This window comes from Haemorhous mexicanus, chromosome 2 (assembly GCF_027477595.1).
Source record: "Haemorhous mexicanus isolate bHaeMex1 chromosome 2, bHaeMex1.pri, whole genome shotgun sequence".
Classification (NCBI taxonomy): Eukaryota; Metazoa; Chordata; class Aves; order Passeriformes; family Fringillidae; genus Haemorhous; species Haemorhous mexicanus.
This window is the reverse complement of record NC_082342.1, coordinates 48,104,600-48,226,495: the sequence shown is the minus strand read 5'-3', so window position 1 is coordinate 48,226,495 and position 121,896 is coordinate 48,104,600. Positions and strand designations below refer to the sequence as shown.

The 121,896-nt window shown below is 39.4% G+C and overlaps 2 protein-coding genes across 3 annotated transcripts; one reads left to right on the top strand and one right to left on the bottom strand.

The window, feature by feature from the left end:
* Positions 1-373: 373 nt before the first annotated feature.
* On the top strand, positions 374-18,584 carry CENPJ (centromere protein J). Of its 2 annotated transcripts, none has more exons than XM_059838681.1 (17): positions 374-409; positions 1,846-2,356; positions 3,383-3,506; positions 4,302-4,535; positions 5,226-5,373; positions 6,487-6,592; positions 6,890-8,513; positions 11,803-11,935; positions 12,767-12,932; positions 13,993-14,232; positions 14,854-14,953; positions 16,115-16,212; positions 16,880-16,978; positions 17,088-17,228; positions 17,334-17,418; positions 17,512-17,632; positions 18,253-18,584. In XM_059838681.1, the coding sequence occupies exons 2-17, from the start codon at positions 1,979-1,981 to the stop codon at positions 18,443-18,445; spliced, it is 3,990 nt and encodes a 1,329-aa protein (XP_059694664.1). In that variant the 5' UTR covers positions 374-409; positions 1,846-1,978; the 3' UTR covers positions 18,446-18,584. The 2 variants fall into 2 exon arrangements, with proteins under 2 accessions (XP_059694664.1, XP_059694663.1); XM_059838680.1 differs by having other exon boundaries at positions 16,112-16,212.
* Positions 18,585-20,890: 2,306 nt separating this feature from the next.
* RNF17 (ring finger protein 17) lies at positions 20,891-59,969 on the bottom strand. The gene is made up of 35 exons (XM_059840367.1): positions 59,893-59,969; positions 59,209-59,300; positions 58,475-58,533; positions 57,462-57,517; positions 56,109-56,208; positions 54,948-55,028; positions 53,458-53,555; positions 52,478-52,649; positions 51,074-51,150; positions 48,753-48,827; positions 47,478-47,569; positions 45,778-45,939; positions 45,020-45,212; positions 44,414-44,579; positions 42,893-43,083; positions 42,187-42,325; positions 41,568-41,721; positions 40,765-40,880; positions 39,689-39,809; positions 38,849-38,966; positions 37,011-37,232; positions 35,916-36,066; positions 34,753-34,871; positions 34,059-34,149; positions 33,115-33,230; positions 32,483-32,790; positions 31,175-31,338; positions 30,289-30,408; positions 27,817-27,897; positions 27,039-27,164; positions 24,603-24,707; positions 23,870-24,020; positions 22,833-22,968; positions 21,333-21,522; positions 20,891-20,989 (listed from the first exon to the last, which is right to left on the bottom strand). The coding sequence occupies exons 1-35, from the start codon at positions 59,967-59,969 to the stop codon at positions 20,891-20,893; spliced, it is 4,518 nt and encodes a 1,505-aa protein (XP_059696350.1).
* Between the last annotated feature and the right edge of the window lie 61,927 nt (positions 59,970-121,896).

Below are 121,896 nucleotides of genomic sequence, written 5' to 3'. Positions count from 1 at the left end.
AAAGGCTGTGAGTATCCGCATCTAAAGCACACTGGAGTCCGCAGCCTCGCCCCAGCAGCAGAGCGACGCTGCCTCAAGAGGCTTCCGCAAAGGCCCACGAGCGGGAGCACCCGGGAGCCACCCCGAGCTGCGGGGCGTCCTCGGGAGCCGGCACAGCCCCGGCCCGGAGCGGGTCCCGCCGCCGCTTCCCGCCCGGACAGGCCCGGCACGAACCGGGGCACGGCCGCCGCGGTGGACGCCCATCAACCGCCTTCCCGCCGCGGAGGCCCTTGGGAGCTGTAGTCCCAATCGGCCGCGTTCCTTGGCCAACTGCGAGGTGGCCCTGCGGCGCTCGAACTACAGCTCCCAGCATGCGGGGAGGCGGGGCGGTGCCAGCCTGTGGCGCCGAGAGGCTGTGCGATGGCGGCAGGTTTGTAATAGAAGGAGAGGGCTGTGGCAGTCGGAGCTGGGCGCTGTTGCAGCGGCGGCCTGAGGAGCGGGGCTGGGGCAGCTGCCTCGCTGTATGCGAGTGGCCGCGGGCCGGAGCTGTCGTGAAGCGGGTGCTTCGGGGCCGAGGGTGCGCTTGGGGCGTGCTCTGTGAGGGCGGTGTCGGTGAGGGAAGGAGGGCGCTGGGCCCGACACCTCGGCTCGGCTGAGGAGCGGGGCTGTGCTCATCTCCCCACTGTCGACCTATGTGGGGTCCCTTTGTCCCTCCTGCCCTTCGCGGGACGAGTCAGCCTGATCCCTGCCGGCTGCTCCGGTTGGCTCGAAGGTGCTGCTGCCGTGAATTTCATGGGGAGGTTTAGACTGGCAGGCGGCCTCCAGAGGGTCTCCCAAAGGGGATGAGTAAAACAGACCGTGGGCCTTGCAGACTTCAGTTTGCCACTGCGGGAATCTGCATCTCGCTGGGAAACAGAACGCAGTCGTTTCTATATGAAGCATTTGTATGACTCTCCCAGTCGCGGTTTCAAACTCTTGTTGGAAACACAAGTATTTTTACTGCGGGAGAATTAGGTGAGAGCTGGCATGAGCTGGTCTCTTGGGCATAACGAAGCTTTAAGCAGTTATTTCCTGATTAGCAGGACTCTTGAACCTCGGCTGCTGTGGTTGTCTGTCCTTGGTGCCATGGCCCCTTTTCTCTGTATTCCCCCTGACACACCACATGCACAGGCAGAGAATCATTTGCCCTGGGATTCCCTTGAGGAAGCACGGCTGAGCAGCCCGGCTCCTGTTGCCACACTGTCACCGGCAGCAGTTTTGTCTTTTTCTTCCTAAGTGAGGAAATCACTTTGGGCCTCCTTCCTACATGAATTTATTAATGTCTTATGGCACTTGTAGGATTTGTTGCTCTATTTAAACTTTCCTTTGGATGGATTTTAAAGAGACTTTTTAGGAGAAGGAAGATAACAAGCAGCGTAGCTGCAGCGTTTCCTTGAGAAACTAAGGAAGTTGTGAAATTGAAAAGTGTTATGTGCAGTAAAGTGTTTGTATTGAGATGGACATATCTGAAACTTTGCATTAATATGAAGTTCACATGGTGGAGATCTCTCAGCTCATCAAATCACTTCTTTTATTGCAGGTGTTTAAAAAAAATTCTGAATCCCTCCCAGTACTGCTGAAGAAAATATTATGTACAGCTTTATGTATTTGAGATTATATTGGCTGCACTCAAATAATACAATTAAGAGTTGGATTATGTTGATTTTCTGCACCAAAAGTGTTTGTTACTTATTATCCAAATTGTTTCTATTGACTATGATTTAATTTTATAAATGCACTGTTGGTTATAACAGAGTTGGTTGTATTCCTTTACTCAGAATCTGTTATTGTAAATTTCTGATTTTGTTTAATCTGCTTTATTTCTAGGTGCTAGAAGTAGATAGATAACTGTCCATACCAACCGCCTGGAACTTTGAAAGTTATATTGTATTAAATCTACAGAACATAATATTATTGTGTTAATGCTGATCAGCAAAGAAATTGGAATACAATTTGCAAGATGCCAACTGTTGAAAATCTGAGTGGTGAGCAAAACTTCAGTGCATATTGGATGCTCAATAGTACCCGTGCTGGAGTCTTGTTAGGTCCTAGTCTTCCTGGTTTGAACTTTAAGAAAGCAAATTTGTTACCTGGACCTGAAAACATCACAACTTTACCTGAAGAAGTGCTGCATCTTTCAGACAGCTGTTCTGTAAGTGATGACTCCCTGTGTGAAGAGTCTACCAGCACTCAGACACTTCAGCAATGTACCACTGGAACACCTTTTCCAGCAGCAGCTGGAAACTCAGAAAACTCTAAACCAGACTTAGTCCATGGTGAAGTGGATGGTCAGAAGAAATACAGACACAGTGATCCACTCTTACAAAAGCTTGAACAGGTAATAAATATACCTAGAATTCTTTGACATGCTTACAGTAGGGTTTATTTTGTTCCTGCATATGATTTGTTATGCCTGCAAGTAAGCAAACCCCTTGCAACGAATGTATGGGCCACAGCAAGATTAAAGAGCAAATCCTAAGTTCCAGTTATGCTCACATGAAAGTTGGTGTTCTCCTCATGATGTGATTTACTGAGAGTGTAACTACTGTTGTTTCCAGGTGGCACAAGTTCCAGTTTAAAATGAAATCGTTCTTAAAATCATTTTTCCTGGAAAGGTGCATGCAGGTCTACAGTCTTTCTTCACTTGAGGTTGTGGAAATGGGGTGCTGGTCATTACAGTGGTAGTGCTTGACCACAGGTATTCACAACACAGTGGAGTTGAATGTTCTTGTATCTATAGCAACATCTTTTGTTAGTTCTCAAAGTAGGTGTGACATACCTGGTTCTGTTGAGGTGAGGGGATATGTTAGTGTTGAATGGGATAAAGTATCCAAGACAACAGGATAAAAAAAGGCCTGGAATTGTAATGCTGTCGCATTACTTACTTTTTTTTTCTAATGCAAGTGTGTCAGTCAATCCACTGTAAGTGGCAGTTTGCTCACTTAAAGCTCTTCCCAAATACTGGATACAGATTGTGTTGGGTGGAAGCCTTCAGCAGAACTTCAGTAGATCTTGCAGTTAAGAAGTCCTTGTCTGCTCTGTCAGCAGCTACATCAGCATAAATCTCTGTGTCTGTTCATTGGAGTGGAGAGAGGGAGACAGAGTATTTCCAGAGTAGAATTCCATGAATTGCCAGGTGCTATAAGAGTTTTCTCCTGTATTTTACAGGAGAATACTTACCCACTTTTAAAATATTGTCAGTGGTATCAATCAGTGGCTAAATAAATATTAGCTGATTTATTGGTATCTTAAGAGGAATTATTAAGTGTGTTTAGAAAGTTATTGACAATCTATAACAAAATATTTCTGTGGCACATTCTAAATAAACCTAGCCTCTAATACATTTATTTATTTGTTTGAAAAGTTAAAGGAATTGCAACAGCAGAAACAGGAACAGTTAAAGAAACAACAGATGGAACAACTTCAAAAGTTAATGGAAGAGCAGCAGAAGCTACGTAGCATGGTATCTGGCCAGCCAGCAGCTCTTGGTAGGTTGAGAAAGAAAGCACATGATGACCTTTGTATACACTGAAAAATCTAATCTCATTTTCCAGTTAAAATCTGAAAGTGTCTTCTGGGTTCTTTATTTTAAGATTACTTGATTAGTCAAAGATAAATGCTGCATTGCTTCAGTGTCTGAAAGTTGAGTGCAACTGAAGAAGGAATATTGTCCTACTTTTATAAAACGCCAGCTGAATTGTGGCTTGATCAATATGTGCTATGATGGGAGCCCTTGCTTCAAAGTACATGTATTGAAGTGTAAAATAATTACTTCCCTTTCTGATTAGCTGCTTCTCACAGTACTTCTGATTGCTTTAAGCTTTCAGTGCAGCCAAATGACTTGGTCCCTCCTTGTTTGTGCTCATATATCACATTCAAGTGATGAACTGAACCAGGATAGAGAGCTGATCTGTGTTTAAAAACAGAGACTTGTAACCTGTATCAGTTTTCCAGTCTTGTTTGCTGGATGCAAGGAGAGGGGACAGCTCTTGGCTGGGAAAAGCTTTTAGAGCTGAGAAGTGGTACTTTTTGTTCTTGGCAGTGTCAGTCCAACCTGACTTAAATGACTGTCTTTCACTCTGCCTACCTGAGAAGATTAAATTAGGGCTTATTTTAGGAGAAGAAAATCAACATTACCCAATCACTTATTCTTGGTCAGTGACATAAGGGTGAAGGCAGGGTGATCAATCCTGCCCTTCAGTGTCATTTCTTTTCTCCTGTGGAGCAGTAGTTTTGTGGTACAAATAGAATGACACAGCCATTTTGTTCCTTCTCCTTTCAAGGTTTTACTGTAATGGCTGAAAGTCAAAAGCTGAGACATGGGCATTCCACAGGCTTAGCACCCTCACCTCAGTTGCCAGCGTCTGGATATCATAATATCTTTGAAGACAGAGCTCGTGCTCTGGTTGTTTCTTCCCATACACAAGACAAAGATTCTTTACAAAAGCTGAACAACAGAGAATGCACCTCATCTTTGAAGAACAATCTTTCAGAAGTGTCTGCCTGTGAAAAGCAAGGTCTGTGTGTGCCTCTGAAAAGGCCAAATTGTTTGAAAAACAAGGAAGACAAATACATTACTGCTTAGTCATTTCTAGAAAAATAACTTGATGTGTGGTGCTTTTTTCCCCCTTGCAACTGAAAGTAATTTTCTGCTACTTATTTTGAAGGTTTTATAATTTTAGTTGGTTTCCTTGGTATGTTGGTTTGTTTACTGACAGCTTACAGACCTCAGAATGTTCCTGTTGTTGTCCGTTCGAGTTTGGTTAAAAGCAGCACAAGCCAAAAATCAAATTCTTCGTAATTTATACATTTTTATATATATATGCATATGGGAATATGCATATATATGTATGGGAAACAAGAAGCTTGATAAGAGAGCTCCCGGTACAGCAGATATCAACATTTGTTCAGTTATCTTTTTAAGCTATACATTAACAATAGCAAAGCAGATGAACACTCAGAATGGATTATTTAAAGTCTATGGAAATTTTTTAATGCATAATTGTTTATTCCATTAAAAAGAAATGCAAATTCAAATTAGAATTAATTTGGGGAAATCTTAGAACTGTTTTATGTAGGAATTCAGATCACATGACAATGAAGCTATCTTCTGGTTTTCACCTGACCTGAATGCTGTTTAAAGTATGTGCTGAAAGCTGATTTGTTGTTGGGATGAAAAAAATCAAACAACTCTGTTGCTTTCACAGAAAAAAACCTGTGGTGTCCAGAAAAAAAGATGGAATTAATAATGGAAAGTGAAGATAATCACATTGATCACATATTAGGTGTGGGAAGCACAGATGTCTCTGAAAATTCCCGTGGAGGTGAACAGTTGTTGACTAATGCAGAGGAAAGGTAATTCAGACTATGAGTTTGCATTTTTTATCAAATCACACAAGTTTGGTTGAATTCTGAGTCCTGAATGAAGGAGTCTGATGCTCTGAATTTGTGCAATTTCTTAACAAAGGATTTGATTTTCCTAGGTACTGTGCTAAGAGAGTCTCTTGCTTGGAATTGCTTGTGCTGTAAAAGATGAAATGTGTGTTGGATGAAGAGGTGTGTGTGCAGCCTGGGGTAATGACAGCTTAGAAGCACCTTTCAGTATAGCTGGGTATATAAGCAGTTATGATTGCTGTTCCCAGTTTGATTTATTACAACCTTCTATCCACTGTTATGTTCTGAAAGTAGTAATGTGAGGGAGGAGAGTAAGGCTGTGACTTTTTAGTTTATTATGGGGAGTTATGATTGTTTGAAATGTCCAAGACCAGGCTGGACAGGGCTCTGAGCAACCTGGTCTAGTGGAAGGTGTCCCTGCCCACTGCGGCAGCGTTGGGAGGTTGGAACAAGATGATCTTTAAAGTCCTTTCCAACCCAAACCATTCAGTGACTATGTGATTCTGTGAAATGTAGCTGTGTCTCCCCTGGGGTAGGTCTTGCCCACCCCCAGCCTGCTTCCTGGGGTGGGCAGCAGCATGAAAAAGCAAAGAAAGCCCTGATGCTGTACAAGCAGGGTTCAGTAATAGCTCAAATATTATGTTATCCATGCTGTTAGCTATGAAAAAAACTCACTCCATGCCAGCCAGACCCAGCACTCCTGCGAAGGAGGAGGAATATCAAAGAGGGAGACAGGGAACGTTATCTCAGTAGCATTCCTGAGTGGAAAGGTGATACTGTAGGAATTAGGAGTAGAAGTTTGGTGATTTGTCTGAAAGAAAGGGTCATTAAGAAAAGCAGTGAAAGAAAAATCAACAAAACCTGCACATAGTGTCTTTTAGGTGTCTTTTAACTATTGCAGGGATTGGATAAACATGTAGTGTTAAAATGTATTTCTCAGATTATCTTAATGCCTAAAGCACCTCAAAATTTTTCATCTTTTATGCAATTACACCATAGGTCTTTGATTACCAGTGGTGTTAAACATAGTTATTTTATGCAGAATTGTAAGAGTTGTTTTTGTACTTACTCTAGACCTATTAAAGCTGCAATACATGGGAAGAAACAAACTTTTGAAGAATTCTTGGAAGAACAGATACAACTAGAAGAACAGCGCCTGGAGCAAAGCCAGAAATTACAGGTTATTGATTATGACTTTAAAAACCTTCATTCCTCTTTATATATTGTGCCAAGATGTGATAGGTGCTTTAAATGCGTATGAGGAAGATGCTAGCAGGGAAAGCTAACACTGAATGCAACATATACATTCTGAAAAATAACAAGCCCCAAATACTTCACTTGCTGAAGTCTTCAGAAATCCAGTAGAAATGTACCATGTAAATTTCTACTGATATCTGGGATTTATTTGAAGAAATCTTCAAACTGTGTAAGGAGCTTTTTAACATTTTATTGTTTGCTTTTCTTTACTCATTTTCAGGAGACAAATGGATCAGCTGTCCAAAAACCAGTGATCAAGAGACCCTTCCTGAAAAGGGGGGAAGGTTTAACAAGATTCACTAATGCCAAGTCTAAAATGACAAAACTTGGAGAAAACACCTCAAAACTTCAACAAAGGGCTTTAGATGATAGAAATGTTATTAAAATGGACAGATTACAAATACAGAAGAAAACTGCACTTCCTGGCAAAGAACTGGTTTCTGAAAATCCTTTTGCACCACGTAAAAAATACAGCCACCCCCGTAAAGTAAAACATTGTCCTATTCAGAAGACAGTGGTACTCAGGAATCACAATGGAGAAAATATCTTGTCTTTAGAAACAAGAATGCAATCAGGAAAAAATCATGATGGACAGATGAGAGATTCTTACCAATCAGAAATTAACAACAAAATAGAAAATATAGAGAACAGAGTAGAATTTGCCAAGTCTAACACTTGCAAAATCAAAAACAAATTACCTGGTGCTGAAAAGTCTCTGTTGTCTCAAGAACTGATCAGTGCCTTTTCTAATTCTAAATGTCCCATAGGTCACCCTGTAAAAGATTCAGAACTGTCTTTTGAACTTTCATTTCAGAATAAACTGGAGAACTGGGAAAAAGAAAAAGAAAAAGAGAATCTAGAACTAGATGAGTTTTTGTTTCTAGAACAAGCTGCAGATGAAATATCTTTCTCAAGTAATTCCTCATTTGTGCAAAGGATCTTGGAACGAGACCAGCAAACTTCAAAAGGCCGTAGGATGTCCTCTACTCCAATCAAGGCAAAGCAGCAGCAAGTCAAGGCGCTGGCCGTTGAACTTACAAATGAGAGAAGTAAAAGGGCAGACTGCGTGGCACAGGAAAATATAAATGATAGCCCAGTTATGCATACAGCCTCAAATTCAGGAACAGATTTTAGGATGAAGGATCCATTGAGTAAAACAGATGGTGTAATATTCTCAGCTTCTTCCGTGAAAGCAGCTCCTGCTTTAAAAAGTAATCACTGGATTATAAATGAAGATAAGAGTGAGGGCAACAGTGATACTGCTACAGATTCTGAGAGTGAATTTGGGGCCACATTGAGGCATGACAACAAAGATGATAAGACAGCCCTTGTGAACCACAGAGAAAGTGGTCCAGAATATTTTGATTGTGGAAATTCTGCTACAGACATTAGCAAAGAGAGCAAAAATGGAGATGCTGACCTTGGGTTGTCAGACAAAGATTGTGTTGCACTGTCAAAGCAAAAGATTAGAAAAGCTACAGATGATCACAGAAGCATGTTGTGTATAAGTAGGAATAAATTTGAGTTTGATGATGAAAGAACATGGAGTGATCTTGATGAAAATTATGTTAGCATTGATTTACCTGAAAAATATACTAAAACACCTTTGCAGATGGACTTTTCCTTTAAGAATGATACAACTGTCCCAGACAAAGCAATAAAGAGAAAAGTTGCCTCAAAGAAAGGAGATGAAATGTCCAAAGAGTTTGTAGTGGACAGTGATTCAAATGGACCTCCTGTATCAAACCTGATGATGAAACTGTTTCCTTCACTGAAGCCAAAGCAGAAGGCAGGCTGCCATCCAGAGCATGAAACCAAATCAAATGTGGAACCAGAGCTAGGAGGTGAGAGAACAGCAACTGGTAGGAGGTGGTGAGGAAGGCGTGTTGTACACGTCTTCCCTACTAGTGCTTAAGCTCCAAACTGGAATTACACCAAAGGGTTTAAGGACAGACTTCTGCTGTGAGAAATGGCCCTTTCTTCCCCTGCATGTCTGATGCCAGATTGAACAATTACACAGCTTGCAGAATGACTCTCATTGGGGAAAACTTCTTTTAAAAAAATTATTTATTTAATTGTAGGGTTTCTTTTTTTTTTCCTTCCCTCTGGAGGCTTCAGCTCATTGAAGTAACTTTATCTGAAGCTGCTTGATCACTGTTTCTGAATGAAGGAAAATAGCAAGGGAAAGCTGAAAATGAAGTGGTACTTTCCTTTCCACCACAGTGGATTTATACCACAGTAGGGTGATGCTATTCACTGCTAGGTTAACTTTTTCCTTTCATGAAATATAAGGGAGTTGCAGACTTCTCTGTGATTTCTGAGAGTAGTATAGTATCTACAGAGTTCATGGGGAATATAGGAAATGTGGATTCATTTTTCTGCTTTGCCCAAGTTTGATTTCGTCTATATGGTTACATCTGTGCAGAACTTCCTCTAAAACCCCCTGTTGCAACTGTTGCGTTTCTGCTATCATTAAAAATGGAGTTGTTCAGTGAAAGCATGATGGCACAACCTCGTATTTAAATCTTTTGTCACTGAGGTTGTGATCTTTGTTTCAGACTCTGCTCCAGTGAATGTTTAGGATTTTGTTTAGGTTTTTATGGTAAGCCAGTTGATGTAATATTTTTTGGATTTCAGTAAAGCCTTTGATTTAATATCTCTCAGTGCCCTTCTGAACAAAATGTCCAGCACTCAGCTGGATAAACACATCATGTGATGTGAGAGCAACTGGCTCACAGGTCAGGCACAAAGGGTTACAGGGAATAGGGTGACATCAGACTGGTGACCTGTCACTACTGGGGTTCCACAGGGCTCCATCCTCTCTGTCCTCTGCCCTGTGCTCTTCAACATCTTCATAAATGACTTGGACACAGGACTGGAAGGAATACTAAGTAAGTTTGCCAACCACACTAAATTGGGAGGAGCTGTTGACTCCCTTGAAGGCAGGGAGGCTGTGCAGAGAGACCTGGACAAATGAGAGGGCTGGGCAGTCACCAACCAGATGAAGTTTAGCAAGGGCAACTGCCAGATTCTTCACCTGGGATGGGGCAGCCCTGGGTATACAGGCAGACTGGGAAATGAGATGCTGGAGAGCAGTGCCACACAAAGGGACCTGGGGATCCTGGTCTGTGTCAAGTTGAACGTGAACCAGCAGTGCCCTGGCAGCCAGGAGGGCCAACCCTGTCCTGGGGGGCATCAGGCACAGCCTGGCCAGCTGGGCAAGGGAGGGGATTGTCCTGCTCTGCTCTGCACTGGGGCAGCCTCACCTCCAGTGCTGGGGGCAGTTCTGGGTGCCACAACATTAAAATGACATTGAACTATGGGAGAGTGTCCAAAGGAGGGCCATAGGGATGGTGAAGGGTCTGGAGGGGAAGCTGTATGAGGAAGGGCTGATGACACCTGCTGTGTTCAGTCTGGAGAGGAGGAGACTGAGGAGAGACGTCATTGCAGTCTGCAGCTTCCTTGTGAGGGGAAGGGGAGGGGCAGGCGCTGATCTGTTCTCTGTGGTGAGAAGTGACAGACCTGAGGGTGAAACACAGGCCTCACTTGACATCAGCACTTTAGCATAAGTATGAATTAGCAATAGATTTAAGTGTATCTGCTGTGTCTGACTGTAACCACTTTTGCAGGCAGAGGCCTAGCCCTAGCAGGCTAGGGTGGTAAGAAAGGAGAGGCATGTTGGCTGTCACAAAGGACCAGAAAAATGCAAAGTCATAGGATAGATAGAAGGATGTAATCAATAAAGCACAGTTATAGAAAAGCATAACAGCAGTTAGGTGACTGTGATGAATGTGTTAGATAGGAACTGTGGGCTGTGTTTGTAGCCCTAGGATAAAGAAAGCACACGTTATGTAAGACCCCAACCCTTAAAGCTGCAGCTTTTAGATAAGGAAACAAACAAGGGTGGATGCCAGAACTGTAAAGTATAAAAGCCTGTGCAAAGTGAACCCCAGTCAGACGTGCTCATGATCTCTTGGCTCCAGTGTGCTGTGCTTTACAGTACCTGCTGTGGAGTACATTCCTTTGAATCAAGGGAATGGCCTGAAATTGTGTTAGGGGAGGTTCAGGTTGGATATTATCTAGATATTACCTTACCAGCCTAGAGGGTAGCTGAGCACTGGAACAGGCTCCTCAGGGGAGTGGTCACAGCACCAGCCTGACAGTGTTCAAAAAGTGTTTGGGCAATGCACTTAAATACATGGTGTGACTCTTGGGGATGTACTGTGCAAGGCCAGGAGTTGGGCTTGATGATCCTTTTGGGTCAGGATATTCTGTGATTGATATGAAAGCTGCTACTTCTGCTTATTGTTTTCTGGAGAATTGATTGTATAGGCTTGTCTAAAGATGGCTGCTAAAAGTTTGCAGGAAGAGGGGTAGGGTTGAGGTTTTTTTTAGAGCATTTCAGAGTAAAGGGTGAGCAAGGAAATCACCTACACAGCAACATCAATATTTCGTCTATTCTGTTGCATACTCAGACTCTGAAACCCCACGGATTCTTAAATAGTGGCTGAACAGCAAACCAGGATGGGAAAAAAAGCCCACAAAACCCCCTCCCTATTGTCAGTCACTGCAACAGATTCCCCATCAGGGATGGGTGTGAACAGACTTTGTAGTGACTAAAGCTTGAAAAAACTTACAACCATAAACTTTCCTGTTTGATATGCCCTATACCATCATACTGCATACATGTAGCTGGCACATATATGTGGTATGTACCTACACATGTGCCATATACATTCATTACACCCTTATACCATCATTTTATTTCTCTGGTTTGATGTGAAGCCCTTCAAATTCTATTTCTAAATATAGCTTTAGTTCTACCAAGATGAAAGATACATTCAGTACTTAAAAAGTACATTACGAAAGTAATGGATCTCCTCCATATTTGAGGTACTTGAGTAAGTAGTGCAGTGTTTTAAAGCATAACTTCTATGTTATTTGGATAGTAGATTTTTTTTTTTGCAAAATTACTGCTGTCTCTAAATGGTATTTACTATGTCTCTAAAAATAGTATTTACTTGGTTTTTCTTTTTTTTTTTTTTAACAATTTTTAAGCTGGTGTGTGATAATTGTTCACTTCAGTCTTATGAGTGGCATTTGGATAATGTGCATGTGGCTGTGCTTTGACAGGAAACACTGTTCCATCCCAGCTACTGAGAGAGAGACTTGCTGAGTTGGAGAATGAAATTGAGAGATTCCGAGCTGAGAACACAACTCTGAGTAAACTCCGTGCAGAAAGAGAGCACGCCCTGGCAAATATCAGGTAATTTTTACTCGAGACATTTTGGTGCATTCACTTTCACAGCATGTTGCAGACTCTCCTAATGTCCAGTTACCAGCAGCACAGGTAAACAATTCATGTGCTTCAGTTACAGCAGAGATTGGTCTAGACACAAGTTGTTGCTCTATGTGTATGTTAAACTGTAATTATTACACACAATTTAGTAGTGTTAAGAACCCCTGCTCAGTTAAAATGATGTCCCTAAAGGCTGTATTTTGGAGAATGTATACTTTTGTTCTAAAGGATAATACAATCCTGAATTAGCCCTGCAGAACTGGTCTTAATGCTTTCGCTTTGGATTTGATATTGGTGTGTACACACTGAGAATCTTTTAATTTGAACAGGGGCATTTATAAGTGGTGTATAGAACAGAATAATTCTCTGATGACATAAATGGGGCACATCTGTTGCTAGCACAGCCACTTTTGTTTTGTTTGGGAATAGCATTGTGTCTTTGGCTAACGTTTAATTTTTGACCTCCTGTTAGCAGATTCTTTTCTCTGATGTTTTTGGGGGATGGTGTTCTAATGTTTTGAAGAATGTGGCAAGATTTTGGCCAAAACTTTTCTAAATTCAGCATAATGTTTGTGACTAGAAGATATAAAAATAAATATTGTTGGACTTCAAACACCTGCTGTGTGACAATTCTTACTCCTTCAATAAATAATAACATTTATAAGTAAGTCTTCCTGGGGGTAATAGATGCTGAACTGCAGTCTGTGACCACAAGACACGGAGTCTTGACTTTCGTTCTTAAAATCTAGATATAAAGGAGATTTGGGCTAAAACAACAACTTTGTTTCATAATTATAGGAAAGAAATTGCAGACTTTGAACAGAAGAAAGCCCAAGAACTGGCTGAAATAGAAGAGTATAAAAAAAAGGAAATCAAAAAACTGCAAAAGGAGCGTAAAGTTTTTGAAAAATACACCACAGAAGCTAGAGCGATTCCAGATAAAAGAGAACGGGATGAAATTCAGGTATAAAAATATATTATTACTCTAGTCCACATAGGAGCATGTAAGTTCACTTAAAGGCAGTCAGGAACTAAATTCTAACTTAGTTCATAGATTACAGGTGATTTCAAGATGGGAACTGCTAGGAGACGTGGGTTAGTGGTGAATTTGGCAGTGCTGAGTTAATGGTTGGACTCAATGATCTTAAAGGGTTTTTTTTTCCAATCTAAATTATTCTAATTGAGGAAGGGAACTACAGTCTTTACAATGCTGTTTGATGGTTTTAAGGCAAAAACTCCTCATGAGCAAATCTTTTTGTCACATTTCCATCCTAAAAACTGCTGGTGACTGATAGAATGATCTTCAGCTTTGAAACAAAATTACTCAAGTTAAAATACTAAGTTGTAAGTTTTTATTCATGGGAGTGGATCAAAACGCAAACTAGACCTCCACAAGGGTTTTATTCTGTCTATAACTCTTGTACAGTCTATGCAGTAATCTTCTACAATTTTCAAAGTTACATTTTATTATCACTTACAGGTCTTTAGGTATCAGTGATGTAAGGAACAAGAGCTGTTTCTTCCTTCATTGTCAGGATGTATGGTACATGAGGTGCATAAACAGGCCATATTAAACATCACACAGGGATTTTTCTCTTCCTTCCCTACAAATTTCCCTTCAGAAAACTGAATTGACATTTGCTAAACTAGGGAGATTTGCATGTGTGTTTGTGTCCTCCCTGTTTTCCTGTGCCAAGATTTTTGAAGGAACCTCCAAGGGTAGCATTAAGGATTTTGTGTTTCTGTCCCAAGTGTATTTGTACTGGCCAGTCTAGGAAGTGTAAAGGATGTCAAGAAAGCAAGAAAAACAATTCCTGTGATTGGAGTAGAGCTTATAAAGTTGGTAGTTTAAAGTAAATAATCACTCTTTCAGGAAAGAAAACTCTTCCTTACCTTTCATCTCTGCACTATTAAGCTGATTTGACTTTTTTGCCACTTACGCCTTTTTTGCTTGTGTTTGTATTTCTACTAGAAAAGAAAAAATATTTTATTATATTAAAAATGAAAACATGCATTTTTCTAAGGCTTTAAAACAGCAGATTGCAGAGTTACAGGAAGATCTAAAACGAAAAGAGGCAAAATGGTCGACCACCCATCGACGCCTGAAAGATCAAATAGAAGCTTTGGTAAATGAGAATTTTGAGCTAAAAGAGGAAATCAGAATTATGGAGAAGTTTCGTCTAGAAGCCTGGAAGAAAGTAGAAGCTGCTGGAAGCAAGAAAAAAATAGAAAATCCTGGGATGAGTCTAAATAGAGCAGAATCTGTAAGTTATTAATCTTGGTGCTTTAAATATACTTGTGTGAATACTGGTGAGTTTTCTGTTATATACTTGGACTCTAATAGCTACAATTTAGCTGTTTGCTTTTAATTTTACTGATGTGGGTACAACACTAGTGGTGACAGACACAGAATTTTGTTAATGTCATATTCTCTGCAAATATCAATGCTCACAATGTGCAGCATCCCTTTTGTTGAGGAACTCATCTTGGAAATTAAAAATGATGCAAGTATGAAAGAAAAGTAATTGATGGAGTCTAAGCTGTGAAAGTCTGCCCCTTTGGGATCAACCAGGCAAACCAAGCAGTTCACAATTGTCTAAAGCAGTTATATAAAAGTTTTGAAACTATAACTATTATCCTGGATTGCTTGCATCAAATCAACATTCTGGAGTTGTTGGTAGCGAGGGAGCTGATGGAGGAAGAGTTCCAAAGTGGAGCTTGGGCTACATCACGCAAGCCCTTCTGCTGATCAAGTCTCAAAACTGTATCGTTTGTGAAGAAAGCTTCCAGTAAATTTAATATCAGAGGGTCTATAAATTTTATTGACTCTGTATAAACAGTTATGATTACATGTCTCATAAACCACAAATACTTCCTTTATTTAGTGTCTACCAAATAGAGGCCTTAAAAGTCGAAGTGCATCTCCGCTTCTTCCAGTACAGAAGTGCAGCAAGATAAACGGCAAAAGTTATTCACAAGCAAAAGGTAAAAATATTTGTCAATGCAGAGAATTCTGTTAAGTCTTTAAAATAAAATGAATATGAAGTTTTGCTTTGTGGAGTGCATTACCACCTCGAAAGGAGATAGAGTGGGAGCTGTCATGGGCTTGAGCATATGGATAAATACCTCATAGGGTGGGATTCTGGAGAAAGCTGTGCTTTCACTCCAGTTTTGAAGTGAAAAATGCTTCTTGTCATACTTGGTCTGCAGCACTGCAGAAGCTGCTTTCTGTAATCAAAAATGACATTCATTACTGGTGTTCTCCAAGCTGCAGATGTTGGTTAGATCTGAGTCACCAAATAGTTTGGGTTGGAAGGGACCTCAAAGATCATCCAGTTCCAACCCCTTGCCACAGGCGGGGACAACTTCCACTAGACCAGGCTGCTCAAGGCCCCATCCAACCTGGCCTTGGACCGTTCCAGGAAAGGAGTAACCTCATCTTCTCTGGGCAACCTGATCCAGTGCCTCACCACCCTGACAGTGAAAAATTTCTTCCCAATGTCTAGTTGAGTGTGTTAACATCAGAACTGCTGTGTCTCTTCAGAACCTTCCATTAGCAGATCTGTAATCATATGGGCAATGCTGTGGCAGGTGCTCCTTGTTCACAGTTAGTTAGTGTCTGCCTTCCTAAGGGATAATCACATATGGAAAGTAACTGCAGGGTACTTTTTTCACACCTCTGACAGCTCATCCAACCATCATGTTATCTGTTACAGGAGTATGTTCCAGAATTGAAGGTAGTTTTATTTTGGTAATTTGATAGGAGAGACATGGAAAAAATATGCTGATCAGTTCCTATTAAAAGCTGATATTCACCTTCCTTTGTTCATTATAAGGTGTCACTAATAATGTTGTATAAATTTCTAGGAGGGGCAAATCTTTTGTAAAGCTACAGAGATGAAATTGTTCATTAAATGTCCATTGTAATGATTCTTCAATTCTAGCTTCTTGCTGACACACAAAACAATGTCTGTGATTGTTTATTTTCTGGGCATGTGCCTATCCTTTTAATAAATACCATATTTTCAGTTTCTACTGGTTAAGAAATGTGAGTGTCCTGTACAGCTTGACCTCCTATATAATTGTAACTCTTAAACCACACTTTAATTTCTCTGTCCAATTTAACTGTTGCATGTATCTCAGTAGGAAAACTTTCTAGAACACCTGCATCAGGCCCTGCTAATGAGAGAAACACCTCTGAGGCAATGACAGCACTGGAAGATTCTTCTCAGGCTTTTGTGGCAGTAAGTCCTGTGTATTGATTTGATTTTCAAAGCAGGGAAGAAGAAAAAGCCTGAAATAGAAAAGTTCATAAGTAGTTGGAGGGTGACTGATGAGGCTGTTAACTCATCTTTTTGTGTTCTTCAGCTTTTATTGTCATAACAGAAAATGGCTAAATGGCTGTTAGAAGTGTTTTACCTTTGTCTAGTAGTTGCATTATTTTTTGGCTCAGGAAAAAATACAAAGTAACAATCTCCTGCTCTTTTGAATTTTTTACCTTTTGGAGGGCTAAAGAAGGATGGATGTTGATATGCTCCATGTAGGACAAGAATCTTTTAAATAGTTTAATTCTTTCTTACAGTATTTGCTGTAGGTTACACTTAGGCTTTAGAGAACTTGATAATTTCATACCACGATTTGGATTTCTTAAGGAAATTGAGCACCAAGTTACAGCACAGCACTGACTTCCACTTTAGTCCAGACTACAACTGACCACAGATATCCAATGATTACTCAGTTTCCATCTCTTGTACAATTATACTTGGAGTTGCTTAAACACCAGATTGTGTTTATGCCTCCCCATATTCATCTTCCTTCTGTGATGCTCCTTGTTTCCAAAAATACCTGTCAGCCCAGAAAAAAAAGTATATAAAGACAAAGCTTGATTTGAGTTTCTGCTTGTCATCTCAGGACACCTCTCCTAATGAAGCTTATGTGTCACCACCATCTGCTCCTGCATTTACAGGCAGTGAAGAGATACAGAGAGAAACTGCTTATCCTGATGGAAAGGTAAAATGAGAGCTTGGCACTTGGAAATTGTGGAAGACAGCTGTTGGGAAAGATGAGTGAGAATGTGAATGTGAGGGCTCAATACTGACCTCACTTGTGTTTTCATTAGGTTGAGAAGGTTTTGAAAAATGGCTGTCAACTTATATTTTTCCCAAATGGAACTTGGAAAAAAGTGGGCTCTGATGGGAAGACCATAACTATAACCTTCTTCAATGGGGATGTGAAACAGATTATGCCTGATCAAACAGTGGTAGGTATCCTGTATCTGCATTTTTCAATAAATGCTTATTCATCTGCATGTGTACCCTCATTTAAAACTTTTCATTACTTACCAAATCTCAACTGTTGTCTGCAGATTTATTACTATGCTGATGCTAAGACTACTCACACTACATACACTGATGGCTTAGAGGTCTTGCAGTTTTCAAATGGACAAATAGGTAAGGAAATCATCCAACCCAACTCTCAGAATTATTGCCCAGATATAGATATATATTTATGTAACAAGCATATTGTCTGAAAATACATTTCAGAGAAGCATTATCCTGATGGCAAGAAGGAAATAACCTTCCCTGATCAGACAATTAAGAGTCTATTTACAGATGGCCAAGAAGAAAGTATCTTTCCTGATGGCACCATTGTTCGTGTGCAGCGGTGAGCTTCTCCTGGGGTTCCCTGGGCTGGGCTGGGGCTGGAGCACCTGGGGCTCAGTGACAGGGGCACTACATGGTGACAGGGGTGTTTCTGCAGCTCCTGCAGGTTTGCATGTCAATGGACTCTCCTGAGAACACAGTTTCTGCTTGAGTTTTGGATTTGGGTTTTTTTGGTTGTTTTTTGGTGTTTTTTTTTTTTTTTTTTTTTTTTTTTTGTAGCATGGAAGAGGCCTAAAGACAATGTATGTACCCTAACCTAAGAGACTTCTCTATTTGTACATAATTCTAGGAAAAAATATCTAGGAACCTGGCTGGTGTGGGAAGCAGGTGTGACTGACAGCAGATAACTGATAGCTTAAAACTTGGTATTTCGAGCACTTCCCTTGGACTTTAGGAGTGATGGATTTGATGCAGATAGAGTGCAGTGGAGGCTCTCAAGTATAAAGAAGCAATATCAGTTTTGCAGAAACAGGTTTTTGAGAACGAACCAGCTGAGATATTTAACAGATTTTTCCACAAATACTGGCTTCCTTCATTTAGGCTTACATATCCACTGCTGGTTCTGAGACTAATCTTACACCAAAGCATAATCCTTGGGGTTTTCTTTCCCCTTTAATGCAGAGATGGAACCAAAACTATAGAGTTCAATAATGGCCAGCGGGAACTGCACACTCCACATTTTAAGAGACGGGAGTATCCAGATGGGACTGTCAAGACTGTGTACATGAATGGACAGCAGGAAACCAAGTATGTTTCTGGGAGAGTCAGAATAAAGGACAAGGATGGTAATATTATCATGGACACTAAGTTGTAGACCATATCAAAACTGCTGAAGTGTTAGCACATCAGCAAAAATAATGTACATTTCTGTAAACAACTGGAAAAGCTTAAAGCTTGTTGTGTATATATTATTTATAATTTTTTCTAAATAAATTTATTTTTCAGTGGGTGCTACTACATCAGCGCTTTTGCTAATTCTTTTTTCCCATTTCTGTGTTTAAGAAACAGTTTGTTGATTTGGTATTCAGCCATGTGGCATTAAAAGGGTATTTTTAAAATCAGCTGTCAGTGAACACTCAAACAACCGCAGACCACACCTTATTTTGGACATCAGTTTACTTACTGCTTGACTTGAAAGACCAAATGAATGGCAGTCTTGGACTATTCTTCTTCCTTCATCTTACTTTCTTCATCTCAGAATTAGGAGGCAACAGCATTAGCAGACTGCAGTGTCTGTTCTATAAACTGCTCTTCTATACTCACAGGGCTGACACAGGTGAGACTGGGGGACAGGGGACAGGTTCATTCTCCAAGCCACTCAGAAACACCAGAAAATTAACAAAAGTCATCTCATCCAGGTTTCCCACCTAGCAGGTATTTTTAAGCTGACTTGTCATTCAAAATTCTGCAGTACCTACTATCAAAAGGTTGCTTCTGGGCTCGCTGCTTTAAGTCTCCATTCTTGTGCATGTTGAAAAATTTGTTTTCTTCTCTCACACAGAAGAAGATATTTCTTCTTCTTATCTGCTCTGCCCCCTCCCCCTTTCTCCTTAGTGAAGGCAAGCTCTGTCTTTACTCTGTCTATGCCCTTTATTACTCACAGGAGAGAGAACTCACAGGAATGAGAACTGTGCTTGCTCACACCCAGAAGTTCCCTGGCTGGGTGCATAGACAGGTCCTGGCCTTTGAGCAGTTTTACCCAAAACAGTAGCTCTTACATAATTCAGTGCTGAGTCACTTTCAAGACATATGATAAACAGTGGGGTTTTGGTCTTTAAATGAAAACATTTTGAAAATGAGCATGAGCTCTCTGGGGTATTTGCAACAGCACCTAGGATATGTCTGGGTAGTACCAGAATATGTACTGGAACTGTGACAGAATCCTTCCACTGCTTGTCCCATTGTGCCTGGGCAGAGGTCAGCTTTGGACCCTTGTTTTCATGGGAGCTTAAAGGAAGAGATGTGTGCAAGGCTGTGTGTATGAGCACAGACTGAAGCACAGCAGGTTCCCTCTGATCAGTAAGAGGCTGCTTTACTGGGAGGATGACTGAGCCCTGGAACTCACTGCCTGGAGAGGCTGTGGAGTCACCAGACAAGTGTTCTCCTTGATAATCTAGACAAAGCTCTCATTGGAGAGACTGGGAGGGGCTGAGCTTTACAGGTAAAGGATTTAGTAGAATGAAGAGACACCCAAAGAAACCTCACATACTACAGCAGTAAAGGAAAATAAGCTTTTAGGTGCATGCTGACCAAACTGTTTATTCCCAAACTCTGAAGTGAAAGAGGTGTAACAACACCTGAAAGTGAAAACAGAAACCAGCAACAATACAAACGTGTTCCAGAACAAAGACAGTAACGCAGCCCCAGCTGTTTGCTCCCTATCTGGTGCTGGGTGGAGATGTCTGTCACCAGATAAACCTGAAACACAAACAAGAGTCATGTCACAATAATAAAACTTCATCTTCCCTCCAAGTCTTTTAGCAAGATACTATAAAAAGTGTCCCAGCATCAGCTTTAGATCTAATTCTTCACCCCTATGCATTAGTTCCTTCTACTCCTATGAGAAGGGTATCACAGAACAATACTTAATGCTCCAAGGCCAGAAATGATTGAGATGTGGATATACAGTTTCACTATTCCAATATTAGAAAGTGTTAAGAACATCATCTGTTCACATCTGCTAGAAGAGTGCTTTTTAAATGGGAAGGAAATGGGAATAAATAAATGGGAAGGAAAAATGACATAACAGGGTTGGCCAATAAACATGAAAATCCAAGTCTCTGGGATTCCCCATGGATAACACATAACCCTAAAGAAGAGTGATTAAAAATATCCCATGTTTGTCTAGACGTGGTCACCAGCACGCTATCATGGGTGGTTTGCCTGACACAAATTAAAAGCAGAAAATAAAGATTAGTTTTGATTGCTTGGGCAGAGTATACTGCCACATCTGCAAATTAACTTTTTCTGGCAGCAGAAGCTCTTTATGTTATATCACCCCAGGGTTCTTTGTTTCAGTGCCTGTAAGTTCTTAAAACTGTGGGTTTCAGTAATGGTATGTAAAGAAGTTAATTTTTAACAACTTTTTGTTTTATGCTAAATACTTTACTAATAGAATGGATGTCTGGACAGAAGGGCTTTTTTCTCAAATAAACTTTAGTTGTCCACATTACTGGCAGTTTATAGTTTGCTTAGAACTTCTGTAATCATCCCTCCCCAGTGGTATGAATTTGTAGTTCATGTTCACTGTACTTACGTGTCACTGATCCAACTCTGCAAGACCCATTTCTATCAGCTTCAGATGAACCAGATTTTTGTCATCTCCATACAACGAAATGGTAACCTCTGGTGAAACAGTCTGAAAGTTTACAGTGTTGACAGTTACAGATTTAAATCTCAAGCTGATGCTGAATGATTTTACTGGCTACGCTCACTGTCTAAATGGAACTGTGAATATAAAAAGAATACCTCTGCTTTTAAGTAAACTGGTTTTAAAATAACAGGAATGCTCAGAAGCTTTGTGATTGCAGAATTAAGAACAACACACCATTGTCTCTTAGCTTTCCTTCATGGTAAATAGTTTTCAATGGTTTTAAACTATGAGGATTCAAAGTAAAACAAAGACTTGGAAATTAGAGTGCTAGTGAGAATTTTAGGCTCAGCAAGAACCAGGGGAAAAAAAACCAAAAAACATTTCTTACAAGTATGGAAGCAGAGAGACGCTTTCCTTCAACACAGTCCACCATGGTCCACAATGCCTTCAGGCTCCATTCTGGGGAATAAGGAATTCTTTCCACGTTTTTGTCATCTGAAGCAGGTCTAAATCCAGCCAAGAGAACTCGTACAGCTTGAACTGGGTACTTCAGCAGATGACAAGGTATGTGACGCAACCTGAAAGCAACATGACAAAATGAGAAGTGCTTGCCCACAGCAATCCACCGGCCAGTAAGGCCATCAGGATGGCTGCGTGGCTCACGCAGCACTTTTACGGTGTGGAAACCAGGAGTGGAGTCCCTGCTCTACAGAAACATGCCAACATCAGACCCAACAATTGCTCAGGCGGGGCTAGGGCCTCTGAAGGACTTAGCACAGGAGCTATCAGAAAGCAGCCCAGCGTCAGAGACCCCTCCCCAGTACTCTGCCCAGGGAGGAGTCCCAAGAGCCAAGCACAGACTGCAGCACAGGAATCCAAGTGTGATTCATCACAATGCAGCTCCACAAACCATTGTGGTCCAAATGCTACACACCTGAATGTGCTCTAGACATTACTGGAAATAGGTACCTGGGGTTTACACTGTCATCTCCCCATTCTTTATCTTTCTAAAGGGAAAGGGGAAGCAGAGAAATGCAGCTCTGAAACAGAAGAGACTGTCTCCCAAGACCCTAACAGACTGTAAAGCACAAAAACTGTTCAAATCCCCATTCTGCATCTTCAGCAAGGAAGTTTACATTCCACAAGAAGCTTGAGAGCCAGTCATTGTGATTAAGCAGTACATATGTGTGTATGTGTATATGTACTATATATACAGGTTCTCTATATGCACTGTAGTACTAGGTACGATGCACATACATGTAAATGCATATGTATGAGAAATTCAGACAGGCTTACAGAACCCTAAAAGCCTGGGATTTCTGAGACACTCAGCTGACATCTGTGTCAGAACAGGAGCAGTCCAGAGCATCTCAGAACTGCACAGAACAGAGATTTGAACATCCATTTCCCACACAGGCAGAGCAGGGTGTGTCCCACTCAGATACTCCTTTATCCCTCAGTTCATTCCCCAGCTGTCTTCTATGTAGAAGACAGTCACACAGGATTGGGATTTGTTTGTACACCTGGAAAGCTCATGCCTTGTTTTGAGTAAGGTTCTCAGGTGCAGAAGCAGATTAACCTGAGCCCACTTACAGGCTAAGTGAGTGGGGATAATGGAGAAATCTGATATTATAATAATGGGCTTCAGAACAACCTGAAACAGAGAAGCAGGTGCACAAACCCCACACCCTGCAGATAGAAATTATTTAACCAGCCAAAACACTCTCTAGCTGAAATTCAATACTAAATGATAGTAAAAAATATATACATAGCTCTAGAAAAATTAATAATAAATGTAACATACATTTATTTATAAGTACATATTTTATGATTTTAGTGTATACATACATACACACAGACATTTGACATGCAGTTATTTCTTATTTACCTGCTTGTTGGGGCAACTAAGTAAGTACCATAGTCAACAAACTGAACCAGAATCTGAACAGGCACAAGCTGTGTAATAGAGAGCAGCTTTGCCCTATACCATAAACCATCCACATACTCTGCAAGGCAAGGCAGTTCTGTGAAAGAAAGAAAAAAACCAAAACAATCATCCCATGGTACTCAGTGCAGTACAAACTGACCCTGAAAATCCACTTTACTTTGTGACCAAGATTAAGTCTCCTCTTCCTTATCAAAACTGTACTATGATTTTGTTCCATGCAACCTCCAATTCTCTCTGAACTCCAATCCAAGCAGCACTATGCAATTTAAGTCAAGTTTCCCTGCCTCACAGGGCAATGGTGAGAAGTAACATCAGATTTCTTGGTTAAAAGATAGTGATCCAAACAGTTTAATGTTCCAGCTTTTCAACTTGGACTCATCTGCATAATCCAGTTAGTAAATAGACTGATCTCCATGTGAATAGACATGTCTGGAAGACAGAAGGCAGATAATGCCTAAAACCTCATCCTGAGTTTTATGAGTTGGCAGAATCAAGTATGAGTAAGAACTGCTTTCCTCACCACGTTTTAGACAGCCATACTTGTGTTAATTTAGGCCCAACAGCTATGGACATCCAAGTGGTGCTCCTTAGGGCTCACATAACTTTAAACATTTATAACATGATTTTCTGTACACAACTTTTGTCTTTTGAATATTTAATAAAACTGTCACAGTTCAGTGACAGGTGCCTTTGGGGTTAAGTTTTATTACTGCCAAATGGGATCTAAAGTCAGTTCATAATTCTAACAGGCACTGGGAGTCTGAGTTCTGTCCATCATGTTCCAGTGGAGGAGAATGACACAAAAGCCTCAATTTAATGAAGAGTAAAAATGTATTACACTGTATAATATCATTATAGTGTGATCTTGCTCCTTACTCTCCAAAACGTTTATTTAAAGATACATAGAAATACAAAAGGAAACTCAGGTTTTCTGACTAGCCACATTAAACAACAGGGAAAATAAATACACAAGGTACCTTTTTTGAAGTTTGTTAGATGAGGGAGTGTCTTTACAATTTTATTGCACCACTTCAGGGCTTTACTAAGGCTCTCTGAGTCACAGCTGGCAGATCTCTCTGTGGCAGAGCATTTTGTAAGGTTCTCAGAAGAATCAAGACAAATATAAACCTATTTAAAGAAAAGGCTCTGATGTTACTATTTTCTGCAGTTAATTTAGGAACAAGGAATTCCAACCATTATTAAAAGATTACTTTTAATCCAGATCCCACCTTTGAATGGTTCAGCATTTCCTTGCTCCCCTTTCTTCACTATTTCATCAGTCATCATTCAAAGTCCACATAGGAATCTTTTATTTGATCAATGCACATGATGTTCTGCTGTTTGCCTGGGAGACTGGGCAGAACTCCAGCAAGTTGTGTGGGCTTACACACAAAAATTCCCTATTGTTCTGCCACGTTAAATTCCAACAACCTATTTTCTTATTTTTCTTATTAAAAAAGCTAACTACCAGACTGCAGTAGCATAATTATTTAATTCATTTTTCTAGAGAAATGATTAGTGTTTCACTGTCCCCAACTATGAGCTAATTTCAACTAAGTGTCCATCCAGAGAGCCGCCCCACACAACCCCCTGCACCAATAGCTCAGGACCATTTCGCAGCCTCTAATGCCATAAGATTGCCACCTGTGCTCTCCTTTTCACCAGCTCAGTGGGACTGCAGCATGTGAGATGCTGACCAGAGACACTCACCTCCTTGGGGGACACCAAGTGGGTAACTGTGACAGGAAAGGTTTCTCCTGGAACAGGCAGTGGTTGCAGCAGGTACGAAGGTGAAAGGTCTCCTTCAAATACCCCCTAGACCAAGACAGACTTCAGCTGAGCATCACACTGAATAACAAAACAGAAACTAAGGTATGACTTCTGGCTCAAAGGAGTTACCTCAAAAGGTGCATAACAACAGTAAGCAGTGTGTCCTTGATGAAACTGACATTGCAATGTACAGATAAAGATTTTTCTCAGCAGCACGGCTTTGTCCAGTGTATCTTTCAGAACCACGTATTTGAATTCTACATGTCATTTCTGCATTTGGTTCACCACAAAATAAACCCTGGTGCATTAAATTATACTTTTAGAAGGCACACAGCTTAGCTAGATCATAGGTCATGAAAAGAACTCATATTATCTCTTGTACTTAAAATATTATGTGTAACAAAATGTACAATTTCTCCAAAATACATTTTCACACATTTACTTGAGGAACGCTTTTTATTATGCCCTGAGAAAAGAGAAAAGTAAAAGCAACATATGTAACTGGAAAATGAAACAATGAATTATGACCCTTTGTACCCTTCCAGGATCTGACAGAGGATGGAATACAAAAAATTATTATGTTCCTCAAACTTAGCTAGGGAAAAAAGATTTTTTTCCATTCAAAGTAAGTACTCCTACAAGTAAAGAAAGAATATCTAACTAAATCCTAAATACAAACTGAATGCCAGATTTCTGCAAACCTATCGGGATCAGTGTGAGTCAGGAGCCACCTGACTACACCTGGACACACACAGCTGGAATAAGAGTCACTGCTGTGAAGCTCAGCACACCTGTAGGTTCTGATGCATTCTCCAACATTCTACTGCCCTACCAGGAGTCTTTCAGGCCAGTGCCTGAGCCCGGATTGTCATGTGGTAACCAAGCCCAGCTCCTAAGCTCATCAGTGCAGCGCAAGGCAAGCACATCTCAGAGACAGACACACTGCAGCAATGGGTGCTCTGAGCTCTGCATAAGCCACTGTTAGCAGCTGCAAGGCTCACAAAATAGAATGAAGTCCTTACCAGCTTAACTTACCCCAAATCACAGATTTGAAGCTGTGAAATAAAGTTACAAAGGTATAGAATAAAATAATAGATAATTTTTATACCTTATGTAAAAATAATTCACTTTAGCTGTGTTGTGAGCATGGCTGTTGAGTCTCTACAGCTAAAGCCAGAGCTGATTATGTTTGAATGTGTTCAGAGCTGCTTGCCTCCCACTTCTGCTGTTCCTGAGATTCAGCTCGAGTTCTGGATACCTTGCTTCTTTTCTGGTCTACAACCGAACACTTCTCATGTCTGTTTTTTTACAAATTGTTCTGAGTCACTTATTCCTGGAGTGGATCTGCTTAATGCTATTATTCCTTGAGGAAAACACTTCAGGCTTTCTGAATCTTCTTGCTTGCAACCTTCTTACATAGAAGGTTGCAAGCACATACATTTTTGTTTTCCAAATTTAATTTTTGTGTTAAAGGTACAAATCTCATTTCCAGATCCATATTTAGTTTGGTGAAAGCTGTGTGTCATGCTGACTATGAAAATGCAACAAGAGATTGATTTACAATGAGGTTTTCCATGGTTACTCAGTTCTAATATACACTGAGGGATTTTTCTAACTGCATCATGAGCCCAGTGGCAGACAACTCGAGCCCTGCACCAGCAGTGACAGCAGCAGACTCTGTACTGGAAAATTATTTTCTGAAGCAAAGATGTTCATTGGAAAGAAAAGTACATTGGCAGACTTCAACAGAATTAAGAGAAAAATGCAATAACACAGTCTTAGCAATTTAAATAAACCTGATCCTCAGATTTCAAGGAACAAAAAAGAAAACAAATACAGAGAAATAACTTACGTATGAGTTTTTTGTGTTAAGAAAATGAAGATAGGTGGAAACTTCAATCCTCCCCTAAAGACCACCAGGTAAATGTCCCAGACTCTTGGAATAAAGAACCTAGGTAACCCTCCTATAAATCACTGGGTTTATGATAAAACACTTAATTTAATTTACTCCATCCTTGGATATATTTCTAGGAAAAACTAATCCCTTTAAGTGATAAAAGTATTCCCCTATTCCTCACGTTCTAGAGGAACGTAAAAACTAGCTGGACTTGAAACAGAAGTGCAAAAATCTCTTTTCATTACAGAGTCCATGAACAAACTCTTGGCAATTTGCTATTACACAGAGTCTTACCAGCCCATTGTAGCTCCCTGTGTTGTGCTGCAGACCTGTGTGCTCAGTCCTACTGCTGCTACAGCACAAAACCACACAGATTAAAAAAAGTAACAAATCCTCCTAGGTCTCAACAAGCAACTGAATACTCTTTCTAATGTTAGAGAACAGCAACAGCAAAAGGGACACACACACACAAGTCTCACCAGCTTTTGTATGTCCTGGCAATCTTCAGCAACACAGTACCTCTGGTATGCCATGAAGGACGAAAGCGACATCCCCCCAAAATACAGGCTGATGGACAACTTGCCCCATGGGTTATCTGGTAACTCCTATTCACACAGGACAAAACAGGACTGTAGTAGTAATACTGGCTGAAGTTTTAGAAAGAGTGACCAAGAAATTCAAACCTCTCTTGTTGATAAGCACAACACTCAGACACAAGACCAAGACGCCTACTAACATCAGCTGTAACACAAAAGGGAATATCTCTCTTTCTGATACAGAAGCACCAACTGCTCATCCTAACACTGAAATATTATCCCATGTTTGCTCACTCAAACCCCTCCCCTTCACAATTTATCATTAAGCTGTCTGAAATGGCTTGTTTTCAGACAATACAGATAATGCGTTTCCCTATAATTTTAATAAATAAATTTAAGAACATCCGTACTTAATTATGTCAGAATTTTATCACCTAGAATAGAATTTAGAACAAAATATGCTGCCAATAGATAGGTTACATGTCAAAATGACAACTCAACATGAACAGGATGAAAAAACAGCACTAACCCTAATGGAGATATTTAAGGCCTAAAAACTATAATAAAGGTAAAGTCACAGGAGAAGTACGTTTAGTTGTGGTTTTTCTTTTGTCTAAGAAATACATTTACTGCTATACTCCCTCATGTATCATTCCTAATGCCAGTTAAAAAGACAACAAAAACTTTGCTTCATTCTGCATCTATGAATAAATTAGCCTACCTTAACATGAATCTCAACCTCTTCGTTTTTGAGAAGTTCTTGAAGGTATTCTACTGCCTCCTGCTGCCAAAAATTTCCAACCTATTTGGAGAAAAGCAAGAAACCAACACATTAAGATGCTAGCAAATAATAGTCTTCCTATTCTTAGGGTGGATGGAAATACAAAACTACCATTAAAAAAGAAATCTCACTAGAAGACACACATCAATAGTTTGATTTGTCTACGATCATTTAAATATTATCTGCTGTTTGGTGTATTATAATTTAAGTGACAATGCAACCCACATTTTCCAGATCCTGAAATAGCTTAGAAAGAGATGCTGCTTGCCAAACCTAATCAATACTATGTATGCAATAATGTATGTGTACAAAATTGTCTGAAGCATAATCCAAAGAATTACAGAAACGAAGATAACACACAACAAAACACAGAATACCTTAAATATTTTTATTCTCTGCTGTATCAGTTTGCTTTCCAACCTGTACTGTCTTTCACAGAATCACAGACTGGTTTGTGTTGGAAAGGACATTAAAGATCAAATTTGAACCCTCTGCTGTGGGCAGGGGCACCTTCCACTAGACCAGGTTGCTCCAAGCCCCCTCCAACCTGGCCTTGAACACTTTAGGGATGGGGCATCAACATCATCCCTGGGCAGCCTGTTCCCATGCCTTGCTATCCTTGTAGTGATTTTCTTCCTAGTACCAAATCTAAACGTGCCCTCTGTCAATTTGAAGATATTCCCCCTGGTCCTATAGCTCCATGACCTTGTAAGGAGTCCTTCCTCAGGTCTCTTGTAGCCCCCCTTTAGGCACTGGAAGGTGCTGAAGATCTCCCTGGAGCCTCCTCCAGGATGAACAGGCCCAACTCTCTCAGCTAGTCATAGGAGAGGTGCTCCAGCCCTCTGATCTTCATTGCCCTTCCCTGGACTTGCTCCCACAGGTGCTGCTCCTTCAGGTGCTCTCCTGACCTGTAATCCCTCTCCAGGCTTGGCACGCCTATGGACCAGAGGCTCCTCTTCTCTGGGACACGGACCCCACAGGACCCCACCAGAGCAGGCTCTTCAAGGTGAGTGCCATCATCCAAGCAGCCCAAGCACTGGCTGTGGCAGCATTCCTGGAATGATTTCTAAACTCACCAGACTGGAGTGAACCTTTTAAACCCCTCTGCCAGACAGGACTGATGAAAAAACTACTGGCAGGCCACAGATCCTTACAAACATTCTTGGGATGAGCAGATAACCCCTGCAGACACAGCCAGGAGCAGTCTGAGGGGTATCACTGTGTCAGCAGGAGTAGATAACTAACTCATGGTACTGGGTACCAGTGAGAGGAGTATTCAAGGCCTGGCAGCCCCTCAGTGATGTCCCCAACACAAACAGGCAGGAGCACCATCCCTCTCTAGAGAGTGCTGGGTCAGCACGTGGGCTCCTCTGACCCTCTCTGAAGGGAGCACCCACTCCTGTCTCCCATCTCCCACTGCCTTTTGTCAGCTGCACTGGGGGTTACACAGGGAGCAGAAGGTGCTGCCCTCCTCAGCCCTGGCCTCTCTCCTGATGTGAGGGCTCTGTCCTCATCAGCCTGCAGAGTGACAAAGCAGTTCTGCAAGAGCACCTCACATTCTGGGGAAAATCTCTTCTTGCAGGCCTTTGCCATTTAAAGCTTCCATTCTTCTGCATTACTGCCCCTTCTCTCTTCTATACGTACTGCTGGGAGGGTTTCTGCCTGCTTGGCTGCAGGTCCAGTGCAGACTGCACTTGGAATCAGCTATTCAACCCCTCCTCAGCCTCCCTGATGCTACACAGCCCTCTCACCACCTGCTGCAGGAGCTTTCCTACCTGGGCATGCTACCTTTCCCTGGCAGGTCTGCTGCCTGTCCCTGCCCCACGACCCCTGCAGCCTTCCTTACTCTATCAGTTTAACTATTTCTAGCAATAAAAGTAAGCAGGCCATTTCAGTATTCCACTTTTACTAAGTGCACCATTCAGAGTAAGCAAGGTGGGATGGTATGTGAAGATGTTATTTACACACCAGTTACTTACTGACAAAACTCCCTAGAACAATTCACCTCTATTAGTTTAGATTGCTTCCTACACAGCCATGATCAGAATGTTAGAAACACAGTTTTGCAGGACTTGACAATTTCAGATTGTCTGGCCATTCTGCATTAAGAAATCCAGGACTTACTTTGTGTCGCTGCTATTGCAAATTGAATTATCATTTCAGAGTATCCCTTGCCAAGCCCGCAGTGTCCTGTCTCAAAGGTTTAACTCCACTGACAGCGACCCTCCAAGCATGGTCCCCTCATACATCAAAGCTGCTAGGCTCTGACAAGGACCTGCTGAAACAATCCTCATCTCTTCTCTGAATCCTTGCAGGCAAGAGAAGAAACCAGCACCACCCTCAGCCTTTCTGACCAGGCAGGGTATTGATCTGAGTAACCACCCACCCCCACACAGATGTGCCACTACTCACCGGCAGTGTCTTGTAGAGCTGGCATGGGATGCAAAATGGAGGAATGCCAGTGTAGAATGTAGTTGGATACAGGTGACACTGAGGAATGCTCTCTATGTAACCACGATCTATGTACTGTACCTACAGGAAATGCAAAGACTTCCTGAAATACTTCAGTTTAGTAAGGGAATGCGTTCACTTACAGCATTACTTTTATGGAGGAAAAAAAAGTAATGGTTTGATAGTAAGTACGTGATGTGACAAAGTGAAAAAGCAAGAAAGGATTAAAAAAAAATGGTGTGGCAGATTAGAAATTCAGTTTATAAAGTTCTCTTGCAAGAATTCCTACCTCTTGTGGAATAACCAACATCATTTTAAAATTGAAAGGAAAAAATATTTGTGAACTAGGATAGAATTTTCAAATCTGCATTCAAAAGTCACGAGCAGACTCAAGAGCTTAGGTAAGATGAACTGCTAATGAGAAGAAGGCTCTGTACCTGTGCAGCAGAAAATTCAAAACAGACAGTCAATACTTTTTGGGTGCGGATTAGGACAGGCGTGGGATTATAAACCTAATTGTTTTCAAAGCATTCTACATATGGTAAGAACAGCAAAATAAAAAACCTAAAAGGGATTACTTACAGGAAATCAAGAGCAGCTTTTTACTTAAGAAAATTAATCATTACTAGGGAAACTACAGGAAAAATTGTGACAACTGAAATAGGTAGACAGATTTGATCTTTAAAATAAACGTAAAAATGAGGACAGTAATCCACACCTTTAAGCAGAATGAACAACTGCACAGGTCAGCTGAATGAAAAAATGTTAAATCCATTATTTATTTTAGAGGATTGGATTATATGCCTTTTTTAAACACACATACTCCCCTCCATCCAATCAAACTTACCTGGAGAGTACTACCACTGACTTCTACAATTTTAGCTCTATACCACACAGTATCTGATCCTCTTACAACACAGGCTTCTCCCTTCTTCCAGCAGTAGGGTATCAGGAGACCAAGGCCTCTGAAGGTATTTTGTATTTCAGCCATCAATTTGTTTAGTGCAGTTTCTTGGGAGAGGAGGTGAAATAAAAAAAAAAAAAAAAATTCAGAATAGTCTCTAACATTCATGCAAAATACTTCCATCACTAAGCCCCATCAGATGCAGATGACATGTATAAACAAACACATGTGCAGCTTTAAAATATATTTTCCAACACTAATACAATATGTATGTTCAATATCTAGTGTATGCAGAAGAGTTACTAACAGTGAACTGCATTTAGAATTCTGAAGCCGTTAGAAATTGAGTTCTAATCTCAGAAGAACTTGTAGAAGAGTCTATAAATTTTGGAAGTGACACCTAGGCAGCACTATATCAGAGCAAAACAAAGCATGAATGAGACAACAAATCCCAAACCACTGTTTCAGGGGTAGGACACCATGAAACAACACAGAAGCTGTGCCCAGAAGAACCTCTCCTGCTATGGTACAGCCTATAGCAAAAACTGCAGGAAGAAGACAGTCCTCTTCAAGTGGGGTTACTGTACTTTGAATGTCAAAGTTTTAGGAATAAAAATAGTTACTTAATCTAGTAGTTAAATGCCCTTGGGGAGCAAAAAAGATAGAATTATTGTTCTCTTATGTAAATATTTCTCTAAAGCACAATATACTAACATGGAACTGAGGAGTGACACCGCAGTCAGAAGAAAATGAACCTCTTTCAAGCAACACAAGCAGGAAACATTGTGAGATATAGAATGTATCACAACTCAAATAAAGAGCCTGAAGAAACTGTGTACTGAGCTTAAACTGAAGGAAAAAAACTACAGCAGCAGTATCTGAGAACCAAGCTAACTTCCAATAATCTTTATGACTGTATCTGCATCACTTTGAAGCTAATTACTACATTTACTTGATTAATCAACATTACAAAATAAAGCACTTGCTGCTTTACCCATTAAAGCCTAGAGAAGAAAGGCAAGTAACCTGCCTATCCAAGTGCTTTGAGGTTTTGGATTTCTTGGGAGGGTGGGAGGACAGGAAAGCTGATTAAAGGACAGATAGAATCCCTGTCCCTCACACCACAGGACATCCCCTCCCAAGAGGAATATTCCAGAACAGTGAACATGTACCAGATAGGTGTGCCAGCATACATTCTGATACCCAAGGGCACTCAGATTCATAAATGCATTTTCTTCTACGTAAACTCACCAAATGATTTTGGTATTATATAAATAGTTCCATCACCTCCAATACAACTCACTACAGCCTGGAAAACTTTTGCTTCAGGAACAATGGGAGATTTATATACTTCATCCATTTCTGGATGAGGCAGTGGCTCGTGTATTTTGAGTGATTTTTGTTCACTCTCTGAAATAGCAGTGCTTTCCTCTGGAACAGTCCTGTTTCTTGCATTTGCAATTTTGGAATTACAACCATCCAGCTCTGTGTTCTCCTGCTCGAAATGTACTTCAAGATGTTCTTTGGAGACTAAACAAGCCCCATTGGCTTTATCAGTTCTAGAAGATTCAATCAAATATCAATATATTAACCGACAGAGAACTTCAGAAGTGCAAAAATACAAAATAATACAAGTAACACAGAGAAGTAGCAAAGGTATCTCGAAATACTGTCAAGCATCTCATCTACTTAGAGAACTGAAATGTGCCATGGATACAATAAATAACATTATACTCATTATATAACATTGTAAGTAAGTCCACTGAAAATGGAGTTCTGTTGCTAGAACTGTAGAACACAATCCAAATTTTCTGATTTACTTATTAGTTTGGTCAAATATGAACATCAGAGTCTGAGAGAATACAGAAGAAAAGTATCCAAACCTTCTGTTTCTAAGGGCCAAACCCTGTTCAATAAGGTATTCAGAAGTATCAGTCATTTTTCCTGTTTCATCTTTGCACAGAATTTTCACAGGCAATGCACAACCCACAACATCTTCCTGGAAAAAATGGGAGAGCAGGACAACATACTACAAATATGCATTTCCTCTAAACTACAGGCATGTTTCAGGTTTTTCATTTTATTGGTACTGACTGTCAATCAGACATCCTTGAACAACTGGTGCCCACATGAGAAGACACAGATTTATTCAATTCATATAAATCACTTTACCAACTGTTCTATGCTACACATGGCATTAAAAAAAGAGTTGTAGAATAAAACTCGCTTTTCCCCTCAGCTTTTTTAATAGAATCAAGTGCCAAACACTTGTTTTCCAGCAGAAGATTTAAACCCATGCATAAATAAATCCACTCACGACTGCTTTTATTTCCACACACACTGTAAAATACCACTGGCAGCTGACAACAGCTGAATGAATCAAACCCTTCCAATAATCTTTTTTTTAAACCGTGGAAGAAATAAATTACTAAAGATATTCATACAGCACTGGATTAATTCTTCCAGTCTCTGAGGCTTAAAAACTAATAAAGTAGCTGCTGAAATAATTCTCATAAAAAACCTGAGCAGCTTGCTTATCTGTCCATAAAGGCTGTTAGCATCCAGTGATCCCAAAGATACATCTACTATTCTTCATTAACCAAATATATCAAGTTTTTTCCACACTGGGTAGCCAACTGCTCTAATGCTCCAGCGAATAACAGAAGTAAAGCAGAAAGAAGAAAAAGCACTTTTTTACCTAGAACAAAGCTATACAATCAAGTTCTAACCACAACTTTTTGAAAGGTAAAATATTCAGAAAAAAAATCCCAAATTAGCAGACAGCCTAAGAGGAATTTTATAAATACCACCGGTTTTGATTACAAACCTGTATGATTATCTTCACTTGTGCTCCAGTTAGGTAATAAGACAAGCATTCACACACTGTTGCTGTCCACTGTGTGCTTCCACCTGTGGGTCTAACATAGAACAAATGATAACCACTAGGTACAAAAGAAGCTGGCATTTCCTGAGTATAACCACCAACTCTTCCTTCTACTAAAAACTTGGCTTTTTTTCCACACTGCCTAAACTGTTACAGAAAAAAAAGAATCTCTACTACAGTCAAGAGTAACATGAAGTCATTATTAATTTCTGGATCTCCACAACCCGAAAAATGAAAAATACAAGCCCAGAATTTCAAAATGAGGAGGATCATGAGTTCTAGAAGTTATGACACCTGTCATAACAGTCTAGAAAAGAGACCTTCTGTACAGTTTCAGGAGATCCAATTCATCTTAAATTCTGAGCCAAGGGAAAAAAGTATTCAATTAAATAAATCTGTTCACTCTTTTGTAACTCGACCTATAAATATTATTTATTTCTACAGCACAGTTTCTGCTTTACTACTATACAGCATAACCCCTAAAAAAACCTCCAAACCTTTATTTAATAAATCACAGCCAGCACCCCATTTCTTTATTCAAAAAGCAAACCACATCCAAATCTTACATAATCAGTGCTAACAAAGGTATGTCATTATTAGTTTCTAATGCTGCCACTCAGTATAAGGGAAAGGCTACCTTATTTCTGTCAGTGAACATTCTATTGCTAACATCCTGATGGTCTTCATGTTTTCCTCAAGTTTTCTTAGACAGCTGACCTCCACTGTTTTTTCAGCTCCAGAATCATAAAGTAGTACCTGTAACAGCCAAGAAACCACAAAACAGAAAAAAATCCCCTCTCTTACTGTTATCTGTAAGAAATGATAATTCAAAGCATCCCTAAGGAGGTTAAAAAAATTTCAAACATTAATGGGATTTAACAAATGCCTTTGGAACTCAAAATACTTCACCACAACTCAAGCAACTACCACAGCATAGCAAAGGGACAAAACCATACAAATGTGCTCAGGGGGGGTTAAACAACTCTACTGACTTTTTGGTAAACCAAGAAACACTGAAATAGCTCTCCTCTACCCCTTGCTTTTTATTCTGATGGTGTTAAATAGCTGTTTGAAGGCTCTTGGGCTCAGAAAGCAGAAGATGCAAGCTGAGGTACACAAAGTTTCATTTTTGCTTCCTACTAAAAAGATCCCTGGGCACAACCTGATAATGGTGGAAAAAAAAAAAAAATCAATAGCAACCCAGTCCTGGATTACCTGTATGATCAAAAAGCGATTCTGACTTTGGAGACACGTAAGTATCTAGTCCCAAAATGCTTTTTTCTGGTGCTCATTATTTTCAAATTGGTACAACAGAGCACATTTCAAGCAGTGCTGTGTGAGGTTACTGTGGAAAATGTTATAGCTACATGGCACAGTGCATCACCATCAGTTCAGGGTTCATGCAACTGCTTGACTACATGTGGTCCTGTGGTGTTGCACTTGGTTCAACTGGCTCCCTCTTTTAACAAGGATCATTAAATTTGAATTACTGTAACCCTCAGTTTCACAGACTTGCTGGAATCTAAAATGAATTGTTAGACTATAGCTTGGGAATCGCTGCCATGTTCCAAAGGGCATTGTAAATAGAGAGTCAACCTCACGAGCCTTCCTTAATTCCCAGATTCCCTGGTAAAGGAACCTGAGCTCTGACAAGACAACTGATTTGCAGCAATGTATAGCATGACTCAAACTCTCAACAAAAGCAAAAGGCTGTGAGAAAATATGAACACAGAAGAAAGAAAGAGAATGCTTTCAAGTTTAGAAATAAAAATTAAAATGCTGTTATGATAAGAGCTTTACCTCTGCACTTGTTTCAGAGACAATTCTGCTTATCTGACCTCTCTGCCACTGTCCCACATCGTGTACATAAACAGCACAGTGCATATCTCTCTCCCACTTCACAGACTGTGGCTGGGATTCTCTGTAGATGGAAGCCATCTCCTCCTGTAAACTGACATTCAAAAAACCTCTTTTCTAGAGATAAAATGTAATGCAGTAAATAAAAGGCTTATTCAGTCATTGTTTAACTAGCATATAATGAAGCTGTACTGTTTTAACAGATGCACAGTGTTGCAGTTTTTCTTCAAGACATTAGAAATACATGAAATGGAAGTTACAAAACACATGCACTCTCATTAAAAGTCCGTAAACCTATCATGTTAGCTTAGACACTGGAATTAATCTGAGCAATCCTAAGTGCTTTGTACGGCACTATTTGAAAACGACACTGTTTTCTCTTGACAGTTTGAGAGTGTGGACCTCAATGTCAGGACTACATAAACAGAATTCTAGGCAGTCACAGCCAAGAAGAATAAAAGATAAATGAATACATAAGCAACTTGCACTAAACCTTGATACACTCTTCTATTTCTAAAGAGTAGGCATGACTACCTAAACGTTACCTAAATATCTACCAAAGGCAGGCTGATATACACTGTGTCTAGAAATTGTGTTCAATTTTCCTAACAGGGTACTGGAAACATTTTGATAAAAAAAACCCTGCTACTACCACTAAAAGTAAGTTCTAAGACTTGGGATACAGGTTTTATTTAACCAGATTTCTAATGAGGGAATGGGAAGGAAAGAAGAAAGAGCAGGAAGATTTAATCTTTCTGGACAGTGTTGCATTCATCAGGCTCCAATACTTACTACAATAAAACTGATTTGAAATACAAGTGAGATGATAGACTTAATTTGGAATCAGAGCTATTTAATAAGCCACAATATAGTGCCAACCTCTCTTCTGCTCTTATACTCACCTCAAAGGCAAGTAAGTCAGCAGCCTTCAAGAAGCACACAGTATCAAATGCAACTCTCAGAGCTTGTTCTAACTATACTTCACCACTTTGTAATAAGGACACTTTAACTAAAGGGAAGTTCTTTGAATTTCAGTACCTTTTCAGTATACTTTCTGATGCCAGCAATTGTACAAAAATTTTACTAGGAGACACAACATGACTAATTCTCCCATGTAACTCCTTGTTACAAAGTGCTCTGAAATCTTCTTCATCCACAGATTCCATGTCTGTAGGAATAAAAGCTTCTGAGGTTTTAGAAATTTCTTCTAGAGGATCATCCCATATTTCATTAGGCTTTACTTCAGTTCTTTCAGTGTACCTGCAAAGAGCACAAAATAGTTAGAATAGAAAGTTTAAACAGATTTTAAATGAAGTGAAAAAGGCTCAATAACAAAATAATAGGAATTATTCAACATGAAAAAAGTGAGTTGTAGCTTAGACAAAAACAAACATTCATAAGTGCTACTTCTGAAACACTAATGATAGTAACATTTTTATTCTCCTTCAGAAGGTATCCTTCTGCATTCAGGGAAGAGAAGAGATAGCACAGGAACACCAAGATCATAAGAACAGAAGATCTAGAGTGGGCCTCTTACCCCACAAAACAAGGGACAAAGGCCTGTGGGGAGTCCATTCTAAAGCACAGGAAGAAAAGAAAGAAGGGGCAGCATGGATAAACTGCTGTGCCCTGACCCCAACTCCCTGCACTATTCACTGCCTCCCTGAATGGACTGAGTGTAACTCAAATGCAGGAGAGGAATGAAAGCTGCTTGGAATAAACTTGACCCTGGGAAAGGAGGAGGGTAGGCTATAATCTTTGTCTTTTGTGTACCAATGCCCAAATTAGTAATTCAGTGTTTATGCTAATTAGTAATAACTAAGTAAAATCAAATCTGTTTTGCCTGCAAGAGTACTTGGTAAGTGATTTCTCTGTCTTTATTTTGACCCATGAGTTTTTGAATTTCTTTTATTTTCTCCCCAGTCCAACTAAAGAAGGGGGAGTGAGCAAGGGATCATAAAATCCACCTCATTCTAGGGATCAGTGTTACACCACAACTTATACCAAAGGAATATACTCCCTTAAGTGAAGGCTGGAAGCAGGCATCTAAGTACAGATGGGACAAAACAAAATAGCTTTGTGACAGGGAAAAAGCAACTCAGCTGTTCAGGCTGCATAACTTACAAAAATCTTACCAAAAATTGTGACTATGACAGTATTAGAGTGTTACTAAGATTTAGTAACATTTCTGAGCTAGGACAGAAAATCTACTTACATGCTTCCTCCTAAAAAAGGAAATTCAGGAATTTCCTTTTGGAATGAAAACTTCTCATTTAATGATATATATCCATCAGTATTCAAAAAATTATTAATGAAAGAGTAACTACAGATTGTCATGGACACAGCCCATGGATTATCTTGGTAAAAAGCCAGCAAATTAAATTCAGCAGTGTTATATCCTCATTAGCCTCATCTCCCCCACCACACTTCCTAACTCTGCTGTCTTCCCAACCCTTCTGTTGCTGTCATAGCTGGCTACCCAAGTGTTTTCTAGTAACAGACCTCCCAAAGAGGTGACTCCCCGTATGTGCAGGTTTAAGACACAAATTCTTTTTATTACTACATGGGAATGGGAACCTTAACAGTGAACACTTTGGGAAGATCTGGCACTTAGGGACACTACAGGTACAAGGCAAACATTTGATTTCAAATTTTTTCACAGGTACAACTTCAATACATTAGTTAAGATTTAGTTTGAGAATTTAACTATTGAGCTGCAGTTACACTCTAAATTACATCCAGCTGATGGATGTGATCTTAAAATCAATTTATAGTAGATGTGGTAAATTCCAGCCCCTGGAGGTGACACACCAACAGTTTTAATACACAAATTCTGTATTTCCAAATACTTTACAAGTAATGCACAATGTATTTACCCAGGTATGTAGGATGCTAAGTCTTCTTCAACTAGCTGGCAGTTAATACTAAATTTTTTCCCATTATCAGCAGAGGCATTGAAGAGTTCAATAGATAAGATGTTATTATCTAAAATTTCTGTGAATGAATAAAATCAACATAATTAGTGCCAATCAATGACAGTATGAAGACTCTGGTTTTAGAGCAATGACAAATAGTGCCAAAAGACAGATTTCTCCAAAATTACATTTGCTGTACAAAATAATTGATTCTGAACATTAACAATATGCAGACACATAGCTTTGAACATATCAATAAAACTAACTTAAAATACACCACATACACCAATAATCACAAAATGCTTTTGTACAAAAACTCCAACTGCTATGCTTAATTCCATTTATCAAATGGGCTCCAAATCATCATTCTGCAAGGGCTGAAAAGTAAGTAGCTACATATGAACAATATATGGTATTGAGAAAAATCCTACTAAGGCACATATGTGTTGTCTGATATTATTTTTCTTTTTTAGCAATATTTTAGAGCAGCAATCCCACTCCCAGATACCAATAAAGTCAGGAAACATCATGGACAGCTAGTACTTTTGGAAACAAGCCCACCTGAAAAATCAGAATACTTATATCATGTAACACTGGTGTGGTCTGTAAGGCAAGACATGAACAGAACTTTTGTTGCAGGTTTTACCTGTTACGCCTCGTCCAATCAGAGGAGAGAATTTAGATATTCTCACTCCAGGCTATTTCAAATAAATACTATTTTAAATATCAAAGTGATTGTTTCTACATTTGAGACAACTTAACAATATATAAATAGAAATTAATACACTCCTGATAACTCACCAATAACTGAACACAACATAAGCTTATCTTCAGTCATTTCTTCAAATCTTTCCTTGGCTTCTCTGGTCCACTCATTCGCCCCTTTGAATGGCTCAATGCAAGCCAGCCTACACCTGATTGCCTGAAGAATAACCCAAGATTATGCAACTAACATCACATACAGATCAAAATCATCTCATTAGGACTGAATCACAGCCTTTGCTTTGCACTCCAAGACAGCACAACCTTGGCTTCTGGTTCCACATTACCACAATCTGATTTAATTCAAAATGACCCCTCCCTTCCCAGTAGCTAAGCATGAACCTCACATTCAGAAACCTTCTTGCTGAAATACGAAGAACCTAAATCTCTTTTTCTCCCTTTATGGTAAGGCATAGAACTGGTGCAGAGATCAGTAAAGATTATTGCACAGAAGAGATAAAAAAAGCCTACTGGTGCCTTCAAGGAGTTAAGAAAAACCCCTATCAACATATGAAGTTTCAAAGTTTAGCATAATTGTGACTGGTAACCAAAACTATCAAATGAATAGCAAAGAAAAAAATAATTTCCATTTATGGACATTTTTTTATTTGACAGAAATACTTTGTCATTTTCCTTCCCAGTCAGTTTTCCTCCTCATCAAAAGGGGGATACTCCAACCATTCTTCAAGTTAGAAAAAGACCAAATTTTAAATGCAAACAAAAATATATATTAAAAAATCCCTCTTATTATGAGATCATCATTTAAAAATGAAAGAATGCAAAAATCCATTTGGCTCATTATGGAAATAAATTTAAGTGAATTAAATACACATGTATGTACACATTGCATATATACCTCTCCTGCAGTATGCATACTGCAGGGCAACATTAGATTTAATTTACACCTGAAAGATACAAAAAAAAACCCCAAAAAAACCCTAAGAGTTTTCAATATGCACCCAAAACATCAAGTGAGACACTACATAAGGATGGGCAAAAATCAAGTTCCTTAACATTTCATTTATTTAATGTATTGCAGAAGGTGAACAATTCTCTCTTTCCCCTCTCATTCACTGAGATGCTGTTAATTTTGAGTGTTTAACCCAGGCATTTACCTTTTCTGGAAAGCTGAGAAACTCCTGTTTCACTCTGCGTATGTCTTTATGAGTTAAGTTGGCGATGTTGCCATAGTCAACGTATTTTACCAGAACTTCCCGACAACTTGGCAGCCCTCCAAGGAAAACATCCCAAGATACTTTTAACAAAAAATTAGTATCTGATACAGGTTAAAGTACAAGAATTTCAGAGCAGACCCCACATTCATGCCATATGATTACCTAGCATAAATTTTTTCGAACTTTTATACCCCAATCAAAATGAGTATTCTTTAGGAGCCAGCTCTTTCAGGTCCGTGAAATGACAGCCCTGGCATTTTGGCCCCCTTTGTGAGACACTGGCACACTGAACACATGCCAAGTAAACATGTAAGCAGACATGCTACATGCCCACACACAGCCAACACAGATTCAGCACAAGCACAACTCCCACTCCCTCTGGAATTACTATGGAGAATTATGAATCAACACCAGATACACTCACAGGTTGGCTGGAATAGCCAAAGCTGGGGTTCACACTGTAATAGTAAGAGAAATACTACTTAAAATAATTATGTAAGAGAATTTCAATAATCTCTAGAGAATTGCATCCCTGTTTAGAAAGAACAGGTGTATAATCCAGTCTATTAATAGCAAAAGAATATAAATTAGTACTACTGACTTTATGAAGCTACCTGGGAGCACCATAATTCCCAGTAAAAATACTGGCTGGATGTTACTGCTCATACCCAGCATGTGACTCTGACCCACCAGCACATCTGATTTTGCAACCCAGCATTAGAGCAAAAGAATCAATACTTCACCTATAATCTGTGCTCTATACCAATTCCCATCCTCCTGCTTTGCAATGCATGCTTGGCCTTCGACTGGGCAGAAAATTTCAAAGTTTTTACCATTCTCTTGTTTATATATCTCCTGAATTTTCTCTGGAAGAGCTAAAGATTCCACACTCTCTCTCTGAAATAAAAACAACAAACCACACATACACAGCAGATGTTCTTTTTGTAATGGCATTATTACCCTTTTAAGGGATAATTTTTTACCTAGTACTGTACTTTCCAGTCTTCCCTCCAAAATTAAAGTGGTCATGAATACAAAGTGAATTAAAGAGCCTAACAATTATTGAATAGTGCCCTGTTCAATCAATTCTAACCAGCAAAATACTGCACACCCACAAAAGAATGAATCATGTTACATAACTGACAAAAACTTTCTGGGATTTTAAGAATTCCTGAATTTTAACTAGGCTGAATCAATGACTGTTGGATTTAATCTCACCTACTAATTCTAGGAACCCAACCACTGGTAACAAATGACAGAACTTAAAAGAAGTTGCAGCTTATTTAGTGTGGACTACAAATAGCTCAACATTAAAATGTTTATTCATACTTTCATCTGAACAGGCTTTATTTCTAAACTTACCAAGCGAAGATAGAAATCACTTGGACTATTAATGTGACAAACTACAACAAAGACCTCTTCTCCTTCCTGTGGAATATTTGGTGGACTGTACTGCAAGACGGTGCAGTTTTCCAACTGGCTGGGAAGCTGTAATTTAAACCTAAGGTAAACAAAGTGAAATTTTGAAAAAAGTCAGTCAAAATTACCTGCAAATGAACTCTTTTATATTCAAACGTTAAATTTCCCATTAAAAAACCACAAAATGATCTTATAAAAATGACTTGATTAATACTTTTAGGGATAGCTTAAATGTTCCTTCTTGCAGGTGGTACAGCCAATTATGTGTAATGCTTCTCCCACTGCCTACCAGCCAAATCAAACACATCTCAGGCTCATTTCTGTGTGGTTTTCTGTGATAGACATCAAGGGCTTCTCATTTAGAGCGTCTCCCTGGTTATATATTTCTGTACAAACTTTAAATATTTTGCCATTTTCTAAAATCAAATTCCCTATCTAAATGAAGCCTGACCAGTGCAAATGAGTACAGTGTGGTGCTCATTGGTGAAGGCGAAAAAATGAAATCATCAGACACTGCTGAAGGTTAATACACCACACATTAATATATGGAACACTGCAAAAGCAACTAGCTTACTAAACTTCACTTGGTAAGCATTATTCTGTTATCAGTTATGGCATAGAGGAGCAGGAGCCAAAGGAAGACACTTACCTTGCTAAATCTAAGAAAACCAATGCATCCTTGAGAGACAGTGGTGTATTACTGCTTACTTCATTAAACGGAGGTTTTCTCAGATCCACAATAAGAACACCATCCTCTTCTCTAAATACCATCATTGAAACAACTTTATTATTTACCATTTCTAAAAATTTTGTCTTTGCCTCCTCTCCCCAACCTTCATCCTGTATTAGAAAGAAAAAGTTACTGAGGATGTCAGGGAATGTTAAAACAAAAAACTCAAACAAAACAATTAAAAGATAGATAAAGTAAATGCAAGGAAGAAAGCAAAGATGCATCTGAATAGATTAAATACTGAACATGGTCAAACTTGTCTAGTCTACAGCCAGGACAGCACTGAATGGAATTCTTTCATTATGGATTAGCATGTGTATTAAACTGTATAAAACTGAGTCAGATCAAAGGATTGCAGTTTCTGCCATCTTCTTCTGAAGATCCCCCTCAGATGGTTTTGATGCATTAACCAGAATCATTTCACCTGTTTCATTTCATGACTTTCCCATGAACTGAGAGAGCAGAAATTTGTCATCCCGTGTCTACACAAATGCACAACCTGATTTGATCAATTTACACACTGCTACTCTCCATAGCATCCTGTGTAACACTCTATGTACCTTGAAAAAGCCTGTCTGAATTTGTTTCTCTGGGATCAAGTTAATGCATTTCTCATTTGATACTGCAAATCTGTACCTTTTAGGGACAGAAAAAATTAAAACCACATATACGGAAGGCACTTTACCTACACTTGTGAAAATTGTTCCAGAACTTTCCTATTTAAAGTTATTTCAGTCAACATCAGACTAGTAAAAACTCCCCAAAACTGACCAACAGTTAATACCATCAGGCACAGCTGTATTGGACTTAGTTCATTTCCATGTGAGCGCAACAAGACTAAAGCAAGCCTAATAAAAAGTGAATACTGAAGGAAATAATACTGCAATATATATGCCTTTTTTTGGTAATGGAATAAAGGCTGACAGTACTTTATTTGTGGTTATGCTGAAAGAGAGTAAATAGTACTTTACAAGAGTGGCAAAAATTTTTAAGTAACAAGTACAATCCCTAAAGAGATTATCTTAAATTTTTTAAGGAAGCCATTTATTCTTTGTTTGGATTCCTTTTGAAAGTTACTACTTAGTTACTACAAAGTTATCAGACAGACACAAAAGAAGAGGATCAATTTTGCAATTACTTTTTAAACTTCACAAAAGAACACGTCTAAAGTATGAGCACTGAGATTTAAGCGTGAAATATGCATTTGTAGTCTCACAGGCTTTTAAAGACAGACTACTATAAGCTTTTGTGTCTTTTCCAATGAAAGCAATGCAACACATCTTTTTACAAGAGAATTTAACTTTAAAAAAACCACACTCTGTACTCTTGAGTTTCCTTCTGTTTACACTGGAATAAGATAATTTTAAATTCCGTATTTACATTCTTTAACAGAAATCTTATGAAGAAGTTCCTGAAATACTTCAAGCAGTTTGCACTTACTTCATTTTTGGGAACAACATCCTTCAGTGAACACCGTACTGCTAAAGGAGGAATGGCTGCAAGCTCTGCCTCAATGTGCTGGTCTGGCTTCCTCACAAACAGACAAATGTCATGGGTTTCAATAGTTTGCAGAGTAGCAGGATCAGGCTTTTCAGTGGGATCACATCTAATGTCAATGGGAATAAATACAGCACTAGCTTAAAAGCAAAGTACTCCAAATCCAATGCCCAAAACCTCCCAAACCAAATCCTAGACTTTTATTGTAAGTTATTATTGCAGTAATTGGTGTAATGTCATGTCAATAAAACAGAATTTTAAAGTCTCCGTGAAATGCATTTTTTAAAGCATTTAGTACTTACATGTTCATGAGTTTGCTTTTGCAATTCATATCTCAGTTAAATATTTTTATGCATGCAGGTTTGTGCACTTAAACACAGTGGCACTTTTTCTGAAGGGAATATGTATGAAGAGAATACAAGAGCCAATTGGGTATCTGGTTTTCTGGCTGTGTGAAGGTGAGGAAGAACTTGTTTCTCCGAAGAGACCTTGAATAAAAACACTAAAGACAAAAACTGCAGACAAAAACTCCCCTCTCCATAAACATACCCTGAGAAAATCAGAACTACAGAGCTTCCAAAATCAATCAGGAATACTTTCAGCAATGCAATATCACACACTTTGTATCTTATTGGACCACAAAGCTTCTTCATCTGATTTTTACTTTCTACAGGAATTAGTTCAGTGATAGTTCCACGGCACCACATTCCAGTTTCCTTACTCTTAATGAAAGTTCTCGCACCTATATGGAAGCAAATACAAAAGGACTAAATTCAGTATTTTAAAGCATTTCACACTGAAACTATTATTACAGTTCTGCATAATGCTCCCCTGTCCCATCCTCCACACAGGTAATAAAAGTGCTACTGCTACAATGAAGACACAAAGACAGTCAATCTTGTCTCTGTAGCCACCAGAAGTTCCCCTCACATTCATTTACACAGTGTCTTTAAGACTAGCAGGTGCTTGGCTTGTATCAAGAAGTAATTTCTGGTAACTTTCTATAGTTCCGAGTAAAGTGGCAAAAACCCCATTGACATATAAAGTTATTACATACTTTTCATCAGTTTTCTGAACACTTATGGAAGTGGGTAACATTATCAACATGTGGTCTAGCAAATAATTTTAAGAATGCATTACTGTTTTTCATTTTTCTTTCTAGAATGGTTTCCTATTCAGTCAGTGAACTTTATAAGGACTGCTTTACCACATAAAGGAGTGGCAGGGAGGAGAGAAAAAAGAAAGACTATGATATATTGCAAGGTAGTATTTTAAGTTGTGTAGACCCTTAGAAATTAACCGTTTACCTAGTTCCAAAATGTCTGAAGGCAAGAGATAGGAACTCTTACTACAGCAGAAATTTTCTAATTTCGTCTGCAAAGCAAATGCTTCTTTCTTCTGTGAATATCTCCGAATATAGAAATGGCATGGATTTATAACATGGCTTACCAACACCAATTCTGTCAAACCTGAGTAAGACATAACAAATTATCAAACATCCTCCAAGTGACTCCAACAGATATTATCAGGCATATGATTGAGTTTATGTTGCATTAATCATGATATTACCACAAACAGATTTTAATTTGACAAGTCTGTTCATACTTGTTTCAAACTACTACCATGTTTGCTTTCTGATGAAGTTGCTCTTTTGAACTACCTCCCTTATGCTACCCTCCAAAACAAAACACTGTCTCACAAAGTCATAGCCTGAATTTAAGTGGGCAATTCAGAGTTTTCATTCCCTCTAACAAAGACATAGAAAGCAAATTAGAGATTAAGACTTCTACTTGTAAGAACAGGTATGCTAAGCACTTTCCTATAGTTACTCAGTGTTAGTGCATGAAGACCAAGGAACTAGCCAAGAGATGACCCTGTGTAAAGACAGGGCTTGTGACTAAGCATCCAAATCCTCTGTACTGCAGGTACCTCCCTCCATTAGGGATACAAAAGACAGGTTTCTCTTTCTGAAGCTACTCCACAAAGGTTGATAATGGGTCAGAGGGTTTTAGAAGCCCCACAATGCAATTCTCACAAGAGTATTTTATACCACAAAGCTTCCGGCAAAGAGTGGACAACATCCTCTAGAGTGAGTGTCACCTGCATGACTGATCCGGGCACACCAACCAGACAAACATCCTGGAGCACTGCCACCTCTGAACTGCAACACATCATGGGTGAAAGACTACACAGAATCTGGCATCTGAAACAATCCAAGCAGGTATCCAGGACGGTGCTTCCAAGTTTAGGAAATGCCACATCCAGAAGAGATGCAAGACTTCTCTTGGCCATTTCCAGTGTTAAAGATGGCATCTGAACAAAAAATCTGAATGACTTGAAAGATTTCCCCTATAGGGACACAGCCTCTTTTGGATCACCCCTGGTCACCATCTCCAAAGAGTGATGAGTCATCTATCTTCTGTTACATACAGAATCATGGAATTATTAAGGCTGGAAAACACCTCCAAGACCCTGAACAGCTCCTGTCCACCAGCCTGGCAGGCTCTGCTGGACTCCCTCCTGTGTGACAGTGACATTCAGTACCACAGGGTCCAATACTGGACACAGTACTCCAGATTCAGCCTTCTGACAGAGGGGAAGGATCCCTTGATGGACTAGTACAATCCAGGGAAAACCTGACAAGCTGAGGAACCTAGCTGCTCCTGACAAATATCACAGGATAATGGCCTGGGAGAAGATACAAGAAGCTGAGATAATGACAGAAAAGAATTCTCCAGGAGCCAATGACAGAAACTCTGAGGGGACTGCAATAACCACAAGTCAAAGTAAATCATTGTATAGCACACAGTGCTTTTGACTCTCTTTGGAGACCTGTGATAGAGTTTTCAACAAGCTAAATGGGAGAACAAAAAAATCTCAAAAACATTGAAACAAACAGACACCATTAAAAAACTTGCATGAGCCAAACACACAGCATAATACAAGACCCAAAATAGATCACACTCAACAATGGAACACTGAAAGCATGAGGTACTAAGACACTTGCCTTCCAAGTCATCTTCAAGTATTTCTTCTATTATAACATCAGGCGTTTCTTCCTGGTCTTCAAGGATAAGAGTGTCTTGTCCATTATCTTCACTGTGTTTGGGAAAAATTTTATTTGGAAAAAAATTAACATAATTCAGTCTGTTTCTAAAAAAGCATGAGTCAAAGCAGAGTTTTTATAAAGAATGCATTACTATGTCAAAAAAATGCCTCATAAGATCTGTTAGAAATAAACTGAATTACATTTCTTAATATCAAGACAACAAAAAAAAAGTACAATAATCTGAATCCTAGGAAGAATTGCCACAGACACAGTACATATGCTTGGGCACAGCTTACTGCAAGAGCTACTCCCCCACCTAGATGATAAGAGACCACAAGTCCAAATACAAACTACTTGAAAAAAAAAGTTCATAATGTGATAAAGTAGCTCATGTTGAAAACAAAAGGCATATCAGATGCTTTTGTACTAATGGATGCTACTCACTCTCATATGTAGGATTTTCAAATATTACTGTATGCAATAAATTTTTTTTAGCATATTCAGTGTTAACTACAATAGCCCTAACAGCAACTCCATTATGATTTTTCAAGTATTAGTCAAAGACCACAGAAAAAAATAAACAAAGCAACAAAAAACAATTAACAAAACCCCACCAATAAAATAAAAGCAATTGTAATTTTAAAAAGAAAAGGTTTTTCTTTGTTAATCTGAACAAATTTATTTCGGCACTAGACACAATCTGTATTTAGACCGGGAAATGGACATACTACCAATTTCAGTACTTGCTGTTCATGAGAGATTCATTTACATGCATTTTCATGCGCTGAAATTATTACTATCTCTGTTACATGTAGTACAAACATAGTAGACACAGCATACCCAGGGAGATAGTTTAGTGGTTGCCTTGGCAGCGTTAGGTTTACAGTTGGACTCCATGACCTTTTCCAGCCTAACTGGTTTCATGGTCAAATCATTAAGTGCCAACTGAAGTTGAAAAGTACATAGCGTAAATGCAATCTGGATAACTTAAGTGATTCAGCAAAATATACTAGGGCAAAACACAAGTAGAAACAAAATGTCAGAACTGAAACACAAACGGGACTAACTGGATTGCTGATTGAAATACCAGCTTATAAAGATTTGCTTTGCTTCAATAAACTCTTAGAATTCCCTAAGCACCTACAGTTTTTTTGATTTGATCTCCAATAAATACTTAACTACTAGAGCAGGTAAATTACAATACCTATTCTCTTTCATTAAAAAAATACTTACTTCCTGGTCATTCCCTGTTTAATCTCTCCCAAATTTTCTAATGAAGATGTAATCTCAAAAGTGTTCAGGAACAATCTCAAGAGAAGAGAGAATAAATATTATAGAAGGTGACAAGAATACCTAAATCACTTTGACAGTTTGAGATCTACGGTGTTTTTCAGCACAATATTCATGGAGGGGCAAAGTAAGATTAATTACCTACTCCAGTTTATTTCTTCCTACAAAAACCAGATTTGGCTGCTCATTTATCTTCATATTTAAAACCTCTTGTCTTATGCTTTCTCCGTCATGCACAGAGTACTGCAGCATTCACCCAGTTTTCTCATCTATACTCAGTTTAGTTCAATATATTATTCTGCACAGAGACAAAGAATTTTCTTTCCCTTGTAAAGAACAAAACTGTAACTCAAGTCCAAAATATATGCTTCTGTTTACTGCTACACTATTAACTATTTTCTTTGCCAATGAAAACCAGCAAAATCTTTTAAGCACTTTTACGTTTAGACTAATGGAATGTGAATATAACTTAAATAAATGCCTTAGCTTTTCTATCCAGTTTTAATTAATGAAAACCAAAATGTAAATAGTATTGAACAGCTGTCTGGGCTTCTCTCCCACTGCCCCTTCAGGAACGTATCCACTCTTTCTTCTACAACATTTTATGTCTGCAGCATGTGTCTCAACTTCTACGCACCTCCTACTTGAGGTTTTTTTCACCTTTGGTGTAATTTTGGAGTGGCACAAGGTAAGGCCTTTATATTTATCCTTCATCAGGCCTCCTTTGTCCTCTGTTCAGCTGAATTTCTCAAAAACTTTTCCAATGCCAAAAAAATTGGATTTTGTTATGTTTCAGCTTTAAGCTGGCAGAGTTTACCATCATGCATTTAAACAGGCTTCTCTGAAACTGCCACTCATTACTGACAGTATTTTCAAAACAGTGTCTAAGGGGTAAGTTTTCTAAAAGAGGATTTTATAGATTGCTTTATCCATATTCTAACTCAAGAACTCAACTAACATGACAGGAGGGGTCCTAACTTTTGTCTAGCATTGGAACAACCCACACAGGGACTGGATGAGTCACCATCCCTGGAGGCACGTGGCTAACAGAGCTGGCACTGTTCTGCCTGGAGAAGGCAAGGCACCAGGGAGACCTGACAGCACTTTCCAGAAAGGCACAAATTTTCTGCTAGAGCCTCCTGCAACAGTTTAAAACCATTATCCCTTGACCTAAGGGAATGTTGATTCAGAGTAGATCAAAGGAGTTTCTTACACTAAGAGTGGTGAAACAGCAGAACAAGTGGCCTGGAGAGGTGGTTAAATGCCCCATCCCTGGAAAGGTTTAAGGTCAGACTGGATGGGGCCCTGAGCAACTTGATCTAGCTGAGGATGCCTTTGCTCACTGAAGGACACTGGGACTACACAACCTATTAAAGTCCCACTCAAACCAAACCATTCTATGACTTTGTCATTTAAGACATGCAGACACTACACTTAAACACATGCAAAGGTGGAGCTGGTAATGCTAGGTTAATGGTTGGACTCAGTGATCCTAATAGCCTTCTCCAACCTAAATTATTCTGTGATCCTACAAAAACTGTTTGCATTTAGCATGTAACTTTGCTAAGCTTAATTTCTCTGTGCCAGTCAGAATCACACCGCCCCCCACTCTATTCCCAGAGTGATTCCACATCCTGAAATACAACAGGGGCCCCAAGATCTTCCAAAGTACCATCATCTTTGTTCTGCCCCTCCATCATTTTCCAGTGTGGCCTTTATGCACTAGGCACTGCAGCACTCTTGACCAGCCTTATGACCAAGTTGCACAGGGTGAGGGTGTACCTCAGCTGTGACCTTCTTTCTTACTCACTTCTGCTACAGAAATCATGGGTCACTTCCAGTGAGGACAGCACAGCAACTGGGATTTTCCACAACTTTCTCTAGAGGTCAGCAGCCCAAAAAGCATTTTATGTCTCCTGAAGGTCAGAAACTGATTCACTAAAAAAGTAATTAAGCCCTTATTCTCCCAATTTATTTCTATTTGTAAAGAAAGGAGGATTTCAGAAGTGGCAGAAGTCTGTCAAGGATTTTTAAAATGCATATGTATTTGCCTTCATTTCAGCAAATTGTATGTGCTTTCTCCCCCATGCAACACATGAAGGCTATTGCCAACTTTTAATGAAGATTTTATACTTATGCCTGAAGTAGTTTTCTGGTCAACTGCAAGTGAAGAAGCTCAACTTCTGCAGTTTAACTGTCCCATGAACAATTTTTGTAATTAAGATAACCCATGCCTCTTTTTACCTCCCACTCCAGTCACTTACCTTGAAAGTATTTTGTCCTTTAAATTCTTCACTCTTGAGAGCTCAGCCTCCACTGGCAACTTCAAGTCATAAATAATCTGAAATTAAGAAGTACAATCTTAGCTTCCATTAAACAGAAAATTATACAAGCACCTATTACCTATAGCATGACACCTCTAATTTTATGGTAAAAATTCGAAGAGTTCAGCTAACAGCCAACTCTCAAATATGTCTTCTTGCCTTATTAAGACTTAATGGTTGGGATTCTGTAATCTAAGCAAATGAACAGAAGCAAAAGTCAGATACTCCTTTTATTTCAACGTCTAATGAGGAAGTGATGTCTAAGTAAAAAGGCAGACCTATGAGAGGAGAGTGGTGGCTGCCAGTTCCCAAAAAATCACAGTGGTGAGATAGAAGTAAATGATAGAAAAAAAAAGGAAGGACTAGTTGTCTTTTCTGGGTCAGAAGACCCAGTTTCTTCAGCTGAAGTGACAAATGGATGCAGGGTAGATGATTCTGAAAAGAACATTTCTTCAGAGAATGACAAGACCTATTATTCATTCCTTTTCTCAACACAAGGACTGCAAAGGCTCCAAATGAAATAACTGAGTGGCACATTTTAAAATAACAGGAAGCTGTTTTACATAAACCTCATTTTAAATAGTAAAAGGTGGAACTCACTGACTCAACCTATGCCTATGTACATATAATGCACAAATGTACACACCCATGCACACTGCCAACAGCTTTACAATGACATTAAAGATGATGTTCCACAACCTTATGACAGAATAAGGTAATGTTTGTTCAATGTAATGAGTCTGATGTATCCTATTGATACTAAAACCCATAACCTTCAACTTCCCCACTTTCTTGGATGTGTCCTCCAAGAATCTTTCTTCTCTGCTGCCAGAGACAGGCTGGACCTCTGCTCTGATACAGCATGGCAGGTGGCATGGGTTTCTATGAACAGCAGATATGATGGAGATAAAGAACAGAAGCAAAGGCCTGGGACCAAGAGGATCAACTGAGTGTGGCTATGAATTCTGGAGTAGTTCAGTGAGAAGGATGGAGAGCTATGGAATGGAAAAGGTTTGAGCAATTTCTCCCAAACACCACCTTCTCATTGATCAGCACTGTGCCAGTTTTCCTATCCTCCCCCTCCCTTTCCTGTTTCAGATGCCAAACTCTTCAAGATAAGAACCACCTCTTTTTGCTTCTTATCAGTCACCAGACTGTAACTTGTGACTAAGACCAAATAAAAAATCTGTGTCTGTGAAGAAGCAGGATATAATAAGAATATAAGAATATAATAGCCCAAAAATGTCAACGTTGAAGTCAGCAAACTGGGACCACAAACTTTCAATCCAAATTTGAATGTATTTCTTAAAAAGAAATTATTTCACAGTGCAAGAATGTTACTACCTGAGCAAGATCACAACAGTTTCTTAGAGAACATGAACATTTTAATTCCTTTGCCGTCCTAATGGCACCAATCAAGTGCTTCTTCTTCTCTTCGATGATTTCCTTAGTTTTTGCAATACTAGAACTGTAGTTGTTGATGTTCTCCTTTAATTCTGCGAATGACTTCCTTTTCCTGTGTTAAAAACATTACTTTTCACAGAATTTAATATGCACTCAGCTGCACAGACTCAAATCTGAACTGTTACACACAGCTGCCAGCCACACAATACAAAGTGGATACATCTCACACACAAGGATCATCCCCCCCCAAACAGTGCCAAGTACAGGCATGGGAAATGCACTCTGTAACTGGAGGAACCACAAATGTTAAAAGAGTTCACACTGAAAAGATATTTATTAATTAAATATTAGAAGCACGCTTCCATTTCAGCCTCCTGATATTTCCAAACACATCCAACTGAAAAATAAACAGTTGATTCTTACAATTAATTCTACTAAGGTAAAATTGAAGACCATCCCCCTCAGAGGCTCTTCTGGAAACCTGAGCTTTAACACCTCTCTCCCCTCAATCTGAAGACATAAATATTTGTGAAAATCCAGAAATGAAGTGTCCTTGCACTTCTATCAGCTTGAAAATATGCAGGAAGTAAATAAAAAACCCCCTGCTATCCTGCTGTTAAAATTTATCATCCACTAATAAGAGTATTACAAAACCTCAAAATTGAGCTTTTTCAGAAAATTAACATTATTGGTAGTTTTTCTTGTCTTTTTAAAAGCAGAGGCAGCATAAGTTAGTGCTTTCCAACCATGCAAACCAGCTCCAAGATGCAACAATGAAAGGGTAAAAATAAAAGACAGGTACTATAAAATACTGCTACGAGAAAGTTCTAAACAAAATTTTAGTCTTTCACCTGAATTAGGAAGAGGTTTTGTGGTAAAAGTAACTCACCCCATGCCATACTACAAAACTAGATTACTACCTTGACAGAAGAGTAATAAGTTCATCAAGTGCTCTATCTGCAGCTTCTGTAACTTTGTCTTTTTTATGCTTTACTTTCAACTCCAAGTATTCCAGCACCTATTTTGTTCAGTACAAATAAACATGCATTATTGAATTATTATTTTATTATTCTCACAATACTACTAATACTTTTAAAATTCAGAACAGAAGCAATCAAGAGGAAGACAGTGACGGATACCCCAGCAGATAGAGTTACATTAAACCACTTTTAGCTCATTACAACCCTCTGTTTTCTCTAACTTGGAGTCAGCTGGCAATGTTTGAATCCCCCATTGAAGCTTTTAGGTCTATGAAGAAACACACAGATCTTGGGCCCAATGTCTCACTTTCCTTACCTGACACTCAAACACTGCACCAAACACAAACAACAGCATGCTGATACTTCTACTGTTTTTTAAAACTCATTGTGAGCATAAAGGGAAAATTAAAAAAAAATCTTCCTCTGGCTAAACATCAGTTTTGTCACTACAGTTACATTTCATGAAGAGACTACGGGGAAAAAAATCTCAATAGTACAACACTGCTTTGGCATTTTCTCAGTCTTTGTTGAAAACCTGTTGCAAGTCCACAGTCTTGGTATCATAATACCCATGGGTTATTATATTATAGCTGCTGAAATAGGTAGTTTTTACAATATGCTATTAGTAAATGAATTAGGAATTCAACATAACTTTGCTTAACATAAAGATTGGCCATTAGAAAGGGAATGGAGAACAGGCCTCTCTGACACTTCCCACCACATTTACCAGAACTAAGTTTTTGAAACATTAAATACTTCTATACTGTGTATCTTACAATGCAAATAGATGGCAAAGACAGAACTGCAAGCTTTTCTACAGCATATTTAAGAAGAGCTAAAGTTTAAATAAATTAATTATCATTGATAAAGTTAAAAAGTTAATCAATAAAACCTGTTAACAGTATTAGCATGTATTTTAGTATTCTTCCCATGTTTTATACTGTGCATATAAATGTATTACTTGATTTGCATTTTTCTGCACATTCTGTTACATTTTTTACTTCAGCTGCTCTCATAACATCTTCTCCACCTTTAAATGCAGAAAGAGGCACACTAGAATTAAAAAGTTAGAGCAGCTGCTAGAGTAAAAACAAAAGCTGAATTTTTCCCTGATCCAAGGAAACACAAACTTAGTACTTAAAAGACTGGCTTGCATATGGTTCTGCTAAATGTATGTATTGACCTATCAACTTTAAATTATGCACAGGCTTGTGCACTCCTCTGCAGACCACTTCTCAGGCTGTAGCCTGGACTTTAGGCTGTGTATTCACAGAAATAACATGAACAGTTGAAAGACAAAACAGGTAACAAAACAAAGAGGGCAAAAGCAAATTAAAATAGTGCATTAATGTGTGACTACCCACAACAAAAACCTCTAGTCTAGGAGAGGACTGATTATTTCATTATTTATTTAACTAAACTTCACCCACCTTGCTTGCATCATGGAAGTGGCCAAGATTACTAACAGCTATGCCCAAAGCTTCATCAATATCTTGCCCAGTGTTGTTCTCCTGAGGAAAAGTTTGCCAATGAACATAAAAGTTGCTTGCACAATTAAAAGACAAGATGGTCTACAACCATTTGCCATTTTGACAGAGGCATTTGATCTGGATGACTGATGAGCTATGTGAAGACTCCGAGCAGCTCCACAATGGCCATCAGGCACAAAATACTTGGCTCACCAGAATTTCACTGAGAACATTTCCTCTGTAGTATTTCTGAAACAGAGCTAAATTTGTTTCTTAAAACAATTTAATTGCATAATCACATATAAAAACCAAATTAAAACAGTAAATGAAAAAAAAAAGGAAAATAAAGTTACTAATACAGAGAAAAGAAAACATGGAAGATTGAAGATGGAAATACTGCAGCTTAGAACAAAAGTAAAATATTTAGGAATACCACTTGGGGAAAACCCCTCAAAAAACCTAGCTAGATCCCAGTAGTCTGCTGATACAAGGAAACAATTTTAAAACTATAACAGGCACTGTAACAAAACTACCTAAGAAATCACATCACGCATTTGCAAGGTCAGTGTACAGGACAATCTCCACAGAGGAAAATGTGACTGGCACTGGATATACAGTTCCTTTACAGTCACTTTAAAATATCCACAACTTACATTTTCTGGTCTAAAACCTCACAAACCTATTCAGAAAGATGAGGTTAAGAAATTTAACAGAATTTTTAAAGAGGTCCATTTGTCCACCAACCTTGTTGCCCTGAATTACCATTTTAAGGATGTGAACATGAGCCCTGCAGATGCCCTAAATTTAAAAACAAATAAAGAAGTCCCCAACTCAAGCGTTGTGAAGCCTGGGGTATCTTTTAAGAAAAGCTAAATTCAAAATATATTTCATAGCAGCTAGATAGAACTAACAGTCTTCAGCTATGATCTCATTGGGGGGGTCTGAGCTGCAGTCATTTTGTCAAGTTATCTTATGAACACTGCAGCTGCACATCCCAATGATAAAACAGAACAGAAGCAAGTAATTGTTAAGGCTGCAGGGTTTTTTGTTTTACAAAGTGCACTATTAACTAGGCATATACCAAACCAAGTGAGAATATAAGGAAATTCCATGTTAACACACCATGTCAGATGGTGGAGCTAGAGCTGATCCATCACTCAGCCCACCATTGGAAGAAAATGGGTACTGAACATTTTTCTCTTTGATATTGTAACTGAAGGGCCTGTAAACAAAAAAAATTGTAAAGAAAAGACCTATGCATTTAAAAAAAAGCACCAAACTTCCTACAAATATTTTACAAGAGTATTTTAAAATCTATCATTAATACATATACAGACCTATTTATGTAACAGATGAATTCACACATAAAGTAGATACCCCATTCAAAAAAAAATCTCCTTTTTACTAAAATCCCCTTAAATGTAGCTATTTTTCATTTGACAATTTTGGCAAGGCCAAACAAAACCTTAGTAACTGGAAGCAATTCTTATCATCAGTGAGAGTAAATGCATGACTATGAATATTCCAGGATTTATTTTTCATTTGTTACTGTTAAAATCTTTAGAATACATGACCAATGACACCAAAACCATTTACTGGCAACCTGTTAGGAAGGCTCTTAAATTTTATTGTATGATGACCCCCAGCTGCTCTTCTGCAACAGCAAACAAGACTCCCACAAAAGCAGTCTGCATAAACCAGCCTTATTCCAGGAAGGAAACCTTGTGTTGTTCTTCTGGGGCTCAGTTTGTTGTGTCTGACCAATGGCGAGAGCATCTGGAGAACACTGCTGCAGAGACTGACAGCCACACACGAAATCTCTCACTTTGGGCAAGGTTAGCAGTGCATGTTACATGCGCCAAACTCAGAAGATAAACTTCCTGCATCTTCCTTTCAGAAGAAATTCCTTATACAACAGACCTGAAAGAATTTCCTGGGACTATCCTTATTTGCATGAACATCACTCTCCACAGCAGTAACACTGCAGGGGGAAGATAGCCACTTCGAGACTTCCTTCAGGTTCACACTGACTGGGCAAATAAACAAGATTTGACAAGACCACAGAATATTGCTGGCATCTAATCCTCATACAGTTGTGACTAGTTATCGAAACAGAAGGAGCAATGGGATCAGCAGGTGGAAGGGAGAAGGAGGCAGAGTCCCTCCTACCACAGCCTGGCAGTTCAGCAGCTCTCTCCCCCTCTGAACCCTTATCAGTCATCTACCACAGTGCTTCCAACTTTCAGTTTCACACATTTTCAAGCCAAACCCATTTGTTTTTCGCTGCCTCAATGAAATGACACTTGTACTCAATGTGTTCTCACAGTATCAGACACTCATACCAACAACACATTAGTGAAGTTTAAAGAACACACTAAAAAATCACCCCAAGGAAAATGTCTGGAATCACTTCCTTGGTCAAGTCTTCCCCCAGGCTGGCATTTAAAGACATGAAAAGATTTATTAAAAGTTTACCTTGCTTGTCTTTCCGAGCTGCTGCCACACAGCCCAAATTTAAAGTCCGTTCTGTTCTAAATTCAGAAGGGGAAAGGAAAACAATTTCATCCACAGGCTTACAGCCAAATCCCTGGAAAAGATATTCTATAAACCTGTTTTCACCTTCAGTATCCACCCCTGCCCACCATTTCAATTAGACCAAGCTTCAAAGTAAGTGCTGTGGAATTGTACAAGGCGAGGTCTAAGGAAAGAGCTCCAAAGTAGAACATCTGTAGCCATCAGTGCACCTTTGTGATAAATAAAAAGTGTTCCAAGTAAAAGGAATCCTGACTTCCTGTTTGCACTCAGTATTTTCCCCATTATATTATGCAAAACTCCTAACATACTGGATTCCTGAACCAGATTCTACAATGTACCTTTTCAATAAGACTTAATTTCAGGGTTTAAATGCCAAAGAACTGACTCATTTGTATTCTGCAATAACTGCTAAACCTGAATTTCATAAGAGGGGAAAAAGGCATTTCATGTTCGTCCAAAATACAAATTTCAATGAAACAATGGCATTAACATGTAATAACACACAAGAGTCATGCACAAGGCATTTTTTAAGATGCAGAAGCAGAAAACCTCAAAACTTACACACTACTGGGCAAAGTGGATTTTTTAAAGTATCTTTTAAATCTTTATGTACAGAAAATGTACATATTAATGACTTGCTTTCTTGTACACTGTGTGCACACAAGAGGGTGGAAGAGATCTGGCAACAAGGGGCACTAATGAGAATTGTAAAACCACACCTTCCTAAACCCAGGCCCTGGACATCTGACATGTACTACACAGCAACACTGTGTAATCAGAAATGCTAGCAAGCACCTGCTGGGGATGCAGGTGGTCATAAAGCACAGATCCTGAACCCAGAGGGGGCCTGAGCCTGCTTTAATCACTCTCAATGAAAATTTACAAGCTCCTATAAAATTGCTACTTCACACCACCACAGTGACTACTGAGCTGAAAGCTTTAGATCAACTTACTTCTGCTGAAGAGAAACAAAACAAATCAGTGTCTTCATCCTTCCTATCACCATGCAACACTGTAAAAGCAAGCACAGAAAAACCCACTCCTGTGGGGCATCCTAATCCATAAGACAACAGAAATACACCATCACCAGTGCAGTTTTCTATATAGTATTCAGCAAGTCAACAGGAATTAGAACACTGACTTTTTTAACAAGAGAATTTAAGAGCTAGGTATAGAAATCCAGATGGATAGACACAAAACTTAGCTGAGAATTACAAAGATTGACATGTGTGTACTGATTAGGGCATTATCTGTTATCTTTAGCTATATATATTTTACTACATTCAGTACAGGATAACCATACAAAAGGAAAAAAGGCAAAAAACCCCACACCTTCAAAAAGCATAGTTAAGTACAGGAAAAAAATTGCTTCATAAACACCCATAAATACTGCACATCCCATACAATTTTTCAACTCTTGGAAAAAAGTTACTCATGCAGAAAAACCCAGAAAAATTAGGTTTCTTTTAGAACAAACCTGACAATCACTACATCAAGAAAAGGAGCTGGAGAGGAATCAAAAGGAACTGATTGTTCTTGCTAACTACTGGTAAGTAGCAAACAAACAATGTGTTAATCAAACCCAGCAGCTCGTCTACGGTCCTGAACAGATCATATAAAATAAAAACTAACAGTGAGTAGTGCACACAATGAAACTGCTAGAAATAAAAAGATCCCAAAGCCTTACCTTCAGCACTGACAGCTTTTGACATATGACACAAATCACCGTTTCTCTGATGTGGCTCCGTAAAATGCTCTTCTAGTAGGTTAGGACATTGCCTTCAGAGGTAAAAGTAAAGATTCAGGATCATCAAGAATATTAGTAAGAAACTAATTCTGACTTCCAGCTGTTTCAGAGCTAAGCTTATCCACTTTTACAAAGTGACTTCATGAAGAAACTGCAGTTAACAAAACACACCACAAAACATTCGTTACCCTCTCTTAACTGAGGAAGTACTTTAGCTCTGTGACACTGAATTAATCATACACAAAGGTGATATTACAGCTGCCAGGCATGCAGTATTTCAGGTAACTAGAACCAGCACAAAAGCTGTAATCACATTCGTTATAGTTATTTAAAACATACTGAATAAATCAACAGAGATAATTTGTAAAAAATACATACAGACCAGTATGATACAATATCTGACAGCATAGCAAATTGTATTAAAAATCTCTTTAAATGAACCTACTCTAAATACTGAAACCTTACACAAACTGAGTATTTTATTCACATACATAACACAGAAAAACAGTCTCACAACACTGCAGAACACAAACATTACTTTCTACATTTTCTTAATTGTATTTCCTGGTAATTGTGCTGTCAGAGCTTAAAAATATTAAAGCCACCATCTCGAAATCCACATACCTCACACCTTTCATTTGACTTCTGTGAAGCTCTTTATTACTACCACCCAACGAGGAGAACTCTCCCATTCCACTCATGGTGCCTGATACATTAAAAGAAAAAAAAAGGAAAAAAAAAAAAAAAGAAAAAAAAAAAAGAAAGGTAAATTACTTTCAACCTTTCAACACAGCCCAGTTCATCTCCTGAGCCAACGCTACAGGTTCACATCATTTTGCGTAGAGCAAAATGGAAGAGACAGAAGTGACAGACACAGAAATCATACCATATACACCTATGTTGTACTGGATTCTTACACACCTATTTCTTCCTTGAAAAGCAAATTAAATGAAACAGACCAGCAGCCTGCCCTGCACTGCTCAGATGCTCCACCCCGACCTACCCACCACTGCTGGGCACCGCAGGAAGCTCCCACCACTGCTGGGCACCGCAGGAAGCTCCCACCACTGCTGGGCACCGCAGGAAGCTCCCAAGCTCCCACCACTGCTGCTCTCCCCACCTCCCGCCTGAGCGGGAACCCTCAAAGGATGGCTCCTCCCTACTGCAATTATCCCCATACTCACTTCCCGCCTGTAATCCACCCCACGTACAGACCCCGACTCCCATCCCTGGGCACTGCTACCGCCCCCCGCACCTTCCGAGGTTTCTCTGGCGGTGGTTTCTGGTCTCTGTCCCAGAGAAGCCCTCTCTCCCCGCGGCGCTGCGGGCGGGCTCAGGGACGCGCGGCCACCGCTCGCGCACCGCGCCCACTCCCCGCGCCGCCGCGCCGAGCCCCTCGCGCGCCAAGATGGCGGCGGGCCCGGCGCCTCTCGTGGCGGCCGCAGCCAATCGCGGGCGGGAGCGAGGGGCGGGGCGGGGGCGCGCGGCCGGGTCTCTCCGCCATGGCGGCGGATGGCGGGGGCTGTCCTCTGAGGGGAGGAATGTGTTCCCTGCGGGCTGGGACACCGCCGGCTGTTCGCTCACTATTTCAGCAGCGAGATCGGGGGGCAAAATCGAGAGAGTGAAAGGTAGAAAACCCGTGGGTTGAGGTTAAGGCAGTTTAATAGAGAAAGCAAAAGCTACGCGCATAAGCAGAGCAAAACAAGGGATTAATTCACTGTTTCCCGTGGGCAGGCAGGTGTTCAGCCATTCTGGGGAGAGCAGGGACCCATCACGTACAGTAGTAACTTGGGAAGACAAAAGCTATCACTCCAAACGTCCCGCCTTCTTTCTTTCCCCTTTTTGTGTGCTGAGCATGATGTCAGATGGTCTGGAATGTCCCTTTGGTCAGTCGGGGTCACCTGTCCTGGCTGTGTCCTCTCCCAGCCTCTGATGCACCTACAGCTTCTTCACCATCACATCAGTTCAAAAACTGACAATACAAAAGCAGAAAAGGCCTTAGCTCTGTGTAAGCCCTGCTCAGCAATAACAAAACCATCTCCCTATTATCAGCGCTCTGCTCACCACAAATCTAAACCACAGCCACTGTCACTGCCCCAGCCAAAAGCAGAACACTGGATTAGAAGCCCTTATGTCCATGCTTTGGGGTTACTTTATTCTACATGCATTCTCTTTACTTGCAGAAGAAGCAAGAGATGTTCTTGCAGTGTTTTGCCACTCGTGTTTTGGCTGTCACAAATGTAGCATGATACTGTCCAGCTATCTGTTTAATCACCTCTAGTGCAATACAGTAAAATTTTAAAATTTTAGATACATTGATTTTCCTCTGCTATGTCCAGGTGTTAAAAAGATAAATTTCTTGTTAGAATTCCCTTGTTAAGGTTTTGAGCTTGACATGCTCAGGGGAAGGTTACCAAAAGCTTATCAAGTTTACCAAACCTTATCAAGAAGGACATACCACTGATAGTGGGCACAGGGAATGCTGAAACACAAACCTTACTCAAGATTTTCTTAACAACAGGGTGTACTGCAGTTGGTGTGGCCAAGGCAAACAGTATTTGTGTGGAAGAGAGCCAAAAAATGAGAGACTACGGTCATGTGTGCTGAAAGGATGGGAGAAGAATTTCAGAGTAATGAGCAAGAAAGCATGAAGAAAGGAGCAGTGAAGTTCAAAAATTACACAATTCTATGGAGTAGGGCCTCACCCACTTCTTGGTAAAACACCCAAATCTAACAAGTTTGCATGGGTTTTTTTTAATCTGCACTTGAATGAGCCTGGTCTGTGTGTGAGAGGTGGAACTTTCCAGAAGTTATCCTCAAATGGATTTCCCTTGTAAATAATTTCCCTCAGATGGGAAGAAATTAATCATCTGTCTCTATGTGACCCATAAGAACTAAACCCCCTTCTCCTGCTCTGTGAATACCAGTCTTTCTGATTCTCCCATCACTTTTTGCAATGAAGCTAAAATCTCAGGTGTTTTCTCAACACGTATTTAGATTTAGAAATTGCTTCCAAGGTGAGGGCAGGCTTGCACACCCAAAATTTTGTTTCCATCTTCCTTATCATGTGTTAATTCCCATTTAAAATCTAACTCACAAACAGTTTCTTAAGATCATAATGAGTAACAGCTCAGGGCTAAAATGTAGGATTGGTGATGGCAGACCTGCTGTGGATGTAGCAGAGAAAGGGAAATGATAGGAAGGTTTGCCCTGATTAGAGGTCTGAATGCAATTTTAACCAGCAGAACATGATTATCTGAAAAGCAGTGTAACTAGCTGTAAGAAGCCTAATTAGCTCTTTGGTGGGAAGACAGCTTATTCTTGCTTATATTTTAGTTAAGTGAACAATAGCAACACATTCCAAAGTCGTAGTTTCTTTATTATTGTATAAAAATTTAAAATTTCACATTCTGCTCCCCATGTCTTTACAGAGAATTGTAAAGATGTGCATACAGGTTTTGCTGTATATCATGTATCTGTTGTGGGTTTTTATAGCTCTGTCAGCCTGTATCTGAAAGAATAAAGGAACATACGCATCATCCCTTCAGTTCTGCGCTCACACCACTCTGAAAATCTGAAGACAAAACGGGCGGTTCGGTTAACCATTCCTAAAAAAGCGGTAATTATCCTGGAGGGAAGGAACACCTTGTGCCTGCGCACAGAGGGCAGCCCCGCTGTCCCCTGGTTTCTCGCGGCGCTGCTGAAGCGGCAGGGCCGGTGTGTCGCGGGCGGGTCCCCACGAGGGGGCAGCATGGGCTCACGCTGGCCGCGCCCGCCCGCCTCTCGCCCGGCTGCGGGGCGCGGAGCAGCGCGCTGCCGTTGGAGGATGCTGCTGGACAGACTGACGGCCGGGGGGTGAGCTCTGCAGGTGTGTTCTAAAGTCACAGTCAAGTGCAGTTTGAAAACATATATTAGGTCACGTCGGCCGCATATAGCGCTACAGGCTCGGGGAAGGTTGTCTGGCAGGCTCCCTGGTGGAAAAGGACCTGGGGGTGCTGGTCAACAGGAGCTGAACGTGATCCAGAGTGTGCCCAGGTGGCCCAGAAGGCCGATGGCATCCTGGCCTGGATCAGCCAGGGTGTGGCCAGCAGGAGCAGGGCAGTGACCGTCCCCCTGTGCTCAGCACTGCTGAGGCCACAGCTCCAATCCTGTGCTCAGTTCTGGGCCCCTCACTGCAAGAGAGACATTGAGGGGCTTGAGTGTGTCCAGGGAAGGGCAACGGAGCTGGGGAAGGGTCTGGAGCACAAGTCCTGTGAGCAGCAGCTGAGGGAGCTGGGTGTGTTCAGCCTGGAGAAAAGGAGGCTCGGGGGAAACCTCATCACTCTCTGCAAACTGCCTGAAAGGAGGGTGCAGCCAGGTGGCGGTAACCCTCTTCTGCCAGGTGACAAGTGACAGAACAAGAGAACACAGCCTCAAGTTGCACTGATCAGGCAACATTTCTGCTCTGAAAGGGTGGTCAAATATTAGAACAAACTGCCCAGGCAAGTGGTGGAGTCACCATTCCTAGAAGTGGAAACTGGATATTGCACATAGTGCTGTGGTCTTGTTGACAAGGTGGTGATTAGTCTGAGGTTGAAGTCAATGATGTCCTTTCCAAGCTAAATGATTCTATGATTCTATTCTGGTTCTATGTTTTCTTTATAATCTTTCCAGCCATCTGTTTTTTCTTCAAATGCATAATTTCATCTTCCTTTCTCATTGTCTGTATCTTGCCTTTTCTCAGCAATAATTTCTGCTCTCAAAATTTAATTACTAAATGCACTAAAACTGCCCTGTTTTTAATTTTTTAAATAGTGATTTAGATTATAGGTTCTGCAAATATGTATCTTGGCTATTTGGTATGTAATTGCTATTAGATTTTTTCCTCTACTGTGGCTGTGTGTTTCCTCCAGATGCTGTGTGACAGGTTCCATGCATGCTTGCAAAAGGAAGGAGACCTGTTACATTACTGTAGGCAGGGCCAAATGACACAATTCAGTAAAGTTTGTAGGTAGGAGTGCTGCAGATGTATTGAAGTATGGTTTCTTTAATTAACAATTGAAGGTTTACACATTAGACAAGTAACTTTAAAACGTTTTGGTGGCCTCACACATTTCCCTGAGGGAAATGTACTTAATGTTAACTCCTGGCTCATAGTTAAGGCTTATAATTGCCTTTCTGAAGTATCACAGTTTTGAGTAATTTATACTGGGAAAGAGATCTGACTTTTCATGATCATCAGATTTTTTTTGTTAGCCAGTATGTATTCCCCATTTCTAGATGTACTCTACGTGCAAAATTTCTGCTCTAACAGTACAGCTGGTATTTTCTTCCGTGATGTTTATATGATGCTAAATAGTTAATTTTTTAGCTCTAGTATCTGGCAGCAGTCCCTCAAATAAAATTTAAGAGTTATGACTTTCTTACTTTCATTTACTACATTGCTATTATCACTGTGCCTAAAATTGCTTTTTATGACCAGTTAGTGTTGATCTAAACCTGTGCTGTTGCTGAAAGGGTTGGTCTTGCATTTTTCTCATCCCAGCTGTGTGTTCACCCTTTCCTAGTGTTACCACTAATGTTCCTGGCACCATACTGGATGGATTAATGAGCTGGTTGTATAGGTTCTTGTTGAGTAACCATTTAGTTCCCTCTTAATTCCTACCAAGAGTCTTGGAGCCTTGCACCTAACATTGTAGTCAGTGGCTGTTCTTACTTGGTCTTAGTAGTACCAGTACCCAATAACCATTAGTAGTGGTGCTTATATTCAGTAGCTAATTTTTATCTAAATTTCTGTGAATGAAATTAATTGCAGGGTGCACCAGATAGTTTTTTCTCATCCACCATGTTGGTTAAAACTAACGAACTATCTGTAAGTGTAACGGTGGACAGTTTGGTCCCAGGTACTTCTGTGGCATTGGTGCTGAAATCACACTGCTCCTTTTCTCAAGAGAATCTTACTGTGTCTGAAAAACAGTGTAGGAAATCTGCTGAGTCTGTCTTCAGATATAGTAAAAATATGACAAAATTCAGAGGGATGAGTGTTTAATTTAAAATGTTACTGTGATTTTTACCACACTATTAGTGCTTGAATCAAGCAGCCAGACATGGAATGGTGGGTTAGCCTGGCCCATTCTACTCAGCTGCTGGGTCTTGTAGCCTGACAGAGCTGATGCTGTTAAAGCTCCATCTCTCTAGGTCCAGCCAGTAGTGAGGTTTGAGTGTGTATTCCCAATTTTGATTTATTATTGAAAAGACCAAAATGCACCTTGACCACACAGTATAAGTAGGGATATCTGGAAATAAAGACTTGTTAAACAAGAAAAAAGCCTATTTCTGACCTCAGCTTTGCATCTCTGAAACTCAGTATGTCTGTAGCAAGGCACAGATTTGGGTCCCATTACACAAATGAGCATCAAGTAGAGAGATTGCTGTATCCTGTGGGATCTGACTGAAGCCTCTGTGTGGGCACTGAAGTTGGTTTGGGGGTCTTTCAATTGCATTTGTTTGTATGGAGAGGTATAAAAGATGTTCAAATCTTTCTGCAGATCAGCCTTTGTTGGGCTCATTGAAAATGAAATTCTGTCTCTAGGTAAACCAAGCTTTCTCTTTTGTTCATAAAATCTTTAAGAAATTTGGTTTCACAGCAAAAATGCCATCTGGTTTCCTAAGATAAAGAGTACTGCTAACAAATTATGTTCTCTTGTTAAGAAACAAATTTATTAGAAGATCTTTTGGAATCACCTACGCAAAATGAAAATGAAAAGATTTGTGGTATTTTTTCAGTGCCTGTACACAAGGTTTCAGCAGTTCAAGATGTAAATATACAATGATATTGCCTTCACAGCAAATTGTTGCAAATATTTACCACGTGCATCTGTACAAATTTCTCACATCCCCCTGAGCTGCTCATGTGTGATGTCACTTACTGGACCTCTCCATAAGACAAAACCATTAGTTTTTTTGTCTTTTATAATCAACACATAGAAAATTGTTGATGTCTTAAAAAGGCATTTAGAGGATTTGCTAGTTAAAATTCTTCATAATGCACTGAAAATGAGTAGTGATGTGGAAGGGTATGGATTATTTCTATGATTAAGGTCTGATGGTCCAAGAGCTTGACTATTAAAACCATTGAAATGATGGTTTAATACCATATTCCTCCACTAACTCCTTGTTGGACCGTGAGTGAGTGAGTGAGTGAGTGAGTGAGTGAGTGAGTGAGTGAGTGAGTGAGTTAGTTAGTTGATCATCATTTTCCCTTGCTTATTTTGGTTTCTTTGTGATGTTCCTCCAAAAGTATATACAAAGGAGTTGGATGGCTGTTAGGATGACAAACACCACATATCATTGGTTCTGAATTCTCTTGCTTTACTGATGAAAGGGATGTCATTTAGAAAGAACAGGATTACCACCCTGTGGCACATCCATTCCAATCCCTGTCATTGTAATTACTATCAAATTAATTCTGGCTATTCTAGGAAAGATAAAATATTTTACTGGAAGGTACTCTGTGTCTTAAGGTTTTTGTGTTATTCATGCATAAAAAAGAAGGAATGAAATCAATGACAAATGGAGAATCTGAATTTAAAATGACTGCTAAGCAAGTGGAACGCATCCTCAGGACTCTGAGTGTTTTACTTTTCAATCTACACAAGGCGTAATATTAAATATCCAAAAAAACATATTTGTGGTCCCAGAGAAAAAGCATTACATGCCTCTTGTACCTTGTGTTCCCGGAAATTATCTTTGTATTGTTCATTTTTGGGGGTGCACATCTGCCGTTTGACGGAGTGTAAAGCATTGCTGTTGTTTATGGACCACGTGAGAATTAACATAACCAGAGCTTTTGTGGAATAAAAAAAAAAAAAAAAAAAAGAGATGTATTTTAAATTTCACTTTCCTTTAAAAATACAAAAAGATATCAGGAACAGAAAGTCTTTTTGTTTATTTTGGCTGGTGTAGCTGTTTGCTTCATCTTTCATTATGTTTTTCTGGAATAATAATTGAAATGTGTGGTTAACTTCAATTGGTGTAAAAGCTATCTTTTAGTACATTCGTATGATGCTGAGCATAAGACTGAAGTTGATAATTATACATGAGGAAAAATTACTCCAAATCACCGGAGTATTCACTTTTATCCTTTGTATTTGAAGGTAAGAATTACTGTGAATGATTAGAAATACAGAGATTTCTGTACAAAAAAGCTTCCATGGGCTATAACTCTTAGGATGGCTGTTGCTGAAGAATGGATTATAGGATAGAGTATTTTGTAAGAACTTGGGCAGGCATGGTTGTTCATTTCTTCTAAGTAATGTAAGAACTAGAAGGCATCGGATGAAATGATAAAATGACAGATCTTAAGCAAAAATCACTTTTGAAAAGAATCTGTAATTAAACATTAAAAATTGCTTCATACTGAATTATAAATGTATTAAGATATGATCAGTCAATTTTATGGTCGATGAGTTAGAACTGTTAGAATGAATGGTGCACACAGGATAGATTGTAATTCTGTTAGTCTCTCAGTGCTCACAGCAAAAGAGTTTACTGAGGGAAGCACCATTCCACACTGGTCTGTTTTTATGTGTTTTCTCTAAACACCCACTTACGGCCACAGTCAGAGATAAGGCCACTTTTCTTTAATTTTCTCTTTGAATGCACCAATTTGCTTGTATTTCCATGCTAATAAGTTGTGGTCCCAAGAATCTAATAAAGGTCCGATACAAAAAGTTAATATTACTGAGTGGTACAAGATTATTAAGGTTACATACAATAAGATTTTAAAACACATATACTTATTTCAGATGTGTGATTAGTTTTTTATACATGGTCTAAATGCACTTTTAACAAGTACATTTGTATTAGCAGTAATTAAGTAGTTATATCATCTCTTTGTTTTCATCACTGAAATACATTTTGAGCTTTAGTGTATTCCGTGGTTGGGTAAACATTGCAATTAACATATTGGCTAATACATTGACTTTAGCAAAAATGACACTGTGAGTTGAGAATGGGAAAAAGGTTTCTTCACATGAAGATATAATCCTTTCAATGTAGCCTTACCACTTGGAATGCAGTGGGGAATCATTAAGAGCAGTTAAAGCCCAGGATTACATTTCTTATGGTAGTTGTTCTAGCATCTTATTTCATTTAGACAAGATCTTTTTTTTTGAATACTTATAATGTGCCTCAGATTTGTAGTATTTTAGAGAATATACAGAGAAAATTTATTTCATATCCTTAATCAAAAACTTGAGTATTTTCCAGTGTCTGTTTTCTGTGAAGGAAATGCTTTGCTGGATTTTCTTTCTGTGTTATTTTCTCCATTTTTTCAGTCACACTTGTCAGGCTGGAACAATATGTGGAAGCTCTTCTCCATAGCTCGCCTGTGTTCCAGGAATCACTGGAGTTCTAAATGGAAAATGTGAAACCTGTTCTTCTAAACTGAACAACATACACCGCCAGATTGGAGTGGTAGAGCAGTGGTTGGAACAAGGAGAAAAATAAATCCAAAGTTTTCAAGCAGAAAACTTCAATTAAAATAATGGAAAATACTAGAATATAAGGAGAAATGTGAGAAATTCTTCAGAGTATATTTCATGTATTTACAAAGCAGTGCTCAGTTACATTCCAGGCAAAGTTGATCAGTTCATCCCTGGTCAGTTGTTTTCAGTCCTTCCAAGCAGGTCATAGGTCTTAGAGTCCTGGACACATGTTTAGAAATTCAAATCATGTTGTTTTCCTGGCGTTGCTGGTAAGTCCAGGAAAGGGCCTACACGTTGGTTTGAAAGTGTAGTTTTTTGTGTAGGTTTGTTGATTTTTTTTTTTTTCCAGGTGCTTTTTAAAACCATCCATCTCAGATGTCGTTCTGCATGGAGTTTGCAGTTGAGGAATGCCATTAGGTAAGACAGGTTGTTTCAGCAGCTTCTGGATGTAGGCTTGAGAATGTGGAAAAGAGATATGGTGTTTGTGAAAGTGTAGGTGGGAAGAAGGTACTTGAAGAGAGAAAGCTTGACAAAAAGTGTATTAATGCCTACCCATAATAGTCTTCTGAAAATATTACGTGGTTTTACTTACCTTGGTTTTTGTGTTTTGCTGATGTAGCCATAAAAGCTCTTCTTAGGACTGATAAAACCCCCTGAGCTGCAGGAGTTTTTGAGGCTAATAACAGCATGGTGTTTTTCAGGCTTCCTGCAGGATTATCTAAAGGTACAGCTTCAAAAGAAGTTCCAAAGCATATACAGAATCCTGTTAAGATAAGGTTGCTCTCCATTACAATGGTTATTTTGGTAAGGCTGGGAAGAAATAAAGTTGGCAAAATGTCAGTATGACTTCACAGAGGTAACTTGGAGAGACCAGCTGAGATTGGGACATCTGCCTTACAACCTGTCATTGACATGAATTCTGCCCAAATGATTTAGCTATTTAATAATGTGTCTGGAAGAGTTTTCTCTTCTCTCCAACCTCTACAGGTTCTTTTGCATTCTGTCTGTGCACATTAGCCATGTCCTGGGTTTGGGAGTTATTGGTGCTTTCAAGCATGACTGAGAAAAGACCAAAGTGCAATTGGTTACTACAAATGAAATTTTGAAGAAGTATGCAGAAGATGCTGAACATACCTGAAATCTCAGGGAAAAAAACCAAAGATTTCATTTTATGCCTATCCACAACTGACTTTTCAAAGTCAAATTAATTCAACCCAAATGGTAAATTAATCTGACCACAAGGAGCACATTTCTAGGGTGTCTTTCTTTATGCAGAGTAGATAAAAGAGCATTTTTCATGCTGCGGTATTAAAGAGACCATCTTTATGCTCCACAAGTCATGTGATTTTATCCACCCTGATGGCAGATTTCAGAATTATCCTTCTGGTATGAAAATTTACAGAACATTATATTTCATATCTTCACATTATAGCTTTATTAAAAAGAAAAAGATGGGATTGTGATGTTATTACTGACTTCTATTCTTTAGAGTCTAAAATCCTATACTGTAAATTTATTTGCAATTTGTTGTAAATTGGATTAATATAACCACTATTCTAGAATAATTCAATTAAATTAATAACATTATTTGAAATTACATGTTAACTTTTTGCCAGGTTTTTCAAAGATAGAAAAAATTAATTCAGTCAGCTTGGCTTTTCCTTATTTTCTTTGTTTCTTTGTGTAATTGTGTTTTCTGTTTGTAATTATTATTCTAATTAGTTGATAAAGAATTGGCAAAGAATTAATTAAAAGCTATGCACAAGAAAAGCTTGTTTGTGTTTTTCTAATAAGATATAGCATTTGATTTCTCATTATTCAAGTGGCAGGTTATGCAAACATTTCTATTTCTGATCCTTCTAAGGCTTTTGTCTCTTGTCTGTTAAGTATTTTGTGGGGGAAAACATGATCATCAAGTCGGCAATCTGCCTAGGATTTCAAAATGGCATGAAAATAAATAATTACACACGATGAAAACATTTAGGATATTACATTGTGATCATTTCATGTCACTGGCAGACCCATTTCAGCAAGAAAAACATTACATAAAGTCTAGTGGTACAGTAAACAAGGGGATTGAAAGACTGATGGATATCACTGTCTGTTCTCTCCCTAGGGTAAAGTATCAACTATAAGACTTTAAAATTCCTTTTCCTTTTCCTTTTCCTTTTCCTTTTCCTTTTCCTTTTCCTTTTCCTTTTCCTTTTCCTTTTCCTTTTCCTTTTCCTTTTCCTTTTCCTTTTCCTTTTCCTTTTCCTTTTCCTTTTCCTTTTTTCTCCTTCTCCTTCTCCTTCTCCTTCTCCTTCTCCTTCTCCTTCTCCTTCTCCTTCTCCTTCTCCTTCTCCTTCTCCTTCTCCTTCTCCTTCTCCTTCTCCTTCTCCTTCTCCTTCTCCTTCTCCTTCTCCTTCTCCTTCTCCTTCTCCTTCTCCTTCTCCTTCCCTCCATGACAGAGGAATCTGCAGGTGTCTTATAAATACCACTTTGGCAATCTGTAATAGCTTTTATTGGAACAGAGGACCTAATTATATAGAAGGATTTCCCTTCAAGATAACCTGAATTTGTAAACATCTTACCTTGCTCACCTACCTAATGATCAGGAGGAGCAGAGCTGCTCAGTTCCAGACTCGAGGCCTGAATAGTAGAATGTCTTTGTAATATTCATCATTCTCTTCAGAATCCAAATATATCTGTTATTCCCCTTTATTTATGTCTTTTATACTTGCTCTGACTATAATTCTAATACCCATCTGAGCTGCTGCTCAGAAGGCAAATTTTACTTATGTGCCGCACCAAAGGAGAAAGTGAAAATAATCATTAAAAGACAAGGTGAACTAATCGAATGTAATTAATCTACTGTGTTTAAAATAGCTTAGACTGGCTTTCAGAAGTATTATACTTCCTGAGGATTGGTAGAAGACAGTGGCATTAGCATGCTCATGAAACAATTCCCATGCCCATATACATATGGAAACAGAAGCTTTTAGCAACTCCTATTGAGCTATATATTTATCTATAACTTTAAATACTTATCTTGACCTCTAATCTTACAAACTGGATCTACTTAATAAAAAATGCAACTTCAAAACTTTTTAAACAATGTTCAAGAAATGTTGTTACATCCTTGGCTTTTATCAGCCTTAGTGCTTGGAAATCCTTGGAGTCAGGAGGGCAACTTCTATCCATCTTCTAGTGTGAACCTGTTTTAATATAACCTGTTTTAATACACCTTGGCTTCTCCCATTTGAGAACTGCCTACTGCTGAATGAGTGATACAGGATCTCTGCTTCACATTGTTCTTACCCTGAATTCGTGGGAGTTCAGGCCAGTGAAAGTAGACTGACTGAACACATTTTCTCTTTGAAAAAAACAGAGGAACTGTAAGTTCTGTCAGTAAGGAGTCGTGGAAAAAACACAGGTTAATCATAATGAAAAATTGGTTATTCATAATGAAAAATTGCTTGCTCTAATTTGTGACATGCAGATTTTATTTATGGAGTGGATCTTGTGGGCTTCATCTTCAACAATAGTGCAGAAGGTAAATGGGTATTGTACACGATGTTCATGCAAGATGATACAGTTAGATTCACTTCAGAGAAAGGCAGGAATTCTTTGGGGTGGAGTGCTTCATGGTGCAATATGTTTTTGGGAAAGAGAAATGTTTTGCTGTGTAAAAGGAACATGTCCTGTTCTGCCTGTGCCATATTGCCTCTGTGATCCACCTGTTTTCTGAGTGACAGCCTTTTTCAGATGTTTTTCTATTCCAAGACCATTAGTACTGCTTTCTTCCATCAGACATTGCATTGTGGACGTCCTCAAGTAAGATGGAAACTGGGCCTGTAAATATTCTATGAAAGATTTTACAATAATGTAGTTTAGAAGTCACAGAGTAAATGGAAGTACATAATGGTCTGTTACTGTGAGCAGGGCTAGAGAGATCTGAAAGATCCTTAATGTACTTTCTCTGTTTGGCAGGCCTCACTGCTCTATTATGTCAGTTTTTGGGGAAGCACATGAAGAAGAAGATGGCCTGGTTGGATTGGGTCCCAGGGAAAGCAGCCAGACTTGTCAGGGGACAGGAAAGCACAGCTAAAAAAAAGAAAATCAAAGGAATGAGAGTAACGGTGAGAATTTGTACTTTAGCTGAAGCAAAGACTAATTATGTTAAATACTGTGGGGAAGTTCAAATGTTAAGGAGAGATAAACACTTAGTGAGATAATTGATATTTGAAACTACTGTACACCTTAAGAATATATTAAAAAAAATCTCTTGGGAGCAATATTTGACCCTAGTTGAGACCAAGGTATTGGACCATGACCTTACAATGTTTGTTCTGTGCCTATTGGCAATGATTTTTGGTAACTACCTGCAACATTTACCTGGAAAAGGCAAAAACTCGGTGTGCCAGTTTATAAGAGTAGCTGTGCTGATCTTGGCTGGGATAGAGTTAAATTTCTTCACAGGATTTATGTTTTGGATTTATGCTTGACACAGCACTGATAGCACAGAGATGTTTTTGTTATTGCTGACCAGGGCTTACACAGAGCCAAAGCCTTTTCTGTTCCTTGCCCCACCCTACCAGTGAGTGGGCTGGGGGTGTGCAAGGAGTTGAGACAGGGCACAGCCAGGATGATTGACTCCCACTGACCAAAAGGATGTCCCAGACCACGTGGTGTCATGCTCAGCAATAAAGTTAGGGGGCAAGGTTGGCCAGGGGGCAGCTGCTTCTCAGGGACTGGCAGGGCAATGGTCAGTTGGTGGTGAAAAACTGTTTTCATTTGCATCAGTTTTCTTTCTTGGGATTCGCTTTTTTCTTTGTTATATTTTCCTCACTACTACTACTACTACTACTACTACTACTATTATTATTATTATAATATCTTAACTATTAAGCTGTCTTTATCTCAACTCACACATTTTCTCACTTTTACCCTTCTGATTCTCTCCCCTATTCCACCTGCAGGGCAGAATGAGAGAGCATCTGGGTTAATCCACATCATCATCCTTACAGGATCAGACCAAAGATTGAACTAAGCCACTAAATCTGCATGACCAAATACCTCTCTGGAGCTGCGTCTATGCAGCTGCATGCTCCATGGGGAGCAAAAGGAGGAGTTATAGCACTGCATCTCACTGCAGGGTTAAATCTCATGGTGATCACAGCAACGTGGTGGGACATCTGCATTGGAAGAGCAAGCTAGGAGGACAAGGAGTGTACGAATATGATGCACAAACCAGAACTAGTCCACAAAGGCCATGTAGATGATTAAGCACTTGAAGCATCTTCCTTATGAGGAAAGGCTTAGAGAGTTTAAAATCTTTGTCCTGGAGAAGACTCAGGGGTCCTAATCAGTGTTTACATGTCATGGGAGGGAATAAAGAAGATGGAGCCAGAGTCTTCTCAGTGGTATCTAGTGAGAGGACAAGAGGCAGTGGCACAACTGGAAAAGTGGGGAATTCTGTTTAAACATAAGAAAAAGCTTTCTAGCTATAAAAGGTGGTCAAACATTGGAAAAGGTTGCCCAGAGACTTTAGAGTCACCTTTCTTGAAGATATTCAAAACCCACCTGAGAACAACCTGTTCACCCTGCTTGGAGCAGATGTGTTGGAGTAGATTATCTCCACAAGTCCCTTCTAACCTTTCTGAATCTGGGACTCTATCAAGTAGTGGTAAATAGTGGTGCATGGAGAAACATTAGAGGTACACATTGCTCCTTTTCCTGGTTTGTCCTTTTAGCTTCTGCAATCAGTAGATCAAATATTAGTCATGTTTAATAGTCGTTAATAGATCCTCTCTGCAATTTGTTTAATTATTTTAAATCTATTTATTCATGTGATGTCTGTAGCATGTTGTGATAATGAATGCCACAATTTGATTATGCAAAACATAATTCATGCAGCCAGAACTATAAAATCAGGCCAGTGGATTCCCCAAAGCACAAAGTTCTTAGCCATTGATATCAGTAGGAAGGTTGCATGGGGGTCAGAGGGAGAGTGTGACTCTCTGTACTAACTAAACACTTACATCCCTATAATATTCAGTGCCTTTTGTTTACAGTTGCAGATCACTGAGAAAATCTAGTCTGCTGCTATGTTTTCTTCACTTTGATCTCTCTGCTCCTTCTTTCCCTTTGCTGTCTTTGAAAGGCTTCTCCCTCATTTGTGTGACTTGCAGCTGCTAATGGAGCCATTTTCACTCAGTGCCCACCCTGTCTGTAGCACTAAGATGAGTGCTTCTTGATGAAGGAGTTTTGACTCCAGATGACTTTCATGTACTTTAAAGAAGCTAGTCCAGCAAAGGAGGAGCTAGGACTGTGGGAAAATAATGTTAGATGAACTTGCCTCTCTGCGACCATGATAAAGGCTTACATCTAAAATAAGCTAATAGGTGAATTTCTAGAGATCTTTATATGCACTTATCTATGACTATTTAAATGTATTATGCCATCTCACATGTTTGGAAGCCTTTCTGTAAAGCCATGTGAATTTAAAAGAATACAGGGCAAAGTCTAGTATTAGAGTATGTTTATACTTGGACAACACAATCTAATTCATGTATTGAGTTTAAGTCTTAGAAAACTACTCTTAAAGTTTTCCTCAAGCAATACTAGATGAATAACTAATGAATTTTCAATAATGTAAAAAATAAACTCTGCTTTTTAAAATGCCTGAAATGCCATTTAAATTACTAAAGCTGTTTTTTTTACTGCTACAGTTACTACAATCACTACCAAAAATAACAAAGCTTTGTAACTGGTCCTGATCCAGTTGAAGTAAAGATTGTTTTTGTGTGAAAGAACCTGGTTAAGGATTAACTGAAGTTATATTGGATGAAATCCATATTGTTTTTTAAAACTAGCTATCATTATGGACTTTAATTTCTTGCATTTCTCTTCTCTAGTTTGGAACATTATGTTTTTGTTTCAACTTAATGTACCCGAAAATACTCCAGGTCTTTTCATGCAATTTTTAAAATTACTTGAATTTTAGGAAAAAAAATTAGAAAAATAAGAAACAAAAGTGTGAAATAGAACAAGACAGAGAAATTGTGTTAGAGAGGCTGGATTATTAGTAAGTTCCATGCATTATGTGGAAGGAGCTATGGAAGGTAAATTTACTCATATGGCCTTTGGCTTGGGCATGGCTTTATAGCCACAGCTTTTGTGGACCTATGTACTTCCAGAAATTCAGCTCTGTATCAAATGGTGGGTTTCCCTGCCTGTCCTACCATGATTGTTATAGCTGGCTGTCTGTGGTGCCACAAGCTGGGCTGCAGGTGTGCTGCCCAATCTGGTTCACTCCCATTCTTGTTGCATCCAGATCTGCTCATTCTGCTCACATGGAGGCCAGTGGAGAGAAAGGCAGAAGGGCCTGTGTGTGAGAATTCATGTGTGAGGGCCTGTGATGGAGCATGTGTTTCAAAGACTGCACCTCAACATTATTATAGTCCACTCAATGGAACTAAAATGTCCATGGAGGCAGTTTTGGAGAAAAAAGTTTAACTAGGATAAACTACAAAAGAGAGGCTGGGATTAGGAATATTTCCTGTGAATATTTTCCCCTGTGTTGCACTGATAAGAGGGTGAGGCACACACACAGCAGCCAAAACCAGACACAGAGGGGGTATAACCCATCATCCTGCAGAGCAACAGAGCATTAACAGCATTATCTTCACACACCTTTCTGCTTCCCCTGGCCCTCTGTGAGTCTGCTATCTGTAAATTACAGGATGACAAGCGTGCAGGGGGCACAGCTTTCCCATGTGTGACAGAGTCCAAGCAGATGGATATTTTCAGCCTAAGAGGTACGGGAGGGCTGGAATCTGCTGTGTCTATATGGAGAAGGTCAAAAAGCATCTCTCAGCATCTCCACCAGGACAGCCTTCCCAACTGAGCATGAGGGCTGGCCTGCTGTGCTGGAGGGGTGGGGGAGAATGCCCAGGTCCAACAACACTCTAGTGCTGGCTGTCAGAGCTGCTAGGGCTTGCATAGGAGTTACAGGGAATGCTCTTATAGTTCAGACCAGTGCCCTGCACACCCCAAGAATATTACTGTGCACAAGGCCCTGGAGAAGACCTTTGTGAAGAAACAGGGAGGTAGAATAGGTTAGTAAGGACAAACATTGGTAATTAAGCCACTTCTTAATTTAATATCTTTATTTTTACAAACTGAAAAAATGGCCTTTCACTACATCTCTGTGGAGAAGCAAAAGTCAGAATCTTTTGAAATGTTTGCCCCTTTGACAGCCTTTCCTCTCAGTTTAAACTCTGATGAGTTGCTGTACACTGTGGCAGAGGGCTTCCAGCTCTCAGCTCATTGCAGGAGAGGGAGCCGATGCAGAAGGGGATGGATTTTCATAAATGCATTCTCCCACTTACAAATACACATAAAAATTTAGCATAGCAGCTAGCAAAATCAAATAACATCTAATATAATGTTTTGCATGGATTGATCATTTAAAAAAATAGGAAGAAGAAAATTACCTTTAAGTTGAAATATCAAGCATGCAGGTTTGAATGGAATAAGGAGAATATCACAGTTACTGCCCAAAAGTTTTGGATTACTTTATCTTGTAAAGGTTTCTCTCTAAGAGGTTTCCTAGATTTTTATATCTCTGATATCCTTTTTTCATCTTACATAACTCTTCTGAAACTGTTTTGTTCATGGTGAAAAATGAATACAAGGATCAGAAAAGAAGGTTCTGGAAGAAAAGTAAATAAATAAAAGATTCAGTATAAATCCTTGTAATATCAGGCTGGCCACATAAAGTAGTAACTATGAAAGCATAAAGAAATTAATTCCAAATGGAGTAGCATACTTCTTATTGCATGAAGGTGAAAAAGGTCTGGAAATATTGAGTCTGCCAGAGGCTACCAGCCAGTCAGGAACTAACAACTGCCATTTAGAAATGTGAGCAATGCAGAAAGACACACAAAATGTTGTCAGATCAAGCCTCTAGCACAGGCAATCCATTGGGAGCAGATTCTTGTCCTATTGATGTAGAATTGCCAGTCTGTAAGCCAGCAGGGGATTTGCCTCCAGCAGCTTAGCTATAGCTGTCCCCAGCAGACTTGTGAAGAGCACTGGATTCGTGTGTGTGGTTGGGTGTCTTGTAGCAGCCTTCTCAGTGAGCTGCTGTCTGTGGTCTCACTACTCCTACAGTCTTAATATGTAGCATCTTGAAAGTGTTCCCCATGCACTTGTGATTTAAAACAAAACCTCAGATCCAAGTGATGAGTTTGGTCATCAGCAGGTTGAGTGTCAGCATCAACAACGAAGACAGTCTAACAAGGGAGTTTTACTGAATACCTACACAATTATGCATAGTCAAGAGTTTATTGTTAGCTGTGTGATGGTCAGACACTAAACTGGATCTGCAGATTTGCCAGTTGGTGTGAATGATGCTTCCTCCCAGGCTGCTGGAACAGATATCTTAAAAAATATGAGAGAAATGAAAAGTGTGGGAAATAGAAAGTGCATGGGAAAAAGAAAATTTTCATGCAGGGCTGTTCTGTTTATAATTTAAAATATTTTAAAAGTTGTGCTTGGAAGACATTTAATGTTCCAGTCTCCTTTTTATTAACAAGAGATGAAGAAGAGGTTTCTGAAGAGAATGCTAGAACTTTATGAGGATACTTATTTGCAGTGATCCAAACACTTCAAAATAATGCCATTGAGATGTAATGCCTATTTTAGAGAACATATATTAAAGCATTTTAATAAATAATGTACTTTTCAGGTCTTTGTATTTTTATTCTGTGTCCATCACAGTTGAATTGCAGATCTGAGTAACTTAATATTTGTAAACAAAAGAACTTGAAGGTCAAAGATGATGATATTTTACAAGATAAAGAACAGGTAATGCTTGTAAATTGATACTATGCCAACATAAGTCAGCATCTATCAGAACTACAATTTTTTTGAAGCAGAACTAAATTGAGCAGGTAAAACTCATTGTACAAGAAAAATGCATGTTATTCAAGGAAGCAAGGAGATGTTACTGCTCACATGCTTTGCTGTTCTGGTAGTGAGATCTCAGTGTGCCTGAACCCTGATATCCTTGCATCCTGTGTCCAGCTGTTGGGTGGGTGAAGTTTTGTACTGGAGCAGGATTAACTCGGTTAGAGTTTCTTCCTCTTCTACTTTGCTCCATTTGTCTCGTCTGAAAATAGACATATTCTCATTACTTGTTCTCTGTACATAATGTGACTGCTTATATTCTACTGCTAGTGATTAACATCAACAGAAAAAACACGTTTGAGCAGTGGCATGTGGGAAATACACTTGCAATGTGTGATTTTCTGTAAGTGGTAAGAGGCCACTGCCTTTGGGAGAGTAGACAGCTGGAAGTCAAGCTGTCCCAAATATGTTCTAGGTCAACACCTTTAGCTCTGATGCTACAGTTTTTAAAGTCCTTGCAATAATTTTTACGACTTGTAACTTTTGTTATCATTTATGGTAGGCATGATTTAAGCATGCTGAATTAAATAAAAATTATTTAAAAAAAAATGGTTCTTACTAGTCCTCACTGTCTTTTGTGCCAGTTGCTAATGACTATGAGTGTTAATAACCTTTAGAACTGCATTTATGTTTGCTTTTAATACTGTAAATTTAAAAGAAAATAAATCACATTTATAGGAAAGGTTTTTAATTCCTTGTTAACAGTTTTCACCTATTTTTAGGCTGAAGTCTCCAGTTTCCATATCTAGATACTGAATCTCATAATATCTTTGCTAGCTTAAAGATTAATCTTCTTTCAGAAATATCTCTTGCTGTTTAGATACCTAGAGACTGATCATGCTCTCTTTGCCTCCCACCAGAGAAACTGCTTTTAATTCTTTGATAGCAAAGCTGTATCTAGATGTGCCACTGTAATTTGAACAGCTTTCTGAATGCTTGTCTGACATGAGTATCAGAAAAATGCTATGTACTGAATTATTACCACTCCACCCCTTCAACTGTGTAGTGTCTGTTAATGCACTGTGAGGTTGCCTTTTTGCTCTCAGCTAAAATTAAGTTGCTCTCAACTAAAATGAAATCACTCTCAGCTCATATTCAGTTGGTTACTCTGTCACATCCATGCCATTTTCTCTGCTTTCTGGAGCTTTCATCTGCCAAATTAAACAAATTTGTTTTCCCACTCAAGTTTGCAGACACAGGTTTGTCCAAGTTATGTATTTGTTTAGTTAGTTATACCTTTTAAAAGGTACTTAAAATATCATTATGAGTGTATGAAGATTTTCATGGCAGCATGTGGGGGAAACAAGCAGAGATCTAAAATTTAAGTGCTTTCTTCTTATTCCTTGTTCTTGTACTACAGGTTCTGAATCTAAAAGTGTGATGTGCCAGAGATAGAGATAAGGAGCCAGAGGCTGTGTTAGCTTCACTAAGAGGTTTTGCAAGTGTACCAAAAAAAGTGTAATGACAAATGGTCTTAGCAATAGAGTTCCTCTAACTGTCCATGTACCCACAGCTGCCTGATATTTTCAACCAAGCATTCTGAGCAAAAACTGAAGTTTCTGAATTGATTGTGCTGAAGGGAGCTTAATCAATATTTGGGGGTCGATTCCTCTTTTTTGTTTGTTCTTTTCATTTTGTGCTTACCAGTTTATAACTGTCTTTCTGCAAGTCTAGTTCAGACTTTCAGGGTCACTTATGGAGGCACCAGACACCAGGGGAAGTGTCAGTTTGGTTTACATCTGAGAACAGCCCCAGATATTGTACTGTCTGAAATATTAGAGAATGGCTGAGTCGGTTTCTTCCTCAAGTATCAACTGTTAGAAAGTCTAAGATATCTTATATAGGGAAATGTTCCCTGCAGAATTTCAGAAACCATCATTGGCTCCATCCTTCTGCTGTATTTCTCTTTTAAACATTTTTCAAAATTTACAATTCTGTGAATGTAAATGAAGTCAAACTGGTACAAAACTGATGTGAAGGAATGGAAGACCAGATCCTCTCTGAGTGCACTGATGTATTGTGACTGGAGTACTGTGTTCTGACATTTAGAGAAGATAATGTAACTGTGAAAATGTCATGTTCATTATCAAGATCTGAATGTCATCATCCTTTGACCTCAGAGTTCTGTAAAGTTTGTTAACTGTAGAAAAAAAGCTGTTGTGTTTTCCTTCCCTATTTTCTTCTGAGGAGAGTTTCTGCTGCTTTGGGAACAGCACTGACATTTGCTTGAGAACTTGGTGGCAGGCACAAAATCACATCCTGAAAACAAACATAGAAATTTGTTGAAACATGCTGACAGCTAGATACTTTCAGCTGTGCTACTTTTAAGATCTCTGTAGACAGATGTTTTGTAGAAAACTGATGCTACAGAAGAGATGTGAACAATATGGATAACACTGACTTCTTGACGCTCATGAATTTCTTGACTTCTTGAAGATTCTGGGCAGGAGTGAATGTGAGAAAGATGATGGGTTCTGTACATGGTGGCTTGTCTGGCAAATGACTGACTTGCACAGCCTCTAGAAAAAACCTGGTGTATTGCAAATGCTAATGCAGTCTGTGACCTTTGCATAATAAGAACATTGATAACAGATTTTCCAATGGTGCACTCATTAATAAAGTGTAGGAAATGGGACTGGTGTGATGGGTGTGAGGCAGATAGAGCTAGCCAGGATCTTTAATCATCTCTTCTTGATGACTGAACTCTTTTACACGTGTTAATCTTGGAGGCATGGGCTGAAATTATATATCAGATCTCTACAACGTTACTGATATCCCAGAAGAGTAATACATTTTTCAGGATGATGCTAAGCACCTTTCTACCTGGCCTGATATCTGAGAGACCAAAGGCAGTGAATTCTAACACACATGAAGACTAACTCAGATAGGACATATGTATTAAGAGATCCAGTTTCCAGTGAGGATCAAGGATTATCATTGCAGAGTATTTTCTAGAGTTGTCCAGATTTAGAAGTCACATTGGCACAATGTCCACTTAGAGCAGGACATGAATTAATTAATTTTGGTTGAACTGTTCTGCCAATGATCTCTAATAATCTGCTATCTTGTGTTGAATCTTCCTAGCAAGAAGCAGAATATTAACTCTGTTCATGTGGTGAGGAAGTCACTGGGAACAGTGCTTTCTAGGAAAAAGGTAACACTTGAGTGTGGTAGAGGCCATGTGTTTAGGCAGTACTTAGACGCATTAGGAGTGTGATAGTACTCTATGTACCCTGCACAACAAAATCCGTCTGTGGCAGAGTTAACCTGGAGGAGAGCATTAGGCCATCCAAGGATTCAGCAGAATACAAAAAAATAAGGCAGTAAATGAAGGAAACACAATCTATGATCAGCACATGGAATTTATCCTTCATTTAGATGAGAATGAGGCCATTGCTAGAGGCATTGCAAATCCAACTGGTATAGAAATAGCCCAAGAAGGTAAATATTAACCTGAAAAGCACTGAAGTGGACTTTATTGCAGCTGTATAAATATGTGAGAAGGCTGGATGCAGGCCCACTCTTTTGTTAATAGTAATTTGATGTTCTTTTTGAAATGTGGATCTGAGATCCTTGGTAGAGTTCTCTGGTCTCACAGTCACTTCATTCTTTACTTCACTACAGACTTATTTTGGTGCCTCTTTAGTGGTATAAGGCTTTACATTGACTCAAATGTTTCCTGGAAAAGGTTAGTTTTAGGCCAAAATTAAGTTCAGGAGTGGACTGAGTAATCAGCTGAGGCTGAGGGTTGATAGTGATCTCTTTGTTGACAGTGTGGAAAGGTGTAATTGTTGTAATTTTTATTTCTGGAATTCATTTAGATACTGTCAATTTGTTGCCAAATGTGTGTGGCATATACAGTATTTTAACAAAATAAATGTTGCCATAGACACATATTAAAAGCACATATTATCTGTCAACCCTCTAAAGACTGAATTGCAATCTGTAATGAGGAAAAAAATATCCAAAGTAAAGAACAAAGAACTGTGCAAGGGATTTCAGATGCTGTGGAGTCTGCTCTGAATTTCTCCACGTAATATCTATTACTTCAGCTTCATGTTTCAATTACCTATAAGAGAAATTGAGAATTAAGATTACTGTAAATGTGTATTTTTTGGAAATAAAGCTGTAAAAAAAGTAAAAAGAGCAAAGTGATGAACAAGAGGCCTGTTTTCAACAAACCATGTTACTTGTGTGCTAATACGGTCCCACTCCTCGAGTGTCCTTAGTGCCTGGCTCTCTGAGTGTGCTTGACAGCAGCTTTGTCAAGTGTGACCAGGCTCTGGAACAGATTGCCCAGAGAGGTTGTGGAGTTATTCAAGAACTGTCTGGACACAATCCAAAGCCGTGTGCCCTAAGAAGACTCTTCTTGAGCAGGGAGGCTGGACCAGATGACCCTACCAGTGCCCCTTCCCACCTGACCTGTTCTGTGATTCTGTGATCATGAGCTGTTTGCTTTAGGCAACAGATCCAAAACACCCAGAGTTGCCCTTCAGCCTGTGTACACAACCTTCATCCAGTATGTATGTATGTAGGACATATTCCCCTGCTCTGAGATCACAGTGGGATATCTGAGCCATGCTGGAGCCCAGAGTGGTAACAGGATGTTTGGATAGCCTTCACCAGTACTGTGCATATTTAGATAAAGTAGTTTAGTCTTTCAGCTTTTACTGTATGTACTTGCAGCCAGTGTGTGTGCTTAGGTATTTTTGTTCCTTTCTCATCAGACAGCAAAAGTTGTCCACAGCTGCTGAGTTGCAAAGAGACACCAGCAGCATCCTTTTCTCCATGGACGTGTACAAACATGCAGACAACATGCCAGGAAGAGGAGCCAGAGGAGCTGTTTTCCTCTGGACACAGGATGTTCTCATTCTTCCCCATTGCTGCAGCCCTGCCTCTTCTTCTGCTACCTGAGCTGCATTTCAGATGCTGTTGAAGGAAGGACAGTGCACGGCCCTGTGTCACCCACCCAGGCCAATGGGAGGTCCTAGCATTTGGCCTGGCAGCAGGTGTTGTGGGGTCTGACTACAGTGTGCCCTCGATGGCCAGAGTTATTTTTGGGAATGGACACCATGGGAGTCAGAACTCCCAAGGTTGGTCCTGCTCCTCTCATCATCAGTAACAATATAGAACCCTAAATGCCCTATCCTGGGTCCATTTACATTCACACTTGGGTTTCTGTGTTGCAGTGAGAAAAAAAGCCCAGTGTGGGCATTCTTCAGGTCAAAACCTTAAAGGGATGGGAACTCACATTATTCCTGCCATTGTGTTCTTGAGGACAAGGAACTAATAAGGTTTTGAAGCATCTAATCAGATTGAAGAAAAAAATTACCAATTCCCTCTCAAACAAACCCTGTACCAACAAAGCTGTCTTCCCATTAGTGCAGTTCTGGGAGGGCTTTGGGACTTGAATCTTGCAGGCTGTGCTTGGGCAGTGTGACCACTCTGAGAAGACTCAGGGTCCTCAGGGAAGATTAGGAGATGCTGTTTCCTGTTGAAATTTTGGGTTTATAGGGTGCTATCCTTTCTTCTTCTGTCTCGGCTGAGTTGCCAGGGAAGACACCCCTCTTGTTCAGACTCTCGCAACCAGCTTTTTGGTCATATCTGCTCTTTATGATGTCTGTCAAAGGATTTTGGAGGGTCTAAGATGCAGGGGGGCAGCCTTCCCTCCATGAGGCAGCCTTTTCAAGGGGACAGACTGGAATAGATCATGGAATCAAGAAAAAAAAGGTGTCCATTTAAATTTTTATATTCTTACTGCTGGCCTTCACACTTTCCTTCTGTTGTTGAACTTATTTAAATTCTCACTGGCATGACTGTCAGGCGATAAACCCCTTCCCTCCTCCAGTGCAAATTACATGTATCAAATGTCTCACAGATCTTCTAACCAGTATGTAACATCCCCTGGTTCTTCAGCACGTATCATATGAAGACTTTCCTGAGGTGTCCAGGGAAATAGGAAGGCTCTCTTCACTCCATCAGCAGACTCCCTTCCCCCTTGTTGTTACATCACCTGAAAGGACTGGCCTCTGCAGCAGCTCTGTGGTGCTCTAGTGGTCCTTTCTGCCCTTCCTCAAGGTCTGGTGTTAGGAGGATCTTCTCTAGTCAGGGTTCTGGCAGCCTGTACAATAAACATATATAGAGTTAGATTTTTGTGTGCCTATTTGGTAGCAAAGGGAAAATGTATTCAGTTTCATTAAGGGAGACACCAGAGAAAATAATACAGTTCATTATGAAACATTCTAAGAGTATTTAGGAGAAATCACATGGTTAGAATAACATGACCTGATTATTTGTGGAATGACAGAATATACTGTGTTCCAGGGGACTGAGTGGATATAATGATCAGATTGCAGCTCTGGTACATAGTATGCTGGAAAACACTTGCTCTTACTTCATTATTTTCTAAAGCAATTCAGGTTCTTCCTCTATTTGCATCTACAGGCCTCTGGCTTATTTTCAAAAGTGTCATTCCCATTTATCCAAAAGGTAATTTTGCTTGACTTCAGATTGCCATTTCAGGGTTGGTGTGTATAATTATAATGGATATTTTCACCACACACAGGGGTTGGAAATTTCAGTGGCACAATCTCTGGGAAATGACATGAGCTACATTAACCATAGAAAAATATTTCTTAGGAATTAGACAGTTATGATTTCCCTCCTTTCTGTAATTTTAGGTTTACCTGTACCGAACTTGATCTTTCGTTTTCTCCCTTGATCACTTAGTGATAAAACCCTTCTGCATTTCTGCAGTCAGCTAGCATCTGTATTGCCTTGCACACCTTGGCATTCTTAACAAACATTGACAACCCTTATGCATATTATCTTTCTCTTTAAAGATATGGTGAAGCCCCAGTCAGGGCTTCATAGCAACTTTCCAGTCATAAAAACAAGTAAATATTCTTACCCTTTGTTTTCTAGTCATGTAGCCATGCAAAAATCTTTTCTCTTGTCCATTTTAGCTTGTTTCTATAAAAGTATCTCACAGTAAGCCCTGCCAAATTTGTTTTGGAAATGAAACTAGATTATATTAAATGCATCTTCTTTGTCCACATGTTTATTAAAGTATAATCAGAGAATTCTGGCAGATTTCTGATGCTTGATCTCTGTAAATACTGTGTTGATCTTCCCCAGTTTTTACCTGCTAATTCTATTCCTGGGAAGAATTGCTACCAATTTCCTCAGTGAAATGTTGAGGTTACTTGCTTAGAGTTCCTCAAATCTCTTGAAAAGCTTTATAAAAAAAACATTGCCACTGTTCTGCACATGAAGCAGCTTTAAAGGGTTTAGTGCTTTGGCTTTTTTATCTTTGAGGGTACCTTTAGCAATTGCAAGTTCCTATTGTCCTGTCCCATCTGGTTGTTGCTGCTCTTTCACTTTCTTCACTTCGTAACTACTGCTCCTCCTGACACCTTGGGTTGAGACACATCTTCCACATGCTTACCATAAAAAAATTTCTGATGGGCACCAGCATATCCTCTCCCCATCCCTCCCTTTCTCCAACATTTGCAGTTACAAAATACTCTTGGTTTTTGGCTGTGGTTTCATTAGGTTTCTGTGTCTTTCTGTTGTAGCTTCGTCATCTATTGTTTCTGCAGAGTGTCTGATATATTTTTGCTCTTATTATTGTGTTTGAAAATTTATGATGTTTTTGTTTCTTGCCATGTTTCTGTTCCAGTTATTTGATTTCTTCTCTCTATGTACCTGAACTCTAGAAAATATTGCAGCTATCATCACAAGAATTGTTGCTTGTGTAAATGTCTGCTTTTCATTCTTTTCTTGTTTACAACAGGGCAAGCTAAGAACACTAAAATCAGTAGAGCTGTTCAGTGATCTCTTCAAAGGAAAAGAAGATTTAGAAACCTTGAATTTGCCAAAGAATTTCTGTGACCTCTAGATACAAGAATCTCACATCTGTTGGCCTAGCAACCCCGGGATGTGGTCGTACCTCAATCTCTGATAAAGAAATAATGACGCATAATATTTCAGCCTCATGCTCTTTTTTAGTCCCCTTTTTGATTCAGAACATAACAAATGTCTGACACATGTTCAAAGACACACTACAAGACTTGGCATCTCTAAGTCTTTGTATCTAAATGCTTACTTGCCCCTCCCCACCACCCCTGAAGCTGAGTGAGGGGACCATGAATCCTTTGGCAGAGAAGTCCTGATCCAAGTAGCTACTTGTACCAACTACAGTCCAATCAGTTCTGTTGTTCTAGACCTGCAATTTTATGAAAAAAACTGCTCTTCAGTTTTTGAGTGTGTTGGTTTTTGCTAAGGTCATCCAGATGACTATTCCAAAATATGGGGTCCAAAATCAGCAGGAGCATTTGAAATTTTGGGCTTGTCATTCTCACTTGTCACTCTTGCTTTCAGCTAGAGGAATACTGTAAAGAATAATATTACTGAAAGCAACACAAACATAGCCCAATACATCACGTGTACAGAGTGAAATGTCTTCAGGCAAAACTGGCATTTCAGGCTTTCCCTTTCTAAGGCTCATTCATGAACATCATATTGAGCTGGCTAATCAAGTTTGAAAGGCTGAAACACCCATTTTTTGCTTATGAGCTTTTACTGGAAGCCCAGCAGCTGAACGGAGTATGTTAAACTTAAAATATCAAAATGGAAAGGTTTGAGGAGTCTTTTTGTTCCCTGCCTCACCTTTCAGACTTTTGGCAATATTCCATCTATTCTGGATTACAGATGAAATCATTTAATGAGGAAAATGTGAGAACATAAGATGTGTGGATAAATGGTTCAGAAATTAAGTTTATGAAACTTTTCAGGCCCTATCCCTGGCAAATTTTACAATTAGTGAGGCAAAGCAAGCAAAATCGTACCTCTTTTGCAAAGAGTAAAAGCAGGTCAGTTTTGAACAGACTGGTTTCACAGATTGTCTCAGATGAGTGACAGGGAGTTCTGATGTCTGAACTACAGTGAAAACAAATAGGAAAAAAAGGTATTCCTCTCTCTCTCCTCCAGTTAAAATTAATTTGGGAAAATTCACAGCCTTTGCACCATAGAAAGAAAGTAATTTGAGTTAGAGGTAAGAAGAGGATACCGGACATATGGTTTTATTAAAATGTACTATCATGATATCAATTTGTAGGAACAGTAATTGCCATACATTGTACTAATGAAGCATCTGCTTATAGCACACATTGCCTTTGATTAAGTTCTTCAGAATTACATGCCTATAAAAGATGCAGAAGGTGATGTATTTAATTTTGGCCCCAAGAAGAGGCATCCTTGCTGGTTTGCATGGGTGCTCTGGAGATACATGATCTCATCCGTATATCCAGGAGTCTGGCTTTGTTCCCACTTTCTCTTCTGACTCTTCTTCAACAAAACACAATGGAGACCTTTCCTATTTCCTTTACTTACCTGAAAACTACAGGAATATCTCCTTCCCTGAAGGAAACTCATTGTGGCCTTTGGTTGTGTGGCTTGCTGGAGTCACCTCTTTATGCAGCAGAAGTCCCGTGGCTTTTCCTCACTAACCAGAAGAACCCTTCAATCAACAGTACTCAGAACAGTTGGGATGTTGTCCATGATGGGTGAGACATTCCCACTGTGAGAAAGAAAGATCCCCATTTTCAGTGTAGCTCCATACTGGAACCTTGTTTAAAAATGCCAGAGAGGCAGCTGCAGAGCCCAGCATCCTAAAAACTTTGGCAACAAGGGACTGGTACTGCTTTCCTTCCTCTGAGAGTCAGAATAGCCAAAACTTCCCTGAAGTTAGCAATAAGTGAGACATATATGTCAAGGGTCATCCTAAGTGCTCACATGACATGAAGAAATGCTTTGTGGGAATAAGAATGGATAAGTTACAGAATCACTTCTGAACAGAAGCAGGAGGAACACTGAGACTTGCAACACCGACAACTGGCAGGCTATAAAATGTACTTAAAGCAAGAAAATGTGTATGCAATCATGTAGTTATAGGGAGGCAGATTTTGTTATTCATTTGGTGTTCTTCCTCCCTGACTTCATAGAATCATTTAGTCCAACCATTTATGCAGACCTGCCAAGGCTGCTTTTACTGCTCTGCCTGGGGTTAGGGTTCCAAAAACCACAAAGCCCAGGGCTCCAAGCACACTGCAGCTGCAAAAGTCATGCCAAGGGGAACACAGAACTGCCACAACATGGGTCCCTCCACACCTTTCTCCTTTGAGCCAGCCTTAGCCCAAGGCTGCTTTTACTGCTCTGCCGGGGGTTAGGGTTCCAAAAACCACAAAGCCCAGGGCTCCAAGCACACTGCAGCTACCAAAGTCATGCCAAAGGGAACACAGAACTGCCACAACATGGCTCCCTCCACACCTTTCTCCTTTGAGCCTTAACCCAACCAAATATTCTTGCCTGATATTCATGACCTCAGGATTTGCTCAGAAGCTGAAAACAAGTTGCATCAAGACAGAGGATGAGGATAAATTGATAGCAATATGGAGACAAGATTTTTAAAAAACTGCTTCTCTTTTGACTCTTAGCAGATGGCAATGTACTGCACTTCTCAGCAAATTCTTTTAGCAGGCTCTCTGAGCAAATGCACGAGGGGGTGGAAGTTATGATGCATTTCTAAAATAGGAAAATAACTTATAACTCAAGCTTTATATATTTTAAGCTATTATGAGCAGCTGTGAAAACACTTGTTTATTTTGACTATTTGCCTTAGCTTCAAAATTTGTAATTGGAATGAGAAATCACAGGGTGTTCCCTTTCTATTTCCTTTCCTAAGGATTTGTGTTCAAGGCTTCTTTACCCCTGCAGATTCCAGAGCTATAAGTAATGCAATAAAAACTTGATCTGAATCTCACTGAAATTGGCAAGTGGCTATCCATGGGCTTTATGGGGCTTTCTCATGGACTTTCTCTAGCTTTGGACCAAGGCAGATGCTTTCCTGTTTTCACATCCACATGAAAAGCTTTGCCTATTTTGAAGTCTTGTTAGGAAGCTGGGGCAAGACTTGCCTCAGTTTCAGGCTCTGACATGCCTGCGAAGTTGCACATCTGTGACCTTCCAATTACAACTCTGTCTACCAGGTTTTAAAGTGAAGTAGAAATGGCAGCATGAGGGGCCTAATGTCTGAACTGAAATAGGCTTTAGGAAGATACTGATCTCTTGGACTGTGCTACTCTGAGTATGCACCAAAAGCACAGGGTAAAGCAAAGAGGACTTGAGGTTCCACCCATCCAAGTGGGAAATTTTGGCAGTGATAGGGCAGAGCCTTCTGACTTGGTTGTTGGATTTGGAGACATAAATTTCCTCCACAATCCCAGTGTGAACACTTCTGCATCCTGCTATTTTAGTATTTTCCTCATATAGTGTGCCATCTGCTTCACTCACTTCATTTAGCAACAGAATGAAAAAGTTGTTTTAAAATCCAAATTGGGATTGTAGAGTGATTCATGACCAGGTATAACAGGAATAGTTCAAACAAAACTCATGTGAGAGCTTTTTTAAATTTTGGGTGTAGCTTTCCAGAAGGTACAGGAACCTGCACATGCAGATCACCAGAAGAAATTAATTCTATAAATATGAAGGAACCACAGATTGAAATGTAGTGATGAGAAGTTCCATGAAACTGACTTCATTATCTACAAATGAAAAAGGAAAATATCTTCTGTGGACCTACATAATCCTGTACCTGAGTGGGGCTGCTTTGGGAGTTACAGGTGTCCCACTGTTACTCTCTAAGATATTTACTTCTATTAAATGAGAGTAGCTCCTCAGGGAAATACATTGATTCAAAAAATGTCATGTTGCCAGTGGTAAAAATTTCTAAGAATTTCTAGCTCTTAAGATTTAATTTTTGATGTTGCCACTTGGTGTTTCACAATAATAAGTTTTTCATTGTCCTCCCATATCAATCCTGTAAAACTGTTACAAAATGAACTCAGATAATAATTCATCTCTTCCACCTGTACCTTTTTTTTATAGACAAATGGACAAAAATCTGTACTTGTAATACTTTAAATTTAGATTTTTTGAGATTCATGAACTAGATAATTTAATATTTTTTCTCATTTTGTGTTTGTTTGGTTTGGGTTTTTTCCAAGTAAAAATATGGTTAAACTTCTCATTAAATAATTAAATTGAAAAAAAATTACCTAGTACCTACATGTTCCAGAATTACTGTCAGCACTGTTATGAAAATTCTCTCTTTTTATAAAAGCATCTTCAGCATCAGGAAACATTTTAACTTTTCAAATGTAATCCTTGAAAATAGTTTCTCTTGAAGTGTGAGCATACTTTGCACATTTTTTTTCATGATCTTGAAATAGTTTAATATTTTGAGATCAAGATTAAAAATAGCAGAACACATGAAGCCCATTGGTTGCTGTTGATAACAGTTATGGATAATTCTGGCCAGTGAAGGCTTGCCATCATGTTACTGTCTCCAAAATCTGAATAAACACGTGCATACAACTAAGTTGTCTCATACTTCCATTTACCAACAACACTGAATACTATGAACTCCCTTTTCCAGCACTATATTAAACTAGTGATTTTCAGTGCTTGTAAAACAATTCCTACCTTTACATTTCCTTTACAATTTTCAGTCATTTATTGTTTTTTATAATTTTGTTTTTAAATGTTTCATTTACTCTGAACTGTTTTATGTGTGGCAGTGAAATGCCACTTGAAGGCCCAGTTACTTTTCCATAGGCATAAGAGTCTACAAATATCTTGGACTTGGTTCACCATTTTTAAGAAAACACGTGGGGTTTGATATAATAAAATAATTTATTTAAATGGGCTGATTAATCTTTAGCTTTATCCTGCACCATATTTTAATGTATTAATACTCTTACATCTGTATTTTCAAGAATAACATAGCAGAAAGCAATATAGTTTCTATTATGCAGTCCTTGTCAGATAGGAGCTTTCCATATTGAATAATGGAATACGGGATCTGATCATTTATTAAATAGAAAAGTCAGTCTAGCCCTTGTTGTACATCACATTAAAGTGAATTAGAATCTTTGGAAAGAATTGTGAATTTTGAGTTTGCTACCAAAATTAACTTGTCCTTCTCAAAATACTGTAATATCACATTACTTCAGTCAAACAAGTAATTTCCCAAGCATGCTGCTCAAGTAATAAAAATTCTTCTTTCTTCCATTATGAAAATAATTTTTTTTTCTGACACCTTTCAAAATGGTTTTTAACCATAAGCACTCAACATTTTTTTAATAATGGTTTGTTCTTTCATTCAATCACTATGTGCTTGAGTATTTATCATCTTTGAAAACTTCTACCAGCACATGGTTTTCCTTTATCTCCAGGCTTCACCCTAATGAAGCCAAACAACTTAAGGATCATGGTGTACGTACATGTTATGCCATTCTAGCAGATTCTTCATTCCTTCTTTTCAAAAGTTTGTGGTTAGGAAGGCTTTGTATGGATGTGAAATAAATGAAATGAATATTTTTATACATGAAAGAAATATTTTTATAATCAGTCGTGCTGTAAACATTGGTACTGGTGCCCATCCAAACCTCTTGCAGGGTCAGTGGTGCTTGTGTTTAATTACTTCTGGATTCAATGGCATCTGCAGGGGGACACTCCTTGGGCTTTTGTAGCTCTGGACTGAGGAGAGAAGGAGATGAACAGAAGGAGATGAACAGGACTGAGGTCTGAAGGAGATGAACAGAAGCTCCCCTGTCCTCTCCAGTTTATTTCAGTTCCATCTGCCTCATTTTCTTTATAACCTTTTTGGTTCTTGTTTTCCATTTAATTTCTGGTGGTGTTCATTCCATCTTTTGGACATTTCTCACCTCTATGCCACCTCAGACCTCATCCTAGGTCTACAGTCCTCGTGCCCAACCATCTGCCTCAAAATAAGCTCTTCAGGTCATTTGAGTAAAACATTAATAACAACCATTTTCTTTTTATTTGTTCATCTTTACAAAACTAAAATATTTAGGTAAGTATAAAGAGGTAAATCATAATGCAAATAAATACAGATTGAGCAAAGTTCCTGTAATTAAATATATGATACTGAGCATGTAAATAATTACCCTGTAAGTTTTTGGGTTGTTATACTGGTGTGATGCTAGCTAAATTCTCCTGCTTTAAATAGTGGATGATGTAAATCTAGCTAACAAGCATGAGAAATTCCTCAGAGCTGATGTCAGCAAGAGACTTTCAGTAATTTCAGAGGGGAAATATTTGTAAGCTGAAAAAAAATTTTTATTGTGTTTATTATTAGGATTGGGAGAAATAGACCTATTATTCCAAAGCCTTTTTTAAATGTCATTGCACAGCATTAAGACAAAATTGAAGGGAACTTCTGTGAGGTAATAGAAACTCCAAAATTATTCTTATCCAAAGGCATATTTTACTGTAATACCTAAAGCACGACTCCCTTGGACTGTTTTCTATGGTGGCAGCAGAACATTTTTCATTCTTACACCTTCAGTATACAGATGGCCTGTGTCAATGCAATCACCTTTCTCACTCAGCAGAGAAGAGAACAGATGATAGAATTTAAATTAGAAATGTGAAAGTGCCAAGTAAGAAAGTGCAAGAGAGAGATCTGCTCGTTTCTCTCACCTCCAAGTCTGCAGCAGCCTCTGTGCACAAAAGCTGGAGGTCTGTGGTCTGCAGGACCCTGAGGGGTGGCTGTCAGAGTGGCTGGAAGCCACGAAAAGGCAAGCTGGTAGGCACTGGCTTCAAACAGATCTTGATATGCCGCATGGGAAAAAAAAGGACAGTCTTTGAAAGCCCAGTAATAGAAAAAGTGCAGTAATAGAAAAGGGGAAAAAACCCAAGGGGAAACAATACAAAGCAGAAGTAATAGGAAAGTATCTTGTGCAGTAATGCAGGAATTCAACGCTAAGAAACCTAACTGGGGAGAAAGAGATGTGTTGTTAAGGGCTGGATGAAATTAGTAGCCACCATGGGACCAGTGTGAGGAACAACTGTATTACAGCTGTGAAACAGACAATTTTGTTCAAACAATGAGCAAGGCAAGATATTTCCACTGAATATATTCTCACCAACAAATGTGCCCATGGAGTGTAACTCTCTGCTTAAGCTGGGAATGCTCAAGGAGGAGTTCATTGCAAAGGAGTAGACACTATTAAAAAAGGGCTGTTTGCATGATGGAAGAAATAGAGGGGATCTTCTTTGAGAGAAATAAAAAAGAACTTAGTTTCTTCTACTGAACTGAATTTAGGAAGTGGACATTATTGCTTTCCATAATTTAACTGGAGGTGGCAGAAAGGAGAGGAGGATATGAAGGAGAAACATAATACTGGAGAAGAAATAGGATTATTTAAACTGTATAGACAATTTTGTCACAAAACCTAGTCTTGTCCTGAAAATTTCCAGTCACACAGATTGAATTATTTTGATGGAAATAGGGCCCTTCAGGCAGTAATTCAGTTTTGCAGTATGGGCAGAGTAGATGCCATAAAAGAGCAGGAAAGGATGGGCACCAGGAGTCTTCCAAGGTGGCTCTGGGCTCTGGTGGGCACATCAAGGAGAGGCTGGGAAGGGCTGGCCAGTTCTTGTGGAGCTGTGGGAGGTAGGGCTAAAAAAAGTTTAAGGGAAAGCTTTCAGTCAGACAATGGGCCAGTATCTTTCTAGGAATTTAAGCTGGTCAGCTGGTTAGGAGGGTTGGCCATAGTTTGGTGGGAAACTTTGGATGTGGGTAAGGTGATGGGAGACACCAATTTCAGGCTCTCTTTGTAGATGAGGAGTTTTTCATTGTTTTCCTCCTGTGCTCTTCAGGAGAATGGAAAGTCTTAGCCCACTTCCTTACCAAGGTTTGACAGATCCTCCCCTACCTCTTCAGTTGCCAGCCTACTCCTTATCCTGCTGAAAGAATACATTTACTTGGGAAATGAGAAGAATATTTTTTGCCATAATGGAAAGGGGGGTCTGGAACAAGAACAGTGGAACCAAAATAAATAGAAAATTTTGAGGTGAAACTAATTCACTTCCTAAAGGTCTTTATGGAACATTACTGCAGAGCAAGGCAAGACCCAGTGACCCTGGACATCCTTTTCAGTGATGTACTTCTACAGGAAAAATACTCTTAAGTTTTGTCTTCTGTTGCCTTGAAGAAATGTTTTATGCTCAAAGAAACAGGACAATGAAAGCACTACTAAATGTCCATACACATCAGTGGTTTCTACAGAAAAGTCACAAGGCTTGGACAGCCAAAGGGGTGCCCTAGAAATTAAAGCACTTTTATGAGAATATCTGACCCATTCAGTGACCCTCTCTTCTATCTTGCTTTACTACAGATCTGACTTATATCATATCGGACCCTCTCTCTCTAAGTTTAAGCAGGAATAGAGGGGCAAAACAATGAAGTGATGCTTCCTCGTGCTAGGTTTTCTGTTCACATTGTAGCCTTCACCAAATCACTTCAAAATATCACTAGATCTTATTCCCTTTAAGATGAGGAGATATTGAAAAAAAAAGGTCTTTAAATTCAAATCTCTGTAATTTTCCGAAACTGTGATGTGCTGCAAACGCAGGATTATTTTGTAAAACACAGGTAAATGTTAACAGCAGGAAACTGAACAATGATCAGTCAAGCCTGTCATCTTTATCTGCATCAATAAAGAAAATCTTTTTTGTCAGAAAGAAAGCTTTGGCTGAGTGGTTGTGCCCAAAGCTTTTGACATCTATTCTGATGAATAGCTACCCTGAATTTTCAAGATACAGCTCTTCTGTCAGACATAATTCTTCCAGAAACAACAAATATGCTTTGAGTATGTATTGTGGAGAGAGGTCAGCTGTGATGTGAACTAGAAAAGTCTGCTAATGCTGGGCTTGACTTCCCTCTGTCATGCCAAAATTAGTGGTTTATTGTCTGCAGCCTTCAGGAAAGGCTGTTAGAGACTTTGAGGTTATTTTTCACAAGGAGGTCTTCTCCCATTTCCCAGCAAGACTTCCCACTCCATTTAAAGTATCTGCCCAAATGGAGATTAAACATCTCTTAAGAAAGAAGAGGAAAAGCTGTGATGGGTGTTGAAGCATTTAATGCTTCCTAAGCCAGAAAGCTTTCCACAAGGCACTTGGTGTTGGCAAGGAACGCAGCCTCCACCCCAAAGCTATTCCTTGGACAGTTAAACAAGATGTTGGACTGTTTTTGAGGCAAAAATATTAGGTTTCACTTGGAAAAAGAAAATTAGGATCAATCCATCAATACCATGAGCAATCAATAGTAGATTTTGCAGAAGGAAAATGGGCTGAATGGTTACAGTCATTACCCCAACCCACAAATGTGAGGTCAACAGAATTGTTAATTTAATTATTTTTTTTTTTTTAAGTATGAAGAGGGAGGACAAAGGTTATACAGAAATTTCTGCTCTTCCTTCTTCTTTATAAAAGCAATCAATAGCCCTAAATTAAGGGACTAGTCCTTCCTTTCTGCTGTCAAGCATTAACATCAGTGTTAATGAGGCCAGCTTCTCTTTGGAAGAGAAAGTTTCTCCCAAATCAAGACCTGAGGTGTGAATCAAATCAATGATACTTTGAACTCCAATGGCATTCTTTACCTTTCTTTTTTTGAACACTGGAAAAAACTATTTTATTACTTGCTACACATCAAGGCACACATATTTGGATGCAAATAGAAATGTTGTATGGCCAGTATGGGACTGGTTTTCAGAAAAGTGAAGCATCCATAGCAGACACTCAGGTCAGTGTGAAACAGTAATGCTCAGCACCTCTAAAGAAACCAAGGCCAAGTTATTTTAAACTGAGTGTCTCTTTGCATGAATGAAGTTCATGAAAAGTAGTGTTTAGTCTGAAATTGTGCATGCCAGTGATTTTCCCATATACACATTGAACCTCATAAAGTATTTGAAATGGCAGTAGCAATTTAGTTCACCTAACGTGGTAGTGGTTCTTTCTTCCTTTCTCTCTTCTTTATTTTCTCTCTGTTTCTCATGGACACAAATTTTAATCACTATTTATGAAAAAAATTTAAACACAAAGGCAGTGCCAGAAAGGTTTTTGCTTTTAAGGCATCTTTGTACATCTTAGCAGAGAATACTGAGTATCTGTTTAAACACACAGGACAGCATATCATGTGTATACACTCACATGACCATTGCCAGCCATGCACAGGATTTTTCTGCTAAACAGTCACAGTCTAGATTAAATTGATATTGCTAAGGGGAAAATTACAGTGTGCAACACAAGGGGCATCCAGCATCAAGGAATGACACATCAAGATTAGCCTTTAAAAAAAAGACAGCCACCTTCTGTTTTCTTACATTACAAGTAGGTAGCAAGAGGATGGATGTAGGTGCTCTCCTGTCTTGCAAAAAGTGTTCAGGTTAAGTGGGAAAAAGTAAGCAAAACTGGGAGAACAGATTGTGCTCCTTTATGACAAGGCTCACTGTTGTCTGTGGGTGGAACAAAAAGTTAACTGTTTGTTTGCATAGCTGCAGAAATGCTGAAATAGAGCCATGAAAAAATCCTTACCTTTCTGGACAGGAAAAACTATTGCAATGATCTGCCCATTATGTGGCACCAGATCTTCTCATAAACCTTGCTTCAGTCTCCTCCTCGTTGTGGTCTGTTCTACAGCAGCCAAGCAGCAGGTCAGGGATGTGTACTGATTTTTCATACTCTAGCAACTGAACTGCACCTGGGGTTCAGACTTTCCTAGTGCCAAGTCCTGGTGCAGACCCAGCTTGGTGTACTGCTCCGTGTGAACCATGCTCATCTGACAGAGCTGCACCAGCAGCAAATGTGCCTCCAGACCAGAGGTGGGTTACAGACACCAGTTACCTCAACTGGAGGGGCTGCCAGCTTTCAAAACATGGTTTTTGTGCTGGCTGGGACATCTCCAGCATGTGCTACCTGCACATGGAACGCTAATACCCCATCAGACAGCATTAGCTTCTTTCATCTTAACAAATATAGGTGTCTGTGGTTATGATTAAGCAGTCACATGGCAGAGCCCGTGTTAAGTGTGTTGTCTCCTTCTCCCTGCTGATTTTTCAACCCCCACTGAACCGTGCCCCCATCTCTGCAGTCAGCCTTCCAGGACGCTCTGCTCCTTGGGGCCACGGCTGCTCTGATGCAATTCTGTGTAGGCATCTTTATCTGGCACAGGGAGCTGTGAAGCTCATTTTGCATTAACTTGCACCACGCTCCCTCAATCAGCAGCGTGTGAGACAAAGAAACATATGGGCCTTTATTGTTGTCATTGCTGTGATGATGATTACCCGGGGAAAAAGGGGAGATAAAAGCAAAATCTAAACGGCAAGATTCTTATATTAACATGCCATTCTAATCAAGTAATCTGGTTTAAGTAATTGCATTATGACTACTCAGAATGTATTAATTTTAAGATCTAGAAATCTAAATGTATTTAAGGCCAAAGCCCTGTAGCATCTGTATTATTGCTGCAATGCAGAGTCATTTTATGGAGTTGATGTGGGAAGTGTTTTTTGTAGAACATTTGCTTTGCAGTGGAAGCAGGTATCTTTACCATGTATAAATAAATTAAATTAATCCCTTTTCTAAAATAAGAATTTTCCTTTCTTCTTTTGAGATTTTAAACTCAGGTACATTTAAACATCTATGGTAAATTTCTTTAATTTCTTCTGTGTTAAAAGGAAGATAGGAACAACTTCTATATAAATGTGCAGCAGGTAATAGTAGCCAATATTTTGCATAATGTACCAAAATCTATAAATAATAAAGATTAGCTAAGGAATTATCTTTTTATGCTTAAAATATATGTTACACTGTACAATATCTGAATATAGCTATTTAGTGTTGCTCTGCTGTTCTTGAAATACCTGTTTGCTAGCAGTTTGTCAGACATTTCTAATGGCAATCATAGTAAATTTAAACTGTTTTTTTCTCTTAGTATCTCATCTAATTAATTTAAGCATATGGCAGAGAACAGAACCCTCAGTACTAGACTCAAAATACAGTTCTGGCTTCACAGCTGCATAATTAATTTCTTTGTTGCTGTAAAAATGCATGTATTGTTCATCTGCCTCTATTAGTTTATGTTAGATTGATTACTTTATTTCCCTTTAATTTTGCTCTGCTTCCTATGAAACCTTGTCCTCAAGGATGTCCTGCTAGTTTGATCTGCTGAGAGCTTCAGGGCAGCCCTCATTCCCAGTGAAACACCTTCAAGAAGTGATTGGTATGATGTAAGGTTAGATTTAGAGTTCCTGCTAAACTTCCATGGACATTTTCCTTCACTTCTGTGCAGAGGCTCTTTCCTAGCCTTGTCTTTCTGACTGTCATCCTCTGCAGCGACTGCCTCCAAGGACACCTGTGTCTATTTGCCTCTTCAGTCTCCAGTTCTGTGCTCTTCTTTTTCACTTCTCTCAGACTCTGCTATTTCCCCCTGTAGCTGAGTTTTTACTTCTGTAAAGCCTTTTGGACACAATTTACATCTAAAATGTTAGACAAAAGAGACCATATTGCATGAAGCTCTGGTTTGCTCTGCATCCACAGCTGTTAGTAATATAAAAACTGAAACATTATCAAGTTGATTGTGATACTGCTTGAATAAAGAGCTGTGATTTCATCTAAAGTCTCCTTTTTAAAAATTTTTTTTTTAATCAAAAGCTCTGACATGTCTTTCTATGCAATTTCATTAAAAAGGCACATACTTCAGTTTTGTTTGGCAGGAAACAATGGGCACTAACAGCCCAGTGACCAGCATTTGGCAAGTACGCCGTCCAGAACACGTATTTGCTGGGTCAACGAGTTCTATAGAGTTAGGAAACTGCTGATTTGATGGTGCAAAGACTGTGAATATCTTCTCATGTAGAAAGCATGCAGTCCCTTTCTCATAAACCCTACAGGTAGAGTATGTGTCATTCTTTAACGCTGCTATGGGGAAAATTGCAAAATGGAAAAAATACTAATAAGCTTTTCCAGACGGCAGTATAAAAACATTATTGCTTCTGCTACCACGTCTGTTATTTATTATATCTCCTGTTACCCAAGCATGGCTGACCTCTATCATAAGTTCTCCTTAGTTCAGTTCTGTTGGAAATGCCTAGGACACAAATATGGAGACTGTTTTCTGCTGAAGGTAGCCTAATTTTCTTTTTTTTTTTTAATTTATTTTGAGACAATTTATTTGGTTCTGAGATTTGCAGCATTTTTTTTCTTAGTTTGATCCTAATTTCTGTGTTAGCTATTCCATCAGTTTTGACATCAGTTAGGGAAGGACACAAAATGTCAGTACATGGAGATACTTTTAATATTGTGATTTAGCTAAACTGTTAGGCTGGAGTCTTTTGTTGCTGTGACAAGAGGTGGGACTGTGAGCCAGCAGTACATAAATGCTCTGCAGGACAGGTTCTCAATGCTCAGGGTGAAGTCAGGGGCTGTAAGGGAAAAGGCAATTTCCCTGGGAAGTCACACTGAACACCATTGCAGAAGGACTGATGGCCTGGAGGTGCCCACTGAAGGAGGGGTTCAATAGGAAGCAGAGGTCCCCAGGAAGTTACAGGCTGGATCCAGCCTGCAAGAGGCACCATCCCTATCTCCAGAAGCCTGCAGCCTCCTGCCAACTTTCCCAGTAGTCAAGGTTGACGTCAGAGCTGCCATTTTTGCCAAGCAAGAGATTTGTAAGGTGAGGAGCCCAAAGGCTAAGAAAGAATTTTCCATTGTGTACTCTTCCTCCAGGAGAAGGTCTTGGGAGGGTTCTGAACAGTCAAAGATTGGTGCCATGTGGCTCCCCAGGTTGGGTGAAGTTGTTGGTCATATTGCAATGAATAAACCCAAGCATGCCATCTGAAATTAACAGGATCAGTAAGGATGGATTTCTGGACATCAGAAAGCCATTTTCCTGTAGGTGTTTAAGTCCTGTAATCTGTGAGATCAATGCTTGATCCACTTATTTTAGAAGACCTCTGTTACACACTAGTAGAAGCAATGTCTTGAGCAAGGTTTGTAAATTTTTCTCTCTGGTATTAGCAAACTTATGTCATTAAAAACCCTGTTTGGAATCCTTTTCCCCAGATTAATGGGGATTTGATTTTCCTGAGGATGTGCTGATGTTATTTGTATTTGGCATAACTAATTTTGAATTGAGTTGTTCCTGAGTCTGAGAGGTAGCTCAGCTGCATGTTGCTGGCTTGCTTGCTCTTCAACTTAATTGATTGCTGGGTCAGATTCTGAGAGTGTTTCTGGGAGACCAGCTTCAAGGAAATCTAGTCCTTGATTTGTCCCAAGGCAGATGAATGTCTGTAATTTGTAACAGCCCTCTTCCCTTAGTGGCTTGAAGTATGTGTGCTCCTAGGCCAGTCAATTGCCTCCGTTTGTCTCCTGCTTGCAGTAGTGCCTTAGTCCCCTGAGACAGCAATCAGCTGGTCTAATAATGGCTTGTCTAGTACAGAGGAGTTAGATACTGATATCTAGAAATCTATCCATTTTAATTTTTTTTTTTTTTTTAGAAATATATTAATTAAAGAGTTCAGAGTGAAAAGAAAGATAGCTTTTATTTGATGAGGAAGATGGAAATTATTCTGTGAACAGTGCGTGGCCTTTGTGTCCATGTGCATAAAGGAAGGAAGACTCACCACTGAGCTCTCTGAATTAGTCTTACTTTAGCTGAAATGGCAAAAAAATTTTAAAGAGACATTGTTAAGATCGAAGATCAGGATGATGCCCTTCATCCTACTTCTCAGCAGAAACACCTGGATTAGAGAAGGAGCTAAGTGAGGCTGGCTGCATCCATGAAGTCCAGACAATTTTTTTACACACCCCTTAAAGACGCCAGTTACAAACTGCTTTGGATTCGGACCAATGTTGGATCTGCCATTTTCTTGGTTTCTTTGCACAGAAAAGCAAGCTGATTTAAATAGCTTTTCCTTCCTACGTTAGGCAACCTCTCTGAATAAAATGCTGCAGGACTTTCTCTTAACCTGAATGTGGATTGTCATAAAAACAAAACATTTAGGGGAAAAAAAAAAAAAAACACAAAAAACCACGAAAAAACCTTGAGAGTCTGTTTAGCTTGTCTTTCCTCACTCAGCCAGATTAATTTGTGTCTATATAATTAATGATTCCTAATTATCCAACATTTTCTTAAAAGGTCTGATGGTAGACTGCACAGTCTTCTCAGCTGTTCTCTTCCAGTGGCTCACTGTGCCCACAAGTATGGAGTTTATTCCAGCCTGCTCTTGTCTAGATTCCCAGCGATGACTATTTCTTCATGTACAGTGCCCAAACCTGGGCCTGGTGCTCCAATCAAAGTTTCACTAGACCTTTTGGTACATCACAAGTGGCATTTCACAGAATCACAGAATCATTTAGGTTGGAAAATACCTCCAGGATCATCGAGTCCACCCTTTGACTGATCACCACCTTGACAACTCGAACACCTTTGGGGATAGTGAGTTCACCACCTCCCTGGGCAGCCAACGTCCACTGTTTGAAAAAACTACATGTTTATATGTTTTCTTTGCACTTCAGATTGAAAAGAACATTTCATCCTTCTAGCATGAAATCAAGCCACTAGGTTAGTGACTTGCTAATACTCAGTCAAACACTGGATTAATATCTAGCAGATTCTGAGAAATGTTCAGCACATGATGCCTCCAACTGGCTAACCCCAAGAGGTATTTTCAAAGCTGGGTAGTTTTGATAGTAGCATCATGGCAGGCAGGTTGAAAAATCTTTCCTGAGTTGAAGATTAAGAAATCCTTGTGAGGGGAAGGATTTGAGTCCAAATAACTTTCTTAGTTTGGCCTGGGTTCTAAAAGCTGGCTCTTCCTCTGTGGAATCAATCTAAGAACATCATAGAAATAAGTTCTCTCCATTCACTTGATTGCAAACCCTATGAAAAACACTCAAGAGAATATGTAAGAAACACACTGAGCTGTCTGTCAAAACTGCTCTGTGTCCATTTCCATGTGATGCTTCTGTAAATGTGATGATCCTAAATTTCTCCTGTTACAAAAGTTTCCTTCCTTCCTTCTCTGTGAGAATCAGAACTCATGTGGTCCCTAAGCAGATTAATGACTTTGCAATAATGTAGATACCAAGAGCCTCATTTGTGTTCCTGATAGTATTGCAGAGCAGTGGGAGCTGGGACAGGATTTGCAAAGAAGACATGAAGGATGTGTACTTTTGTAGGACCTTCTCTGAGTTGCGTTATGTGGGATTTTCTGGGAAATTTACTGATTTTTACCCTTAAAAAATGTTATAAATAAAATAAAAATATAAATAATGTGGGGAGACACTTTTGCATGAGGACAGACTACAGACAAATGATTGGTTTCATTGTTTTGCCATGTGTAACTTCATTTTATACCAAAGAAGTGGCATTCCCTGTAAAATAGAATTTGTGTTGGCCCAATATTTGAAATGTTAGGAAAATATTAAAAGAAGATATGAGAATGACAGACTAAAGGCCAGCAGTGGTTGAACACCAGTGCACTACCAAACTGCAGGCTGATGGAAGACATTTGGTACACCCTGCCGTGTGATGTACAGATGTACAAGGCTGCCCTACACACTGCCCCTGGCACCGAGGTGGGAAGCTAGAAAGTCCTTATTACCCCTTGCCCACACTGAGAATGTGGGGTGCTCTGTGGAGGATTTAGTGTTCTTTGGCCTTGCCAACAGCATCTCATCATCACCTTGGCAGGCAGAGGCTGCAGATGGTCTTCAGGTGGATTGGGCTGCTCTAACTTCTGCATTTCTAAAACTGGAGACTGTGTCTTGCCCAGCAGGTCGGTTTTCTGACTGATCTGCTTCAGTGTTGTGACTCCTCATGACACGCCAGTGTGGCAGGAATAGCAGGAAAAGGTAGGTGAGGTCAAAGATGAGGAGGAAGAAATACGAGGGTCCTCTTCTGTAACAGTCTGTCTGGTGCCTTGCAATGGGTCTGAACGAGCACAGCTGCTGTGAACCTGACTGGGTTTGCCCTCTGTGCCTTCAAAAATATCGGGAAGATGCTTAGGCTGCTTCTGCCAGTGAGCTGATGTGTTTGTTCTGGTAAAAGCTTTTATACAAGGCTTATACTTGGAATACATAAAACACTGATATGTGTTGTTCCCAAAGGAATGAGTTTAAAGACCATTACTGTGTTAGAGCCAAATGCTTTGGTTGAAGCTGTATACTCATTTCTTCAAAGAGAGTCACTCTGAGTACAGCTTTGTTTGCAGGAAGGTTGGTGTTCTGCCATGGTCTTGGGTGCAGGGAGGCTCAGTCATGAGCATGAAAAGATTTACCTCTTCCTATAATCCTTCTTCCTCATTTAGCTGTTGAGGTCATTGCAGATACATAACTCTGCTATGTCCCTCCATTGAAAGATATAATTCTGAGACAGGGTATCCAAAAATAAACAACAGGTGAAAATAATAGAAATAAAAGCATTTATAGGGAATAGCACAATACAACATCTTATCCAGGTTTAATTTCCCGCCAACATTAAATCAGCTATTTATTTTGCTTTCTACCATATTTATGTGTTAAAGCAGGCAAAATGTTTAGAATAATCAAAATAAAGAAAGCTGGGAAGCTCAAAACTGGAAAACAAGCTGCTTTTGACTTGCTATCCCCCCATGGACTTCAGAGTTGCAAATACCAAGTGTGTTTGTTTCTTTTGATGTGATTAATAGCCCATTCTTTCAATGTGCTCCATGAACTGGTCAAGAATTGGCAAGTGATCAAATGTTATTCAGTGGATTATCAGAGCCACTGCCAAACAGCCCTTGGGGTAAACAGCTAAGTGGCTGTCCCTGAAGCTTGGGGAGGACTGGGGCATTCCATCCTCATCAGCTTTGACTTTCCAGAATAAACTGTCGGAGTGGTTCTCACCGAGTCCTCACTCAGACTAGGACTCTGCAGGATGATCTCTGCCTCTTTCCAGACACTTTATTGGAATTACCTGAGAAAAGAAAACTGCCTGAGCACTGGCTGTCACTGCTACTGCCCTGCTGGCTTTGCTAGATGCTGATCTGCACCATGGCAACAGTAATGTTGTCTCTATTGCTTTAAACCTTTTCATATTCTTGCTGTGCTTTCTTTTGATTTTCTGACACATGCTGTCACTTAGTAATAATAAAGCTGTCAATGGTATCAACAGCTGATCTTTTACGATTGGATCAAGAAGACTGACAAGAGCAAAGGAAATGCCAGATTTCTCGTGGCAGGTTAATTTATTCAAAGTACTCTGAAAATGATTTCCATTCCTATTATACACAAGTGATGCTCAGCAAGAGCAAGGCCTGCAAGACGGGATACAGGCTGCAGAAGAATTCAGTGTGTAGGAATTCTGTCAAGTAAATGATTTAGCTACAAGCCAAGCTAATAACTAAAAGCTGTTTGCTAAGTATCCTGAGGCAGAGCCTGTAGGAATAAGTTGGAATTGCTATTTATTTGAATAGGCTAAGAATCAAATTTTCAGTTCCCCATCCATATTCCTAGGTGGTCTCAGCAAATAGATAAGCTGTTTCAGAAGAGCCCAGCACAGCAGCAGGCTTTCCTGGGAAGAATAATTTCCAGAGGATGTTTGGTGAAGATTTGTGCTGAAGCACATGACAGTGCTTGTTTTAAGGATTATTTTTCAGATCTCCTACAAGCAGATCTGTTAGTGACACCCAGGAAACACTGGAGAGAAATAATTTCCTTCAGTACATTAGAATTATAGTGGTAAATTTTGTTGTATGGTTTTTTTAAAATTTATTTTTATTTTAAAGTTCTCAGTGATTTTAAGTCTGTTTTTTGCATTCAGACAACACCTAGATAACAGAGGGCAGAGGTCATTGCTTTCTGAAAAGGAAGCAACTTCAGATATCTCCGAAATGAGGCATTAATTGTGTCCATTTAAACCAACTCTTAAAATATCTGGAAAAGCATGTTTATGGGATGCCACACAATTTGGAAACATTTTATATATCATTTGAAGATTAACGGGATTTTTTCTGATACTGGATTGCAGTCATCAGAAAGACAAAGAAGTTATCTGTAATTTGCAGAGAAAGACTTGAGTAGCCATCACTGATATTTTGGCATCCCTTTGCCGAATTTTCTTTGTCACCAAGGAGGCAAATGGTTTTGAGCTGAACTGAAAGGCAAGACATGGATTAGATTTTGAAATAGAGTGAATTTTGTTTATTTCTTTAAATTTTTTTACAGCCAAGGGAGAACAAGAGATCAAGAATAATATGTAAAATTAGGTCATCCACAAGTAAACTGAATGAGTGAAAAAGAAAAGCTAGCAATCTTTATGCATAAATGCATGGGCCAGTGACAGGCCATAAGAAGACTATTTCATCATTCTGTTTTCTATGAAGCATCAAGTAATTAATTAAATTGGACTGATTTGTTCCACTGTGTCAATCTCCACGTTCATGTGACAGATAAAGACTATGCGCAGCAAATCATGCATTTCCAAATCAACTTCGCAATTTAAAATAAATTATTTTCACCTTTTAGTCTCTTTTACCCTCCCATGATTCTCTTAATACAGGCCTCCTTAACAATGTCAAGCAGTGCCCAGGACTTTCCCCATGACCTAGTCCCTCCAAGACGTGTTTCAGTGTTCTGGCTCAGGGATGTGCCGTGTCTCAGGAGCACAGCTGCAGGTCAGGTGCTGCGGCTGCACTGGTGAGCCCGGCTCCAGCTCCACTCATCCTGACCTTTCTTTGTGCTCTGCCTTGCCAGGCACAATGACTGCTTCTTGCTGCTCCCTCCTAGTGCCCTGTGGCATTCAGAGGGCATCTGCAGCAGCAGAACTCGGGCTGTGCTCTCTGACCCTGTACATTTCTCAGTTTGCTTTTCCCATCTGCCCACCAGACTGTTCCACATGTCCCAGCTCTTATCCTACCAAATCCCAGTGACGTTGGTTCGCATACCTGCTGGCACTGACATGGTTATTTTTGTTCTGTTTACAACAGCAAACAATTCTGCCTTTGATTACATTATTTTTTGAGAATATTCACTGCTAACTTCTCTTTTCACTTGGGGCTGAAAGCTGAGTTAAAACATTAATAGCTGGCAATCATAAGGAGAGTAAACTTCTGTACTGGATAGATCTTGTTGGGTGCATCTCTGCTACCATCTAGCCATCTAAAGGTGTGATGTGGTTTAAGCAACTCATCAAAGCTTCCTTGTTCCCCTTTTTTGAAGAGAAGTAGGGTCCTCCAAGGCATGAATCATCCCGTTTTAAGGCAGGTCTGTGATTTTACCTGCTCTCAGTTTTCCCTTTGTTTTCTACAGAAGGTAATGTCTTCAGCAGATGTATCAGGTCAGTGGTCTCAGAAGAATTCCTACCTCCAAATATGGGAGGCTGTGTTAGGGTCATGGACCCCAGTTTTGTGGGACCCTAAAGGAGAGTCTGCCTTTGGAGCCAGACAGATGGAACTGTGGCAAATTTAAAGAGGTATATAGGTGGCAAATTTAAATAGGTATCTAGCTTGGAACAGAACAGAAATCCAGCCATCCTTGGGGTTGTTTTTAGTTCAACACACTGAAAAAATCTGAAGGAAATTTTTCCACCAAGTTTCTTTTAATACCTAGCTTCAAAGACATGAATAGTTTGGAATTTGGGAGATTTGGATAGAGCTTCCAGTTTTGTGGCTGTGGACAAATAATGTTGATCCTTCAGCTCCTTATTTGTTGTCCTTCTCTCCTTCACTGTACTTCCATGAGGTACCATCACAGTAAAACCAGTAATAATATGCATTTAATAAGCCAGTCTGCTTCTACATTGTATCATTTGTTATGCAGGCTGATAAATACATCTCCATTTCACACTTAATGAAGTATTCATTTAAAATAAACTTGAATGTAATTCAACACATTATTTCTTCATTAAAGAAAATCTGTCCTTTTTGTCTGATCAGCGTTGAAGATGTCTGAATACTTAATCCAGTCTTGCTTTTCCTACAGTAGATGTACATTTGCATGAGCAACATTTAAAATACCTAGAGATGATTATGCATTCTCTCTATATTAAAAATGTAGCCAAACTCTAAAGCACTGTAGGTGCCAGTCAGGCGAGTGGAACTGTGTTTATCTATTAACAGCAGATAAAGAATTAACTCAGTGGCCAGCTGGCTGGAAAGCAACTTGGCAGGGAACGTGGACTGGCACTTGGACAGGACCTGAGCAAACTGCTGTAGGTGACCCTGCTCTGAGCAGGATTGAACTAGGTGATCTCCACGTGTCCCTTCCATCCTCAGCTGTTCTGTGAGTTTTAGCAACTCATCATAAATGCAGCAGAAAAAGGGTGTGCAAGCATTATTCTATGGTTGTTGTGTTCACCTCAGGATTTTTTACCTAAATCTAGGCATAAGAGTCCTAAAGTATCTGCCCACATTGTTTTTAGTTCAGTAACAGAATACTTTTCAGAAGAAGATTTTTTTTTTTTTGAGGGTTTTCTCCAGGTTAAGGCTCAATAACAACCAAAAATGGACAGGCAGAAGAAATGAAAATATGATTATTTATTTGTAGTTTATATTGCCTACACCCATTAAGTCTGTGAAGCAAATAAAAACCCATTTAGTGATGGAATTCCCTCAGTACAGGAGAAGCCATGGAACATAACCTCTAGCTCTAAGAACAGACGTCAGTGTTAGCACAGTGCCTTGGAGTTAATAATTGTTATTAATTCTTTTTCTCATCTTTCACTTGTCTTGTACATGATTACTTCACTAAAACAGGCTAATTCTGTCTTCTCACACGTGGGTCTCACTGCTTTCCACCGCTGCTTCACACTTGGAATAATTCCACTGCTAATCTGGATTCATAAAGACAAAAGGAAGGGATAGCCCCCCCCCTTCTGAATATCAGACAATAGTCATGAATCTGTTCTTCACTTCAGCTTTAAGGGATATTTAATTTCTCTTCAGGAGACAAAAACCTGTGCTTTGTTTCATTGCAGCTCTCACTGCAATGACAGGGCTTTCAGTCACATATAATTCAGCTCAAGGAGTATTCTGCCACCAGGAGATTACATGTCTTTTCTTTTTCACAGTAACATGCCACCTGCTGCAGCAGGAAATACTTCTGAGAATGTTTTTAAATGAAGCAAGGATTTATTTTCAATTCATTTTAGCACTGGTCTTAGCATTTCTCATATCCCATCTGGAGTTCAAATAAACTTAAAGAATAGATTTTTGCATAACTTTGGACACAAGGGTAAATATAATGTGGTCTTTCAAATCAGCTTTGTTCCTGTATGATTCCTTTATTTAAGCAGAAGTCATTTCTCTTCATGCCTTTCTGAGAATCCTCTCAGTTAATATCATGACCTGCCTCATAAGTGAGGATGTGCCCCTTTGACACTGACTTTGTTCTTGCTCCCTTAATGCTCTGTTTGTGTAAAAATGCATGTATTTATCTGCATATACATTCTATACCTTCAAAATTGCAAGCCAGTCCATAGTTGTGTTGCAAATGAAATAAAGATAAAACTAACATAAAACCATGATTCATAAAGTCATAGGATGGTTTGGGTTGGAAGGAACCTTAAAGATCATCCAGTTCCACCCCCCTGCCATGAGCAGAGACAACTCTCTCTAGATGGGTTTGCTCAGGGCCCCATCCAATCTGGCCTTGATCACTTCCAGGGATGGGGCATCCACAGCTTCCTGGGCAGCCAGTTCTAGTAATTGCTACTAATTTCTGCTGTCTGATCCAACCTGTTTCTCTGTGAAAGCATCTCTGTCCTCCCAGAGAGCCCAGTGAGCAGCAGGGACTCTGTGCCAATGCATGAAGCTGATGAATCCACCATACCTTTGCTTGCTGGGGCTAATGTCAACGCAGCAAACCTGGCAGCCAGAGCAGATGGATTCTCAGTTGCTTAATCTTGCCTCTGAAGCCAGAACCAAAATTCATAGATACACAAATGATTTTTCCCTTTTCTGTGTTTCTGCTGGGAATCCACACAGACTGTTCAGGTTCACCCAGGCAAATGTTCTGTTATCAACAATGTGTAAATTAAGGCCAGATGGGGCCCATCCTTTAGTTCAATCTTTTCATGCCACAAGTCATAGGATTTTGCTGACTTCATGTACGTCTGATCTAGAGCAACATTTTTGAATCTTCAAATATACATAGAGGAGGACTCAAGTGTCACCCCCAGGAAGCTTTTCCTACGGGTAATTGCTCACCCATTTAACTTCACCTTCCACCCAATGGATCCATATTACTTGTGGTTTTTCAGCATAATGAAAAAAAAAAAAATAGAAGTAACTGTCAAAAGAAACCCATTATGACATTATCTGAGATATTAAAAAGTGATGACCAAATCCCTCTATAACATCCTTCTTGGAAAATTGAGAGATTTTATCAGTTTGGCAGCTTTTAGTCCACATAATACATGCCATGTTGATATTGTGTGGTTATATTTTGTTTAAAATGTCATGCAGCCTTAAGCAAACTTGCTTACTTAGGTCTGCTGTTATTATATCAACACGAGTCATTTTATCATCCCAATATATACGGCCATGAAAAAAAATCCATTCAGCTGCTTCACCAAATCTGTTTTCTATAAATGCACATTGATATTCAAAGATTGCACTAACTTCTGTCATTCTGTGTTAATTGAATGTCACGTGCATTCTTACTTTCCTGGGGATCAGTGCCAAGCTAACAAGCTTGCAAGTGCACAGGTGACAGTAGCCAAACACTATTCCTCTTAATGCCAAGACATTTTAAAAGGCCCGAGGTGTTTTAAGATCCACATTCCTTATGGACTAAACAAATAAGCTCAGCACAAATAAGCCAGAAAAGTCCTGGGCTGGCTACTTCAAACTCTCACGTGCCATTTAGACAGACATGCCTGGATGTTTAACTTTATTTACTTATTACATAATGAATTTACTAAATAATTAAAATTATTTAAAATGACCGAATTAAAGGAAATTAATAATTATTTTATTCCTTGTTAAATAAATAACCTATTCTTTAGTTACTAACTTTGCTTATTTATAACTGATTGGCATTGTCACTTGTTGCTCTATAGATATAAAATTATTTTGACATAAACTTGATAGAAATATATATTTTTTTAACCAAAGAAGAATCATAACATTTCTTGAACATTTCTGCCTACTTTTCATAATTGCCCAAGGCTAAAGTTTACCTGCAGCACAGGAATTGAATTGTTAGCAAAGCTGGTATTATACCTGAGATGCTTAAAATCCAGCATGTTATTCATAGGTCTGAAGGTCATGGAATTGTATTTGTGGCTTTGTTTTACTTTTCATTCTTCTTAAATTTCTGGGGGTTAATGTGAGTATGTTTATTTGCATAACCATTGTGTTACTTTCTCTTTTCTTTCTTTTTCTTTCTCCAGCTGATTTGTTAATAAGCCCTGCTTTTCATTAGGCCATTTGGGCACCTTGGGAGGGGTTCTAAACTTCTCTCAATGATCATTGATGTCTTTTTACTTCATTGTCATAACTGATTTAGTGAATAACAATCTTAGGCTTTGTGCCATGTTTAGTGGTCAAGACATTTGCCACATGACCTGTAATCAATGCACAAGCACTTCTTCCGGAGAAGCCACAACAATTGAAGCAACCCCTTCTATAATCAGCTATATTTTCTGTGTCAAGACAAAGCCTAATATAGATTTTTTTCCCCCACAAGTTAGGAAAGTGAGAGACTTTACTTTAAAAAATTTTAGGCATCACTTAGTACTGGCAGCATAAAAAAAAAGTTGAGTGCATGTCACTTAAATCAAAGGGTGTATCAGAACACTTTTCTTCCTGCTATATGAATGGTAATATTTTTTAAGGAGCTGCTATGTAGCAAGATATCAGCTCTTGTTCTTGACAGTAATAGTTGAATCCTGAGCCTCTACTCTAATTTTTGGGAAATATTTTAAACTAGAATTAATTTACTAGCTCTATCTGAAATTTCTGTGCAGAGAAGTCAATCTGCAGTTTGTCTTTGTGGACCAAGTTGAGACGAAGAGTTTGCCTCTTCTAATTGTGCTCTGTGCCAAAGGTAATTACTTCTTTAGGCAGGGTCCCTGTGTGCAGCTAGCTGGTTTGCAGAGCAGAGAGCTGGGTGGGAGGTGTCTGCTTTCTCCACCTAAAATAGTGACAAGGAGATGTCACCGTCATCAGGAACAAAAGCCCTGCTTTGGGTATAAGGTGTCAGTATGATGCCTTGGAGTGGCTAGCTAAAAGAGAGGTTAGACAACATTACGAGAATAAAAGTAGGTATTTTTTGAAGGCCTTCAATAGGTACACCTTGGGCAGTCAAAAGCCTCTCAGGGGCTACACTCAAGATGGATGATGGTCACACAGTTGTAAGTTTGGTCCATTTACATATATCAGGGCTTATTCCTCCAATTACAGCTTCAGGTAATGAAGTCATTTACTCCAAGTTTGCCCCCCCCCTCCATTCACTGTTGTTTACTTCTCTCAGTGAGCTGTCCTTGAGTTTCAGGCCGAGAGAAGAATTGTTTTGTCTGAATAAAATGGAAAAACAGTAGCTAACACTCCATATGGAGTTTATACACTAAAGAATTGCAGGATTACAAATATATAAAAAATATAAAAGCTAAAATCCTAAGGCAGCAAGTAAAACTGACAGAGGACCCTCTCATTTGATGAACATTGTAGGGTTTGAAAAGGCCCCAAAATCTGTATCTTGAGCTCCTATTATTGAGAGGTTTTGAGTGATTTTCTGTTCTCTGTGTCTGAGTAAATCTACTCTCCAGAGACACACAGTACCTTTTACACAATGCTGCATTTGGTGGGGTTAAAACCTGTACTTGTTTTCACACCCATTACTTTCCTTCTGCTCAATTGGCTATCCAATAGTACAAGGCTGAGATTTTGCTTCCCGAGTAACTACTGAGCCTTTCCTTTGCTCAAAGGGCATCTTCTTTCCCAAACTCTTTTGTGTGTTGTTCTTTTCAATGCATTGTGTTGCTATCTGTAGTGCTCTGGCTTCAAAGCACAGAAGCCATACAAGTGAGACAGCCCTGCTGTTAATTGTAAAACCAAAGTTAATCTTAATATTTCAGCTTCCCATATTGGTTTTTGCCAGACAATAAAATCCCTCTTGTTTCTTTTCACCTACTCTGACAAAGCAGGCTTTCATGTAACACCCAGAGCAGTAAATGGGTTACACTTGCCTTCCAAAATCCACAGCCCTGTAGGTGGATTCTTTCTAAAGAGTTTGATCTTTGTGGAGCACCACTATGAGATGGTACAGTCTGTTCCTTACAGACTATTAGGGACAATACATAACCCAAGGAGAGCTCAGGGCCTACAGCTAGTCCAACTTTATATACTCCACTGAAATTACTGGGGCTGCTGACTGGAGGAAGGTTTGCTTCCTTTGGCCAACCATGGTGACTTTAAATTGAAGAAGTGTCGCTTCCTCTAGAATAAATGTCTGCCCTGCCATGGGCCTGGTCTCCATTTCCAGCTGGCTTCTTCTGGTCCAGATCCTTGTGCTATGTTCCTCATGCCCTGTGCTCTAATTACTGCCTCTTTTTATTTTTCCTTCCTTTCCTCTGTGGACCATAATTTAAATTTTCCTGCTGGAGCCCTTACTGCCATGGTCAGACAGATATTTGCCTTGTGCAGGGAGCCTGCCCTGTAATGGAGCTGGGAGAGCCACATTATGTCACTGGGATGCAGAGACAGGACCAAAGGGGACGAGAAGTACTGAAGGAAAGTGACACATCGAAGATGTGAGCATGTGACTCTTACAATTGGGCCTGGCAGGGAAATGTTTCACTCAGGGGCTGTGTATGCTCTGAAGAAAAGTGACACTGCACTGCAGGAAGAGCTGAAGAGCTCAAAACCTGCATCTCTCATCTGCTAAGTTGTGCTGGTGGGAATACGAGAGCTTGATGTTCAGGAACCAGTCATTGGGATGTTCCTGGGAACAGCTTTACGTGGCCAATCCAGCCTATTTTGTGATAAAGAAAAATGATTTTTTGCCTGTTTTCATGGTCAGCTTGGCTGCAACTGCCAGTATTGTCTCAAGACACACAGAGAGATTGGATCACAAATTTGCTGTGGATGAGTATAACTTAATAATGTCTAGTTATTACATCATTTTGTTTTCTATTGGGTTGAAAGTGTTTTACAAAAATGTTCACTTAAATCTACTTACAGAGAAGAGGTTCATGACACAGGGGACTGAAGTGACTTTTTGAGTCCACAAGCTGTCCCAGAGGAATCCCACATCTTTAGGTTATCAACCTAGCATCCTGCTCATGTTTCCCTCTCCCCTGCAGCTCATCTTTATTTCTGTGGCAATCTTAGCAGACATTTTTATGTTTTCCTGTTCATTACCATAAATACTGTTTTTTTTTTTTTCCATGCCTTTTCTTTATTGCTACCCATGGAGTTCAATTAAAACAGAGTTGAAAGCAACTTCTTGTGGCTTTCTGGATCATTGTTATCACTTCCCTGCATTCCCAAACAGGGAACTGGAGGAAATGGCTTTAGATGTCCTATTGTTAGCAGCTATTGAAAAATGTCAGGAGCACCACTGAGCTGTCTATGGTAACAAGCTTCTTACACCAGCCCACATACAGGGAAATGTTCAGTGCTGTGACTTCTCTAAGAGTATTGCTGTTTAAAGCAAATATCTCAGCTGGCATGAAACTAACCTGGCCAGTGAAAAATGACATTTTACAAATGTAGTAGCTGCAGTGATAACTGGTTTCAGATTTCATCTGAAAGCCTTAATTTTCCTAGAACTCAAGGTTGGTGCAGTTGGACAGATAAAAGCCTTCCCTCATATATGCAAGGAATGTGTTCTTAATGTACATGTATTTGTATTTTACCAGCACTAGGATTTTAAAAAATGGTCAGTACTTCATTAATAAAGCATTAAACTCATGCCATAGGCAAGGCACAGTAAGAAAAGCATGTTCTTTCCTTAATGAAGTCACTTCTCAGGTAGAAGTTGTAACTAGTGAATCGCAGGTTAAGATAAGAAGTGAAAATAAGGAGATTGTAGGTATATGTGGGGGGGGGGGGGGGGTTGAGTTGGATAATTTCCCTGATTTGAGTGGAAATTGGCCAAACTAACTGCTTTGCCTTCTTTGCTATGCTATGCAATGCTTTGCTGTGCTTTTTACTCAACCTAGCAGAACCTTATGGCAGTGAAATCTTTAGTGTGACTAATATGTAATATGCTTTTTCTGTTCCTTTCTGTAGAAGATTTTCCAGGTGGTTGTTTAACTCTGAATGCCTAAAGAAGATGTATCAATATGCACAGGTGTGGCTCTTTTTGGAGGAGACAGGGTCAAAGAAATGTGCTCTGCCCTGGGAGCAGCAGGCAGGGAGGCTGGGGACTGTCTCTGCTTTCAGTGCAAGCACACCTCAGTGCTCAGTGCTGTCTTCTCAGAAAGTCTGGGAGCTTTTCTCCCCTGTGCAGAGAAGTTTTTACTCTTGCCTTAGTGAGTTTATTGTGGTGAAGACATGAGTTGTCAGCTGAGGACTTCCCGTAGAAGTAGGTGCAGGCTGCAGTGTGCCTTCAAGACCTGTGTGGGATCTTGATTTATGATTTATTGCTGGGGAGCACTGGGAGAGGTACTGTGTGTGAATGAAAGCAATTTGGATTTGTTTCTTAGAGCCAGCATGGCTGAGGATATCTTGGATGTGTAGATGGTGAGCTAACTGGAATCCTCCAAGTCCTGAAAGAGTCACATCAAGTGCATTATTTATTTAACCTGCTTATTAGCAATGTTGCTGACATTATTTGTATTACCTCACAGTGCAACAAGGAGATAACAGAGTTGTGGGAGGCAATGACCAGACCACAGATTTCAGGGAATGGAATCTTCTAGCCAACCACAGAAAATTAAGTGAATTGGAGCCTTGGACACTTTCTTGTTTTCAGAAAGTCAATTTTTCATTTCTTGAAGTACAGTGTGATCATATTGAGTTCCTGGAAAATTGAGAGTGGAATATATTTTAACTTTAACAAGGAATTTACTATGGATATCACATGGTTTTCACCATAGAAACTGGAAAAAGTGAACTGGATGGAACAAAACAATGAATGATTATCCTTAAAATTTGGTCGTGAAAGTACTTTATGTGTATCAAATAACTTTGCTACTTGGATGGAGGTAAACAACTGCTTAAAGAAATGTTGGAAACCAAAAATCCAGAAAAGCAGTCATGCTGTTCTTGCTGGTACAAGTGCTACATTTCCAGTGCATGGGAGGACTGGACAATTTGGAACACGCTGTGTCTGTGAAAGAGCATATCTGGAAACATGCCTCAGAGAGTAAAGTTTCAAGGAGCAAACTTAGCTTACTTAAAAAATTTCACATTTCCAATTACTACAGTGAGTTCAAATCTCAGAGCTGAAAATACTCCTCCTGCAGTGCTCAGAATCATTTCCTCTGAAAGATGAAAGAAAATGTTCAGGTCTGAGAAATTTCTTGAAATAGCTTAAATGTTCTTGAAAGCTGAAATGATGAAACTCCAAAAGGCTCAGCAGCAGTTAGAGCAAACTCAGTCTTCTTGATAAAACTCAGCATCTACTGTTCACTGACAGGGACAGATAGTAGAGATGGAAATGTTTTGCTGGAATGGATCAATCCATCAGGTTCTTTTCTTGTCCATAACAGAGCTTTCAAAGTGTTTTTTGTCTGCCTGCGTGTTCAGTGCTGCAAGAGACAGATCTTCCATGAATTCCTCTGACATGCTGTTCCAGTGTAATGAGCTTTCTAATTAGTTAATAGTTGCTAATTTTCAGGCTCTATTTTTCTTTCAAATTCCATATGAAGATAATCCTAACTTTATGGCCTGCAGCCCAAACTTAATCAGAATTTCAGGGCTATTAATAGAGCTGGTCAAAATGCACAATTACCTCCCATGGGTCTTTCTCTCACTGTAGTGCTTGTTTTTGTTCTCAGCTTGGAACTGCAGAAATTTTGAACATTCCTTATTACACGGAACATAATATATTAAAATAATTCTGCATGATTTTGAAACATCTCTTTTTTTTCTGTTAATCACATGATTTTCCCTTCATGTTTTAATGAAATGGTGCTATATTCTGAATGAAAAAAAAAAAAAACACCCAAAACAAGGACTGTGTAATATCAAGAGGTGCAACTGTTTACAGTTATGATTTCTTCCAGCATTTTCCTTTATGTTGAAAACATTTCATCCTAGCACAGAATGTGGTGCTAAATGAATGTGATTGCCAACAAGTTTTGTTGCTTCAGAACATTTTTTTCTGTGAGAAGCCCGTCCCATGAGGTTTGGATCAGAGCTTATCACGGTCAGAATTAGGATTCAGATCTCTCCACTAAGCAAAGTGAATGTAACCTGGGAGGCCAAAGAACCATTTTCCATGTTCTTCACCAGAAATTATGAATTTGAAGACACTTTAGAAGCACTGATTCTGCACATATTTTTCTGCCTGTAGCTCTGTATCTGTCAGTAGTCATAGCAGAAAATTGAAACCAGCTCTGATCCCTCTCTGGCTTATGCTGCCAGTAATGAGTAATAACTTAAATTGATGCAGTTATAAACAGAAGTGATGATGAAGTGAGGTCTGGGTTCTGAAAGCCAGAAGCCAAGTTAAGGACACATAGGTCTGATATCTGCATCTGTGAAAGACTGCTGGGGTTGATGGAAGTGTAAGAGTCAATTTCAGCTGACAGGAAAACAGTGTTACATTGAAATTCTGTATTTATATATTCTCTAGTGTGTGTGTAAAGATATACTGTCTTTTTTTCTCAGGTATCTTCTGATATGTTGAAAGCATACCTTTTCACTAAATTCTAGTAGGTTAAACCATCTGCTAACATTTTTAGAGTGTCTGATCACAGTAAAAGCCTGATTGGTCCAAATGGGTGACCAAAGGGAGAACCATTTCCAGTTCAGCACCTACCATATTAGTCAGCATTTTAAACTCCAGCAAGAAATGTGGGATGAGCAGAATGAATACCACCTATCTCACACTTTTGCTTTTCTGCTGTCTGAGAGCTACCCACTGATGGTCAGTGTAGCAGCCCAGAAGGTGCATATCCTGTTTATGAAGTCAGAGAAACTGCATCAGAGTTCAAGTTCAACTGATACCCTGTCTTTAAAGGTTTTTAAAAACTCCAAGAAAAGTATCAGAATCTAGTGATAACCTCACTGGCCTAATAATATTTCTGTACTTATGCTCATATTGAAGGGAGAAGGGAATACTCACAGTCTCTCTGAGGAGAGAACCAAGTCTGTCCCCCACAGCATTCAGTGACATTTTCACAATGGATGTTAGTAAGACCAGGATTGACATCCATAGTAATTTGTATGGAAAACATCTACCTGTGAGGCCAGGCTGACATAGGCTGCAATAAATTCTCCAAGTCCCCTTTTAATTAATGAGTTCGATGTTCATATGGAGGTAATTGCATGTAACACATTACTTGTGTTCCATCAAATTAGACAGAGCCACTTCCATCTGAGAACAGGTTCCAAACATCTGCTTCTAGAAAGCATTATTATTGTTTGTTTGTACAGGACTAACCATGTGCCAGCTGCTTTATCAGCAGAGAGGAGCCAGGTCCTGGCTTCAAAAGGTTTGCAAACTGAATAGACTGCTTGAGCACTAAGGGGGAGGAAGAGGAATGAAAGAGAGCAGTGCTGTTGAGACAAAGAGTTACTGGCACTTTTTCATTGCTAGTAAAAGACCTCATTCATTGATTGTATGCTACCCCTACACAGGCTGAAGAATTCTCATCCTTATCAAAACTTAGTCACTTGAAGGAGAACCTAAGGATGTTTAGTCTCCTCTAATTACTGGAGAGAGACAGGCACTTGCAAGGGACGATCCATCCTATCCCGAAGAAGAGCAGGAAGGGTAAGTTCAGGTTCCTTCTGTGGTCTTCTCTCCCCATTAGCATAGCAGGAACCTAATGGCTTAAATTGAACTTTCATATGGCTGACACTGGATGAAACAAGCCCTACCCTGAAACCTCATCCTGTGAGCAGCCCTCTTGCTCAGTCCAGCTGCTGCTGTATGTTTAAATCACTCTGAAGCAGAGGCTAGATGCAATCCTGTTGGGAATGGCCAGCAGATCACATTCCAGCACACACCCCCTGTGTTGTTGGTACTCTGTTCACTGTCTGCACACATGCTCTGCATGGTGCTCCTATGCTCAGCCTGGCTGGAAAGGGTGGTCCTGGAGAGGGGTTCCATTTGCAGTGTGCTTCCAGCAGTACGGATCTCTGGCACCTCCTATGTCGCTGCAGGCAGCTGTGGTATTCGCAGGGTCCCCAGGACAAGATGAGAGAATTGAGAATCTGACTCCATGTTCTTAGAAGGCTAATTTATTATTTCATTATATTATATTATATTATATTATATTATATTATATTATATTATATTATATTATATTATATTATATTATATTATATTATATTATATTATATTATATTATATTATATTATATTATATTATATTATATTATATTATATTATATTATATCATATCATATCATATCATATCATATCATATCATATCATATCAAAACTATACTAAAGAATAGAGAAAGGATACAAACAGAAGGCTACAAAGAACGATAATGAAAACTCATGACTGCTTCCAGAGTCCCAACACAGCTGGACAGCAATTGGTTACTAAGTTAAAACACTTCACATGACACCAATCAAACAATGACCAGTTGGTAAACCATCTCCAGACCACATTCCAAGGCAGCAAACACAGGAGAAGCAATCAGATAATTATTGTTTTCATTTCTCTCTGAGGCTTCTCAGCCTCCCAGGAGAAGAAATCCTGGGAAGGGTTTTTTCCAGAAAGTGTGACAGTGACAGGCAGCTGCCTCTGACACTTGTTGTAGTAAAAGCAGGGCAACCCCGGTGTCTGGGAGAAATGATGCATCTGACTCCATGGATATCAGAAGGCTAATTAATTACTTTACTATACTATATTATTCTATATTATATTACACTCCATCTAAACTGAACCTGCACAAGCACCCAACTCCACTCAGCTGCCCAGAATCTCGTGACTGTCTGCTGACCGACAGTCTGCACACGCGCTTGGCCCTGATCAGCCCAGGAAACAAAACACCAAAACTTTGGGTAAACAATCTCCATGTTGCATTCTGCTTTGGCACAAACACAGGCACAGCAAATGAGATAAGAACTGTTTCTTCTTTCTCTGAGGTACCTCGCTGCGATTCCCAGAAAACATCCTTGGGAAGTTGTGCCCTGCTTTTCTCTGTGAAGAGAAATGTGGCCACAACTTGTGGTGTGTGAGCTTCTCCTGGGGCATGAATGTGGAAGTGTGGAAGTGTGCCTCTGGCACCCACTGGCATCCACAGAGCAGGCACAGCTCACACTGCACAGCGACATATGGCAGAAAACACCACATGGAGAGAACACCAGAAGAAACCCATTTGGGACAAAATAGATATGAAATCAGTGTGTCAAAGTGCAGCCATACTCCAGTGGGAAAGAGGATTTTGGATGAATAGGCTCCTAAATAAAAAACATTTATAAAATAATACGTGTGTCTTGAAAAAGCAGGTAGCCATGCCTGCAGGGGCTGCTTGGATGTGCCTTTTTGTCAAATTTTCAGATGACAACAAATTGGGGACCTGTTGGTTCACCGGCAAATTAGCATGTAACTCAGATGGACCTCGCCAGGCTGGAGGAATGGAATGACAGATACTTCATGAAATTCAGCAAGAAATAGTGCCAAGTCCTGCCCCATGGATGGATGAGCCCTGCACAACAACAACCCTAATATCTTTGGTGCTTTGCTTTGTTCTGTTTTCTATGGAGCCCAGCCAAACACATTTTGCTCCAATGTGTTAAACTATTTACTATTACTATTTATGCTGCTGTAACTCAAAATATAGTCTCATATCTGTACACATTAAGGACAAGCCTAGAGTTTCATCAGGGTGGGTTTAGATTGGATATTAGGAAAATTTCTTCACTGAGAGGTTGGTCAAGCATTGGAACAGGCTGCTCAGGAAGTGGTGGAATCACTGTCCTAGGAAGTATTCAAAAGATGTGTGGATGTGGTTCTTAGGAACATGGTTTAGTGGTGAACATGGAAGTGTTAGATTAATGGTTAAACTTGATGGTCTTAGAGGTCTCTTCCAACATTAATGATCCTATGATGCTATGGTTTGACCTTATTATTACTTTTCAATATTAAATACAGTGCAGCTTATTTAGCATTAAAAACCATGTACTGTAGAACCCACTCTTAGCTCACTGATATATTACAAAAAATACTCAAACTCAAATACTGAAGTGTATCAAAACTCATGTGGCAGAAAAATCCTGCAGCCTTTGTCTAAACAAAACCTGCAGCCATTTTTCTGATGAAGGATCTCATGGGAATAGACAGATTTTATTGAAATGCCTCACTTCCAGGCGCTGCTTTCAGAAGAGCACAATCTAAAAGCAATCAAAAATGTTTTGAGCAGGTTCTCATGAAATATTAGAGGACCTTGCTGACATGCACAGTGGAACTTGGGTTAAAACCCAGGTGCTAGCCACCAGTGAAACGGTCTGGCCTTATGCAGAACTGAAATAAGAGACCACATACACTGTCCTAACAGACATAGGTTTGTCTAATTCCATGATGGCTAATGGCCTTCCAAGTCAGGCAGTGAAATGTTCACAGTGACAAACAATGGCTTTTTTTGTCCTGCTGTGTCCCAGAGGCAAATGGAAACTCTCCAAGGACAGACTGAAATTAAGTGAGAAGAGATTTCAGATTTTAAGAGATTCCAGTTTATACTTTAATTAAATGTAAGGCAACAGGTGAAATAAAGAGTGCTGGAGAAATCGAACTGGACTCCTACTTGAAGGCAAAATGCTTTTGCCAGCTCAGGCTGGGGCTGAGATTTTCTCCCCATGACACAGCTTGGCACAGAAGTCCAGGTGCATTGTGAGGTGTGTTTTTATGCCTCCTGATGCCTGAACCAGGCAGCTGAACAGAGGAACCCCTGGTCTTTTTTGGTACAGCAATTTACATGTAAGTGTGTGATTTGAAAAACAATGTGTTGTGTCTTTAAGGTGCCCTAGTAAATGAAATAATTTGCTGTTCATGATGTATTTCTGTATTTTGTTGGAAGAGTGTTTTTTTACCAAATTATAAGTGTACAAATGCTAACAATTCTGTAAGTGTCTCTGCTATAATAGATCCATGATTAAGAAGTTGCTTAATTATTTTAATGTTTATTTATACTTTCTATCAATCATATCTGTATTTCCAGTCCATTCTTTCTTATGTTCAAACT

Coding starts and splice junctions, on each gene's coding strand:
- CENPJ (XM_059838680.1), top strand. CDS start 1,979: ATGCCAACTGTTGAAAATCTGAGTGGTGAGCAAAACTTCAGTGCATAT. Junction 8,514..11,802: donor TGTGGAACCAGAGCTAGGAG/GTGAGAGAACAG, acceptor GTGCTTTGACAG/GAAACACTGTTCCATCCCAG. Junction 17,419..17,511: donor GTTTTCAAATGGACAAATAG/GTAAGGAAATCA, acceptor AATACATTTCAG/AGAAGCATTATCCTGATGGC.
- RNF17 (XM_059840367.1), bottom strand. CDS start 59,969: ATGAGTGGAATGGGAGAGTTCTCCTCGTTGGGTGGTAGTAATAAAGAG. Junction 57,518..58,474: donor TTTGTTTCTCTTCAGCAGAA/GTAAGTTGATCT, acceptor TTCTGAATTTAG/AACAGAACGGACTTTAAATT. Junction 47,570..48,752: donor AAACAGGGAATGACCAGGAA/GTAAGTATTTTT, acceptor TCCCAAACACAG/TGAAGATAATGGACAAGACA.